This window comes from Malus sylvestris, chromosome 9, assembly GCF_916048215.2.
Source record: "Malus sylvestris chromosome 9, drMalSylv7.2, whole genome shotgun sequence".
NCBI lineage: Eukaryota > Viridiplantae > Streptophyta > Magnoliopsida > Rosales > Rosaceae > Malus > Malus sylvestris.
In genome coordinates, this window is record NC_062268.1 from 33,068,390 (window position 1) to 33,195,735 (window position 127,346).

The 127,346-nt window shown below is 38.1% G+C and overlaps 9 protein-coding genes, 4 long non-coding RNA genes, 2 other non-coding genes and 5 pseudogenes across 24 annotated transcripts; 13 read left to right on the top strand and 7 right to left on the bottom strand.

Annotated features, from left to right (window-relative positions):
* Positions 1-3,667: 3,667 nt before the first annotated feature.
* LOC126634280 (glutamate decarboxylase 1) lies at positions 3,668-35,141 on the bottom strand. Its single transcript, XM_050304786.1, has 8 exons — positions 35,060-35,141; positions 11,719-11,814; positions 11,292-11,496; positions 5,763-5,963; positions 5,263-5,477; positions 4,836-5,089; positions 4,684-4,736; positions 3,668-4,456 (listed from the first exon to the last, which is right to left on the bottom strand). Exons 2-8 carry the CDS (start codon positions 11,802-11,804, stop codon positions 3,965-3,967), a joined length of 1,506 nt encoding a protein of 501 aa, XP_050160743.1. The 5' UTR covers positions 11,805-11,814; positions 35,060-35,141; the 3' UTR covers positions 3,668-3,964.
* LOC126633984 (ATP synthase subunit a) lies at positions 15,485-16,219 on the top strand. Its single transcript, XM_050304482.1, is given in 4 exon segments — positions 15,485-15,639; positions 15,641-15,850; positions 15,852-15,939; positions 15,942-16,219. Coding segments are annotated over 4 exon segments (723 nt in total). The 5' UTR covers positions 15,485-15,492.
* Positions 16,983-17,069, top strand: LOC126584039 (small nucleolar RNA Z103; annotated as a pseudogene).
* Positions 17,204-17,306, top strand: LOC126584037 (small nucleolar RNA Z103). The gene has a single exon (XR_007609955.1). It is a non-coding gene; the product is annotated as a small nucleolar RNA Z103 (small nucleolar RNA).
* LOC126633985 (isocitrate dehydrogenase [NADP]-like) lies at positions 18,875-28,035 on the bottom strand (annotated as a pseudogene).
* On the top strand, positions 19,511-19,597 carry LOC126584041 (small nucleolar RNA Z103; annotated as a pseudogene).
* On the top strand, positions 19,719-19,812 carry LOC126584038 (small nucleolar RNA Z103; annotated as a pseudogene).
* On the top strand, positions 19,838-21,979 carry LOC126634284 (uncharacterized). Its single transcript, XR_007627268.1, has 3 exons — positions 19,838-20,172; positions 20,274-20,342; positions 21,076-21,979. It is a non-coding gene; the product is annotated as an uncharacterized LOC126634284 (long non-coding RNA).
* Positions 23,634-61,467, bottom strand: LOC126634282 (isocitrate dehydrogenase [NADP]). 2 transcript variants are annotated; one of them, XR_007627266.1, is made up of 17 exons: positions 61,290-61,467; positions 60,521-60,564; positions 60,297-60,406; positions 60,134-60,171; positions 59,937-60,014; positions 59,805-59,858; positions 59,632-59,733; positions 59,395-59,486; positions 59,188-59,291; positions 59,013-59,081; positions 58,796-58,911; positions 58,658-58,692; positions 58,408-58,550; positions 58,183-58,305; positions 57,949-58,062; positions 57,574-57,678; positions 23,634-23,765 (listed from the first exon to the last, which is right to left on the bottom strand). XR_007627266.1 is itself a non-coding variant. In XM_050304788.1 (16 exons), exons 1-15 carry the CDS (start codon positions 61,336-61,338, stop codon positions 57,981-57,983), a joined length of 1,239 nt encoding a protein of 412 aa, XP_050160745.1. In that variant the 5' UTR covers positions 61,339-61,467; the 3' UTR covers positions 57,339-57,678; positions 57,949-57,980. The 2 variants fall into 2 exon arrangements, 1 of the variants encoding a protein (XP_050160745.1); XM_050304788.1 differs by lacking the exon at positions 23,634-23,765 and having other exon boundaries at positions 57,339-57,678.
* Positions 28,064-35,108, bottom strand: LOC126634281 (glutamate decarboxylase 1-like). The gene is made up of 7 exons (XM_050304787.1): positions 34,962-35,108; positions 34,535-34,739; positions 30,162-30,362; positions 29,670-29,884; positions 29,242-29,495; positions 29,080-29,132; positions 28,064-28,852 (listed from the first exon to the last, which is right to left on the bottom strand). The coding sequence occupies exons 1-7, from the start codon at positions 35,045-35,047 to the stop codon at positions 28,361-28,363; spliced, it is 1,506 nt and encodes a 501-aa protein (XP_050160744.1). The 5' UTR covers positions 35,048-35,108; the 3' UTR covers positions 28,064-28,360.
* On the top strand, positions 41,527-43,419 carry LOC126634283 (uncharacterized). The gene is made up of 3 exons (XR_007627267.1): positions 41,527-42,039; positions 42,166-42,367; positions 42,969-43,419. It is a non-coding gene; the product is annotated as an uncharacterized LOC126634283 (long non-coding RNA).
* On the top strand, positions 56,151-56,237 carry LOC126584040 (small nucleolar RNA Z103; annotated as a pseudogene).
* Positions 56,368-56,470, top strand: LOC126584036 (small nucleolar RNA Z103). Its single transcript, XR_007609954.1, has one exon. It is a non-coding gene; the product is annotated as a small nucleolar RNA Z103 (small nucleolar RNA).
* Positions 61,468-63,796: 2,329 nt separating the features above from the next.
* On the top strand, positions 63,797-70,426 carry LOC126581894 (DNA repair protein recA homolog 1, chloroplastic). 2 transcript variants are annotated; one of them, XM_050245823.1, is made up of 13 exons: positions 63,798-64,199; positions 64,369-64,460; positions 64,537-64,612; positions 65,542-65,604; positions 65,723-65,852; positions 65,949-66,034; positions 66,116-66,241; positions 66,510-66,614; positions 66,750-66,806; positions 67,304-67,366; positions 67,436-67,512; positions 69,427-69,499; positions 69,927-70,426. In XM_050245823.1, the coding sequence occupies exons 1-13, from the start codon at positions 63,963-63,965 to the stop codon at positions 70,032-70,034; spliced, it is 1,293 nt and encodes a 430-aa protein (XP_050101780.1). In that variant the 5' UTR covers positions 63,798-63,962; the 3' UTR covers positions 70,035-70,426. The 2 variants fall into 2 exon arrangements, with proteins under 2 accessions (XP_050101781.1, XP_050101780.1); XM_050245824.1 differs by lacking the exon at positions 65,542-65,604 and having other exon boundaries at positions 63,797-64,199.
* A 439-nt stretch (positions 70,427-70,865) lies between these two features.
* Positions 70,866-80,896, top strand: LOC126581891 (homeobox-leucine zipper protein HDG11-like). 2 transcript variants are annotated; one of them, XM_050245820.1, is made up of 11 exons: positions 70,866-71,293; positions 76,729-76,849; positions 77,554-77,671; positions 77,771-77,962; positions 78,102-78,551; positions 78,663-78,764; positions 78,856-79,062; positions 79,410-79,590; positions 79,729-79,997; positions 80,107-80,196; positions 80,379-80,896. In XM_050245820.1, the coding sequence occupies exons 2-11, from the start codon at positions 76,740-76,742 to the stop codon at positions 80,748-80,750; spliced, it is 2,091 nt and encodes a 696-aa protein (XP_050101777.1). In that variant the 5' UTR covers positions 70,866-71,293; positions 76,729-76,739; the 3' UTR covers positions 80,751-80,896. The 2 variants fall into 2 exon arrangements, with proteins under 2 accessions (XP_050101777.1, XP_050101778.1); XM_050245821.1 differs by having other exon boundaries at positions 79,410-79,575.
* Positions 71,300-90,818, top strand: LOC126581896 (uncharacterized). Of its 3 annotated transcripts, XM_050245828.1 has the most exons (3): positions 71,300-72,397; positions 72,575-73,672; positions 89,290-90,818. In XM_050245828.1, exon 3 carries the CDS (start codon positions 90,090-90,092, stop codon positions 90,762-90,764), a length of 675 nt encoding a protein of 224 aa, XP_050101785.1. In that variant the 5' UTR covers positions 71,300-72,397; positions 72,575-73,672; positions 89,290-90,089; the 3' UTR covers positions 90,765-90,818. The 3 variants fall into 3 exon arrangements, with proteins under 3 accessions (XP_050101785.1, XP_050101787.1, XP_050101786.1); XM_050245830.1 differs by lacking the exons at positions 71,300-72,397; positions 72,575-73,672 and adding an exon at positions 74,116-74,149 and having other exon boundaries at positions 89,332-90,818; XM_050245829.1 differs by lacking the exons at positions 71,300-72,397; positions 72,575-73,672 and adding an exon at positions 89,064-89,113 and having other exon boundaries at positions 89,332-90,779.
* On the top strand, positions 84,679-95,176 carry LOC126581892 (homeobox-leucine zipper protein HDG11-like). The gene is made up of 11 exons (XM_050245822.1): positions 84,679-84,896; positions 85,334-85,451; positions 85,552-85,740; positions 85,851-85,919; positions 92,590-92,973; positions 93,082-93,183; positions 93,275-93,481; positions 93,771-93,939; positions 94,052-94,320; positions 94,406-94,495; positions 94,694-95,176. The coding sequence occupies exons 1-11, from the start codon at positions 84,781-84,783 to the stop codon at positions 95,045-95,047; spliced, it is 2,067 nt and encodes a 688-aa protein (XP_050101779.1). The 5' UTR covers positions 84,679-84,780; the 3' UTR covers positions 95,048-95,176.
* LOC126581898 (uncharacterized) lies at positions 86,630-120,362 on the bottom strand. The gene is made up of 3 exons (XR_007609192.1): positions 120,253-120,362; positions 89,014-89,312; positions 86,630-88,316 (listed from the first exon to the last, which is right to left on the bottom strand). It is a non-coding gene; the product is annotated as an uncharacterized LOC126581898 (long non-coding RNA).
* Positions 97,881-101,975, bottom strand: LOC126581897 (uncharacterized). Of its 4 annotated transcripts, none has more exons than XR_007609190.1 (6): positions 101,724-101,975; positions 99,886-100,035; positions 99,511-99,622; positions 99,209-99,436; positions 98,809-98,907; positions 97,881-98,739 (listed from the first exon to the last, which is right to left on the bottom strand). It is a non-coding gene; the product is annotated as an uncharacterized LOC126581897 (long non-coding RNA). The 4 variants fall into 4 exon arrangements; XR_007609189.1 differs by having other exon boundaries at positions 99,886-100,304; positions 101,724-101,969; XR_007609191.1 differs by lacking the exon at positions 101,724-101,975 and adding an exon at positions 100,786-101,717.
* LOC126581895 (uclacyanin 1-like) lies at positions 104,661-107,351 on the bottom strand. 2 transcript variants are annotated; one of them, XM_050245826.1, is made up of 3 exons: positions 107,091-107,351; positions 106,585-106,780; positions 104,661-106,005 (listed from the first exon to the last, which is right to left on the bottom strand). In XM_050245826.1, exons 2-3 carry the CDS (start codon positions 106,775-106,777, stop codon positions 105,068-105,070), a joined length of 1,131 nt encoding a protein of 376 aa, XP_050101783.1. In that variant the 5' UTR covers positions 106,778-106,780; positions 107,091-107,351; the 3' UTR covers positions 104,661-105,067. The 2 variants fall into 2 exon arrangements, with proteins under 2 accessions (XP_050101783.1, XP_050101782.1); XM_050245825.1 differs by having other exon boundaries at positions 106,585-106,794.
* Positions 120,363-127,346: the final 6,984 nt, after the last annotated feature.

Below are 127,346 nucleotides of genomic sequence, written 5' to 3' on the forward strand. Positions count from 1 at the left end.
ACTTTGATTGCATCTATTGATCTTGATACAGGTTGGATTATTGACTCTGGAGCCACTGATCATATGACTTATGATCGTACTTTATTTAACTCTACAACACCACCACCTCGGGATAGTATTGTCACTGCTAATGAAGGTGTTACCCTAGTTACAGGGGCATGTTCGATTGCACTCACTCCTACTCTCTCCTTGCACAATTGCTTAGTTGTTCCCACACTCTCTAACCATTTGTTATTTGTGGGACAGGTCACCGAGCAATTAGATTGTGTTGTAAATGTTTTCGTCTTTCTGTTTACTTCAAGATATCAGAACTCAGGCGATCATTGGGCGTGGTACTAAGAGGAGGGGGTTGTACTATATTGATGATGTTACACAAGACCGTGTTCATCAAGTTCAAGGTTGTGATAGTGGAAAGTTGAAGACTATTCAGTTATGGCATTGTCGTCTTGGTCATGCTTCCTTCAGTTACTTACGAAAATTACTTCCGTCATTATTTGGTAATAGTTCAGATTCTTTGTTAAAGTGTAATGTTTGCACATTAGCCAAAAGTCATCGAGCTTATTATCCCCTAAGTTTGCATAAAAGAACAATTTCGTTTGAGTTAATTCATTCTGATGTGTTGGGGCCATCTCCAGTTACTACTTAACATGGTGTGCGTTGGTTTGTAATATTTGTTAATGATTGCACTATGATGAATTGGTTATACCTCATGAAGAATAAAAGTGATGTAGGTGACATCTTCAAAGCATTTTATCACATGGTCTATACTCAGTATTCACTCCTTGTTAAAGTGCTTCGGGGTGGTGAGTATCTTAATCAGGATCTTTCTCATTTTTTTACGGAAAAAGGGCATTCTTCATGAAACTACGTGTCCTCAAACCCCACAACAAAATGGAGTTGCCGAACTAAAAAATCAGCATATCCTTAAGATTACCCGTGCCCTTCTTATCGGTAGTTATGCACCCAAGACATATTGGGCCGATGCAGTGACCTATGCCGTCTATCTCATGAACAATATGCCATCACGTGTTCTTTCTTTTAGAACTCCTTTGGCGGTACTCACTAACCATGTCTAGCTTCCTTCCACCCTTCACCTCGAACCACAAATTTGTGGGTGTGTGGCTTACGTACATCTTCACAAAAATCAATAAAGCAAGCTTGATCCATGCGCGGTATGATGTGTTTTCATTGGTTTTAGTCCTCAACAAAAAAAGGTATAAATGTTATCATCCTCCTAGTAAACATGTCTATGTTATAATGGACATGACTTTTTCCGAAGACAAACATTTTTTCCCTAGACATAACCTTCAAGGGGAGATGACTGATGTTGAAGATTATGCATGGGTGGATGTTAGCACTCCTGCTGTCCTTGACAACCCATAAAGCCCAAATGGGCGTGATAATCATGTTGTCCTTAACAGTACCGATAGCTCCCAAAGCCCAAATGGACATGATGATTATCTTAGGGTTGCATATTGTAGCGGCCCACATGATGGTGATAATGACGACAGCCTAAATAGGCATCATAGCACCATGTCATGCACCGAGTCGTGCACCAAGACAGCAAGTGAGCCTATGTGGTAGAAGGAACCTAGCCCACGTGATTTAGTTCAAAGTCTACAATAGCTCCCGAAACCTCCCTTAGTACAAGCCCATGATCCTAAGGATATCCTCTCCGAGGTAAGTACTCATTTAGAGTCAGTTAAACCATTTTATGTATTGCCTCCTAGACAGAATCGAGGAAAACCACCATACAGGTACTCTCCGGAAGGGAAGGTACGATATTCAATTGCTAATTATGTCTCCACTCATCGACTTTCATCGAAATATTGCGCATTTGTTCAACAAATGGAAACTATTAAAATTCCTACTAAAGTAGAAGAAACCTTGAAAGATCCAAAGTGGACAGAGGCAATACAAATTGAGATGGAGGCGTTATAGAAGAATAAGACATGAAGTGTGGTTACACTTCTTAGGGGCAAGAAATCAGTAGGGTGCAAATGAGTGTTTACCATTAAGCATAAGGCGGATGAAACAATTGACAGATACAAGGTGAGATTAGTAGCCAAAGGTTATACACAAACCCTTGGTGTCGATTATAAGGAAACCTGTGCTCAAGTTGTGAAGATGAATACTAATAGAGTTCTGTTATCTCTTGTCCCTAACCATGACTGGCCTCTAAGACAGTTTAATGTTAAAAATGCTTTTCTACATGGTGATTTAGAGGAAAAGGTGTACATGGATATTCCACCAGGTTGCTGCGAACTCCAATAGGAAAGTGTGTAAACTTCAGAAGGCATTGGCCTTAAACAGTAACCTAGAGCATGGTTTGGGCGGTTCACCCAGGCAATGAAGAAGTATGGGTATTGACAGAGAAACGCAAATCGTACATTGCTAATCAAACGCAAGGATGACAAGGTAACTCTGCTTATCATATATGTAGATGATATGATTGTCATAAGTGATGATACAATGGAAATCAAACGTCTGCAAGGGCATTTGTCTTCTGAGTTTGAGATGAAAGATCTTGGAGGACTTAAATACTTCTTGGGAATTGAAGTGGCTAGGTCTCAGGAAGGAATATACTTATCTCAGAGAAAGTATGTATTGGACCTTTTGTCTGAAACTGGTATGTTAGGGTGCAAACCAGTGGATATTGTGCAGAATCATCATCTAGCAATTTATCAGGATCAAGTCCCAGTGAATAAAGAAAGGTATCAAAGATTTGTAGGGCGGTTGATTTATTTGTCTCTTACAAGGCCAAATATTGCTTACGCAATAAGTGTGTGAGTCAATTTATGCATGCTTCTAGTGAAGATCATATGGCAACAGTAATGCGAATTCTGAGTTACTTAAAATGAGCTCCAAGAAAGGGTTGATGTATAGAAAACATGGGCATATGAAGGTGAAAGGGTATACTGATGTAGATTGGGCTGGAAATATCACTGATCAGTGGTCTACATCGAGATACTTCACATTTGTAGCTAGTAATCTTGTGACATGGAGAAGTAAGAAGCAAAATGTGGTGGCAAGGTCTTCGGCCGAGGCTAAGTACAGAGGAATGAGACATGGTATTTGTGAGCTTCTATGGCTTTGGATTCTACTCACTGAGATAGGGTTTACACCAAAAATTCTATGTTATTGTACTGTGATAATCAAGCAACTCAGGAGATAGCTAACAATCCGATGCAGCATGGTAGGACCAAACATGTTGAGGTGGATAGACATTTTATCAAAGAAAAGTTGGATGTTAAGTTGGTTGACATTCCGTTCGTGAAAACAGAAGAACAGTTAGCAGATATTCTAACCCATGCAGTTTCTGCAAGAAGGTTTCAAGACTCACTCGACAAGTTGGGCCTAGGTGATATCTATGCACCAACTTGAGGGGGAGTGTTGACATGAGTCAACAATAATATAATAGGAATGTAATTGTATTTCCTGGTTTGGGTATAACTCTCTTTTTATGTCTTTAATATTCCTTGCAGTCCAAGGATTGAGTATGTATATATAAGTTTTGCCTCATATGAGAAAAGTATATTGAAAATCATATTGAAACCCTAAAATTAATTTTATCTATTGTTCCTTAATTATACTCCAAGTAATATTTAGTTATTTATGAGACCAATTGGGGTTCGACATTGGATTATTACTTAATATAAGAAACAACTTCAATGAAATGTTTAATCAGAGTTCTTTGCTGATTGCAACTTTAATTAAGTCTTGTCATCAGCATACATACTCAGGAGCCCCTTTTCAACTTTTACAAAGTAAAAGGGGGTTAGCAGCCGGCATCAACTACTTGAGCAAAAGAGATTGTCACACAACAAACAAAATGGACGCTCACTCCCACCCGAACTGTAAGGACAATAGTACAATTACAGAAATAATCCAAACATGGCCATAACACACATAATCTTAGAAGATAGGTCAATAATTCATTAGAGGTAGCAAAATGGAGACCTTTCTAACAAACAACATTCATCTTCTGCTTCCTGGCCATAACAAACTTCCTCCAAACTATCGTGATCTCCCTTGTTTTCTCCAAATCACTCTTCTTACTCTCAAGTGTCGTCCCAGGTTTCTCACCTTCTTCATCAGCAGCCTTCACGTTGGAGCTAAGCTTAGATGGAAGCGTGTCAAGTTCTCTCAACACTTTTTTGATGTCATTCACAAGCCGCTCGGCCAAAGTGCGAGAGAAGTCTTCCCTAATGACAACACGTAGCACGGTGATGTGTTGCGCGTCTGGGGGCATAGTGTATGCCGGAACGATCCATCCGAAGCGGCGAAGCAAGTCGGAGATTTCAAACTCGTCGTGGCGATGGTTATCCTTCAAAGAGAAGGCCACCAAGGGTACACCTTCATCTTTGGAGACTATGTTGAAACGACCTGTCTTCTCCAATCCTTCTTTTAGTACTACCATGTTTTCACGACAATTTTCCATGACGTTCCTGTATCCCTAATTTACATATACAAGAATTAACATATTAGTATCACGTTTGAGACTTTCAGGCATATTTACTTGATCACAATTAGATGTCTAAATGATTTTCTATTTGATTAATATTTTATGCAAGATTGACCTATCAGGAAATTGGAGGTGTCCTATTAGCCATTTGACATGTACATATAATTAATAGTAAAACTTTCATGATTATTTCATTTAGAAGTTATTAGTGTACTCACCTCAAAACCCAAGCGAATCAGTTGATAATATTGAGCAATAACTTGGCTGGAGCCTGCATTGTGAAAAACATTTCGAAAGCTTAACATGTACTTAATTAAGTGAATTAATTGTTAATACTATCACAAAATTAAAGAAGTCTTTAAACTAGTACCTTTTGAGAAGTTGAGGGTGAAAGTAGGTTGGTCAGCTCCAAGATAGTTGATATGGAAGATGAGTTCTTCCGGCAAATCTTCTTTGTTCCTCCAGATGACCCATCCAATCCCTGCATACACAAGTCCGTACTTGTGTCCGCTAACATTGATGCTCTTAACAAGGGGCAAACGGAAATCCCATTCCAGTTCTGGGTATAGAAATGGAGCAATAAACCCACCACTTGCTGCGTCTACATGGATTGTAGTATCCCATCTGTGTACCCAAGCCGAAGATGTAAACCAGTAAATAATGTGTCACATCAGTTGGTAATAAAAGTTTAAAATACTACAATTCCTAATCTTGTACAAGTGCACCAAAGTCACAATGTATGTACGTACGCCTACACAGCGAACTTGTAAGAAAGAGATAGAGATAGAGATGCATACCCAGTTTCCTTGTTCTTCTCTATCAAGAGATCGTTCAAGAGCTTGACATCTTCGAACTCACCGTTGAGGGTGGAGCCGAGGATAGCAGCAACACAGATTGTGTTCTCATCAACCATTTCCACTGCTTTCTCAGGGTCCATTACATAGTAGCCATCCCTCAACTTCACCTCCTTCAACTCCACCTCAAAGTACCTTGCAAACTTCTCCCAGCACACCTTAAATTTATACAACAAGATATATTTATTTAGTTCAGTATATTTGTAGCAGAGGAAAAATGATTCACAGTAGTTTGATTAATTGCAATGCTAAAAGTACCAAATTTTTTGTGCACTAGTACTTAAATCACATTACATTACGCGACAAGTGATGTTGGAGTACCAACTAGTCATCATAACTAAGGCAACAAGTCGACCACTCATGTCACATACCGTGGTTCATTAATGTAGTTTAAGAATGTGGTCTTCATAACATAAATTGTATAATGATAGCTATATGAATACCTGGACATTGGCTCCGGTGACAATGTTGGGTTTGTCAACGGGTTTGCCCTCAGCTCTCCTCTTGTTTTGCCACTTCCTCTTGAATGCCAAGCCAGCCAACATGATGGCCTCAGAAGAGCCCACCGTTCCCACTCCAATTGCTGCCTCTGAATCTCCCAATGGTGCATTGAACAGATGAGCTATCATGTTTACGCATCGATTCTGTCATGTTTTCATGCGCATAATATCAAAACACACATCAGTTCCATGTATGCACTAACTGTACGTGCACCATTTAGCTTTCAGAATTTATCATAAGGTTGTAAATTAATTCTATAAATTAGTAGAAAACAAATTACAAATTCGTTGTGAGTGGTTGATCGTATCATTCAGATTATCAGAATGAGTGTCATAGTTGCATTTATCCTTCAATTTTTATTTGTCTCTCTAGATGCATGTCAATTACATTTAACCTTTGATTTTTATTTGTCTCTCTCCTCATGTAAGGCAATGCAATCAGTATAATTATGAGTTGTCCTCCATTAGTTGGTATACACAAAGCTTTAACTTAGAGAAACAAACGCAATGCTACAAAGATGGCAGTTGAAAAATCTAAAAGTTGGAGGTTAAAAGATACACAAAAAGAAAAAATTCACTGTTCGAATTCTAATTCGATTCTGAAACTTTAAATGTATGACTATGCAGTCAACATTTGGAAATTTCTTGTCTAAGACTGATTCTAATTGTAATTATAATTCAATTTTAAAACTGATTCTTGCATACTCGATCGTCAATGAAAGTTTGGTCCTTCCTTCTTGACCAAAGTCGAAACATGCATCCAATCTTTCACATCAACACGTTTTACAAAACGGACTGAATAATTTTTATGTAAACCATGCGTGCAATTAATTTTGACGAGTAAATTGTAGTTATGGTCCCTTAACTTTAACTCAATTGGAGCAATAGTCTCTCAACTAAAAATTCATTACCATTGGTCCATCAACTCATCAAAACGTGCAACTATAGTCCCTCAACTAAAAATCCATTACCATTGGTTCCTCAACTTTAATTCAACTGGGGAAATGATCCCTTAACTTTAACCCAATTGTAGCAATGATCATTCTAACATAACTCATTTTGACAAATATTTTGACGTAGTTGACAAAAAGGACCATAATTTTACTTTGATGAGTTGAGATATCCTAATTATATAAATGGTTATTCCAACATAACTTGTTTTGACGAAATTTTGACGAAATTGATGAAAATGACTATAACTACACACTTTGATAAGTTGAGAGACCAATTGTAATGGATTTTTAGTTGAGGGACTATTGCTCCAATTTGATTAAAGTTTAGGGATCATTGCTACAATTTACTCTAATTTTGACCAAAAAAAAAAGGTAGTAAAGACAAAACAATAATTTATAGATCTATCTACTATAATCAAATTGGCCTCATCTAAGAGTTTGATATTGCCACTTATTACTATTGTATTCCTCTTCACTTGTAAGTGAAATGTCTTAGATTCAGTTCTCTTCAAAGATGAATTTGAACTACATTATTACTAACGCATTGTGATGCTAAATTTATCCCCTCCCTTACAATGTAGTTTGCTCAAAAAAAAAAAAAAAAGAGTTTGACATTTCGACTCATCCTTTGTGTCTCTCCTTGTGCATTGAAGTGAATCGAAAGAGAAAGACTTTATTTTGGAATCAAGTTTATACTAAATAAATCTAAATCAAAATAAAACAAACATGAAAAAATATATATTTAGTCGTCAAAATTCGCATTCAGTCATTCCAAAAGTATTTTTAATATTCTCTTTGAATAAGACTTCTGAAAATATTGGGACAATAATGTAGGTGAACAAATTAAAATTGTCGGCAAATTGATTGAAAATTTTGCAGTTCATAGGTGCATTATTAAAACCAAATGGTCATAAGGTCTGACTATAAACACATGAGTCCCTTTCTCCTAAACCGTATTGTCCAGGAATATAATTTTTGGCAAAAGTCTAATCAGTGGAAGTTGAAAGCATAACAAGGCCGCAGATGGCCTTTGGTGATAGGCGGCACGGCGGCCCTTCCCAAACTTGTTGACTAATGAATGAAAATAAAGCTAAGAGGCAAGCATGAGAAACCCTACCCCACTGCTAAGAATTCATTCCAAAGAATTCAATATCATATTTACCCACTTCCTTTGTGGATTTGTAATAGTGGTCCGAGTTTCCTAGTAACTAACTAAACATCAGAGTCAAAATATTAATTTTAAAACTAGAAAATTACTGAAAAATATAATGAAAAACTGTTATCTGAATTTTTATGATATTAAATACAGATTTGAATCCCATCCGAATTCAAATTGTAGAGATCTTAGAGACCCTCACATCTTAACCGTTCATCGTACATCGTGAGGTCATAAATTATTTTGAATTTTTTATATAAAATTAAACATAAATAGTACGTAAAGAAAACTGACCACACAATATATGATAAACGGTTAGGATGTGAAGATCCCTAGGATCTCCTCAAAAAAGATCCGGAGAGGTCCTCATCCATTAAATACCACCACTATTGAGAACTCAATCAACTCTTGTTATCGCGTAAGTAGTGAATAAGGTTTTGGGTTTCTACTCATGCATTCCGAGTTCTAAATTCCCTTATTTTCTAAATCCTTGTAATAATTTTGAACATTTTTCCTTCTTTTAATAATAATAATCTTACTAGTTAATAAAACCCTCTTTGTCAACCAAAAGAGTGTAAAAAGATAGATTAGTCTTCTATCACACAAAAAAAAAAATGATGGACAATAATGTAATTTCACAGTTCTAAATTTTACATTTTTTTATTGAAACCTCACCTAGAGATGATGTTAAAATACTTCTAACATTAAAAAAAAAAAAAAAAACCAAAAACCTCCAACTCCCCCACGTTCTCTCTCTCTCTCCCTCTCTCCTTCTCATTTTCTAAAAAAATGTGTTCACACACAAAGTGTGTAGGCAAATGCTAGTTTTTTTTTTTTTAAGTAGTAATTGTTTAGGTAGTTATGTTTTTTGTTCAATAAATTGCTTATCGAGTTCAAATCGTTATCTTTCTTTCTTAATATAGCTTGGAGTGGTAATATCAACCGTAATTTTTTTTTTTTTTTTTAAAACGACTATTTTCATTCTCATTAAAAGAAATCCATAAAAAACAACTATTTTCATTCTCATTAAAAGAAATCCATTTTTATTTTCGTGTAAGATTTTCACTTCACAAAGCCTTACATGTGGTCCTAAGAGCAATTTTTTTATAACTTTGCAACTTAAAATAATTCTTCTAAATATTTTGGCCACTGAACTAAGTTTATCATTTATAACTTTTTTTAGTGAGAGAGAAAATAATTTTCACTCTTATTAATTTCTTACATGCTTTTTTGAATTTTTAGCTGTTAAATTGAATAAATCAAATAAAAGTAACAAACATAATTGAATAAAGGTGTGCAAAAAACCAAAATGAATTTATTTATCATTTTTTTTCATCAATAACAAAGACTATTTTCGTTGTTGGGGTACTTTGCGCCCGACACTGCATGACATTGATATATACGGTGCGGTGAATCGATTTCACATTAGAAGTCCGAGTCCGTGGTTCTAGAAACTGAAATATCTATAAGCATGGCCAATTGGATTGGAATAATTCACGGGTCTCGGTCATATCACTAACACTATTCCTATTTAAATAATTTAACTCACGCCACTATGTACAACTAGTGATATTCCTCTTTATTTAGAAGTGAGAGGTTTTAGATTCGAATATTGTTGATAGTGAATTTGATATCAAATTAGGTTGCCCATTGTGTGGTTTAATCAAACTTCATCTTCTTATAGTGTAAAAATATTAATATACTAAAAAAATAAAAAAATAAAAATTTTAATTCACGAAAATACCTTTATTTTTTTAATGTAGTTAATATTGTTTGTTAAAAAAAAAAAAAAACTTCACGAAAATACCCGCCTCGAGTTTTTCCTTCTTACCCACAAATTACAGATTACCATGTTATTATCATTTTTCTTATTTGTGTTTTTATTAAACCACTTTAGGCATTACACATGTAAAAACAGAAAAATTCTTTCACGCTAAATAATTTCGATGCTACAAAATATGGGCTATCTAGTTTTCCAAAAAAAAAAAAAGGGGGGGCTAGACTAGTGGTGAGGGTGTGGGTAAAGGGGTGGGGTAGTATAGGTCCTAGGTTCGATGGAAGGAGTGGGTAAAAGGGTGGGGTAGTAAAAATAAAAAAAATCATGAAAATTATACTAATTCAATGGTTGTGAATGCTGATGAAGGTTGAAATTAATGAAGGATAATATTTGAGTATTACCTATTTTACTCGTTAAGTTAGGTGGCCCAATAAAAACAAGACATGTGTTGAATGCAGCGATTTGGTGACCGTTTCGTTAATGCAATACTGCGATGGCTTTGAAGTTTTTCTGTGGGATAATCGGGCAAAGAAGAGAAGAACGAAAGCGAAGAAGAAGAAGATAGACTTTTCAACTGACCAAGACCTTTTCCCTATTTTTTCTGACAAGTGGAGAGGTTGTGGGACCTAATATTTACCCAGTACCTCCTATCACTTTCTCCAAACCGGCAATTTTAATTAAAAAATAGCATCTAATAGCACAGAACATAGAAGTAAAATAGGTAAGAACATACTAAAATATCCTTATTTTAAAGTTCTTCATCGAAATCAATTTGTTAATCCACATGAACTTACCTTATTTGTTGATCCACATGAAAGAGAATAGATCTAGTTGAAGACTAGAAGCCTAGAAGGCATGGTAACATGGCGAAGGATAGATCGGTCGGCTATCATACAAAAGGCATTTGATTGGAGGAGAAATATTTTTTATAATTTAATTTACTTTCATTTGATTTTTTTATTATTTGAGAAAATCGGAGCAGTAGTTCCTACACTTGAGTCTAATTTGAGGTTTAGTTTTTGAATTAAAAATTCGTGAGTACTGGTCCATAAACTTATTATAATGTGTAGCAGTTGTTCTTTTTTGCTAATTCTATTAGAACTTCCATTCATTTTTCGTCTCTTTAAACTCTTTATTTAATAGAAGTTCTGACGGAGTTGGTCAAAATGGTCATTGCTCCACATCATAACAAATTTAGAGATCAATACTCACTTATTGACCAAAAATCCAATTAAGCTAAAGTGCAGAAACCGTCAAAAAATAATATTGCTATTACTAACAATCATGCTCAGCATGTGGATTATTAAACATTGAACGCAATTAACAACGTCGCAAACATGGCATCCACTTCTAAAACATCTAAGAAAAGATTAAGTCGTTGTTATGATATATAATAACCCTAATTAACGCGCCTACAATTAACATATCCTTACCCATTCCCACTACTAGGACGCGCTAAAGTATGCTATTCTTATTACTTTAATATAATTAAAAATTGCTAAATGGGAGTGGATTCAGATTGACGATGAATGATATTGATGAAAAAAAGATGCGACTTTTTAAAAAGAAATGAGTTAATTTATTACCTGGAGCTCAGTGGTGACAGGGTACTCATCCATGTCGACGTAGTTCTTGTTGATGGAGGCCATCATAAGTTTATCACACTCAGGCTCCATCCATGTCGTCACAAACGAAGCCAGATTCAGCCTAGGGTTCCCATCCAACATCAGCTCATCGTTTATAATCTGGTACGCTGCCTCCTTCGGGATCGAATTTTCCGCCATTTTGAACCTTCATGATCAAAATTCATCCATCTCACGATCAAATCAATCGGTACGAATCATGCATATGTGCGTAAAGGGAAATTCGTTTTCATGCAAAATTGTACTATATAGTCCGACTGTAAACCTAAATTATGTAGCAAGAGTTCTTTCGCCAAATATATGATCTAGATTCACAGTACTACCGATGAAGAAAAACCACAAAATGAAGAAATTCAAGTGATATAATTACCTAGGAAGAGAAGTTCGGACGTATCGAGAAGCGAAGGTTGAGTGGACGGAGACGTCCGACTCCGACGCAGTCCTTGAGAGAGCCATGGCGGTGATGATCGATCTAGAGATGTAAATGTGGTTTTGGGAAGGAAGAAGATGGATAGTAGTAACAGAGAGAGACACATATTTATAAGGAAAAACATATTCGATATATATTTTTTTTTTAAAGCGAGACAACTGATGGCAAGCCACGATTATCCACCATTTTCAGAGGTCAGGAAGACTAACGAGGCATTTCAGCTTCCCCTAACCATAGTCAAGTAAACTCACCAACTTGAAACCTCAAACCGTAACCTCCCTGTATTTTTATACTTTAAGAGCCGAAATCCACACTCTTACCACTGGGGCACTTCTTGTGGTTAACAAATTCCATATGTTAATTGGTGTTTCATTAAAAATGATTTGTATTGGAAACTGCCAGGTAAGCTTCTACACTTGTCGGTGCGTTCGTCCTACAATATGGTTATTGAATTAGTATAATAATACATAGCCTAGTAGGAAGGGCATTCATAAAGTTCATGTTGAAATGTATTAATTATTCTTTTCTCTGTGACCCTCGCCCTTGGTTTTGAACTTTACTTTAGGATCCATTCAAAATCAGTGGCTAGTTTTTCCTTTTCCATTCTTTGTTTCCTAAAACTGAGTAGTTATAGACTTTCTGAGAAGATGAAATATGAAGAATTTTAAGAGCATGTTAATTGACCTGGACTAGAAATTGAAATAATTTTGATTTGAATTTCTTACTTTTACTAAAATATGGGTATATGAATCATTTCATTTTTTAATTTTTTTTATGTGTTTAGCGACACGTATTTGATTTTCTATTCTTAGCTTCTTTATTTCTAAGTTCCTCGATTCTTTCATTCTCACATTAGTATAAAGTAAACATGGCCTAAATTCTTTTTTATTTATTCTTCCAACAACCAAAAAAACTTATTCTTTGTTTTCTTTTAATTATTGTTATTAATATTAAAAACTAGCAATTGTACACACGTTATGAATGTGCTTATTAAAATTTTAAAAATAAAATTTACAAAGAGAAAAAATATAAAATGATCATTAAAGCTTTTTAGTGACGACCTTCAAATAATTTTTCATCATTGAAGAAGCTATTCATATCTTTAATGATTGGTTATGGGTAACTATTTCATCACTAAAATTTTATTTATTTGTGAGAAAAATGTGGAAGCAAAAATGTGATCAACTGATATGGTTATCTAGTTGTGAGACATTAGAAGAAAAATAAGTAAAATATTTTGTGTTTAATTAACTAAATTGCCCCATTATTTTTATTTTGGTTATTTTTCTTTAATTTTGTGGACTGAGTAAATTTGGTCTTTTCACTTTTGTTTTGGTTGACAAAAAGAATGTTGTTAATAGAGTTTAGATTATTTATCTAAAATATAAAACGATTTGTTATTGGCACTATGAATTTTCTATATTTAAAAAAAAATTATAAGAAGTGAAAAATAAAATTTTTAGAATGAGTACAACATTTCTCAAAAAGATAAATAGGAAGTGCTATTCAAAGCTCTCCCACAGAGTACCGCAACAGTAGTAGTGCCAAAAAATGGAAAGTTCGATTTGGAAAATTTGAAATAATCAATTTGACTGCGAAACTGAACTAGTCAAAACCCGGAAATCAACTCAAAATTGATGAAAAACGTGTAATGACAAGATTGCACTTAATGCATAGGCTCGTTCTGGTAGCTTAGTTGGTGACATGATCCTGTTTGATTCATCCCCCACCTTTACAGCTTCTCTGTTTGTCTTTTCTTTTGTTTCCTTCTTCAGCCCCTGCTGTTCGCTCTTTTATTATTAAGTTGCATTCTTGCGCGCAGATTCTCATTGTTGTGTTTCAATAATGTTTACTGGTTAATTTTCACTAACAACTAGGTTTATTATGTTTTCACAAAACTCCATAAATTTAAGAAATTACGCTTGTCAGGCTGATTTTTATTCTGAAGACATATGAGGTCCTTTTTCATATGGGCTTTCATATTAATTTTACAGGAAATTTAAGTCATTAAACTCAATAATCTACATTACATTGAAACACAATAATTATGCAAAGTGATTAAGTTAAAAATGTTTCGTGCGTGAAACCTTATGTCTACCATCGCTCTCCTCTATGTGAAGATAGCAGCAGTAATTGTAGTGAAGAAGATTAAGAAAACTTTAGAATTGTAAAGAGAGAAGAAGAAAGACTTTCTGATGTATATTCTTTTTCATTGTATTGAATTACATCTCTTACATCTCAGTTATATATCTATGACTTACTCCACAAGCTAGTATCTCAACAAACTAACTACACATTCTAACCACCAACAGATTTTAACATCCTTATAACTGCCCTTGGATCTTGTGACACTTGTCATCATCTAGGCCCTTGAATCTCTTCACTTGAATTCTCATCTTTGGGTTTGTTTACACTCTTAGGGTGCGTTTGTTGCACCGGACTGTCTCAGACTGGACTAGCTGCAGGGACTAAGCTGGACTGGCTTAGACTAGACTAAGCTGGACTAACTTAGTGAAGCGTTTGATGCAGTGTCAGAACTAAGGAACAGACTAACAACAAATTCTAATATTATATTATTTAATTTATATCTATTAATATTTTATATTATTTAATAAATATTTAGTAATATTTTATTATTACTTCCGTCTATTTTCTCATTCTAGAATCATCATTCCATTCTCAATTGTTTTCCGTTCTTCCTCTCTCCTCTGTCTTCTTAAATTTTCTCCGCCCCTTTCCCTTCTTCCCCTCTCCTCTGTCTTCCTAAAATTTCTCCGCCCCTTTCCCTCTGTTTTCTTCCTAATTTTTCTTCATCCCTCTTCCTCTTTTTCTTCGTCCCTCTCCCTCTTCATCTCCATCTTCTTCTTCCTTTTGTTCTCTGTTCATCTCCCTCTTTTCTTCCTTTTGTTCTCCATTCATCTCCTTCTTTTCTTCCTAATTTTTCTAAGAACCAATTGGTGAATCAAAACCCGATCAGAATCTGGGTCATCTGGGTATTTATGGGTCTGCTTCTCCGGCATCAATGGCAAAGGTCTGCGAAAAAGGAGTCAGGACTTGGTGCATGTGTGATTAGAGCGACTGTTATGCATTTCATATGCACAACGATTTTGTAATTTATTTTTTTTGTTGTTTTTTTGTTTAGAAATTTGGATTTGGATATGATTTGGAAAATGGAAAAACTGCAAAATTTTGCCTAAAATTTTTCCTTTTTGTTTTGAATTTTGCTGGATATGGGTTGAAAAATGGTAGATGAGAGGGGCGAAGTAGGGAGTTGGTGGATGGGAAGGGTGATGCGAGGAGGGCGTAGCGGAGAGGAGTGGGCTTAGCAGTTCGGCCGATGAGGGTGAGGAAGACGACGATGAGGGAGCACGGCAAGGACGACGTTGAGGGAAGACGCAGAGATGAGGACGAGGGAAGACAGGACGAAGGGAAATCTCTCGGTTTGCTCTGGGCTTACGAATCCGCCCAATTTTGGGGTTGCTCGTTAAGAACGGCTAAGGAGGTACTTAGTCCACGCGAGTCCGGGTTAAGCTCATTAAAGCTAATCCGGATGCACACCAAACGTCGGACTATAGTCTAGTCCAGTCCAAGGCCTCTTAATCCTGTCAAACAAACGTGACCTTACACTCTATACCCCCTTCCTCTCTCCACCTCTCTCTCTCTTGATCGTTCACTCTCATTCTCTCCTCATGAGTTTTTTATCTTTTTATTTTCATGCCTTTTCGCAGAGTACAAGGTGAAGCACATACGGAGGCTCTGGAGCTAACGCGGCTGGTCCCCAACCTACTTGAGCAATTTGCCAATCTACCATTGATTTGTATGCATATAGGAAACTTGTATTTCTCATTGACAAATCCTTCTTTGTTTGTTTATGTTGCTAATTCTCAATTTGGTCCCACTTCTGGTTCATTTTATTACTAGAAACAGAGAAGGAAACTCAATACCATATGTCTAGCAATCCTTGGTAAAGCTTATTTATGATTTCGTGTTGAACCTAGTAAACGAACAAACAGGTGGTCTTTCCAGAAATGTAAAAAAAAAGTTTTTCTCTCGAATCTCGATCACTTTTACTTTTTTTGTTATTTTGTAATCCCTTAGGTATGATACCTTATAACTTCACGGTTACAAGTCATTTTCTCAATATATTGGATCTCTCATTTTCTATTTTATTAGCGTTACCATAATGGGATTCCAAAGAAATGGGCTTCATTGTTTAAGCTTCTCATTACCCGTAGAAGTCCCACTGCAGTTGGCACCCTTTTTAGTACTCCTTGAGCTAATTCCTCTTGTTTTCGCAGCTTATAAAAGAGGCAAATGGAACTATTTCAAAATTTTCTTTCCCCATCTCTCTACATCAAATTGCGAAAGAAATAACAAAAACCAGAACGAAAGCATATTAATATTGGATTTTCTGTATCGGACTTTCGAAACAACTTTCTGAAAAAATAATTACCCTTACAAAGGACACAATTACATTTATGAAGTGTGGAAAATAATTCCTAAAAAAAGAAAAAAAAAACCTGTGTATAACTAAAAATAGAAAGAAAAAAAAATCAATTGCATTAAACATATTATTAAAAAATAAAAAGACAAAAGCCCTATGCGTCTTTTTCTTCCCCCTCCAATTTATTTTCTTGACTATAAGCCCTTTTTCCCAGTAACAATCCCCAAATCTTGCAGTGCAGCCACCAAAAGAAGCTTAATTGGGACTCTTTCTCCTTGGCCTAGTTGGGTAAGAATATTAAGTGCTCGTTTGAAATTACTTTTAAAAAAATATATAAAAACTTTTTTTGTTACAACATTTTTAGAATTAATTTTTAGTAAAATTGTAAGTGAATTGACAAAGTTGGAAATGAAAGCAGCCACCACAATGGGCTTTGTTCGAAAGTGGATTTAATGGGCTTACATCTAATTGGGCCTTCGGGTAACTATCAAGCAACTCCACCGCATTGTCTATACTTGGACCGGGCCTAAAATTCTCAATGAAATTAGGGTTTGAAAGTGCAAGACGAGAGCCTATATAATCGAATCGCCTCCTCCAACCCTCTCACTCTACCTCCGCCCCTGACTCTTCACCTTCCTCGAATCTGTTCTATTTCTGCTAAACCCACATTTTGTTTGCCTTTATGTTATTTGATTTCGCCTGCGTGTTTTTTGATTTGTTTTGAAATTAGGGTTTATGTTGGTGGAAGGGGGATTTGGGAGTTGAAGTGATGCTACTTTCCCCATATGATCGAAGCTGATTCAAACTTGCGCTATATTTTAATTTCCAAGCCAGAACTCTGATCTCTCCCAATTCCCCAAAATCCACCCTCTTTTTTTTTTTTTTTTTTTTTTTTCAAATTAATTTTTCTCAATTTCTTTTGTGGTTTTTAATTTAGTTATTTTATGAATTTGGTATCCAAAAAAATAGAGAAAAGAAAAGATCGAAGTAATGATTATTTCCCCAAATGATCGAAGCTGAAATAACTGAGCGACTTACATCTCTGTATACCGTGGAGACACCAAGCCAGGTGCATCTGATCCATCTTTCTCCACCATATACATATTATACATCTTTTTTATCTTTTAATTTTTTTATTTTTTATAAATTTTTTATATTTTATGTTATGATAATTTCGTTGGTACAATAAAATACAATGCATTTTGTGTATGATTTTATTATGTTTTTCTGTTTTATTGGTTCGATTTATCCTCTTTTTCTATTTTTTATGGGTTTATTCTCGCGGGAGTTTATACACGCGGCATTTAGACGGAGTTCACAATTGAACAGTGTGAAGGGATATTTAGGTGCATGTGGACATGCAAACGTAATCAGTAATCCAGCCCCTTGTAAAATAGGACAACTTGTATGACACAAATATCATCACTACGGTGCGGTATCATTGTATTATTAGTATGTACGTAGAAAATAAAATTAACATATCATTGTATTATTAGTATGTGACATTATTATTAATTTTTTTTTTAGGTTACTGGGATAAAAAGTGGGTGAGACATGTAAAAGGACCTTCTCAAAATGTCCTAACCTTTGGAATTGGATTTCATCTGGATGGAAATTATAGGAATCTTCACATTTTAGTCATTCATCGTGTATCGTGCGGTCAGAAATTATTTGATTTTTTTATTTAAAATTAAACATAAACAGTATCTGACGAAAATTGATCGGATGATATACGATGAACAGATAGAATGTGGGGATTCCTAGAATCCCTACAAAATAGATTCGAAGAGGATCCCTTTCCCTAACCTTTTATCAAAGGTAGGCGAGACAGGTAAAAAGACTTTATCAAAAATAGGAGACTCTGTCATTTTACAATTTAAGTTCAATTTTTATGACAATATTATAAAATATTATACAAAAACATGAAATGGCATAAGTCCATGTTCCCTTAACATTGTTGAAAAAGACTAGACCCTAATAGCAAATTTATTTTTTCAAAAAAAGAAATTGAAAATTATCATAGTACCCAATTGAAAATTTGAAGGATTACAAGTTTTAAATTTAAGAGTATTCAACCAAACGTGATTTAATCAGGATTTTAAAAGAGAAACTCCAACTACAATAAACCAAATTCTATCCTTCAAAGTTCTGAGAAAAATCACTTAAAAGTCTATCGAGTCAAGATATCGACATATATTTGGTGGATAGATATCACTAGGAAAGAGATCCTCTCCACCAAGGCCACCGGATCAAGTGATCCTGGTCTTCTAAATTTGATCCAATAGCCCACCTGTTTTGACCTTTTAAAAGCTGTGATAATTTTTAGCCGTTAGATGAAATTTGGAAGGTCTGGATCACTTGATCCGATGACCTTGGTAGAAGAGATCCGAAGAGGATCTCTTTCCATATCAATAGGTACGAACCATCTGCCATTATTTTTTTAAATGCATTTGCCAATGAAGAACGTTACCCGGACTTGGTAGTATCAGTTAACAGACTTCAGACAGTGTATCCTAAGATGAACCATACAAAGATTAAAACAATTCTTTTGTGAAAATGCTTTTAAAACCAATTCTTATTAAAAATCCAAGTAGACCTTAGAAAATCACTTTAAGTACTTCTTACAAAAAACACATATCCCTTTTTTCCGCCCTTCTGCCTTATTTCAAAATACACAAGTCCACAGTTGCCTATCCTTGAAACACAACCTAGAATTCATTAACTTCAAAAAATGAAAGAAAATGTTTGCGCTAAATGAGAAAATTATAAAACTAAAAAATCGAAGGAGAGGGTAGAATAATTTCTCAAAAAAACATGGGAATCACAAGGAAATGAAGCAAGAAATTTAAATTGTGTAATAAAAATTTCCCTACAAACAGGCGGAAAACAGGAAGGAACACTCACCTCCAATGCAAGTCCGAAAACTGCAGTGGTTCCTAGCAAGCAAGCTTAGCTTTCAGTTCCTCGGCCACAGCATCAATGAATTCTTCAGTGTTCAAGTAGTGGTTCCTAGCCTGCCTGCAGCACACGAAAGCATGTTTTAAATAAAATCACTGCTCATACAGAGGCACAGGAAAACACAACTCACATGCGCAGAGAGACAAATTCTGAAGATAAAATAAACTATCAAATACTTACTTGGATCCGTGAAGAATTAGTGCAAGATCCTTGGTCATTTTCCCCGATTCCACAGTTCCAATACAAGCTTCTTCGAGTTTTTGAGTGAACTCCAAAACTCTTCCATTGTCTTCGAGTTTTTCAGTGTTCAAATTAGGGTTTATTTTGGGAGTTGAAGTGATGCTACTTTCCCCATATGATCAAAGCTGATTCAAACTTGCGCTATATTTTAATTTCCAAGCCAGAACTCTGATCTCTCCCAATTCCCCAAAATCCACCCTTTTTTTTTTTTTTTCAAATTAATTTCCCAATTTCTTTTGTGGTTTTTAATTTAGTTATTTCATGAATTTGGTATCGAAAAAAATAGAGAAAAGAAAAGATGAAAGTAATGATTATTTCCCCAAATGATCGAAGCTGAAATAACTGAGCAACTTACATCTCTGTATTCAGCAGAGATACCAAGCCAGGTGCATCTTGAAACACCCCACCCCATTTTTTTTAAATATTGTTAGTCTTAATTGGTGAGCCAAGGGGGACCCACCCCTGATTTCTGTCCCCAGCCTCCCATCTCTCTCTTCCTTCTTCTTCGTCTCTCTCCCCCGTAACTCTCCCTTAGCTCTCTCCCTCTCAGCTATCCCGTACCTCTCTCCCTCAACCTCTCGCATCTCTCTCTTCCCCCGGACTCACTAGGATCGAGTCACCATCGAAGAGAGGCTCGCAACGAACCCCGGACCCTGCCCTGCGAGTTCGACGACACGGAGTAAGCTCCGGCGAGCACCGCCCCTTTCGAGGCCATTTCCGGCCAAACCACGACGAGTTGGCCGGCGTGCAAGGTATCAATCTCTTCGTCTCGTCGAGTACTACAACTTTCCTTTTTGTTTCACTTAATTTCGTTGAGTATTGAAGAAGTTATACTCATTTGAATCTTACCCAGTTTCCGGCGAGTTCGACGGCTTTCGAGGCATTTTCCGGCCAAAACACGGCGAGTTAGACGTCGTGTGAGGTACCATTCTCTTCGTCTCTTCAAGGGCTACAACTTTCATTTTTGTCTTGCTTGATTTCGTTGAGTATTGACAAAGTTATGGCCATTTAAAGTTGGGTGGTTTCCCGGCCGAAATTCCGACCTTCTCCTTCGACAAACCCAGGCCATCCGGCCTTTCCCTCTCCCTCGGGCCTTAGGCCCGTGTTGCCTTAGCCCAGTACCCTAACCCATTCAGTTTTTATTTTTAGTTATATGTTTTTAAAACCCAAAGGGCTTGGGCCCTAGTTTTGGTTGGCCTTGGGCCGGTTTTCAACCAAGGGCTTAAAGCCCTGATTTCTGTTAGGAGGCTTTAGGGCCTTGTGTAGTGTGTGTGTATGTTTATAGTATATGTATGTGTTTGGGCTTAAACCCAAACCCCTTTCCTAACCCTAAACCATTTTAACCCAAAACCTTAGAAATCCAAACCACCCATTTTAACCCTAAACCCTTTTAACCTTAGAACCCTAAATTCAAAACCCAATAAATCCTAATCCTATTTAACCTAAACCCTAATCCGGATTTCAAGCCTAAAACCCGTTAGACCTAATTTGACCGTTGACCTCTGGTTAACATTGACTTTAGAGTTGACTTTTCGGGTTTTCGTCCGGGACCCTTCTTAGGGTAATTCGACGTTCTGAATCCGTTTCCAACGTCCGTTTTCCCAAATCCAATTGCTATTATATAGTTTTATTAATTGGACCTTTTATGTGCTTAGGGGCAATTATTGGTGACGTTAGTTTGCGTGGCTCTTCGGCGGCTAAGTACTGTGAGTGGACCCCTTCAAAAGCATGTTTTAATAGTAGAAATGCATACATGAAATGCATGATTTAATGATTACGTTTTATGAAACGTTTTGAGATAACATGCTTACTGAGGCTACCTTGAATTATTACTATTTTTCCTATAACCCGTGTTCTTATAGAATATCTGATGGATGACGATATGATATTTAGAACATGTTTCGAACACCTCTTTATAGTATAGATGATGGATGACTTTATACTATGAAGTTGTTTTTCAATATATGTATGTTCAATGGTTTTGTACTTACCTAGTGGTCCTTTCCGCTACGGGACGTAGGGATAGATTCCGGTCCGTCCCGGGCGACGGTTTGGTGTTGGCATAGGGCCTGGAGTGTGTTTCCTCTGGCTATTTAGCACAGGGACGGGGAGTCGGCATGGGGCCTGAAGTGTATTTTCCTCTGACTGTCTGCTCAGAGACGGGGAGCCGGCATGGGGCCTGCAGGTTATCGGACAATTCACTAGTGATTATTATATATGAGTTATGATTTGAGATACTGCACATCATGCTAGGTTTCGGAAAACCTATGTTCATCATTATATATTTGTTTTCATAAACCTGGGGGTTAGTATATTGATAACTGTTTTATTATATATATATCAACTTGGTCCACTCATGTTTGTTTTGCGCCCCCTTCAGGATTTAGGATCGAGGCGTACAATCCCGACAATCAAGGCACTTCCGCATCGGCATCTTCGAGTCCTCTTGGTGTGGGACTCATTCTTTTATTCATTCCATTTTATATCATTCTTTTAGTGTTCTAGTTAGTTGTATGCTCTGAACACGTTCCTTAAATGCATATTCCTTATTCTTTTACATTTATAAGTTTTATCTATCCTTTATTTTCAGCAATTGCACTCAATAAATGGCTTTCGTCACCCTCGGGTGTCGGCCAGCACGTGACCATCCTGATATCCCGAGGATATCGGGATCGGGGCGTGTCACATCTCATCCATCTTTCTCCACCATATACATATTATACATCTTTTTTTTCTTTTAATTTTTTATTTTCTATAATTTTTTATATTTTATGTTATGCTAATTTCGTTGGTACAATAAAATACAATGCATTTTGTGTATGATTTTATTATTTTTGTCTGTTTTATTGGTTCGATTTATCCTCTTTTTTTATTTTTTTATGGGTTTATTCTCGCGGGAGTTTATACACGCGGCATTTAGACGGAGTTCACAATTGAACAGTGTGAAGGGATATTTAGGTGCATGTGGACATGCAAACGTAATCAGTAATCCAGTCCCTTGTAAAATAGGACAATTTGTATGACACAATTTGTATAATTATTTGAATTTTTTATTTAAAATTAAACATAAATAATATCTGAAGAAAACTGATGGGACGATATACGATAAACGGTTAGGATATAGGGATTCCTAGAATCCCTACAAAATAGATCCGAAGAGGATTCCTTTCCCTAACCTTTTATCAAAGGTGAGTGAGACAAGTAAAAATACTTTATAAAAAGTAGGAAACTCTGTTACTTCATAATTTAAGGTCAATTTTTATGATAATATTATAAAATATTGTGCAAAAACATGAAATGGCATAAGTCCATGTTCCCTTAACATTGTTGAAAAAGACTAGACCCTAATGGCAAATTTATTTTTTCAAAAAAAGAAATTGAAAATTATCATAGTACTTAATTGAAAATTTGAAGGATTACAAGTTTTAAATTTAAGAGTATTCAACCAAACATGATTTAATCAAGATTTTAAAAGAGAAACTCCAACTGCATTAAACCAAATTCATCATCTATCCTTCAAAGTTCCGAGAAAATTCACTTAAAAGTCATGTCGAGTCAAGATATCGACATATCTTTGGTGGATATATATCACCAGGTAAGAGATTCTCTCCACCAAACCCATCGGATCAAGTGATCTTGGTCTTCTAAATTTCATCCAACGGTCCACTTGTTTTGATCCCTTAAATGCTGTGATAATTTTTAGCCGTTAGATAAAATTTGGAAGGTCCGGATCACTTAATCCGATGATCTTGGTAGAAGAGATCCGAAGAGGATCTCTTTCCATATCAATAGGTACGAACCATCTGCCATTATTTTTTGAAATGCATTTGCCAATGAAGAACGTTACTCGGGCTTGGTAGTATCGGTTAACAGACTTCAGACAGTGTATCCTAAGATGAACCAAACAAAGATTACAACAATTCTTTTTGTGAAAATGCTTTTAAAACCAATTCTTATTAAAAATCCAAGTAGATCTTAGAAAATCACTTTAAAGTACTTTTTGCAAAAAACACATATTTGGTGCTTCTTTCAAAAAGCATTTTAAATTCTTTTTGTAAAAAGCACATTTTGGAATTCAAAATCAATTTCACTAAAGACGTTTTTCAAAACAGTTCGCAACGAACCCTGAAATGTTATTCTATAAAGAGAGGAGTCAAAATTTGAGGTGTGTCATGAAGAAGGAAAATTGCTGAAGCTAGCAACCGACGAGGAAGAAAGAACAGGCAAATCAATAAGAGTCGAGAATCCAAATGGTGCACAAGAAACTAACACACTCAAGAAACAGATGAGTCAACAACTCTAACATAACACCAGAGGGGGAAGTTTCCGCCACCCTTGTCTTCGCCTTTTCCGCCCTTCCTGCCATATTTCAAAATACACAAGTCCACAGTTGCCCAGTGGCGGATCTACAGATGGACCTGGGAGGTCCCAAGACCCCTCGACGACCCCAAATTGATGTTAGAAATTTTCCGGAGAACCCCTCAAACACGAGGTCTGTGTTGCTGTGCAGGTTTCAGATTGCAGGTTGCAGGTTGCAACAGAGAAGAAGACAGCGAGGAAGAAGAAAGAAAATAGGGGTTTTTAACAATTGGTCCAAAACGGCAGTGTTTTGGCCAATTGTTTTAAGTTTATAAAAAAAAAAATAGGGAGACAAAAAACACTCTTTTGTCCATTAGTCTTGGGCCATGAATGATGACTCCATATTGTTTTAATTTTAAAGCCCAGCCCCTGAGCCCCACATCTTTCCCTAGAGTTCTCTCTTTCCCCGTTGCTTTTCCCCCAATTCCCCATTATTTGGTTCCCTCCTTCCCCCAATTTCAAAACCCTAAATTTCTAATCCCACCCGTGACCCAATCCTATATTATAATTACATAAATCAAATATCACATGTTTCAATTCTCCACTCCACCACTATTTGGTTCAAAATTAAAGTAAATTTTTTGGAATTCTAATCTAATCTCAATTAAATTATATTAGACATTGATGGAGATTTTTAGTCTATTATTGATATGATTGTTGATATGTTTTATGTTTGTGTACTCATAAAACATTTGCATATGTATATTTGCTTGTTTTTTGTTTTACCGGTTGCAACCGCTTCAGTAGAAATGACATTTTCCGCTATGAATATCATCAAGGGTCAACTTTGCAACAAAAGGGAGATCAATGGTTGAGTGACACCTTAGATGTTTACATTGAGAAAGATGTTTTTTCATGTATTGGTAATGAAGCTATCATGGAACATTTTTAGACTATGAAACCTCGTCGTGGACGCTTGAATTAGGATTTTATAGCTTGTAATGATGTTTTGCATATGATTTTTGAATGAAATGTATTATATTTAACTTCTCAATATTATTTTTGTCTATAAATTTTTTACCTTTATTATTGGGACCCCCCGAGTTAAAAATCCTGGATCCGCCACTGCAATTGCCTATCCCTGAAACACAACCAAGAATTCATTAACTTCAAAAGATGAAAGAAAATGTTTGCGCTAAATGAGAAAACTATTTCAATAAAACCAAAAAAACGAAGGAGAGGGTAGAATAATTTCTAAAAAAAACATGGGAATCACAAGGAAATGAAGCAAGACATTTAAATTGTGTATTAAAAATTTCCCTATAAACAGGCGGAAAACAGGAAGGAACACTCACCTCCAATGCAAGTCTGAGAACTGCAGTGGTTCCTAGCAAGCAAGCTTAGCTTTCAGTTCCTCGGCCACAGCAACAATGAATTCTTCAGTGTTCAAGTAGTGGTTCCTAGCCAGCCTGCAGCACACGAAAGCATGTTTTAAATAACATCACTGCTCATAGAGGCACAGGAAAACACAACTCACATGCGCAGAGAGACAAATTCTGAAGATAAAATAAACTATCAAATACTTGGATCCGTGAAGAATTAATGCAAGATCCTTGGTCATTTTCCCCGATTCCACAGTTCCAATACAAGCTTCTTCGAGTTTTTGAGTGAACTCAAAAACTCTTGCATTGTCATCCAACTTCGCCCTATTACCGAGACACATTCAAATTCAGATCTACTGACCATTTCAAGGAACATAAAGATATCAAAGAGGAGCGCTAACTTGGAAAACAATCTTTCTAATATACCTGTGTGCAAGTCCTCTTGTCCAAGCAAAGACAGAAGCTATGCTGTTTGTACTCGTTCGCCTCCCTTCTGGTGAACCCTGTAATGCCGAGTAACTGTACCGTGGGCAGCTTCAGCTTCTATAGTCTTTCCATCTGGGCACACCTGTACCCATGAAACACTCCAGTAAGTGACGGACAAGGATTCACACAAATTAGGGAGTGAGGGATGCAGGGATAGGTGCAAATACACATGAAACAGGTATAACATACCAGTACTGATGTCATCAATCCAAGAGATCCAAACCCTACAATAGAACCACAAGTTAAAAACTGCAATCGCTCAGTATGCAAATCATTGATGAGATGAAACAAAAATTAGCAAATGGGCAGTTGTACAAACCTTGAGCTAACATATCACTTTGCACATCTCCATCATAATTCTTGCATGCCCAAACATACCCACCACCACTTTTAAGTGCAAAAGCCACCATATCATCAATGAGACGATGCTCATACCTTCCAATCCAATAGTATACAGTCAATAAAACAACACCATTTGACCTCAGGATCCATTACTATCAAACAAAATCGCCAGGCTTTTCCAATCCTGACTCCTTACCATATTCCAGCAGCTTCAAACTTCGATTTCCAGTTAGCTTCATAAACTTGTTGAAATATGTCCTTGAATCTTATATCATGAACAACAAAAAAATATAGATAGGTCAGAAAATGATAAGTACAAATTTTAAATCCTTTTTTTGTTTGTCAAAACAGGGAAATTAGGAATCTGCGTACCTTCCATCATACTTCTTCAGAATAGTATTTTAGTGCTAAGATAAAGAGGCCACTTTTTCTCATAAGCTGTGGTCATGGAAGCCTCTGCAAAAGCACGGATGGACTGCATACCCAAGACAGATATACAATATAAGGGACAAACCCAGTGACTCACAGCAATCAAGAAATTCTTTCAACAGAAACACGAAAGGAGTAACAAATTAAACGTCATCAGTGTTGTACATGGCCAATGCAACTCCCCCCTCCCCTGTAAAGTTGTAAACCTCTAGCTCTGTCTTCTCATCCTTTCCTTCTGGCACTGCAAGCATATATTATGTAATAAGACCAAAAACTAAAGGAATTTAAGAACTATCACTTATCAAGAGAAACTCTGCACGTATAATCCTACTAAACTACAGTGCTGTACACAAATCTAATACTATCAAAGTAAAGATAAAAGTTCACCAAACACCAATTTTAGTTTCCCATGTCCTTTAATGACTGCATCAGTTGCTCGATACTGATCACCAAAAGCATGTCTTCCAATGCATATCGGCTTTGTCCAGCCTGAAAACAGAAACAATAAGCATAGTTCTAATCCGACGAAACTATAGAATCACCATATGACATTATAATACCTGGGATAAGGCGAGGGATGTTTTTGCAAATAATTGGTTCTCTGAAAACAGTATCTGTAGATATGCAATCATTGTAATTTGAAAAGAATATTGTTCAAAAGATGAAAACGTATAGTTGACAGTTCACTAACCATTCAAAATATTCCTAATAGTCCCATTGGGACTCCTCCACACACTCTTCAAGTTAAACTCCTTCATACGAGCTTCATCTGTCAATTATAACAACAATATCATGAATTTTGTCAATCTCTCGGTGACGACTGAAAATATTAATACAGGATCTAGAGTTAGAAAACAAATGCATGTATAATTGTTCAGTAGTGTATACCTGTAGTAATAGTTGCACACTTGATCTCTACATTGTACCTAAAATACCAAGTGTTAGAGATGCGGAATGAAATAGAAAAATAAAATTTACAAGGAAAAAGATATTCTAAGCGCTCATTGTTCTTCCGTTCTAAGAACTTGAAGTAGAGATACGATAAACGTACTTGAGAGTAGCCTCAGCACTTTCAACAGTAACCTTGTCATCAGTGGCATCCCGATGAGGAAGACCAAGGTCAAAGTATTTGATGTCCAATTCCACAAATGGAAAAATAAGCTGCAGATACAACAAAGAGAGAATCATATAAGCAACCACCATCTTGAACACAACAGCATGTAGTTACAAAAAGTAGTATTAGTGAAGCACTTAAGAGTAAGATGTAGAAACCTTGTCCTTAATGGATTTCCAGAAAACGCTTGTCATTTCGTCCCTTGTACCACGTATCAAAAGACAGTATGAACAAGTGTACGGTGAAATTTCTTCGAGTCTCGACCCATGTACACAAGCGTATTAGTTTCGTAAAGTTAGAGTTAAATGAAATCAACAAGTGTGCCATGCGTATTAGATTCTCACTCCTTTTATGAGAGGGTAGATGTCTCACACACGATCATTACAGAAAATCTTATCTCGTTTAATCTTTATTCATTAAAAAAAAAAAAAAAAGATTGTTATGTTGGCTTGAACTGCCCTCCTTGTTTTTTAATGTAGAATATTGATGATTCCGGGTAATTGTTCCTTAATTGTACTCCAAGTAATCTTTAGTTATTTGTGAGACCATTTGGGGTTCGACATTGGATTATTACTTTATACAAGAAACAACTTCAATGAAATGTTTAATCAGAGTTCTTTGCTGATTACAACTTTAATTAAGTCTTGTCATCAGCATACATACTCAAGAGCCCCTTTTCAACTTTTACAAAGTAAAAGGGGGTCAGCACCGGGCATCAACTACTTGAGCAAAAGAAATTGTCACACACCAAATAAAATGGACGCTCACTCCCACCCGAACTGTAAGGACAATAGTACAAGTACAGAAATAACCCAAACATGACAATAACACACATAATCTTAGAAGATAGGTCAATAATTCATTAGAGGTAGCAAAAGGGAGACCTTTCTAACAAACAACATTCATCTTCTGCTTCCTGGCCATAACAAACTTCCTCCAAACTGTCGTGATCTCCCTTGTTTTCTCCAAATCACTCTTCTTACTCTCAAGTGTCGTCCCAGGTTTCTCACCTTTTTCATCAGCAGCCTTCACATTGGAGCTAAGTTTAGATGGAAGCGTGTCAAGTTCGCTCAACACTTTTTTGATGTCATTCACAAGCCGCTCGGCCAAAGTGCGAGAGAAGTCTTCCCTAATGACAACACGTAGCACGGTGATGTGTTGCGCGTCTGGGGGCATAGTGTATGCCGGAACGATCCATCCGAAGCGGCGAAGCAAGTCGGAGATTTCAAACTCGTCATGGCGATGGTTATCCTTCAAAGAGAAGGCCACCAAGGGTACACCTTCGTCTTTGGAGACTATGTTGAAGCGACCTGTCTTCTCCAATCCTTCTTTTAGTACTACCATGTTTTCACGACAATTTTCCATGACGTTCTTGTATCCCTGATTTACATATACAAGAATTAACATATTAGTACCACGTTTGAGACTTTCAGGCATATTTACTTGATCACAATTAGATGTCTAAATGATTTTCTATTGGATTAATATTTTATGCAAGATTGACCTATCAGGAAATTAGAGGTGTCCTATAAGCCATTTGACATGTACATATAATTAATGGTAAAATTTTCATGATTATTTCATTTAGAAGTTATTAGTGTACTCACCTCAAAACCCAAGCGAATCAGTTGATAATATTGAGCAATAATTTGGCTGGAGCCTGCATTGTGAAAAACATTTATACTCAGTCGAAAGTTTAACATTTACTTAATTAAGTGAATTAATTGTTAATTCTGTCACTAAATTAATGAAGTCTTTTAAAAAAGTACCTTTGGAGAAGTTGAGGGTGAAAGTAGGTTGGTCAGCTCCAAGATAGTTGATATGGAAGATGAGTTCGTCCGGCAAATCTTCTTTGTTCCTCCAGATGACCCATCCAATCCCTGCGTACACGAGTCCGTACTTGTGTCCGCTAACGTTGATGCTCTTCACAAGGGGCAAACGGAAATCCCATTCCAGTTCTGGGTAAAGAAATGGAGCAATAAACCCTCCACTTGCTGCGTCTACATGGATTGAAGTATCCCATCTGCGTACCCAAGCAGAAGATGTAAACTAGTAAATAATGTGTCACATCAGTTGGTAATAAAAGTTTCAAAATACTACAATTCTTGATCTTGTACAAGTACACCAAGTCACAATGTACGTACATACGCCTACACCAACGAACTTGTAAGATAGAGATAGAGATAAAGATGCATACCCAGTTTCCTTGTTCTTCTCTATCAAGAGATCATTCAAGAGCTTGACATCTTCGAACTCACCGTTGAGGGTGGAGCCGAGGATAGCAGCAACGCAGATTGTGTTCTCATCAACCATTTCCACTGCTTTCTCAGGGTCCATTACATAGTAGCCCTCCCTCAACTTCACCTCCTTCAACTCCACCTCAAAGTACCTTGCAAACTTCTCCCAGCACACCTTAAATTTATACAACAAGATATATTTATTTAGTTCAGTATATATGTAGCAGAGGAAAAATGAGTCACAGTAGTTTGCAATGCTGAAAGTACCAAATTTTTTGTGCACTAGTACTTAAATCACATTACATTACGCGACAATTGATGTTCGAGTACCAACCAGTCATGATAACTAAGGCAACAAGTCGGCCACTCAAGTCACATACCATGGTTCATCAATGTAGTTTAAGAATGTGGTATCCATAACATAAATTGTATAATGATAGCTATATGAATACCTGGACATTGGCTCCGGTGACAATGTTGGGTTTGTCAACGGGTTTGCCCTCAGCTCTCCTCTTGTTTTGCCACTTCCTCTTGAATGCCAAGCCAGCCAACATGATGGCCTCAGAAGAGCCCACCGTTCCCACTCCAACGGCTGCCTCTGAATCTCCCAATGGTGCATTGAACAGATGAGCTATTATGTTTACGCACCGATTCTGTCATGTTTTCATGCGCATAATATCATAACACACATCAGTTCCATGTATGCACTAACTGTACGTGCACCCTTTAGCTTTCAGAATTTATCATAAGGTTTGTAAAATTAATTCTATAAATTAGTAGAAAATAAATTACAAATTCATTGTGAGTGGTTAATCGTAACATTCAGATTCTCATAATGAAAGTTATAGGTGCATTTATTCTTCGATTTTTATTTGTCTCTCACCTCAGTCCTCACGAAAGGCAATGCAATCAGTATAATTGTGAGTTGTCCTCCATTAGTTGGTATACGCAAAACTTTAACTTAAAGAAACAAACGTAATGCTACAAATATGGCAGTTAAAAAATCTAAAAGTTGGAGGTAGGTTAAAAGATGAACAAAAAGAAAAAATTTACTGTTTGAATTCTAATTCGATTCCGAAACTTTAAATGTACGCTATGCAGTCAACATTTGGAAATTTCTTGACTGAGACTGGTTCTAATTCTAATTCTAATTCAGTTTTAAAACTGATTCATGCATACTCGATCGTCAATAAAAGTTTGGTCCTTCCTTCTAGACCAAAGTCAAAACATGCATCCAATCTTTCACATCAACACGTTTTACAAAACGGACTGAAATTTTTTTATGTAAAGTTGTAAACCATGCGTGCAATTAATTTTGACATATGTAACTGATGATTTTATATTTCTTAGAAGGAGAGGGAATAGAAAATAAAAGTAGTCACACCAAAAATAAAAAAAAATAAAAGTAGTAAACGCAAAAAAATAATTTATACATCTATCTACTATAATCAAATTGGCCTCATCTAAGAGTTTGGCATTGCTACTTAGTACTATGGTATTCTTCCTCATTTGTAAGTGAAAAATCTTAGGTTTAATTCTCTTCAAAGACGAATTTGAACCACATTATTGCTAGCACATAGTGAGGCTAAGTCCACCCACTCTTTTACAATATCGTTTGCTCCAAAAAAAAAAGTTTGACATTTCGACTCATCCTTTGTGTCTCTCCTTGAGCATCGAAGTGAATCGAAGGAGAAAGGCTTTATTTTGGAATCAAGTTTACCCTAAATAAATCAAAATCAAAATAAAACAAACATAGGGAAAAAAAATTTAATTGTCAAAACTCGCATTTAGTCATCCCAAATGTATTTCTAATATACTCTTTGAACAAAACTTCTGAAAATATTGGGACAATAATGTAGGTGAACAAATTAAAATTGTCCTCACATTGAAAGTTTTGCAGGAATTTGAATCTCATCCGGATCCAAGTTGTAGGGATCTTAGGGATCCTCACATCCTAGTTGTTTATCATACATCGTGCGACTAGAAATTATTTTGAATTTTTTCATTATATAAAATTAAACATAAATAGTATCTAACGAAAACTGACCGCACGACATACGATGAACGACTAGGATGTGAGCATCCCTATGATCCCGACTAGGATGTGAGCATCCCTATGATCCCCACAAAAAGGATCTGGAGAGGATCCTCAACCATTAAATACCACCACTATTGAGAACTCAATCAACTCTTGTTATCACATAAGTAGTGAATAAGGTTTTGGGTTTCTATCATGCATTCCGAGTTCTAAACCCCCTCATTTTCTAAATCCTTGTAATAGTTTTGAACATTTTCCCTTCTTTTAATAATAATATTTTTTTTTTTAAAAGTAGTAATTGTTTTGGTAGTTATGTTTTTTGTTCAATAAATTGCTTATCGAGTTCAAAGCATTATCTTTCTTAACATAGCTTGGAGTGGTAATATCAACCGTAATTGTTTTTTTTTTTTTTAAAACAACTCTTTTCATTCTCATTAAAAGAAATCCACTTTTATTTTCGTGTAAGATTTTCACTTCACAAAGCCTTGCATGTGGTCCTAAGAGCAATTTTTTATAACTTTGCAACTTAAAATAATTCCTCTAAATATTTTGGCCACTGAACTAAGTTTATAATTTATAACTTTTTTAGTCAGAGATAAGATAATTTTCACACACTCTTATTAGTTTGTCACACACTTTTTTGAATTTTTAGCCTTCAAATTGAATAAATCAAACAAAAACAGCAAACATAATTCAACAAACATGTGCAAAAAGCCAAAATGAATGTATTTATGATTTTTTTTTCTTCAATAACAAAGATTATTTTCGTTGTTGGGTACTTTGCCCGACACTGCATGACATTAATATATGTGGTGCGGTGAATCGACTTCACATTAGAAGTCCAAGTCCGTCGTTCTAGAAACTGAAATGTCCATAAGCATGGCGAATTGGATTGGAATAATGCACGGGTCTCGGTCATATCACTAACACTATTCCTATTTAAATAATTTAATTCACGTTACTCAGTACTACCTTCTGATGGTATTCATTTTCAATTGAAAGTGAGAGGTGTTAGGTTCAAATTTTGTAGCTAACGAATTTGATATCAAATTAAGTTACACATTGTGTGGCTTAGCCAAACTCCCCTACCCCTAGTGTAAAAATATCGATGTCCTCAATTCACGAAAATACATTCACTTTTTTAATGTATTTAATATCATTTATTCAACAAAAAAAAAAACTCACGAAAATACATGCCTCGAGTTTTTCCTTCTTACCCACAAATTACAAATTGCCATGTTATTATCATTTTTCTCATTTGTGTTTTTATTAAACCACTTTAGGCATTACACATGTAAAAACAGAAAGATTATTTCACGCTACATTATTTTCAATGCTACGAAATATGGACGGTTATCATCAAAATTATACTAATTCAACGGTTGTGAATACTGATGAAGGTTGAAATTAATGAAGGACAATATTTGAGTATTACCTATTCTACTCGTTAAGTTAGGCGGCCCAATAAAAACAAGACATGTGTTGAATGCAGCTTTTAGGTGATCGTTTCTGTAGAGAGATTTTTCAATATGACCGGCACACAAGATAGTACATCAAATATTACTATACAAATAGTGAGATATGTGTGTTAAAATGTTAATAACTTAAAAAAATAAAATTTATCTCTACTTACATAAAAACACATAATATATTACTCGTATTGCCGTCACAATAAAAATTTCTCATTTACGTGGGATAATCAGGCAAAGAAGAGAAGAACGAAAGTGAAGAAGAAGAAGATAGACTTTTCGACTGACCAAGACGGCAAGACCTTTTCATATTTTTTCTTACAAGTAGAGAGGTTGTGGGACCTAATATTTACCCATTACTTCCTATCACTTTCTCTAAATCGGCAATTTTAATTAAAAATAGCATCTAATAGCACAGAACATGAAAGTAAAATACATAAAAACATACTAAAAATATCCATTTTAGAGTTCTTCATCGAAATCAACTTGTTAATCCACATGAACTTACCTTATTTGTTGATCCACATGAAAGAGAATAGATCTAGTTGAAGACTAGAAGCCTAGAGGGCATGGTAACATAGATCGGTCGGCTATCATACAAAAGGCATTTGATTGGAGGAGAAATATTTTTTATAATTTAATTTGCTTTCATTTGATTTTTTTCATTATTTAAGAAAATTAGAGCAATAGTTCCTAAATTTTAGTCTAATTTGAGATTTAGATTTTGAATTAAAAATGTGTGAGTATTAGATCATGAACTTGTTATAATGTGAATCAGTCATTCTTTTTTGCTAACTCCATCAGAACTTTCATCCATTTTTCGTTCCTTTAAACCTTTATTTAATGAAAGTTCTAATGGAGTTAACCAAAAGGATCATTGCTCCACATCATAACAAATTTAGAGATCAATACTCACGAACTTTTAGTTTATAAACCAAAAATCCAATTGAGCTAAAATTCAGAACCCCTAAAAAAATAATATTGCTATTACTATCCTTAGCTTATGTGGATTATTAAACATCGAACGCAATTAACAACGCCGCAAACATGGCATCTACTTCTAAAACATCTAAGAAAAGATTAAGTCGTTGTTTATGATATATAATAACCCTAATTAACGCGTCTACAATTAACATATTCTTACCCACTCCCACTACTAGGACGTGCTAAATTATGTCCATATTTTATGCTGTTCTTATTACTTTAATATAATAAATAATTGCTAAATGGGAGTGGATTCAGATTGACGATGAATGATATTGATAAAAAAAGATGCAATTTTTAAAAAGAAATACAAAGAAATGAGTAAATTTATTACCTGGAGCTCAGTGGTGATAGGGTACTCATCCATGTCGACGTAGTTCTTGTTGATGGAGGCCATCATGAGTTTATCACACTCAGGCTCCATCCATGTCGTCACGAACGATGCCAGATTCAACCTAGGGTTCCCATCCAACATCAGCTCATCGTTTATGATCTGGTACGCTGCCTCCTTCGGGATCGAATTTTCCGCCATTTTGAACCTTCGTGATAAAAATCATCCATCTCACGATCAAATCAATCGGTACGAATCATGCATATGTGCATAGAGGGAAATTCGTTTTCATGCAAAATTGTATTATATAGTCCGACTGTAAACCTAAATTGTATTAAGAATATTTTCGCAAAATATATGGTTTAGATTCATAGTACTACGAATGAAAAAAACAAACCACAAAATAAAGAAATTCATGTGATGTAATTACCTAGGAAGAGTAGTTCGGACGTATCGAGAAGCGAACGTTGAGTGGACGGAGACGTCCGACTCCGATGCAGCCCTTGAGAGGGCCATGGTGGTGATGATATCGATCTAGAGATGTAAATGTGGTATTGTGAGGGAGATTGGGGTTTTGGGAAGGAAGAAGATGGATAGTAGTATACAACTGGGGGAGGACAGAGAGATATTTATGAGGAAAAACAAATTCTTAATTGGTGTTTCATTAAAAATAATTTGTGTTGGAAACTGCCGGGCAAGCCCCTACATTTGGTCAGTGCGTTCGTCCTACAATTTGGTGATTGAATTCGTATAATAATATATTTGCCATTTAATATTACATTTCGTGGTATTTCTCTTCACTTGTAAGTGAGAGGTCTTAAATTCGATTATTGTTAAAAACGAATTTGAACCACATTATTGTTAGCCCATTATGATGTTAAGCACACCTCTCTTTCCTTAATGTAGATAATCTCGATTGTTCTAAAATAATAATAATAATAATAATAATAATAAATAGCCTAGAAGTAAGGGCATTTCCTAAAGTTCTTGCAGAAGATATTATTCTGTTCTATGTGACCCACTCCCTTGGTTTTGAAATTTACTTTAGGATCCATTCAAAATCAATGGCTAGTTTTTCCCTCTACGCACGTATGAGAAGAAGATGAAATATGAACAATTTTAAGAGCACGTTAACTGACAGGGATTAGAAATTGAAATAATTGTGATTTGAATTTCTTACGTTTACTAGAATATGGGTAGGTTTATTATATTATCGTCCCACAAATTGTTGAATAAACCTCACACACTTAATACACCTCACATTTGCTTTTTCAATTAAAAATTATCTAAATACACCTCACATACTTCCTCATAATAACCTTACACTCCACATTCTCAACATACACCTTACAGTTTCTACATAGACCCCACATTCTCTATACACCCCACATTTTCATACAAACATTGGTTTTTATATCTCATTTCGTTTTCTTTTTCGAACAAAATTTTTGCAGAGTTGTTGCTTTCCATGGAGCAGAAAATGAGATTGAATTGTATTTCCAAATTTGTGGGTAAATTATAAGATGTCTGGACCTGTAAATATTTTAAAGGCTCTCTATCCAGTAGGGAGGATCACCTTCTATAAAGTGCATCCATTTTCATCTGTCTAAGCTTGTGTGTTATTTTTCTATTAACAAAGATTTCATAATTCTAATTGGAAATCTTTCTTCTTCTACTTATGTCATCTTTTTTAGGTGTGTTATTGTGCCATTGTGTTCCCAATTTAACTAGTATATATGGTTGGAAAAGACCAGATTCTCTGGTTCTATTTCAATATACAATATTCGTCAATACTTGTCATTTTCTTGGGATGCATTCTCTAAATGATTCTTGCACGCTTTCGGTTTACCTCATGTGAAGCTTCTAAAACATCGATTTCGTGTTCCATTCATCAAAAATAATTTTTCTTAAGCAATGTGTTGTAGTTTCGTTAGTTAGGGTTTTGTTCAACAATGGAAGGTGGAAAGGGGTTTTGATAGTTGAAGAAGATAAATAATACATTAAGGCCTCGTTTGGCACACCGTATAAGACACCGGATTGTACTATATAATACGAAACAGGCGTTTGGTGGGTTTTGGACTAAATAAGCACCGGATTATTAATCCGGCCCCACCATTTTTTATACCCCTTACGCCCGCTTGCTTATCCCGTCCAATTCCTTGGTATTATTTAGTCGGGTTCATGAACTTCACGCTAAAGCAAAACTAACTGCTCCAACCATCTTGCCATCTGCTTCTACACATCAGAAACTCCTTCTCAACTAAGGTATTCCTTCTCTCCCTCTTTCTCCATCCCCACCTCCGTTTAGCCATCAAGCAAATTTTGAACGGAAAACCAGAGGTGGCAGATCGAATCCAAGTCACGCCGTTCCTGTTGTGGAGAGACATTATCTGAGTTTTTGGCTTAATTGTTATTTGATTTTGATGATGTTCGGTGATTAAACTCAAAACTGGAAAAGATTTCATCTGGGTTTTGGTTTCAATGGATTAAAAACTCAAAACTGGGTTTTTTTATTTCACCTGCGTTTTTGGCTGCACACTCCCTTGTAAAGCATGGACATGGACATGGACTTTCTGCTTGCTGGGTGAGCAAGCTTCGATCAATAATTTGGAGATTTGCTTCTGCAAATTTGATTGGTTGGTGGATGAAAGAAAAGGAAGACGATGATGGTGACGAAAGAATTGATGATTTTTTATTTATTTTTTATTTTTGATTTTTTGGATTGTGAACTTTCATTTTTAAAAACACATTTGTAATTTTTTTTTTTTGAATTATCAATTTAAAAATATTATTAACAAGTACCAAACACATAAATAAAAGTACCAAACACAGTATAAATAATACGGTTATTAGTCCGACATTCACCAAACGTCCGACTAATTTAGTCAGTACTATCCGATGACTATTTATCCTATCCGACTGAAATAGTCAGTACAGTCCGAGCTGCCAAACGAGGCCTAAGGGAGCGTTTGTTACACCTCCTTAAGTGGGACTGGCTTGGATTGGCTTAAGTAGAATTATAATCCTACGTTTGGTAAGGGCCTGGACTAAAGTAAATGAGACTCGCCTCGACTAGGAGGCGGTCTCCGCTTCGCTAAACCTCGTTAATGAGTCCCGAGCTTTTGCAAGGTATTAAGTGGGACTAAAATGAAGACGAGGCCGACAGCAAGACCCCGAGCTTCCCCTTGCTAAATCCTGACTTCCATTCCCTGGGCTTTCCATTCTTTCTTCTACGGCACTGTCACCGTGGCCATGCAGTTGGCGACACTGTCACTGCAGCTCACAACCGCGCGGACACACCCATCGCCTAATCTCAAACTCCAACCACCAAAATTGAAAGAAAAAAAAATTTAATAACTGCTGCCCATAAAGCACAGATGAACAAAGTTCTAATAGCTTGGCATAAAGTTCTCACTTCGAATCTGGCTAATTGAATAGAGAAATATAACATCTTTCGTTGCTAGCTTGTTATTGAATTCTTGAAATGATTGACAGCGCAGTAACAGAGTTATGAAACATTGTTGTAGACTTGCAATGACAATCCTTTGCTCCAGCCATCTCTGCAAACAATTTTGATGGAGAAAACAAGTTTGGGGACGAAGAGAGATATAGAGACAGAGAGGGAGAAAGAGGGTGAGAAGTTTTTAAGAAAAGAAAAAAAGAAAAATGTTAAATCAATAATAAAAAAATATTATAATATGTATTAAATAATATAATAGTATAGTTTGTTAATTACCTGATTCTTAGTCCGACACTGCAACAAACGCTTCACTAAATTAGTCCAGCTTAATCTAGTCTAAGCCAGTCCAGCTTAGTCCCTACAGTTAGTCTAGTCCAAGACAGTCCGGTGCAACAAACGCCTCCTAAGTGATTTGGGGTGTATTTAGAACCTAATAAGGTTGAAATTGTCATTCCATAGTAAGGAACATAAGTTATTTAATATTAAATTTTAGGGTAAATTACATAGTAGCCCCTCAAGTTTGAGGTCTATTGCAATCTTATACAACATCTTTAAAACATTTCACTTTCATACCTCAAGTACTATTTTATTTCAATTTCATACAACCGTTAGATTTTCCATCCATAGATCTGTTAAATGCTGACGTGGCTGCCACATATATGACACGTGGCTGTCAAATGTCTGCCACGTGACAAATAAAATTTAAAAACCTTAATCTTCTAAATTTAAAAAAAAAAAAATTTAAAAAAAAAAAAAAAAAAAAAAACTGAACCCGCGACCCTGTTTACATTTTCCAACCCAGAATCTCATTCCCCCACCCTCCTCCACTCTCTTCACCTCCCCTCCCATCTAAAAAACCCACCCCTTCCCTGCAACCCAAATCCCCCATCCCACCCCACCCCCACGGCCCCACCTATTCCCTTTATCCACGACGCCTTGCTCCCCCTCCTATAATGGCGAAAAAGAGAAAGCTCAGCTCCACCAAACCCTCCAAAAAGCAACAACAGGTCATACCCAAACCCCAAATCAAACCAGCACAGGAAGTAGGCGAAGAAGAAGAAGAAGAAGTCGAAGAAAAGAAGGAGGATGTCGAAGACCCGGTACACTTCACTGGGTTTCTGGGCAACAGGACTCGCCCTCTTTCAGCTCACCCATTCCCTCGTTTTCGACTCTTCCTATAACCACACTTTCTTGCTTGCATCGATGAGGCACGACAGATTCATTAGAAACGCCCCCCCAGCCGTTGTCTTCTCCAAATCAAGGTATGAAAGATTTGCCTTTTTGGAAAATTACAGAAACCCTTTGTTCTTTTTATTGATTTTTGAAAATTTATGTAATTATTTTGGAAATTTGTTTGAATTTTCTTGGAAAATTACAACAATCCAAAATTTATTTTCTTTTATTGAAATTGGATTTTTGGTTTTATCGGATATTTGCTTGAGAGGCATTTCAAGGAGGATCTGGAGCCTCTGCAGCCGCAGTAGCTAGTGCAGTCGAATCTATTGACAACGGCCATGGCGGCGGGAGTCGTTTTCTGAGTAGAGCAGTCGATTTGGGGGAAAAATTAGGGTTTTGTAGGCTTTTAGATGAAGGGAGGGGGAAGAAGTAATGCGGCTGGGGATGGGGATGGGGATGAGGAAGATGATTGCAGGGGGTGGGCTGGGCTGGGTTGCAGGGGGGAAGACGAACTTAAAGGGTGTTTTTTTTTTCTAGGTTGCGGAGAAGATGATGGGGAAGAAGATGGGTGTGGTGGGGTGTGTAGAGGAGGTAAGAGGGTGGGTGCAGGGGGTGGGTGCGCGATGGGTGCCATGGGGAAGATGAAGATGATTTTTTTTTTCTTTTTTTTCCTCCTCCTCTTTTTCTGGGTTGCAGGTTGCGAGGGGGGGGAGGAGGGAGGGAAGACGAAGTGGGCTTTGGTTTTTTATTTTTTTTATATTTTATTAGTTTTATAATTTATTTTAGAAGATTTAGGTTTTTTTTTTTTTAAAAAAAAAAAAAAATTTTGCCATGTGGCACACATTTGGCAACCACGTGGCACAAATGTGGCAGCCATGTCAGCACTTAACAGATCAATGGATGGAAAATGTAACGGAGGTATTATTTTGAAATAAAATAGTACGTGAGGTATGAAAGTGAAATGTTTTAAAGATGTTGTATGAGGTTGTAATAGACCTCAAACCTGAGGGGTTACTATGTAATTTACCCTAAATTTTAATGTAGGGTGCATTCAACATTATGTGGGGTGCTAATAAAAAAAGCCTATGGGTATATGAATTATTTCATTTCTTAATTTTTTTTTTCTGTGTTTAGTGACACCTATTGAATCATAGCATGTGAGTTTTACCTTGAAATCCAATTTCCTGTACTTAGCTTCTTTATTTCTGAGTTCTTCGATTCTTTCATTATCACATTAGTGTAAAGTAAACATGGCCTACATTCTTTTTATTTATTCTTCCAACAACAAAAAAAAAGCTTATTCTTTGTTTTCTTTTAATTATTATTACTATTACTAAAAATTAGTAATTGTACACATGTTATGAATGTGTTTATTAAAATTCAAAAAATAAATTACAAAGAGAGAAAATATAAAATGATCGTTACAGCTTTTTTTTTTAGTGACAACCTTTAAATGATTTTTCGTCGTTGAAAAGCTATTCTTATCTTTAATGATTGGTTTTGGGTAACTATTTTGTCACTAAAAATTTATTTATTTGTGAGAAAAACGTGGAAGCAAAAAGGTGATCAAACTGATATGGTTATCAAGCTGTGTGAGGCTTTAAAAAAAAAACAGTAAAATTATTTTGTGTTTAATTTACTAAATTGCCCCATTATTTTTATTTTGGTTATTTTTCTTTAATTTTGTGGGCTAAATAAATTTGGTTTTTTCACTTTTGTTTTAGTTGATAAAAAAGATTTTATTAATATATAGGTTAAATTATATCTTTAAAATATAAAATAATTTGTTATTGACGTTGCAAACCTTCCATAAATTTTTTAAAACGACAACAACATTTCTCAAAGATAAATAGGAAGCGCTATTCAAAGCTCTCCCTAGAGTGCCGCAACAGTAGAGTAGTAGTGCCAAAAAATTGAAAGTTCAATTTGAAAATTTGAAATAATCAATTTGACTGCGAAACTGAACTAGTCAAAACCCTGAAATCAACTCAAAATTGATGAAAATTGTGCAATAACATGATTCAAGTTAAAAATCAATTTGTGAGGTCTCGTTTGGTATGCAGACGAGATGGGACGGAACAGAACGGGACAGGACGGGACTGAACGAAGAGGGAGCAAAGATGCCTTCAAATGGAAACAAGAAGAAAGAAGAAGGAGACGGAGAAATTATAATTTTGTGTTCCACAGATGTGGAACGAGTCATTCCAGAAGGTAAGGCGGAACGAAAATTCACCCAAAATTCGTCCCGTAGAACAGCTCGTTCCACCCGTTTTAGGCGCACCAAACGTGAGACAGAACGCCTCGTCCCACTTCATTCCGTCCAGTCCCAAGTACCAAATGGTACCTTAGGGTGCGTTTGGTACGTGGGACGGGACGGGACGGAACGGAACGAGGTGTTCCGTCCTACGTTTGGTACGCCAAAAATGGGTGGAACGCGCTGTTCCACGGGACAGAAATTTGGTGTTTTTGCGTCCCGCCCTCCCCCTGGAACGGGTTGTTCCACGTATGTGGAACACAAAAATTCCACTGTCTACCCTCTGTCTCTCCCGCAGCCTCCCTCTCCCGTAGCTTCGTTACCCTCCCTCTCTCCTGTAGCCTCCTCCTCCTCCTCCTCCTCCTCTACCTCAAACCCAGCTGCATCTTCCTCGACCTCAACGTTCCCTCCACCACAGACTCACGTTCTGGGGAGTTCGCGGCGGTTCATCTTCATCTTCGTCCCATCTTTTTTCTCTGCCACTGCCTTTTCCCGTAGCCTTCCCCTCATCCTCTCCCGTAGCAGCTGCATCTCCAGTTTCGATCTCGATCTTCTCCCTTAGCAGCTGCATCTCTAGGTTCGATCTCGATCTTCTTCAGGAGTTGCTGCATCTTCCAGGTTTGATCTTGATCTCTATAGATCTTTAATTTTGCTTTTTTGATTGGGTTTTACCTTTTCGTTTTCTTGAATTTTCCATGAAAATTTCAATTTTTTGGGAAAGGATTGTTATTTATCTGATAATAGCTCCAGTCTGCAATTATGCGAAAGGAAAATGGGTTGTGGACCATAAGAAGCTGCTGTATTCTGGGCATGGTTGTAAGCAATGCCTGTCAAGTATGTGGTCTTGCCGGATGACAAAGCGCACAGATTTTTCCTATGAGAAGGTTTCATGGCAGCCAAAAGATTGTCAAATGGAAGAATTTGAAGGCTATAAGTTCTTGAAAAGGTATTGAAATGTTAAAATTAAGCAGTTTCGATCAAGTGCAAGGTTTCATTTTATTACTATCTTGAATCTGGTGTGATGTGACCTTAGCCCCCTAGTTTGTATAAATCTGATCTATAATGGTTGTTTCTCCTATATATTGAATCCATTATGGGCTCAAGTTAACGAATTTCTCAAGTTGTGATGTTTTGGTTAGTAGATCTCTTCATAGACCATTAGTCTTTCTGCACTTGATCTTGTTAAGGCTTGCAGCAGTTTCCAAATAATGGACACCTCATAAGCTACCTTGCATTTTAATTTCTCTTGTCCATTCATCTATTTGAATAATTTAAGGTTTTTAAAGAATTACGGTGAATAAGCCAAGTTGGGAAATTGGGTTTTCTGTATGAGGCAGATGTTCTGAATTGGTCAAATAACAACTTTAATTTCTAATACAATCTAGCTTGCATGCATTTTTATTTCCAGCTAGAGGCTTGACCATATTTGAGAAATCTTTTCAGCTCCATGTGGGCAATTTGTGTTTGTAAAATTGCTTGAATGAATTGAGAAATCTTGTGGAAGTTGTATGTTTAGTGAGCTTATATGCTTCAACTTGAACTTGTAGACTATACATTTATACAATGCTCGCGCTCAATGGGTACCTGTGTATTTCTGGGATTCCTTTTTTGCTGTTGTATCTCTCAATCAAGAGTACAATGGCTCCTTTTTTGAAGGCTATGTGAATCAACAGACCACAATACAATGGCTCCTTTGGAGAATCGGTTTGAAAGGGAAATAGAAGCAGACTTTTCTGATTGTGATTTGCGTAGTTTTTCTGTTTTATTATTACTTACCAATGCTCTTTGCTTTTCGTTTTATAGGTCTCCATGTATGTTGTTGCAGCACATTAGTTCTGTTGGGATTGTAGGGATAAGTTAGTTGGTTAGTAGCTTATTAGTGAAGCAAAGAATACTTGTATAAATAACAAACACCTCTCTCTCTCTCTCTCTCTCTCTCTCTCTCTCTCTCTAATTCATTCATTGTTCAAGGAATACAATCTTTAGTCATTCACTTTCTTTCTCTAAATTCTCTACCATTGTTTTTCGTTTTGCTTCTTCTGCAATCTCCAAAAGCTAATCATGGTATTATTATGTGTTCAAATATGAACAAGTTCAAAAAAAAAAAATGTCTCGTCCCATCTCATGCATAAACATTGTACCAAACAACAAACAGAACAGGGATAAGTTAGTCATTTAATCTTTTGGTTCCGTTCCGTCCAGTGCGTACCAAACGCAGAATGGAACAACCGTCCCGTTCTGTCATTCGCGTACCAAACATAACATGGAACCTTGTTCCGTTCCGTTCTGTCCCGTCCCGTCCTGTCCCATTCTGTTCCGTCCCGTCCCGTCCTGTCCCATTCTGTTCCGTCCCGTCCTGTTTGCGTACCAAACGGTACCTTAGGGTGCGTTTGGTACGCAGACGGGACGGAACGGGACGGGACGGGACGGAACGGAACGGGACGGGACGGAACGAAGGTGTAATTTTTGAAAAAGGCATGGGGTATATTTGTCTTAAAATGGTAAAACATTGTGTTCCACAGACGTGGAACAAACCCGTTCCAGGGGGTGGAGGTGGGACGCAAAAACACCCAAAATCTGTCCCGTGGAACAGCCCGTCCCACCCATTTTTGGCGCACCAAATGTGGGACGGAACGCCTCGTCCCGTTCCGTCCCATGTACCAAACGCACCCTAATGCACAGGCTCGTTCTAGTAGCTTAGTTGGCGACAGGATCCTGTTTGATTCATTCACCACCTTTACAGCTTCTCTGTTTGTTTTTTCTTTTGTTTCCTTCTTCAGCCCCTGCTGTTCGCTCATTTATTAATTATTATTAAGTTGCGTTGTTGTGCGCGGATTCTCATTGTTGAGTTTCAATAATTTTTAATGATTAATTTTACTCACCACCAAGTTTATTATGTTTTCACAAAACTCTTTAAGTTTGAGAAATTACGCTAACCAGAGCTTAAGATTTTCATTTTGGGGATATGTGAAGTTCTTTTTCTTATGAGTTCTCATATTAGTTGTAGTAGATTAAGTCAGCAAATTAAATAATCTATGTTATATCGAAATACAGTAATTATGCAAATGATTAAGTTAAAAAAAGTTTCCGCGTGAAATTTTCTATCTTCTATCCCTACTGCCTCTCTCCTCTGGACTCCCTTATCGAAATACATTAATTATGCAAAGTGATTAAGGGGGTGTATTCAATTGAGAATGTGAGAGATTTTAATGGATTTATAAATCCATGGATTTTTATGGAGTTTAATTGATTTGTAGAGATTCCATATAAAATTTTGATTCAATTCTCTTGAAATCTCATGGGAAGAGGTGAGATTTGTGGATACTTAAAATACACTACGAAATCTCTCCAATTCCCTCTAATTCTTTAACTTTCTCAAATTCTTTAAAATCAATTTCTAATTGAATACACCTGGAATGTTATAAACTTCTTTAAAATCTTAATTGAATACACCTAGATTTCTAAGGATTTTAATAAACTATTTTGAAATTCTAATTGAATACACCTAGAATTTCAGAGAATCACTTAAAATCCTAATTGAATACCCCTGGAATTATTAATTCCCTGAAACTCTCTCAGAATCCTAATTGAATACACCCCTCTAAGTTAAAAAAGTTTCCGCGTGAAACTTTTTGTCTTCTTTACCTACTGCCTCTCTCCTCTAGATTCCCTTCCTCTTTACTCTCTCTTGATCGTTCACTCTTATTCTCTCCTCATGAGTTTTTAATTTTTTTTTCCGCTTCGAGTGTAAAAGAGTCAAATGGACCTGTTTCAAAATTTTCTTTCCCATATCTCTATCCAATTGCTAAAGAAAAAACAAAACCCAGAACGAAAGCATGTTCCCCACCTCGACTCCAGCATCTGAAGGGAAAATTTTCAGGGCACGTTTGTTTGACAGGATTCGCTGGGACTGGACTGGACTAGACTATAGTCCAGTGTTTGGTGGGCACCGAGATTAGCTTTAATGAGCTTAGGTGGGATTCACTAGGACTAAGGGGGGGCTTAGCCGTTCTTCACGAGGGATCCCAATTTCGGGCGGACTCGTAAGCCAGAGAAACCGCGTCTTCCCACATCTCACATCCCACATCGTCCTCATCTCTGCGTCTGCCCTCGTCGTCGTCCTTGCCGTGCTCCGACATCGTCCTCACGCTCATCGTCGTCCTTGCATCTGGTCGCTGTCATCTGCCTCAAGTTGGTAAGCTTCGAATCTTGGATTTTTTTCGTCGATTTGTGTGGATTTGTTTGTGATATTAACTGAGGTTTATTTGATTTTGTTGTTTTGGGTTTGAGAAATTTATAATATACAAGTGGATTTGCAATTGAACAAATTAGGGTTTTGATATTTAGGTGAAATTGAGATTAGAATTTGGGGTTTTCATAAGATGAAATTGAGATTAGTCTCAGGTGTGTGCTCTCTGTGTGTGTGTTTGTGTGTACCGTGTGTAATTTGTCTGTGTGTTTGTGTGTGTGTGAGTGTGTGTGTGTGTGTGTAATCTGTGTGTAACCTGTGTAATATTTGTGTGTGTGTGTAAGTTGTGTGTGTAAAATGTGTGTGTAATCTATCCGTGTGTGTGTGTGTGTAACCTGTGTTATTTGCAGTGTGTGTGTGTGAGTTGTGTGTGTAACCTGTGTGTGAGTTGTGTGTGTAAAATGTGTGTGTAATATGTCCGTGTGTGTGTGTGTGTAATATGTGTTTGTGTGTATGTGTGTGAGTTGTGTGTGTAACCTGTGTGTGTAAAATATGTGTGTGTGAGTTGTGTGTGTAAAATGTGTGTGAGTTGTGTGTGTAAAATGTGTGTGTGAGTGTGAGTGTGAGTGTAAGTGTGCAGTGTGTGTGTGTGTGTTTGTGTGTGAGTGTGAGTGTAAGTGTGAGTGTGAGTGTGTGTGAGTGTGAGAGTGTGTGCAGTGTGTGTGTGTATGCAGTGTGTGTGTGTGTGCGCAGTGTGTGTGTGTGTGTGCAGTATGTGTGTGAGTGTGTATGCAGTGTGTGTGTGTGTATACAGTGTGTGTGTGTATGTATGCAGTATGTATGCAGTGTGTGTGTGTGTGTGCAGTGTGTGTGTATGTATGCAGTGTGTGTGTGTGTATGTATGCAGTATGTATGCAGTGTGTGTGTGTGTAGTGTGTGTGTGTGAGTATGTATGCAGTGTGTGTGTGTGTGTGTGTGTGAGTATAAAAACAGAGTGTGTGTGAGGGTAAGAGTGTGTTGCACTCTGTCCCCGTGTGTGTGTGTGTGTGAGTGTGCAGTGTGTGAGTGTGAGTGTAAGTGTGAGTGTGAGTGTGTGTGCAGTGTGTGTGTGTGTGTGCAGTGTGTGTGTAAGTGTGTATGCAGTGTGTGTGTGTGTGTATGCAGTGTGTGTGTGAGTGTGTATGCAGTGTGTGTGTGAGTGTGTATGCAGTGTGTGTGTGTGTGTGCAGTGTGTGTGTGAGTGTGTATGCAGTGTGTGTGTGAGTGTGTATGCAGTGTGTGTATGTGTGTGTGTGTGTATGTATGCAGTATGTATGCAGTGTGTGTGTGTGTGTGTGTGTGTGTGTTTAGTGTGTGTGTATGTATCCAGTGTGTGTGTGTGCAGTGTGTGTGTGTGTGTATGTATGCAGTATGTATGCAGTGTGTGTATGTATGCAGTGTGTGTGTGTGCAGTGTGTGTGAGTATGTATGCAGTGTGTGTGTGTGTGTGTGAGTATAAAAACAGAGTGTGTGTGTGAGGGTAAGAGTGTGTTGCATTCTGTCCCCGTGTGTGTGTGTGTGTGACTGTGTGCAGTGTGTGAGTGTGAGTGTGAGTGTGTGTGAGTGTGAGTGTGAGTGTGTGTGCAGTGTGTGTGTGTGTGTATGTATGCAGTATGTGTGCAGTGTGTGTGTATGTGTGAGTGTGAGTGAGTGTGAGTGTGAGTGTGTGTGCAGTGTGTGTGTGTGTGTGTATGCAATGTGTGTGTGTTAGTGTGTTGCATTCTGTCCCCGTGTGTGTGTGTGTGTGACTGTGTTTGTGGGTGAGTGTGAGTGTAAGTGTGAGTGCGAGTGTGTGTGAGTGTGAGTGTGTGTGCAGTGTGTGTGTGTATGCAGTGTGTGTGTGTGTGTATGTGTGCAGTGTGTGTATGTGTGAGTGTGAGTGAGTGTGAGTGTGAGTGTGAGTGAGTGTGAGTGTGTGTGAGTGTGTGTGCAGTGTGTGTGTATGCAGTGAGTGTGTGTGTGTGTGTGTGTGAGTATAAAAACAGAGTATAAAAACACAGTATGTATGCAGTGTGTGTGTGTGTATGTATGCAGTATGTATGCAGTGTGTGTGTATGTATGCAGTGTGTGTGTGTGTGTGTGCAGTGTGTGTGTGAGTGTGTATGCAGTGTGTGTGTGCGCGCAGTGTGTGTGTGTGTGTGTGTGCAGTGTGTGTGTGTATGCAGTGTGTGTGTGTGTGTGTGCAGTGTGTGTGTGAGTGTGTATGCAGTGTGTGTGTGTGTGCAGTGTGTGTGTGTGTGTATGTATGTATGCAGGGTGTGTGTGAGTCTTTGTCAGTGTGTGAGAGTGTGTATGTCCGTGTGTGTGTTAGTGTGAGTGTGAGTGTGAGTATGTATGTGTATTTTGCACATTTGTCCATGAGTGTGTGTGTATGTACTTGGTTTATAACCATGATATTACAATGTGAATGTTTTGTATCGTGTGGGGTTGATGCTGAATTGCAATTTTTTGTGGTTGTTGGTTGCAGAGAAGAGGAGCATAAACAGAAGGCTAAGGCTAAGGCTACTGCATTAAAGGTGTCCTTTAATTTCCCTCTTCACATGCAATGCCTAGCAATGATAGCAATCCTCATACTAGTGTTCTTAGACGCATTAAAGGTGTACTGCAGATCATACTGACATAGCTAATGAACTTGAAGCAATGGGTCTCTCTCCTATGGATCAAATTGATGCATTGTCTCTTATTTTGGATAAACGAAAAAATGTGGGAGTGTTCAGGGCAATCAAACCGGAACTCAAGAAAGTGTTCGTCCAAAGGCTTTTAAGCGACAACGCAAGCGGATGAGGATTTTGGCTAATGTTAACATGGATGTATTTTATTAACGTTAACATGGATGTATTTTATTAATCATACAATCTTATGTTATGACTTATAACTTAGCTTTGCACTAGTATTTTGGCTTATGTTAACTAGCCATTTTGTAAATTATGGAGATCTTATGTACTTGTATTTGTTGAAGTTGCATGTATTGGCCACTATTATTTTTCTTCTGTTGGGTGATATAGTTTAAATCAAGCTACATTTGCAAATTAAACCCAATTCTATTAGCAGGTAATAGAAACAAAACAATTGTCAATTTTTTTTAAGATTCATAATATACATGGCAAAAATATGCTCCAATTAACCCATATCATGAGATTTGTAGCATTACTCTATTACACAATGGCAAAAATTTGTAGTCCTAGTCTAAGCAAACACAAATCTGGTGAACAGTACTGTTTTTCTTATCCTGCTTCTTAGTCCGAGACTGCACCAAACGCTTCATTAAGTTAGTCCAGCTTAGTCCAGTCTAAGCCAGTCCAGCTTAGTCCCGGCAGCTAGTCCAGTCCGAGACAGTCCAGCGCAACAAACGCACCCTCAAAGTTTTGGAGAACCCGTTGTGCCACGGCGCAGAGGAGTGGACCCTTTTGGTCGGGACTGAATCTATCGAAAAAATTATTTAGATGGCTTAATCTATGGAAAAAAATATTAATCTAAAGACTCATAAAAAAAGATATGTCCTCAAAATGAGGACCTTAAGAAAGTAGTTTTGTTACACTAACACTCTAAGGGGGCGTTTGTTTGCCCTCACTAAGTTTCATTGGACTAGACTAGATTAAATATTAGTCAAGTCCGTGTTTGTTTCCTAGCTGGACTAGTTTTAATGGGATTAGCCATGACTCGCTTTCACTAACAACCTCACTAGCCGTTCTTAGCTTGTCCCTCCGAAAACCATCGGACTAGCTAAGAACTTCTTCATCCTGCTCGAATCACCTCCTCGACCTCGATTTCGACGGCATAAGCTTTGAGCGCGGCTTCATCTCCGACGACGAACTCGTCGACTGCTACATCTCCAATGATGAACTCGTCGACTTCTTCATCTTTGACAATGACCTCGTCGATTGGGTCATCTTCATAATCTTCTTCTCCTTCGTTGCTTCGCTGTTGCCGTGGTTGTGGCTTTGAAGCTATTGATTTTGGCTTTAGCTTCGACTTGCCTCCTCGTCGACTGGGTCATCTCTGCCATGACTGCTTCGCAATCCCTGTCATCTTCTCTGTATGATTTTTGATATTAAAGGAATGATTTGGCTGTGGTACGATTTTTGTTCTGAATTTCTGTAAATAGATCTGCAGGTTCTGGGTTTTTTTTCTTCTGGGATTTACCCAACTGATTTTTGTTCTGAATTTCTGTAAATCGATTAGCTGGTTTAATTGGTAACTAGAAGGCTTGCCTTTCTTTTTGGAATTTCTGAAGACTTGGCGAAATGGTTAACCAACAAATTCTCTTAATTGAATAAGAAAAGTAAGAGATTAATGCATATTTTGATAGAGAGAAAATGATGGAGAAGAGAAACGAGGAATGGTAAAGGAAGGAAGGGGAAAGAAAATGTGCTTGGGTCCATTCATCTCCAGACTTCACTGCCCCTTTATTATTCATTTTTGTTTAATTTTTAAGGTAAATTTGAATTAAAAATGGCAAAAAAAATTATCGTCTATGATTTAGTCCGACATTACACCAAACGCTTCACTAAGTTAGTCCAATTTAGTCTAGTCTATGCCAGTCCAGTTTAGTCCTTGAAGTTAATCTAGTCCGAGACAGTCTGGTACAACAAACGCACCCTAAGAGGTTTTAATCACTTTCACATCACTCTTGAAAACAAATTTACCTTTATAATTTGTTATCATAAAATAAGAAAATTGTTATTAGAACTCTAAAATTTAATTGTGCACTTTAAACATTTTATATTTAGAAAGAAAAGTATACTCATAAAGAATGCACAATTAAACATATTATTAAAAAAAAGGAAAACTAATGAAAATAACTTCAAAACTTTGAATTTTAACCAAAAGCCACATAATAACTTTATTTAATGATAAGGACAAGAGATAAAAAAAGAAAAAAAAACAAAAACTTATTCAACCTAAAGCGCGTGCGCACGCGAGCAGTGTGAAAGCAAGCATCTACTATTTCAACAGAAAACCAACAATGCAAAAGCAACACACAAATTACCTTTTAAATATTTCATCTAGAAGGAAAAGGTTCAAAGAGAGAGTGTGTGAGAGAAAGAGAAGAGAATGTCAACCAAATCCATTCAAACTGACATCAACAAATCCCAAAAATTTCCATAGATAGAGAGAAATTTGAGATAAAAAAATATATTACTGATATCAGTACATGATTACCACTTAACCCTATACATGGGGTAGGCTCTCATCATCACCCCCATGTTCAAATTATGGAATTCTTTATTAATTTTAACCCTAACCATCTAAAACCTAAAAATAAAGAATATTAGATTATGATCCTCAATGAAGGCACATTAGCTTTTATGATCTTTCATTTATGCTTTTGTTGTTAATTTTGTATTGAAATAATTAAAGGAAATTCAAATAAATTGTTTGAGAGAAATGTTAAAGAACAAATAGAAATGTGAAAATCATTAGTCTAACTCTGTAAGAATATAAGTATTATTGCCAGTTATTCATACGATAATGAGAAGAGAGCTTCAAATTTTGAACCTTTTAGTGTTCAGTTTATGAAATAGTCAGTATTTAGTTTAAAAACAGTGATAGTGCTAGTGTTCGATTTTATGAAATAATCAGTGTTTAGTTTACGAAATAATTAGTTTTTTGTTAAGAAATAGTCAGTGTTTAATTTACGAAATAGTGATAATACTAGTATTCAGTTTAAAAAATTGTCAGTGCTTAGTTTACGAAATAGTGATAGTACTATTATTAGGTTTAATAAATAGTCTATTTAGTTTATGAAATAGTGATAGTACTAGTGTTAGGTTTAAGAAATAATTTGCGTTTTGTTTACAAGGTGTTCGGTTTAATAAATATTCAGTGTTTAGTTTACGAAATAATAATAGTACTAGCATTTAGTTTAACAAAATAGTCAGTGTTCAATTTAAGATATAGTGATAGTATTAGTGTTCTGTTTAAGATATAGTCAACGTTTAGTTTAAGAAGTAGTCAATGTTCAATTTAAGAAATAGTGTTCGGTTTAAGAAGTAGTTAATGTTCGGTTTAAGAAGTAGTTAATGTTCAGTTTAAGAAATAATGACAGTATTAGTGTTCATAAAACTGAATAATGAATTTTTTTTCTTTATTTTTGATCTTGTAATATTATTACTTAGTTTGTTTTAAAAAATTATGAAAGAATAGTCAAATAAACAAACAATAAAATAAAAAAAATGAGAAAAAAATGTTTATGGAGTGAGGTGAAAGGAGAAAAAAGAGTGGGGAGAGGTGAAAAAAAAAGATGAGAGACAAAGTTGATGTGGATGGGTGAAGTAAAAGGAGAGAGAAAAATTGATGGGAATATGTGAAAGAGGGAGACAGAGAAAGAGGTTGAACGATTGAGTGAGGGAGGGTGTGTATGTGTGTGATGTTTTGTTGGCTTTTTTTTTTTTTTGTTTTTTTGTTATTATATTAAACTTTTGTCATTTTCATTAAAATTTGAACCTTTTTTTATTAAAGTTTAAAGCCCTTTTTATAAAATTAAGTTAGTAGATGATTTTTGGTTAATTAAAAGTTTAGAGAAACCCTTTTAATTAAAACTCCATAAAAAAATAAAAAATAAAGAGGACAAAAGCCCTTTGCATCCCCCTTCCAATTTATTTTCTTAACCACCAGCTCTTTCCTCCAGTAAAGTTATCTCTAACCAAAAGGGCTAACATAGTCCTGTCCAGAATTATAGCCCTGCAAAAAAATATTTTTAAATGAACAGTATCAGACTATATTTATATAGGAAAACTAACTAAAATGGCTTGAAAACTTTGAGTTTTAACGAAAAATCATCATATACGTTTATTTAATAGTTAGTACAAATCCAACATTAAACCAGCCCAATAAGACTGGCCCAAGCAATTAGTTTTCAATTTTACCCTTGACTTCTAGTCTTTGCCTGTTTAATCTTCTCCCCATTTCTCAATCTCTCCGTCTAATCTCTATTATCGTTTTTATTCTCAATTCAATTCCAATTTCACCATTTTGCAATTGAATCGATCGAATCTCTCTCTTTCTTTCTCTCCCTCCCTCCTTCCTTCCCTTTCTCGATCTCCACCTAATCTCCGTTTTCATACCCTACGACAATTTGAGCCTTGAGGTGCCTAAGCAAATATACGAAGCAACTATTCCATTGTCGAAGAGAAGTGAGCAGATGGACGAAGAAGGACGTCCACCCCTCTGCTCGTCAGAAATTGCCATTGAGAGTGAGGATTATGCAAGAATGATCTTTTGACTTTGCCGGAATCTGGGTCTGCTTGTGGTTTGTAGCGCCGCGCTGATGCTGTTGCGTTTAATTAATTTATTTTTTTTCTAAATACCCAAGCCCCTCTGATCTTTCTAGCAAAAATTGTGGTCCTCTATAGAGGTTTGCTGCTGCGCTTCAGCAATATGCCGCCCATCAACGGTAGAAAGTTGAAACTTAGATGGAGAAAACGAGAGAGAGCTAGAAAAAGAAAGAGAATGACCAAGATAGAAAAGGATGATGTATGTAGTGAACACATGGGTTATAGATAATAATTTTATTATTTTAAAGAGGTAGATTCAATAAAATATTGTAGTCTAAATAAAGTGATTGATTTGATTTACAATAAAAAAATAATTTTGGAAGGAAAAAAAACCTTGTTTTTTGTGTCAAATATTTCTTGGGACAGAATTTTTTTTTGTCCAAAAAAATAGTGTAAAAATGTAATAGCTTTCACCAGTGCCAACCTTATTCAAATATGCATTGTTGGAAGGTGTGAAAGCTATAAGGTAGTGTATACGCTTCTTATATTGGTTTTAGTATTATTGATTGCAACCACTTTTGAAAACTAAACCAAAATAATATATACTATTTTTGTAATAGAACAAAATAAACACTATTTTTTGAATTATAACAAAATAACCACATAAATTTCTGAAAATTGAACCAATATAACCCACATTATTTTTGAAACTATAGCAAAACAACCACACTAATTCTGAAACTGAACTAAAATAACCACACAATTTCTAAAATTAAACCAAAATAACCACACTATTTCCAGAACTTCGGCAAAATAAATCACACTATTTCTAAAACTGAACCAAAATAATCCACGCTATTTATGAAACTACAGAAAAATAACTCACACTATTTATGAAGTTGAACCAAAATATCCCACATTATTTCTAAAACTATAGCAAAATAACCACACTATTTCTGAAACTAAACCAAAATAACCCACACTATTTATGAAACTATAACAAAATAACCAAACTATTTCTGGAACTACAACAAAATAACCACACTATTTTCGAAACTGAACCAAAATAACCTACATTATTTCTGGAACTACATCAAAATAACTCACACTATTTCTGAAATTGGACCCAAATAGCCCACATTATTTCTGGAACTACAACAAAGTAGCCCTCACAATTTCTGAAAATTAAATCAAAATAATCTGCATTATTTCTGGAAGGAAACAAATAAACATTGTTTTGGGAATTACAACAAAATAACCCCCATTATTTTGAATCTAAACCAAAATAACCAACACTATTTTTGGAACTGGACCAAAATAACCAACACTATTTTTGGAACTGGACCAAAATAACACACACTATTTTTGAAATTGCAACAAAATTACACCTATTTTGAAACTGAACCAAAATAATGAGTTTTAAAACGAGGAGATTTCTAGTCTTATGAGCCAAGATTTTCACTACGTTGTGTTTAGATAAGGATTTTGAAGAGCACTAACGAGTTTTAAATTATTTATTTAGTTTTCACAACTACTTAACTTATTTGCTTGTTAATATCATCTCGTTGGCAGATAATTAGCATTATTGTGATAGGTTAGCATGCCTCGACTTCACAAGTCAAGTCATACATCTCATTGACATGTTCCTTTTGAATAATATATTATGGAGTTTATGAATTAGCCTTATTATTGTTCCCTAGATATTATTATTTTTGGTTAGTAATAACAATTGCATTGATAAGGGAAATACAAATAGAGACAAAAGGATGAGGGTACAAACGTTCAAACCCAAATAAAAGATAGAAAATAAAGGTGGTTTGACCCAAAAAAATAAAAAAGGTGATTTGACCAACATGAAAAAGAAAACAAATGTGACAAGCAGATACATGGATACACCCAACACAAATATTTAATGGGAGTGTGGCCTCGACAAACTCACGCAGTTCAAAGCCTAATAAAAAAATTTAACTTTTTGATGGAATGAACAGATGAAATGAGACTTTCGTTAGGGGCATTGGCTGAAAAATGAAACATTAGTGTTGCACGAGGGCTTCTTTATTATTGATGAGGCTTTAGTTTTTATTCTTATTATATTGTATTTTGTCATTTTTATTAAATTTCAGGTTAATAAAGTTATAGGGTGGTTTTTTTGTTAAAATAAACTTATCTCAAGCCATTTTTATTAAAGCTCCCTATTTATATATAATCTCCAACTGGCTATGTTTAGCCTCTCAATAATATATTATTTTTAAGTTTGTTGAATTAAATTACCATATTAAAACTACAACAACTTAGACATTAATTCAACAATTGAATTTAGCGTGTTCTTTAAATGGCTTGGGTATTTATATGAAAAAAATGTGAAGAATTGAAATAAAATGAGTTAAGGTAGTATGGAAGGATGGGAAAAGATGTGAGAAATGGTATAAAAATGGCTTAGGTATTCATAGGAAAAAAATTTGAAATTTTAATTTCTTTTTAAAATTTCGTCCTAAAAAAAGAAAAAAATAATTCCAAAAGCTAACGTCAACTGACGTCATGTAGCTGTTAGGTGTTGATAGACTGGGCCAGCAAACGGCTAGTTGGTTGGCTAACAATGCACAGCCTAATGGCCAAAGGGCTGAAACTTGACCTAGTGGGTTCCTTTTTTCTTTTGGCCGAGCCCTCCATTGGAGTTGGATTGTGGAACATTTTGAGGTGAAATATGACCTATGGCCTTATAGCCATCTCCAATGGAGATAGCCTCACAATCTCCAATGGAGATGACCTCACAATCCCCAACTCCTTTAGTGTAGCCACTAAAAGAAGCTTAATTGGGACTCTTTCTCCTTGGCCTAGTTGGGTAAGGATATTAAGTCCTCGTTCAGAATTACATTTAAAATGGTTGAAAGCGCTTTTCGTTTTATTGAAAATGTTTTTAGAATCAATCGTTAGTAAAAATGCGAGTGAATTGACAACGTTGCACTTGGAAGCAGCCGCCACAATGGGCTCCGTTCGAAAGTGGATTTGATGGGCTTGCATATAATTGGGCCTTTGGGTAACTATCAAGCAACTCCGCCGCTTTGTCTATACTTAGACGGCGCCTAAAATTCTCAACGAAATTAGGGTTTCCAAGTGCAAGACGAGAGCCTATATAATTGAATCGCCTCCTCCGACCCTCTCACTCTACCCCCGCCTCAGACTCATCACCTTCCTCGTAACATTTGGTTTGCGTTTATGTTCTTTGATTCTGCGTGCGTGTTCTTGGATTATTTTGCGTGTTCAAATTAGGGTTTATTTTGGGAGTTGAAGTGATGCTACTTTCCCCATATGATCGAAGCTGATTCAAACTTGCGCTATATTTTAATTTCCAAGCCAGAACTCTGATCTCTCCCAATTCCCCCAAAATCCACTCTTTTTTTTTTTAAATCTATTTTTCTCAATTTCTTTTTTTGTTTTGTTTTGTTTAATTTAGTTATTTTATGAGTTTCTTATTGAAAAAAAGAAAAAAGAAAAGAAAAGATGGAAGTGATGATTATTTCCCCAAATGATCGAAGCTGAAATAACTGAGCGACTTACATCTCTGTATACCACAGAGACACCAAGCCAGGTGCATCTGATCCATCTTTCTCCACCATTTTATAAATTATTTATTTATTTTTTATGTTTTATGATTTTATATACGTTTCTGTTATGATAATTCGGTGGTACGATAAAATACAATGCATTTTTGTGTATGATTTTATTATTTTTGTCTGTTTTTGTTGGTTCAAATAGTCATATTTTTCGGCTTCAAAAGATGTCCATAACGAAGGACTGAGAGTAGAAGGAATTATCTCCCAGAAATTAATTTCTTTTTTCTAGTTTTTATGGGTTTATTCTCGCGGGAGTTTAAATACTCCGCATTTTGACGGATGTGAAGGAATATTTAGCTGCGTGTGGACATGCAAATTTAATCTAATCCCTTGTTAAATATATCTTACATGACACGGTTTTTTTATAATTCCTTCACAATTAGCATGAGACGCCACGCATTAGATATAATTCCTTCACAAGCCAAAGAATGAAAGGCATAAAAGACATTTTTTTTTGTTACCCTCCCAACCTTTTCTCGAAGGTGGCTGAGACATGCTGAAAGGACTTTCTAAAAAATGGGACTGTTTGTTATTATACAGTTTAGGATCAATTATCGTTAAAATATTGTGTCAAAAAGTATAAAGTGACATAAATTCATAAGAGTAACACTTTTGAAAATCTTCTTAACATTGTTGGAAAGGACAAGACCCTAATAACAAATAGTTTTTTCCCAAAAAAAAGGAAATTATCATAGCTGGGAATTCGAAGGATTCCACGAGAGTTGAATCAAGAAGAGTATTCAATCAAATGTAATTCAATGGATTTTAAAAGAGAAAATTGACGTGTCCTTGGTGGATAGAGATCAACAGGTACGAACTATCAGCTATTATTTTTTTAAATGCATTTGCCAATGAACATTCAAAAAGCTAGCTTCCCATTGGCGTATGAAATTAAAATGTTCTATAAAGAGAGGAGTCATAAAATTTGAGGCGAGTCATGAAGAAGGAAAATTGCCAAAGCTAGCAACCGACGAGGAGGAAAGAAGAAGCAAATCAATAAGAGTCGAGAATCCAAATGGTGCACAAGAAACAGACGAGTCAACAACGCTAACATAACACCAGAAGGGGAAGTTTCCGCCACCCATGTCTTCGCCTTTTCTACCCTTCCTGCCTTCCCTTTTTTCCGCTCTTCGGAGCCTTCCCTTTTTTCCGCCCTCCTGCCTTATTTCAAAATACAAAAGTCCACAGTTGCCTATCCCTGAAACACAACCTAGAAGTCATTAACATAAAAAATAAAGTAAAATAAAACGTTTGTGCTAAAATGAGAAAACTATTTCAATAAAACCAAAAAAAAAGAGAGGAGAGGGTAGAATAATTTCTCAAGTAAACACGGGGAATCGCAAGAAAATTAAGCAAGAAATTTGAATTGTGTTTAATAATTCCCCTACAAACAGGCATTAGGTCACATTACTTTCAATAAGATTGTGATGAAAATTCTAGAAACGGTGGAAAACAAGATGGAACTCACCTCCAAAGCAAGTCTGAAAACTGCAGTCGTTCCTAGCAAGCAAGCTTAGCTTTCAGTTCCTCGGCCACAGCATCAATGAATTCTTCAGTGTTCAAGTAGTGGTTCCTAGCCAGCCTGCAGCACATGAAAGCATGTTTTAAATAAACTCACTGCTCAAATAGAGGCACAAGAAAACACAACTCACACGCGCAGAGAGACAAATTATGAAGATAAAATAAACTATCAAATACTTACTTGGATCCGTGAAGAATTAGGGCAAGATCCTTGGTCATTTTCCCCGATTCCACAGTTCCAATACAAGCTTCCTCGAGTTTTTGAGTGAACTCCAAAAGTCTTGCATTGTCATCCAACTTCGCCCTATTACCAAGATACATTCAAATTCAGATCTACTGACCTTTTCAAGGAACATTAAGATATCAAAGAGGAGCGCTAACTTGGAAAACAATCTTTCCAATATACCTATGTGCTAGGCCTCTTGTCCAAGCAAAGATAGAAGCTATGCTATTTGTACTCGTTTCACCTCCCTTCTGGTGAACCCTGTAATGCCGAGTGACTGTACCGTGGGCAGCTTCAGCTTCTATAGTCTTTCCATCTGGGCACACCTGTATCCATGAAATACTCCAGTAAGTGATGGACAAGGATTCACAAAAATTAGGGAGTGAGAGATGCAGGGATAAGTGCAAATACACATGAAACAGGTTTAACATACCAGTACTGATGTCATCAATCCAAGAGATCCAAACCCTACAATAGAACCACAAGTTAAAAACTGCAATCGCTCAGTATACAAATCATTGATGAGACGAAACAAAAATTAGCAAACGGGCAGTTGTACGAATGTACGAACCTTGAGCTAACATATCACTTTGCACATCTCCATCATAATTCTTGCATGCCCAAACATACCCACCATCACTTTTAAGTGCATAAGCCACCATATCATCAATGAGACGATGCTCATACCTTCCAATCCAATAGTATATAATCAATAAAACAACACCATTTGACCTCAGGATCCATTCTATGAAACAAAATCGCCAGGCTTTTCAGTCCTGACTCCTTACCATATGCCCGCAGCTTCAAACTTTGATTTCCAGTTAGCTTCATAAACTTCTTGAAATATGTCCTTGAATCTTATATCATGAACAAACAAAAATACAGATAGGTAAGATAATGATAAGTACAAATGTCAAATCTTTTTTTTGTTCGTCAAAACAGGGAAATTAGGAATCTGCGTACCTTCCATCATACTTCTTCAGAATAGTATTTTTTGTGCTAAGATAAAGAGGCCACTTTTTCTCAAAAGCTGTGGTCATGGAAGCCTCTGCAAAAGCACGGATGGACTGCATACCCAAGACAGATATACAATATAAGGGACAAACCCAGTGACTCACAGCAATCAAGAAATTCTTTCAACAGAAACACGAAAGGAGTAACAAATTAAACCTCATCAGTGTTATACATGGCCAATGCAACTCCCCCCTCCCCTGTAAAGTTGTAAACCTCTAGCTCTGTCTTCTCATCCTTTCCTTCTGGCACTGCAAGCATTTATCATGTAATAAGACAAAAACTAAAGGAATTTAAGAACTTTCACTTATCAAGAGAAACTCTGCACGTATAATCCTACTAAACTACAGTGCTGTACACAAATCTAATACTATCAAAGTATAGATAAAAGTTTACCAAACACCAATTTCAGTTTCCCAGGTCCTTTAATGACTGCATCAGTTGCTCGATACTGATCACCAAAAGCATGTCTTCCAATGCATATCGGCTTTGTCCAGCCTGAAAACAGAAACAATAAGCATAGTTCTAATCCGACGAAACTATAGAATCACCATATGACATTATAATACCTGGGATAAGGCGAGGGATATTTTTGCAAATAATTGGTTCTCTGAAAACAGTACCTGTAGAAAAAGCAATCATTGTAATTTGAAAAGAAAATTGTTCAAAAGATGAAAACGTATAGTTGACAGTTCACTAACCATTCAAAATATTCCTAATAGTCCCATTGGGACTCCTCCACATGCTCTTCAAGTTAAACTCCTTCATACGAGCTTCATCTGTCAATTATAACAACAATATCATGAATTTTGTCAATCTCTCGGTGACAACTGAAAATATTAATACAGGATCTAGAGTTAGAAAACAAATGCATGTATAATTGTTCAGTAGTGTATACCTGGAGTAATAGTTGCACACTTGATCGCTACATTGTACCTTAAATACCAAGTGTTAGAGATGCGGAATGAAATAGCAAAATAAAATTTCCAAGCAAAAAGATACTCTAATCGCTCCTTGTTCTTCTGTTCTAAGAACTTTAAGTAGAGATGCGATAAACGTACTTGAGAGTAGCCTCAGCACTTTCAACAGTAACCTTGTCATCAGTGGCATCCCGATGAGGAAGACCAAGGTCAAAGTATTTGATGTCCAATTCCACAAATGGCAAAATAAGCTGCAGATACAACAAAGAGAAAGAATCATATAAGCAACCACCATCTTGATCACAGCAGCATGTAGTTGCAAAAAGTAGTATTAGTGAAGCACTTAAAGAGTAAGATGTAGCTACCTTGTCCTTGATGGATTTCCAGAAAACCCTCGTCATTTCGTCCCCTGTACCACATATCAAAAGACAGTATGAACAAGTGTACGGTGAAATTTCTTCAAGTCTCGACCCATGTACACAAGCGTATTAGTTTCGTAAAGTTAGAGTTAAATGAAATCAACAAGTGTGCCATGCAGTGTGAGTATGACTGTGCCGTGCATTCCGAGTTCTTCACACTTTCATGAGTTAAAAAGAATATCTTGGTGAGTTCTGACTGAATACTTCTGTCCAAACATTTTATGCCTCAAACTTTTAACATAATTTCTTTGAAAAAATCATCGATTCATCACAGTTCAATTCTTAGAGGCTGGTAACATATAGATGAAACAAAATTTAATTTATAATATAAGATAAAAAAATTCATCAAACAATTCTCCCAATTGAGATCAAGATGATTTTTTGTACAGATCATCAGTAACAAGTTAGACAGTCGAATTTATTCAATTTTATATTTTTGGGGGAAAACAAATCATTTCAGGAAAGTGGGTTTTCTTTCTACCAACTTTTTACTCGATCAACAATGGAAAAAAGGGAACACAAAACTAAAAGGCAGCACCTTTCCGGAAGACAAAAGCAAACAAACATTTGGTGGACGTCACAAATTCAGCTCAAAGAGGTCAAGCGATAAAACCCAAACGAGACACAATAAGCAGATGAATAAGTTGAGATAATCGGCGATGGAAACAATCGGATCGGAGGAAAAATATATGTATAGATGGAAGAGGGATCTCACCGTCCATCTCGACGATGGGGTTGGCGACCTTGATCTTTTGGAAAGCCATTGGTGCTTGTGTTCGTCCGAGACTGATTGCTTGGAATTGGAAGGGTAGATGTGTAGGTAGGAAGGGAATGGAATCGGCGACTCTTTAACAGTGAGAGGCAGGCAAAATATTAAAGGAAGATGCACACGACACACACTCTTGTTCTTTGTATTTATACTGGGAGTTGTGAACCAATATTTCAACGGACAACTTTTGTTTTTCTTCTCATTTATTATTATTTTTCTTTTGGTGATTTGGTGATTGGGGAGAAATTTTTCATTCTGACGAGGATAGGAATGATACATCACATGCTTTTATGTAAGTGGTGAAAATTTTTATTTTTTAAGTTATTAACTTTTTAACACATATATCCCACTATTTATATAGTGACACGTGATGTAACATCCCGTGTACCGGTCATATTGAAAATTCTCTCATTAGGGCTGAATATGGTCTTTAGTCATCGATATTAAAAAGAGAGATTTTAAATACGTTCTTTAGTCATCAATATTGTTTTCACTAAAATCTTATTATTTTGTAATTTTTAACACCTATTATTAGGGCTGGTTTGAAATAGGTTTTTTTTAAAAAAAAAAAAAAACACCAGCTATGTGCTTCTTCCAATAAGCATTTAAGTGATTTTTTTAAGAATTTACTTGTATTTTTACTAAGGCTGATTCCAGGAAGGTCATTGTTGAAGGTGACTCGAAAGTTGTTATTGATGTTGTTGCTGTGAGGTGCGAGGTTCCTTGGACAATTAGAAGTATTGTGGAGGACATGCAATGATTGGCTTCCTTTTTGATTTGGTGGAGTGGAACTATGAAGTTTCATTGTTGATGCCATTACCTCTATAGGACATAACTGCGACAATATGTGTATATTTATGATGGTTGTATTGTATTGCCTATCAAACTAGAAATGCGTTGTTGTATGATTCTAGAAGTCTCAGGTGTTTTAGAGGTTTTTCTCTAAATTAATTTCCTTTTGCTTTAAAAAAATTGTAAATTTTGAAACCAACATAGAATATTAGGGCTTGTTTGATATCCTATTTGAAAATTTTTATAATTTTTCAAAACATTTTTTAAGACTTTTTCTTGAAAACAATTTTCTTTAAAACTCAAAAACTTGTTTGGTATGCGATTTAAAATTTTTAAATCTTATAACTTAAACTGGATAAAAAGATCCATAAAAAGGGGGTCGAGAGAGAAAGATGAGAGATGAGGAAAGAAAGTAAGAGATAATTGGAGGAAATAAAAATAAGTGAGAAGATCAGAGGAGATAAAGAGGAAGAGGAGTGAGAGAAAGAACCGAGATAATGAAAACAGTGGATTGGAAGAGAGACGAAAAAGGTAAAAAAGAAGAAGAGAAGGGTGAGAGAGAAAGAAGAAATGAGAGATAGATTTGTAGTGAGAGGGGAGGAGAGAGAAAAAAGAAATGAGTGACTTTAAGTTTAAAAAATTTAAAAACTCACTTTTTGTGTTTTTAGATAATAGACTATATTTTTTAGTTAGTCTTGAGTTCACTTTTTGAAAATAGTCCTATCAAACAAATTTTTAAAGCCTAAAACTTGAAAATTGTTTTTGAGTTTAAAAAGTTGGATTCAAGTATAGTACAAAATAGACTCTTAGGGCTTGTTTGGTATCTTATTTGAAATTTTTTATCATTTCTCAAAACATTTCTTAAAAACATTTATTGAAAATAATTTTCTTTAAGACTAAAAAACTTGATTGGTTTGCGATTTAAAATTTTTAAATCCTACGACTTAAACTAGACAAAAAGATCTAAAAATAGAGGGTCGCATGAGAGGGAGAAAGAGAAGAGAGGATGAAAGAAATTAAGAGATGATTAAAGGAAAGAGAAAGAAGAGAGAGGATCGGATGAAGATGAGTGAGAGAAAGAACCGAGAGAATGAAAAGACGGATTAGAGAAGAAATTAAAAAGGTTAAAAATAAAAATATAAAAAAGAGAAAAGAGAAAAAAGAAAAGAGAGATAGATTTGGAGTGAGAGGGGAGGAGGGAGAGAAAAGAAATGAGTGAGATTAAGTTTAAAAACTCTAAAAACTCACTTTTTATGTTTTTATAGAATAAACTATATTTTTGAGTTAGTCTTGAGTTCAGTTTTTTAAAATAGTTCTACCAAACAAGTTTTTGAAGCCTAAAACTTGAAAATTATTTTTGAGTTTAAAAAGTTGAATTCAAGTAGAGTATTAAACAGACCCTTAATATCTGGTGGTATTCTTCTTCGCTTGTAACCTTGAGGTCTTAGGTTCGAATCTCGTAGATGGCTAATTTGATACCAAATTTCGAATCTCGTACATGGCTAATTTGATACCAAATTAAGTTATCTATTATCGTTTAACCGAACTCTTCTCTCACTTTAATGTATAATGTAAAATATATGGATGCTACTAAAATGAAACAGAGAATATTAATCTGAGATTTTTTTTTAAAATTTAAGTATTCATCTGTATTTGGCTAATTTTTTGCCTAACAATTAAGTTTCTCATCGCATTGGTGCGGACAGCGGAGAGCTTGAGCCTTCCCCTTTCTTCATATTATCTCTCTCACTTCTCGCTTTTCACCTTTCACTTTTCGTTTCGGGTGCTGCTGCATCTCTAAAATTGGGTTGTATCAGAGGTTTAGTAATGGGTTTAGCATTCACAGGCAGCAGCGGAGCAAGCATGAGGTACTTGCCCACCCTCTCAAACCCACACTCGCACTCGCACTGCTTACCTTCTCCTCTACTCTTCCACTCTTCTCTCCCGCAGCGCTTCAACCTACACTCCATGGCGGTGAAGCCAATCAAAAGGGTTCGTTGCGAGCTCCAAGCCAAAGTCAATGGCGCTCTTTCCGCCGACTCCGACCCCCGTTTCATCGACCGGGTATGTTTTCGAAAATCCTTTTAGCCTTTTCGCCTCAATCTACTTGTTTGCTTCTCAAAAGCAGAAAAGTGTTTTTACCAGTGATTACCCACAAACGCAAACGCAGAAAGATTAAAACTTTGAGCTGAAAGTACTTAAATTCTGATTACCAAAGTGCTTTTTATTTCAGCAAAAAGCACTGGAAGCGGCAATGAATGATATAAATAGTTCATTTGGGAAGGGAAGTGTTACAAGATTAGGAAGTGCCGGTGGAGCTCTGGTGTATGTGCTTCTCGTCTCCTTGTCATATCATATCACCGTCAATGTAGATTATTTAGAAGTCTGTTTATTTTTGCAGTGAAACTTTTCCCAGTGGCTGCTTGACATTAGACCTTGCCTTAGGTGGTGGCCTTCCAAAAGGGAGAATTGTGGAGGTATGTATCCCATTGTATGCTTTCGTGCTTTTACTTTTGTGTCTATCTCTTTTTCTTTATTTTGCTTGCTAAGTTACACTTGCATCCGTTTGGGATTGGAATTTCGATGGTTTCCCTTCACCCTGTTCCGAATGTGGAGAGGTTTTGTTAGGCCCAAAGACCAATTTCTGCTTCTCCTTCCTTTCACTTTTCATGACCAAAGACAGGTTGTTTCATTGGAAAAGAAATCTCTGTAATAGATGATGTATCAAATGAAAGTTTTGTAAAAGATGTAGTATCTAAAGAAATCTTCGCAATTGTAGGAGATTGATCGCATTTTTGTGCATTGCTTTTTTACATACTTGGAGTAAACTTCTGCACCAGTTTGGTGTGGTGTGGGGGTTTGGCGTTTTCATTGTTGGTTGTGAATTTTTAATTTTGTTTTATTTTCATTTTTGTGTAATTGGGAGCAGCCTCTCCATAAATGGGGGTAAGGCTAGCCGACATTCACCTCTCCCAGACCCTGCGTAAAGCGGGAGCCTTGTGCACTGGGTACGACCTTTTTAATAGCCGACCCCACTTAGTGGGAAAAGGCTTTGTTGTTGTTGTTGTTGTTGTTGTTGTTGTTTCATTTTTGTGTAAGAGCCAAAAATTTGGTTATTTTATCAACATGTGCAATCATCATGGTTACTTATAGTTTTTAATAAAGATGCAATCACCATATTGCTTAAGCACTATGTGCAAATGATATGCAGTGGGTGAATTTCACATGCTACTTAAGCTTTATAAACATGTGGAAATTTCTCCTAATTACTTTCATTTTGTTAGAGTGATTGGAGTAGTGTAATTAATGGGATTCATGTTGGCCCAAGGAAGTAGTTTAGCACTTTCTTTATTTGTATTAGGTAGTTCTTGCACAAATTGCTTATTTATCTTTGTATTGTTTCTAGATATTTGGACCTGAAAGTAGTGGAAAAACCACTCTAGCACTCCATGCAATTGCAGAGGTGCAGGTATAGCTTCCTCAACTTTTGTCAGGAGTCTTTAGTTTCTAGTAACTGAATACTGGCTGCTTCAAAGGATTTAGATCTTTACTGGACCAACATTTAGCTTTTCAATGGTAATATGCAGAAACTTGGAGGAAATGCTATGCTTGTTGATGCAGAACATGCTTTTGATCCAGCATATTCAAGAGCACTGGGAGTAGATGTAGAAAATTTGATTGTTTGTCAGCCTGATCATGGTGAAATGGCACTTGAGAGTACTATTCTGAACTTGTTCAGTCTGTCATAAGCAGGATGCCTAAGTATACATTTAGTATATTCTTAACATAATGATTTGATTTCTGTCATCTCAGTTGCAGATCGTATGTGCAGATCTGGTGCCATTGATCTTATCTGTGTTGATTCTGTCTCGGCTCTCACTCCACGAGCAGAGATTGAAGTAACCTTTTCTTGATATTGTAATTATAAGTGTTTGATATGCAATTTCTCATATCTCACTGTCTGATCTTGCTACGTGTAGGGTGAGATAGGGATGCAGCAAATGGGTTTGCAAGCACGTCTTATGAGCCAAGCTTTGCGCAAAATGTCAGGAAATGCATCTAAAGCTGGATGTACACTAATATTTTTAAATCAAATCAGATATAAGGTAGTTTCAATTAATTTGTTCACATCTTCTCTTTTCCGAATGGCACATACTTGAGCATTAAAGTTTTCAAATATTTATGATGACGGATACCTGGATCCGTTGCAATAAATGATATTGAGTACCTAGGTCTAAGCATCTGAGTCTGAATCAATAATTTTTCATATGTGTATGATTGTACTTGTTCCTCAGTTTTTCTTATTAGTTATTTTTCCCCTAAATCACAATTAGTTCACTTCCAGAAACTAATAGCCTGACTCCATGTTGCAAGATCGGTGTATATTATGGGAATCCAGAAGTGACATCTGGAGGAATTGCATTAAAATTCTTTGCCTCAGTTCGGCTTGAAATACGTTCTACAGGGAAGATAAAGTCTGTAAGCACATTAGCCACTTTTTCTCAATTCATAATAGCGATTTGATAGATTAATTATAATATCTATTTATCTGTGTAAATCAGCAAATAGAGTTTCTATATTGTTTCTCATAGAACATACTTCTATACTGAGCAGGTAAAGGGAGATGAAGAAATCGGGGTTCGGGTTCGTGTAAGAGTAGTAAAGAGTAAGGTAACTTTTAGTACATCAGAATCATTTCCGCATCTGTGAGGCTTGTGCACCAAGCATAGAAGGAATGCTTCCGTTGTTATCTTTATGATTACTTGAAGCAGTTATTGCAGTTTCACTAGAAACTTCATAACTGGTTTAAAGTATGAAAATGTGATTTTATTTTTTATTTTTTTTAATTATATATATATATATATATATATATATATTTGGTCTAATTTTTCAGTAGAGTTTTCTGTCAAAAGCCATTTATCCCTTTTGATTCTTCGGATGTTATGGAAAATGCTATCCTGTGTTGGCTAAATGATTTTGATATCGTATTTGCATACATTTTAAGAGGACTTTTGCTGACTCCTCCTGATTCCCAAGTTTTGACAGTATTCCATAATTATTGGCACTGCTCTTTATCACATCCATTCATTTAATTTTCAACGTCTTTATTACATTTCTGATTAATATGGCTTTATAAGTGAAAGGATCCTGATGCTAAGTTGTTGTAGGTTTCGAGACCATACAAACAAGCTGAATTTGAAATTGTTTTTGGAGAGGGAGTTAGTAAATTGGTGAGTATTGCAACATATTTGATTTTTCCAGCCCAACCACAATCTCTTTTAACTCATTCTTTCATTCAGGGTTGCATCTTGGATTGTGCTGAAGCAATGGATGTAGTAGTGAGGAAGGGTTCTTGGTATAGCTATGGGGACCACAGGTTCGTACTTGAACTTCTATTTTCAGGTTTTAATTCTTAAATTTGTAGTTATACGTTGAGCGTTCTTAAAGACTGATGCAGTAGACTTCATTTTGGTTGTTGAGTTTAGTTTGGATATTCGATCAAATAGGACTCTCATTCAGAATACTATTCATATTCGGAAAGAAAAGAGTATGCAAACCCATGGATAAGTAGAGTTTGATTATTAAAATTGAATGTTTTGTTTAAGGAAGACATGCATTCCTAGGTTTTACTTTTCCTGTTTCTTCTTTCTTAACAATGTTCTCATGCACTGTTCATGCACATTGTTCACAAAATCAGACCAGCATAAGTTTGCTTACTTTTCTCAATCCTTTGCAACCCCAAGGGAACACAGATTTCACTTTGGAGAGAAGGTTTTGGGTATTGATTAATGGGAGGTGGAGGAGTAAGTTTGGTGCATTAAGGTGTTTGAGACAAGGAGAACCACTCTCAGCTTTCCAATTCACACTAATCGTGGATGTACTTAGTAGATTGATAAATAAAGTTAAGGAGATGCATTAGTGGTATTGCTAATTAGAAGGGAAACTGTGGGCATTTCTCATTTAGGAAACATTTTATGCTTTATCAGGTCTCAAATAAATAAGCCCAGACACCTTTTCAGTTCACATGAAAGTAAGAGGAGACGGAGGCACCTTATAATTTCAAAAATAAAAATTAAACCTTCCCAACCCTGAACTGTACTCCAACTTCAAGGTATTGCTAAAAGATCTGCGGCGAAACCCCATGTTATCTAAATTGTACCGGGTCCTACCTCAATGGACTCGTGATGCAATAGGGTAAGTTTGACATGGAGGCTGTCTGTCACTTCCCATCAGTCTTCTATTTTTGACTTCCTTCTTTTGTTTCTTGTAGGAAAACAAAGTACAGTTTCTTCAATGTCAACAACTTTTTAATGATCCTCCTTTTAAACTCTAGCAGCCCTGCGCTGATTCTGTCGTGCCTGATCAGCCTAACCCAATTTCCCTTATTACCCACACTGACAACACCCTCAGCTGCCCCGACCCTCTAAATCTGTACGCCCCAAATGGTTGTGGGAACAAAAGAACACAATATTGTTATCAATCCCCAAATTTTTCCAGGTACCCTACTGTTTCTAGTAAAAGTCGCAGATCCATGAGTAGGAGATAGTTCTATCAGCCCTTTTTGCTACAATTTCGTGGTTACGGACTGATGTGGAGTGAGCAAAGGTTATTAAACCTCAAATTCGTTTTCTTCGAGGACAGACCCACAAACACCCATTCCTTTCTCCAGGGCCACATTTGAAGACATATTAAGCTGGGAGCAGTGTCTTAATTCCCAAAAGGTGGCCAGGGACATACATGATTTATTCTACTACCAAAAGTAATGAAATCAGCAGGCTACTAAATAACCTCCACTTATTTACTTAACAATAATATCCTTTGGAACATTCAACCATTTCCCAGCTTGAACCTTGTTGAGTCAATGAACACGTGAAATGCCACACACCTTGATGTTTTGAAAAGTCTTCTGAACTCACCGTGGCCTCTCTTGTCTAGATTTAAATCCTGAACTAAATGGGTTTTCACATTATCAACATAAAAGCAAAGTATTTTATGATTGTCTTGTACATAGGGTTTAGCATTATCAACATACGAGCAAAGTATATATATTTTATTTATCTTTGTCCTCGAAGTAACTCTCATTAACCATCACTAATGTAAAGATGTTTACTTAAATGGGATGCCCTTAAAATTTTGAATAACTCCTAGGTGAGATGAAAGGGGAAGGTTTATTTTCTTACAAATAACTCAAGAATTCTCTTGTTTATAACTGTAACTCTCTCTCTCTCTCTCTCTCTCAATTAAAAAACTGTTGCAGCTAATGACTGGCTTTTATTTTTTATTTATAAAGGTTAGGACAAGGAAGAGATAAAGCATTGCAGTACTTGAGAGAGAACCCTCTTCTTCTTGATGAAATGGAGAAGGTGATCTTTTTGATTTTTGTATATTAATTGGAACTTGACGCTACACTCCATTTTTTTTTTAACTTAGTACATTGTTTCTTATTGTGTATTTTGAGTGGTCAAGATTACCTGCATTGTTTGGATGGTATATTTTGCTTCATTTTCATTAAGTATGTGCACAATGAAAATGTGGTTATCATATGCAGTCAATACTATGAATTATGAACATCTGACATTTTTCATATGGTCATGAAAATTTGTTGAGGAAAGTTGGTGTTATTTATCTGTTTTGAGGGGCACTAGGGGTAAATGTACAAAACCTCAAAGTTTTATCTGTTTTGATGAAAAAATTCAATGCCTTCTTGCGTGCTTTCCATAATTTTCTTTGACAGTGGGATAAATGGAATGTGCTATTAAGAAACTGAACAATTCTTGAATGCACATGCAGATAGTTCGCTCCATGATGACAGATGGAACTGGACAAGTAGGCTCATTTCAGACAAGTAACTTGTCACTTGCCCAACAGGATGAAGATGATTTTGAGGATATCCAATGAGGAGAAATGGATTTCAGTGTTTTCACTGTCTTCTGTTCTGGATCAAGGCAAAAGAAGTTATGGAAACTACAAAGAAACAGCACCAGTTTGCTCCACTCTATGCATCAAATGCAAGACTGGGGATATTTGACAAGTTGACATCAGTTTCTGCCTGATCCTGGTTCAGTTCCAGAGGTGGGGCGGGCGATGGGTTTTGTTTCGAACTAACAGGCTTAGGTTATTTCCATTTGAGTTGTTATGTCGTTGATCTGATATCATTCATCAAGTATCGCTTTAACGTTCAAAGCATGCCTTTGATTTCTATTTCTTTGATGCCTAACTTGAACTAGGCATTGGTAATGATTCAAACCTTACCATATTGTATGCAAACTGTCAAGTATACAGTTGATCAACTTCAAACGTGTATATTAGCGGTTGGATTTCAGTCCTCCAAATGCTAATGGAGAACCTAAGTAAATTGTCTACTAAGTAGAACCACGTATTACATTTGGATTCGGTCAAGGGTCTATCTCACACATTCACGACTCATTGACTCCCTCAAACACTCAAAAATCCAGCTCCATCCTCTTTTATGTTATATGTTCATGCCTTGATGTATTGACACGGATTTTCGAATAATTGATGATGAAAATGTTATGTTTTTTCGGGAAATTTACTTACGATTTCTCTTTTCGATGAACTTTGGATTCGAGAATTGTTTGGCAAACCGCTACCATGGTGAAGAATATGACAATGACTTATATGTGATGGAAGGCCATTATAGTGACTTACCCATGTCATATAAGTTCTCAAAAAAACAGCCGAACAAAGTATTCAATATGAAGTGTTCGGCAGATGGGCTCTGAGCACCTAAAGAACAGTTGGACAAGTGACAGCCGAAATTTAAGAAATTTTCAGTAAGGTCCCGCCGGACTCCAACAATAGCTTCAGCCACCCAGGGCCGAACAATCTTCGCGATCAACTTTTCTCTCTCGTCCGAACTCGAAAATCTTCACGCTTCCCAACCCTCCAAACGTTAAATAATGAATCGGGGACACTAATCAAGTTCTTTAGCAGTGACATTCTTTCACCTCAGCCGATCGCCGAGGATCCATCGTACAGGACGGGGAGCCTGTCATCATCCGGAAAAAGGCACCCAATGCCGCGGCCAAGAATGATGAGAAAGCCGTCAGCGCTGCTCGCCGCGCCGGAGCTGAGACAGACACCTTCAAGAAAGCAACTGCCGGGACAAATAAAGCTGCCCCCAGACAACATTTCTCGTGAGTTTGTCTCTAAATTGTACTACGTATATATGAAATTCTTGTCTTTCATATTATAATTGACATTTCTTTCTTGATTGAGTTAAATAATATTTTCAAGAGATCATTTTAATTGTCAACAACAACAACAACAAAGCCTTTTCCCACTAAGTGGGGTCGGCTATATGAATCCTAGAACGCCATTGCGCTCATTTGTGTCATGTCCTCCGTTAGATCCAAGTACTCAAGTCTTTTCTTAGGGTCTCTTCCAAAGTTTTCCTAGGTCTTCCTCTACTCCTTCGGCCCCGAACCTCTGTCCCGTAGTCACATTTTCGAACCGGAGCGTCAGTAGGCCTTCTTTGCACATGTCCAAACCACCGGAACCGATTTTCTCTCATACTTCCTTCAATTTTGGCTACTCCTACTTTACCTCGGATATCCTAATTCCCAATCTTATCCTTTCTCGTGTGCCCATACATCCCACGAAGCATCCTCATCTCCGCTACACCCATTTTGTGTACGTTGATGCTTCACCGCCCAACATTCTGTGACATACAACATCGCTGGCCTTATTGCCGTCCTATAAAATTTTCCCTTGAGCTTCAGTGGCCTACGACGGTCACACAACACGCCGGATGCACTCTTACACTTCATCCATCCAACTTGTATTCTATGGTTGAGATCTCCATCTAATTCTCCGTTCTCTTGCAAGATAGATCCTAGGTAGCGAAAACGGTCACTTTTTGTGATCTTCGCTAGATTGCTCCGGTCATTAGTGTGGATAAGTATATAAATGGATAGAGATAGGAAAGCAAACACAAGATGTACGTGGTTCACCCAGATTGGCTACGTCCACGGAATAGAGGAGTTCTCATTAATTGTGAAGGGTTTACACAAGTACATAGGTTCAAGCTCTCCTTTAGTGAGTACAAGTGAATGATTTAGTACAAATGACATTAGGAAATATTGTGGGAGAATGATCTCGTAGCCATGAAACTTCTAAGTACCGGAGTGTGGTATCGTCTTGACTTGCCTTATCTGTCTCATAGGTAGATGTGGCATCTTCTCTGGAAGTACTCTTCCTCCATCCAGGGGTGGTATCTGTAACTGGTGGAAATGCACAAGGTAATGTATCAATTTCACTTGAAGCTTACTTGTAGTTTCATGCTTGGTCAAGCGAGATACAAACCATGTAGTAGGAGTCCCCCAAGTCGCCGAGCTGGGGGATCTGCTGAAAGAGGTGACAGACAAGGTAAGCAATCAGAGCTCCGGCTGATTGTTCACATTCTCCCTATCTTGCAGGCAGCATGAAGGATAAAGAGAAGAAAAATGAGGAGAGATGATATGGGATACTTTTGCTTTTGAAGAAGTAACTTTCCACAGGCTTATTCTTGAACTGGGCTGGAGGGTTTTCTGGTTTCCTCCAGAGTATAAGGCCGACTGAAGAATTTGAGGGTCAAAACAAGTCCATCAAATCTAGAGTACGTTCGACCCTGCTGATATGTGATACTTTTGCTTTTGATAGAGTAGTGGATGTATCGGCACGTGTGCTGTTACGCTTGTCTCCACATGCTTCCTTGTATCCTTCTCACTTGCCCTATCTGTTCCTCAGGCAGATGCGGTATCTTCCCTGGAAGCATAAGATGTTGAAGATGAGTACTCGAGAGCAATGCCAGGTAAGTAATCAGGTAAGGGGTTCCAGGCAGTCAGTTCCTGGCTGGAAGCTTGATTCCAAGTGTTGACTGATTGCTCTCTTTCTCCTTGTCTTGCAGGTAAGAACAAGGCCAAAGGAAAAGACAGGGAAAAAGCATGATATGGGATACTCTTGCTTTTAACCCTGATGATATGAGATATTCTTGCTCTAGTATAGCTTGTTTACAAAGGTATTATCGGGGGGAAAGAAAGCTGAATATTTCGAAAGGCTTTGTTGGGAGTGCCCTCTCAGATAAGAGAAAGGGTTGAGTATTTTTGCAGGTCTGCCTGTCCGTTAGGGATGGAAGTCGACATATATAGGAGTCTCCCTAGCATCAAGTAATAATGCTATTCCTTTACCCTGCTTGGTTATAGCACGGTAGTGGGAGCTGCCAGCTTCACATGTTTTAACTCTGTCAGAGCACTTTGAAAAAGTGGTTTGTGGTATCTGGAAAGCTGATGTTGCGTGTGAAGATTACAGACCTGTCGGGGGTCTGGCTCTCGAGATTCGGAGAACGATGCCTCTTCGATTTTTGAGAAAGCAATCCTGCTGGGGGTCTGGCTCTCGAGATTCGGAGAGCGGTGTCTCTTCGATTTTTGAGAAAGTAATCATGTTGGGAGTCTGGCTCTCGAGATTCGGAGGGCCGTGCCTCTTCGATTTTGGAGCAAGCAATCTTGTTGGGAGTGTTTTCTCGAATGTGAGTAAAGGTTGGGCATGTTTGCTAGTCTACCTTGCCACGAAGCACAGAGGTTGACACACAGGGACTTTCCAATTATCCAGCAGTGGTACTGTTCCTTTACCCTCTCTTCGATTTTGAGAAAGTAATCATGTTGGGAGTCTGGCTCTCGAGATTCGGAGGGCGGTGCCTCTTCGATTTTGGAGCAAGCAATCTTCTTGGGAGTGTTTTCTTGAATGTGAGTAAAGGTTGGGCATGTTTGCTAGTCTACCTTGCCACGAAGCACAAAGGTTGACACACAGGGACTTTCCAATTATCCAGCAGTGGTACTGTTCCTTTACCCTCTCTACGATTTTTGAGAAAGTAACCATGTTGGGAGTCTGGCTCTCGAGATTCGGAGGGCGGTGCCTCTTCGATTTTGGAGCAAGCAATCTTGTTAGGAGTGTTTTCTCGAATGTGAGTAAAGGTTGGGCATGTTTGCTAGTCTACCTTGCCACGAAGCACAGAGGTTGACACACCGGGACTTTCCAATTATCCAGCAGTGGTACTGTTCCTTTACCCTTGTGGGTAATAATATGGTAGCTAGACCTTCAAAATTTATGTGTCTAAACTTTGTTAGTGTTGTTTCTTTGCAATTCTTTTACCCTTCTTGGTCAGAGCGATGTAGTGGGAGCTGCAAGCTTCACGTGTCTCAACTTTGTCAGAGAACTTTGGCAAAGTTATCTGTGGTACCCATGAGCTACTGTTGCGTGTGGGAAGTGGGTGATTGAACAGTACGATTCATGTGCTTTCTACTTCACCAGAAATCTTCGACAGAATGCCCATAATTTCCGCAAAACTGAGTGTGCGTGTGACAGGTGCTGACAAGGCTGGAAAAGTAGGTGCCTCTTCGATTTCTGAAATCGGCCCTCGTGGTCTCTGAGCAGCCCAGCTTTTGAGAAAGCAAGCCTCTTCGATTTCTGAGATCGGCCTTTGTGGTCTTTGAGCAGCCCAGCTTTTGAGAAAGCAAACACCTCTTCGATTTCTGAGATCGACCCTCGTGGTCTCTGAGCAGCCCAGCTTTTGAGAAAGCAAACGCCTCTTCGATTTCTGAGCAGGCGCCTCTTCGATTTCTGAAGCTTCGTCGAGTGCAGATTTTTATAGGGGCTGACATTAAGTTCCAAAGCACACTTGAATATCCACCAGTAGAAGCTCCATTCTTGCACTTCTAAGATCTTGATTTGTCCGACCTCTTCTCTCTTCAACACCTTTGAAAATGTCTGGCCCTTCCGACCGTCGTTTTGACTTGAACCTTGTTGAAGAGGCAGCCCCGCCTTCTCCAGACAACATATGGCGCCCATCCTTCGTCTCCCCTACTGGTCCTCTTACCGTTGGGGATTCCGTGATGAAGAATGATATGACCGCTGCGGTAGTGGCCAGGAACCTTCTCACTCCCAAAGATAACAGACTACTTTCCAAACGGTCTGATGAGTTGTCTGTTAAGGATTCTCTGGCTCTCAGTGTTCAGTGTGCAGGTTCTGTGTCTAATATGGCCCAACGCCTATTTGCTCGAACCCGCCAAGTTGAATCATTGGCGGCTGAAGTGATGAGTCTCAAACAGGAGATTAGAGGGCTAAAGCATGAGAATAAACAGTTGCACCGGCTCGCACATGACTATGCTACAAACATGAAGATGAAGCTTGACCAGATGAAGGAATCTGATGGTCAGGTTTTACTTGATCATCAGAGATTTGTGGGTTTGTTCCAAAGGCATTTATTGCCTTCGTCTTCTGGGGCTGTACCGCGTAATGAAGCTCCAAATGATCAATCTCTGATGCCTCCTCCTTCTAGGGTTTTGTCCAGTACTGAGGCTCCGAATGATCCCCCTCCGGTGCCTTCTCTTTCTGGGGCTCTACCGACTGCTGAGACTTCTCCTAAGCAACCTTTATGAAGGCTCCCTCTTGTTTGTTTATTTTGACTCAAGTATTTGTAGGCGACGAATAATTGGTCATTGACAATATCGATGATTTTGAGTGGTGGATTGCCAAGGTGGATACGGCCTTCCTTTAGCCCACTACGTCTCTGATTCAAACCCTCGCTCCACCCTTGGCGTAACTTAAAAGTAGTAGTATCAAACAATTTTCATGACAAACCAATTTGATTAGTTCTAAACACTTGAAACACCGGCTCACAGTTTTGGATGGCGAATCTCGATCACTGAATGATGTCGTCCCCACATAAAATTTCTATTTTATCAATTGTTATAGACAACCATGTTTCTATCTCTGTCATCGCGCATTGGTAACGTGGCACACTGATACTTATATTTGGAGGCTCCCTAAACGGTTTCAGAATTCATATAACCTTGATTCACTCGTGTTTTTCGGTGAACAAAATTATTTTGCTTATGTAACTAGTAATACATAAGAAAAATTGTGATAGTTTGGGATTAGATTGAGTGAAACTATAAAATTTAATGATATTTATCCTTAAAAACAGAAAAGAGAAAAGAGAATTCGTTTCTTCTTAAAGGGTAAGTTTGATCATGGTCATGGAGAATCTGATCATGCAGTCAAGACTCTTAGTGGCCTCACCATTTGGCGAGAAAGTTTGGAAAGTAATGTGCCTCCTATGTTTGTTTGAGAATACCTTTTGCACTTTTAGTAATTTGTTTCAGAGAGCACAGAGCCCCCTCGATTCTCGCTGATATCATCTTTTAATTTAGCTGTTACTTGGCCGTAGTTCATTACTCATTAGGTACTTTCATGTGAAACCAAATTAATTTGAAACTTTTCCGTAAACACAAATTATTAAAGAAGAAATCTAAGACCACCCACAACCATAAAAACCAAATTAAGATAGATATCTTTGTCTTAATTTGGTTACTTTGGTATTAATTTCATATCCTTATTTGGATTTAAGCAGCATAAGAAATTCATGTATGTTATCTGTTTATTGTATGGATGGCATTTGTAATTAATTTTCACACACTATATATATATGTATGTATGTATATATGTGTGTGTGTGTTTTTGTTTGGCTGTGTATCTCTTCTTTCTCTTTGCTCTCAGAAAGAGAAGCTTTGGATTTGTGTTTTGTGTTTCTTAGTGTGGTAGAGAATGGAGCTTTCGGGAAATGGTGGAGCTTCAAGTGATGAAGCATCGAATTCCCGCAGAGGCAACAAAAAATATCATCGCCATACTAATGAGCAGATACAACGACTCGAAGAGTAAGAATCAACCTCCAATTATTTATCTTATTTTCCTCAACTCTATTATGTTCATGTGCTGAATGTGGATGAAGGACCAATACATGCATGATTGTTCCTTACAAAAAAATCTACATGGAAATTACTTTTTCTTTTATTGGTGAGTATCCAATTAGATCATTTTCCTTAATTGTTTTTCTTCTATATCTGCATACAAATGAGAATTTTCATCAGTTCCTCACCGAGGATTTGATTTCTGTGGGATGCGGTTTAGTATGGGTATCAAGTTTGTTGAATTGGATTGCTGTGCTCATATCATCTGATTTGTTTCTCCAACCAAAAAATAAGAAATACTTATGTCGATATCATCTTTTTCGTGAATTAAATTCTCACTTCGAAATCTGTTAATGAGAGATTTCTCTTTTCCAAGCGGTCATAAATTGGGTATAGATCCCAGATCAATGCTTGTTTGAAAGGTTCTTTTGAAAGTTATGACTTAGAGTTGCTTTTAATTTTTTAATTTTTCATACACAGACTAATCTTCAAGTAATTCTGTCTTTCTTTTACGGTTAACAGTTCTATCATCAATTGAATTTCAATGCATTTGATCGTAGATATTAAACCTTGGTCTCTATTTTTCTCCAATTTGAGGTTGTGTTTTTTCTTTCCACTTCTTAATCTGTCGCACTTGATCTTGAATGATAACGGGGTTCTTTTGGATGTAGACTTTTCAAGCACTGTGCCCACCCGGATGACAGCCAACGTCAACAGCTGGGCAGGGAATTGGGCCTTGAACCAAAACAAATCAAGTTCTGGTTTCAGAACAAAAGAACACAGACCAAGGTTTTCCATATTTCTCAGTAACTTACTTGGATGCTTAGCAATTTGTCCATTTGTTCTTGTATTTTATATTGCATCTATAACTTGCTTGGTATTTTTTAGGCTCAAAGTGAGAGAGCAGACAACACTATTCTTCGTCAAGATAATGAAAGGATTCAATGTGAAAACTATGCGATGAGAGAGGCCTTAAAGAATGTCAGTTGCCCAACCTGTGGTGGTCCACCGTTTGGAGAAGAAGAGCGGCAGATCAATCTGCAGAGCCTTCAGCTGGAGAATGCCTATTTGAAAGAAGAGGCAAGTATTTGGAACATAAATAAAATCTCATCCATAAATTCAATCACTCTCATAAAGATCTCTATTGTTAATTATTGTTCATTGTATTTATATGTGGATTCACTTTGATGATGTCTTCTTAAGGATATTTTTTGTGCAGCATGATAAGGTAGCCAGCCTTCTTTCCAAATATATTGGGAAACCACTATCACAAATTGAATCGCTTGCGTCTGTAGTTGGATCCACACTGGATTTATCACCAGGATGTTCGATCAACCAAGGGATTATTGGCAGTCCACCCCTTGATCTCAATCTTACTAGTCCTACATTTTCTTACCAATTACAAGAAATCCCTGAAATGGAAAAGACACTCATGGCAGACATTGCTGCCAGTGCCTTGGAAGAACTGGTCAAACTTTTTCAGATCGATGAGCCCTTATGGGTGAAATCCACAGCTTATGGACGATATTTCCTCAACCGTGGCAACTATGATAAGATATTTCCTAGAACCAATCAATTCAAAACCTCTAGTGCGCGTATCGAATCTTCAAAAGATTCAGGAGTAGTGACCATTAGTGCAGCAACCTTGGTTGACATGTTCTTAGACTCAGTTAGTTCTTTAACTCATTCTTTTCATTATTTTCCCAATATAAACTGACAAAGTAATATTACACTGCTGGAATGATAAACTAAGGTGAAGAGAAACGGTTTATTTTTGCAGAATAAATGGGAAGAACTCTTTCCCACAATCGTTACAAAAGCCAAGACAATTGAAGTACTTGAAAGTGGAATGATAGGAAATCGGAGTGGTTGCCTACTGCTGGTACATATTAAAGCCATTGCTTTGTTGAGTTAGTTAATTATTTTCCTATAGGTTGTCACCATCAGTTATACGTCAAATTGCTTTAATGCAGATGTATGAACAAATGCACATTCTCTCACCTTTGGTGCTGCCACGGGATTTCTACTTTCTTCGTTATTGTCAGCAGATTGAGCTAGGCACATGGGTCGTTGTTGATGTTTCCCACAAATTCCCCAAAGAGAGTTCTTCAAATCAATCACGATCTTGGCGGCTTCCTTCGGGTTGTTTGATCAAAGATATGACTAATGGATGCTCCAAGGTGAGTAGCTTCATCACTTTAGCATAAGCATTTATAATAAGATCTGCATGCTTACTGTTACTTAGAATACGCTTGTCAAGCCAATGGGAAAAAGGCAGGAGAATACCTCACGTTTCCAGTTTTCTTAGTTTAATACATTTTCTACAATCTTGCTCTTCTCATGCAGTAACATTTATAATTTCTCGTCAATTATCAATGTTGTTCTGGCTGTGTCAACATCACAATTAATTATTAATCGCAATCACTATCTTCGTGACAGTACATGCTCCATCGATACACTCTTATACAATATTCCAAATTTTATTTTTCATTTATTGTGTCATATTTATTGACTGCAATAATCGTAGGTAACTTGGATTGAGCATGTGGAGGTTGATGACAAGACACAAACTCATCGGCTCTACAGAGATCTTATATGTAGTAGTGTTGCATATGGAGCAGAGAGATGGATCATTACTCTTAAGAGGATGTGTGAGAGATTCGATTGCTTGATGGATGAAGTTGAATCTACTTGTGAATTTGGAGGAGGCAAGTCTTCCTTAATCCCCTGTTAGAAAATAATACATTGATATTTGCCAAAATGGAAAAGAAACTCTCGTTCCCTTTTCTGTTCGGATCATTTTGTAATGCTTTTGGATTTTGATGAGCCTATTGTCCATTGTTTAGTGGTAAGTTCGCCTGAAGGCAAGAGGAGTGTAATGAAGCTCTCTCAGAGAATGGTGAAGAACTTTTGTGGAATGCTGAGCATGGCAGGTAAACTTGACTTCCCTCAGTTGTCCGAGGTGAACAACAGTGGGGTTCGAGTCTCTGTTCGTAAGAGTGCAGAATCAGGACAGCCCCATGGCATGATCGTCAGTGTTGCTACTTCTCTTTGGCTTCCTCTACCCTCCGAAACTGTCTATAACTTCTTCAGAGATGAGAAAAATAGAGTTCAGGTTTCTCACTAACAAAAAGATCCTCCTCATATTGTTTATATCTTCATTTCCAAGTAATTAGAGTTTGAAATGTGATATGACTGATACCTTAATTTGATTTCTCTCCCAGTGGGATGTTCTGTCTAATGGAAATCCAGTGCATGAGATTGCAAACATTTCAACTGGAACGCATCCAGGAAACTGTATATCTGTCATTCGGGTAGTTTCATTTCCTTCTTCCATTTTTTCTTTCAGAATTATTTTATCCCGCAAATACGGGGAAACTAAAGTTGAACTCATGCTACTTTAAATGCTGGAAGGATGAGGAAAAGCTTTTCAGCCTATGTTTTTGGCTTTATAAACAGTTCAGTTTGATTTATCTCAATGGTTTCTGTGGAGTAGCCTTTCATCCCCACCGAGAATAACATGCTGATGCTTCAAGAGAGTTACACAGACCCTTTGGGATCCTTGTTCGTATATGCTCCAGTCGATGTACCAGCTCTTAACGTAGCAGTAAGCGGCGAGGACTCTTCCAACATACCTATCCTCCCATCGGGGTTTGTGATATCAGGCGATGGCCGTGCTGAAGTAACTGGGGATTCAGGCCATTCCACGGCAGGTGGTTCACTTCTCACAGTGGCTTTCCAGATATTGGTTTCCAGCCCGTCAACTTCAAAGCAGATGAACATGGAGTCAGTGGCAACTGTCAACACTCTCATCAGTTCCACCGTTCAAAAAATCAAAGTTGCTCTCAACTGCTCGAGCTTGGATTAAACTATTTGCGGTGGAATTGTAATTCTTATGATAAGAATAAAACTAGCCGTTGGAGAAGGTTGTGAAATTTATTTCTGAAACTGTTTTGAGACTCTGTTTGAATTTCGTTTTGAATAATTGGCTATATACAAGCTGCTATTGCTCAAGCTTGCAAATTGTTCCGTGGAGTAGGGACGAAAGTCGGCCTTAATGATTTGACGGTGCCGAGTGGATGGGCCGTCGCTCAACGGATAAAAGTTATTCTAGAGAGTGGTCATCTAATGCATATGGACCATAGGATATATAATCTTAACTACTTGAGCTACAAGCGCGTAACAATTGGATAGAGACAAGCTTGTTAACTTACTACCTTTTGTATCAAATTTTTTTTTATAAACATTTTAGGTAGATGAAGAATCAATTTTGACCGTAAAGGTTTAACATCTCTTATAAGAAACCAAAAATAATTTTTCTTATGTAGCTAGAACTTGGTGACACGTCCCGATCCCGTTATCCCCAAATATCAGGATAGATACGTGATGACCGACACTCGATGGTGACGAAGCCATTTTTAAAACATGCATACAAATAAAATGTGTAATTAGAAAGATAAACCACTGCAGAATCATGTTCAGAGCATACAATTACTCAAGAATAATGAGAAAGAATTATAATAAAAGGTATGAGTGAAGGAATGAGTCATACACTGAGGAGACTTGGAGATCTCTACCCAGAAGTATCCTGATGTCGGGATCTTGTGCCTCGAACCTAAATCCTAAAGGGGGCGCAAAAACAAAAAGGTGAGTGAACCATAATTTATAATAATATACTAATAATAAGAAAACCATTTTCTTTATGAATATACTAACCCCCTGTTTTGAAAACATATATATATATAATACTACATATAAGTTTTATGAAAACCCTAGCATGCCATGTAAAACATTCGTAAATCATGTATGTAAAACAATGCTCAGAAATAGTAATAGTCGTCCGAACGCAAATCCGTGAATCTCATAACTCAAATCAATAGTATACTCAGCTAGGGGTATCATAGTGGCCCGAAGGCATAACCATCACCAAAGGTGAAGCTGTACGACACTGGGTTACACCAGTGAAGAAAATCATGGTCCATCACTCGAAGGTGAAGCTGTAAGACTCTGGGTAACGCTATAGAAGAGACACCATCCTCGCTAGATCGAGCGGCTCTCGGGCAATGGAATACCTATGAGTGGACCCCTTCTTAACTTACATGTTTTTATAAAATATTAGCCTAGCATGCATACCATATTTCATGATTTGAGCATGTTTTACAATATGTTTTATGGAGAATTTATGATTTCTTTACATTGCTTTTACGGAATATTTATTATTTATCGAATATTATGTTTTACGAACAGTTATGAATTATTGGATTTGCTTATATGAATTTCTATGGATTTTGAATATGACTTATTTTACGGATTTACGAATATGAGATTCCATGGATTTACGGATATGACTTATTATGGATTTATGAGATGAGGCTTTGAGCTTTTGAGCTCAGATGATTTGGCATGAGTTTTCGAGATATGTTTTCGGTGCTTATCTAGTGGGTTATCATACAGCACATCCACACAACATGGGTATGTAGACGTCTATGGCCATAGGACACAGTTGAGGATGTTTATGTATATATCTCTTCTCTAGCGTAACCTAGAGTCGTACAACTTCACCTTCCGGTGATGGACCATGATTTCTTCACTGGCGTAACCTAGTGTTATACAACTTCACCTTCGGGTGATGGACATGTATTGCCTTCAGGCGATTATGATGATACCCCCAGCTTCACAAGCCCGGGGCTAGTGTCAGTGTGTGATGTTGTATATCTATTCTCTAGCGTAACCTAGAGTCGTATAGCTTCACCTTCGGATGATGGACCATGATTTCTTCATTGGCGTAACCCAGTATCGTACAGCTTCACCTTCGGGTGATGGACAGGTACTGCCTTCAGATGACTATGATACTCCTAGTTGAGTACATCATTGATGTGAATTACGGATGTTTTACGGATTTGCCTTCAGGCGACGATACTACCATTTCTGAAAATTGGTTTATACACACATGTTTTATGAACGTTTTTCATGGCATGCTAGGATTTTCATAAAACCTACTATGTAGTATTATATATGTGTTTTAAAAACAGGGGGTTAGTATGTTCTTAAAGAAATTAGTTTTCATATATTATTAGTAGTAATATAAACTATGGTCCACTCACCTTTTGTTTTTACGCCCCCTCAGGACATAGTGACGAGGAGTACGACCCGAGCATTGAGGTATTTCCCTACCAGTGATCCAATGTCCTTCCACTTGCGTATGGCTTCCTTTCATTAATAATTGTAACTTGATGCCTTACCTTTCTTTAGGACATCTGTTTAGTGATATGCTCTGGACATATTGCATCTTTTTACTTCGGATTTGTAATAGTTGGATTCTCTGTTTCGTTCATGTGTGATTTGCATCATTATCATTGTCACTTAGCATTTGCATCATCCGTACCATTTTTGTTTATTATTCGATGTTTGGATTATAGGTTCTCTTATATTCTTGCTTGTTCTCTATCCTTCTTGTTGGTTCGAATATTTAGGGTTTTCATCACTCTCGAGTGTCGGCCGGCACGTGCCATTCAGGTGTCATTTGGATATCTAGATTGGGGAGTGTCACTTGGAGTTATTTTTATTTTTGTTTATTATTATTAAGGGAGTGAGAGGACTGGAAGCTATTACAATAATTTAAGGGAGTAGGAGTTTCGAACCAGGACATATGGGTGAAAACTTAACATCCTATATACTAGAATACTTTACCACATGCAGAACTTGGAGCTATTAATTGGTAAATATTGAGATAATTTGGCTAAGTAAAACTTTCAAATGTAGTGATGTTTATCCATGCAAAAATAAATTGCATGTGTACCGATATCTAACTGGATAAGGTGTTGTGGTTCTACCTATGCGTCTCGACTTCAAAACTCCCCCTCTCATAAATTCATGTAACAATTTTCGAATCCTCTCTTTCCCTGAAAAATGTATAGATTAAAAAAAAAAAAATCCATTCAAAAATGAAAATGAAAAGAAAAGAAGAATTCATTTCTTTGTGAAATTTTTTTTGTTCATAATTAATGTTGTCTCAGAAGAATTCGAGCATGCATCAATGACTTTTAGCAGCTTTGCCAATTGGCAGGGAAGTAAGGAAAGTAATGTGAAAAACAAAATACATTTGGCATTTTGTTTGCTCCTTGGATTCTCGCTGACCTCATCATTTTCCGTTTCAGTTGTTCCTTTGTGTAGTTAATTACGAATTAAGTACTCTAATGTGAAACCAAAATAAATAAAAAAAAATTCGCACAAATTAATAAAGAAATTTAGGACCACTCAGAACCATAAAATGCAAATTAGCATATATATCTCTTTCTTGATTGGGTTTATTTAGTATTAATTTGGGGTCCTTATCTGACCTTAACATAAATTCATATACGCCACATAAATTCATCTAGTAGTTTTCCTCTTCTCTTATAAGTGAGAGGTTTTAGGTTCGATTTTTGCTAAAGACGAATTTAAACCACATTATGGCTAGCCCATTATTAGGCTAAACCTATCCTCTGCCCTTTAGTGTAGATATATCGTTTGTTAAAAAAAAAAACATAAATCCATATACATTTTTATTTAATTTGTATATTGTGAGGTCAAATCTTTTGCACTCATTTTGTGTGTGCCTTCTCTATGGTCTCTATCATTGGTTAACACATGTCCATAAACTTAACTTTCCTTATATTTGTTGTCATAAACTTAACACATGTCAATCAATAACAGATATCATAGAGATGTCACACACAAAAATGGTATAGAAGATTTGAACTCGTATATTGTATGGATGGATTATATGAATTAATTGTCATACTATATATGTGTGTGCGCGCTTGTGTCTGTGTTCGTGTATCTCTTCTGTGGTCTCAGAAAGAAAAAAAAAAAACATTTATTTTGTGTGGCTTTGTGGTTGCTTAGTGTAGAAGAGAATGGTGCTGCCCAGAAATCATCCAACTTCCGGTGATGGACATGAAGCATCGAGTTCCCGCAGGGAGAACAAGAAGTTTCAACGCCATACTTTTGAGCAGATACAACGACTCGAAGAGTAAGAATTAACTTCTAATTAATTTTATTTATATTTTTCTCAACTTTATTATGTTCATATATGTTCTAAATTCTTAAAGACCAAAACATGCATGATTAATTTTATTTATATTTTTTCTCAACTTCCGGTGATTGTTAAAAAAATGTAAACGGATATATATTTTTTCTTTTCATTCTCCATTGAGTATGAAATTAGATGATTTTCCTATAAAAAAAAAATCTACTTTATTTGCATATATACGGGATACTTTTTTGAATTTATATGGCATGTTGTTTAAATTCTAATCTCTATATGAAATTCGTTGAATTTGATTTATGAGCTCGTATCACCTGATATGATCTGATTCACCACAAAGTAAAAGAAATAACTGCACATGTGTGTGTGTGTGTATTTTTTTCCACTTTATCTTCGATGATAACGAGGTTCTTTGGGTGTAGATTTTTCAGGAATTGCACCCACCCCGATGACGACCAACGTGAACAACTCTGTAGGGAGTTGGGGCTTGACGCAAATCAAATCACGTTTTGGTTTCAAAACAAAAGAACACAGAACAAGGTTCTCCATTCGAACAAACTTTAAAAAATTTTATTTTTTTTCATCTCTTACTCTACACTGAATCTGTTAAGTTGAAATTTCTTTGCATGGTACTTTTCAGATACAAAATGAAAGAGCAGAAAACATTGCTCTTCATCAACTGAATGAAAGTATTCGTCGTGAAAACTGTTTAATGAGAGAAACCTTAAAGATTGTCGTTTGCCCAACTTGTGGTGGTGCATCGATTCCAGAAGAAGAGCGACAACTCAATATAAGACTTCGACAGGAGAATGTCTATTTGAAACAAGAGGTAAATATTTGGAACATAAACTGTTTCTATCTATACATTCTATCATACCTTTGATATAATTTTTTATTCACAACAATGATGTCTGATTGGCATATATATTTTTTTGGCAGCATGATAAAGTAGCCAGCAGCCTTCTTTCCAAGTATAAAGGGAAACCACTATCACATATTAAATCGTTGGCGCCAGTAGTTGGATCACAACAACAACAACAACAACAACAAAGCCTTTTCCCACTAAGTGGGGTCGGCTATATGAATCCTAGAACGCCATTGCGCTCGGTTTTGTGTCATGTCCTCCGTTAGATCCAAGTACTCTAAGTCTTTTCTTAGAGTCTCTTCCAAAGTTGTCCTAGGTCTTCCTCTACCCCTTCGGCCCTGAACCTCTGTCCCGTAGTCACATCTTCGAACCGGAGCGTCAGTCGGCCTTCTTTGCACATGTTCAAAATCACCGGAGCCGATTTTCTCTCATCTTTCCTACAATTTCGGCTACTCCTACTTTACCTCGGATATCCTCATTCCCAATCTTATCCTTTCTCGTGTGCCCACACATCCCACGAAGCATCCTCATCTCCGCTACACCCATTTTGTGTACGTGTTGATGCTTCACCACCCAACATTCTGTGCCATACAACATCGCTAGCCTTATTGCCGTCCTATAAAATTTTCCCTTGAGCTTCAGTGGCCTACGACGGTCACACAACACGCCGGATGTACTCTTTCCATCCAGCTCGTATTCTATGGTTGAGATCTCCATCTAATTCTCCGTTCTCTTGCAAGATAGATCCTAGGTAGCGAAAACGATCGCTTTTTGTGATCTTCGCTAGATTGCTCCGGTCATTAGTGTGGATAAGTATATAAATGGATAGAGATAGGAAAGCAAACACAAGATGTACGTGGTTCACCCAGATTGGCTACGTCCACGGAATAGAAGAGTTCTCATTAATTGTGAAGGGTTTACACAAGTACATAGGTTGAAGCTCTCATTTAGTGAGTACAAGTGAATGATTTAGTACAAATGACATTAGGAAATATTGTGGGAGAATGATCTCGTAATCACGAAACTTCTAAGTATCGGAGTGTGGTGTCGTCTTGACTTGCCTTATCTGTCTCATAGGTAGATGTGGCATCTTCTCTGGAAGTACTCTTCCTCCATCCAGGGGTGGTATCTTTAACTGGTGGAGATGCACAAGGTAATGTATCAATTTCACTTGAAGCTTACTTGTAGTTTCAGGCTTGGTCAAGCGCGATACAAACCATGTAGTAGGAGTCCCCCAAGTCGCCGAGCTAGGGGGTTTGCTGAAAGAGGTGACAGACAAGGTAAGCAATCAGAGCTCCGACTGATTGTTCACCTTCTCCCCATCTTGCAGCAGCATGAAGGATAAAGAGAAGAAAAATGAGAAGAGATGATATGAGATACTTTTGCTTTTGAAGAAGTAACTTTCCACAGGCTTATTCTTGAACTGAGCTGGAGGGTTTTCTGGTTTTCTCCAGAGTATAAGGCCGACTGAAGAATTTGAGGGTCAAAACAAGTCCATCAAATCTAGAGTACGTTCCACCCTGCTGATATGGGATACTTTTGCTTTTGACAGAGTAATGAATGTATCGGCACGTGTGCTGTTACGCTTGTCTCCACATGCTTCCTTGTATCCTTCGCACTTGCCCTATCTGTTCCTCAAGCAGATGCGGAATCTTCCCTGGAAACATAAGATGTTGAAGATGAGTACTCGAGAGCAATGCCAGGTAAGTAATCAGGTAAGGGGTTCCAGGCAGTCAGTTCCTGGCTGGAAGCTTGATTCCAAGTGCTGACTGATTGCTCTCTTTCTCCTTGTCTTGCAGGTAAAAACAAGGCCAAAAGAAAAGACAGGGAAAAAGCATGATATGGGATACTCTTGCTTTTAACCCTGATGATATGAGATATTCTTGCTCTAGTATAGCTTGTTTGCAGAGGTATTATCGGGGGGAAAGAAAGCTGAATATTTCGAAAAGCTTCGTTGGGAGTGCCCTCTCAGATATGATGAAGGGTTGAGCATTTTTGCAGGTCTGCCTGTCCGTTGGGGATGGAGGTCGACATATATAGGAGTCTCCCTAACAACAAGTAGTAATGCTATTCCTTTACCCTGCTTGGTCATAGCACGGTAGTGGGAGCTGCCAGTTTCACATGTTTTAACTCTGTCAGAGCACTTTGAAAAAGTGGTCTGTGGTATCTGGCTCTCGAGATTCGGAGAACGATGCCTCTTCGATTTTTGAGAAAGCAATCATGCTGGGGGTATGACTCTCGAGATTCGGAGAGCAGTGTCTCTTCGATTTTTGAGGAAGTAATCATGTTGGGAGTCTGGCTCTCGAGATTCGGAGGGCGGTGCCTCTTCGATTTTGGAGCAAGCAATCTTGTTGGGAGTGTTGTCTCGAATGTGAGTAAAGGTTGGGCATGTTTGCTAGTCTACCTTGCCACGAAGCACAAAGGTTGACACACAGGGACTTTCCAATTATCCAGCAATGGTACTGTTCCTTTACCCTCTCTTCGATTTTGAGAAAGTAGTCATGTTGGGAGTCTGGCTCTCGAGATTCGGAGGACGGTGCCTCTTCGATTTTGGAGCAAGCAATCTTATTGGGAGTGTTTTCTCGAATGTGAGTAAAGGTTGGGCATGTTTGCTAGTCTACCTTGCCACGAAGCACAGAGGTTGACACACAGGGACTTTCCAATTATCCAGCAGTGGTACTGTTCCTTTACAGTTGTGGGTAATAATATGGTAGCTAGACCTTCAAAATTTATGTGTCTAAACTTTTGTTAGTGCTGTTTCTTTGCTATTCTTTTACCTTTCTTGGTCAGAGCGATGTAGTGGGAGCTGCAAGCTTCACGTGCTCAACTTTGGCAGAGAACTTTGGCAAAGTGATTTGTGGTACCCATGAGCTATTGTTGCGTGTGGGAAGTGGGTGATTGAACAGTAAGATTCATGTGCTTTCTACTTCACCAGAAGTCTTCGACAGAATACCCATAATTTCTGCAAAGCTGAGTGTGCGTGTGACAGGTGCTGACAAGGCTAGAAAAGTAGGTGCCTCTTCGATTTCTGAGATCGGCCCTCGTGGTCTCTGAGCAGCCCAGCTTTTGAGAAAGCGAGCGCCTCTTCGATTGATTCGGAGAACGATGCCTCATCGATTTTTGAAAAAGCAATCATGCTGGGGGTCTGGCTCTCGAGATTCGGGGAGCAGTGTCTCTTCGATTTTTGAGAAAGTAATCATGTTGGGAGTTTGGCTCTCGAGATTCGGAAGGCGGTACTTCTTCGATTTTGGAGCAAGCAATCTTGTTGGGAGTGTTTTCTCGAATGTGAGTAAAGGTTGGGCATGTTTGCTAGTCTACCTTGCCACGAAGCACAGAGGTTGACACACAGGGACTTTCCAATTATCCAGCAATGGTACTGTTCCTTTACCCTCTCTTCGATTTTTAAGAAAGTAGTCATGTTGGGAGTCTGGCTCTCGAGATTCGGAGGACGGTGCCTCTTCGATTTTGGAGCAAGCAATCTTATTGGGAGTGTTTTCTCGAATGTGAGTAAAGGTTGGGCATGTTTGCTAGTCTACCTTGCCACGAAGCACATAGGTTGACACACATGGACTTTCCAATTATCCAGCAGTGGTACTGTTCCTTTACCCTTGTGGGTAATAATATGGTAGTTAGACCTTCAAAATTTATGGGTCTAAACTTTGTTAGTGCTGTTTCTTTGCTATTCTTTTACCCTTCTTGGTCAGAGCGATGTAGTGGGAGCTGCAACCTTCACGTGCTCAACTTTGGCAGAGAACTTTGGCAAAGTTATCTGTGGTACCCATGAGCTATTGTTGCGTGTGGGAAGTGGGTGATTGAACAGTAAGATTCATATGTTTTCTACTTCCCCAGAAGTCTTTGACAGAATGCCCATAATTTCCGCAAAACTGAGTGTGCGTGTGACAGGTGCTGACAAGGCTGGAAAAGGCTGGAAAAGTAGGTGCCTCTTCGATTTCTGATATCGGCCCTCGTGGTCTCTGGGGAGCCCAGCTTTTGAGAAAGCGAGCGCCTCTTCGATTTTTGAGATCGGCCTTCGTGGTCTTTGAGCAGCCCAACTTTTGAGAAAGCAAACGCCTCTTCGATTTCTGAGATCAACCCTCGTGATCTCTAAGCAGCCCAGCTTTTGAGAAAGCAAACGCCTCTTCGATTTCTGAGCAGGCGCCTCTTCGATTTCTGAAGCTTCGTCGAGTGCAGATTTTTATAGGGGCTGGCATTAAGTTCCAAAGCACACTTGAATCTCCACCAGTAGAAGCTTCATTCTTGCACTTCTAAGATCTTGATTTGTCCGACCTCTTCTCTTTTCAACACCTTTGAAAATGTCTGGCCCCTCCGACCGTCGTTTTGACTTGAACCTTGTTGAAGAGGCAGCCCCGCCTTCTCCAGACAACATATGGCGCCCATCCTTCGTCTCCCCTACTGGTCCTCTTACCGTTGGGGATTCCGTGATGAAGAATGATATGACCGCTGCGGTGGTGGCCAGGAACCTTCTCACTCCCAAAGATAACAGACTACTTTCCAAACGGTCTGATGAGTTAGCTGTTAAGGATTCGCTGGCTCTCAGTGTTCAGTGTGCAGGTTCTGTGTCTAATATGGCCCAACGCCTATTTGCTCGAACCCGCCAAGTTGAATCATTGGCGGCTGAAGTGATGAGTCTCAAACAGGAGATTAGAGGGCTCAAGCATGAGAATAAACAGTTGCACCGGCTTGCACATGACTATGCTACAAACATGAAGAGGAAGCTTGACCAGATGAAGGAAACTGATGGTCAGGTTTTACTTGATCATCAGAGATTTGTGGGTTTGTTCCAAAGGCATTTATTGCCTTCGTCTTCTGGGGCTGTACCGCGTAATGAAGCTCCAAATGATCAACCTCTGATGCCTCCTCCTTCTAGGGTTCTGTCCAGTACTGAGGCTCCAAATGATCCCCCTCCGGTGCCTTCTCTTTCTGGGGCTCTACCGACTGCTGAGACTTCTCCTAAGCAACCTTTGTGAAGGCTCCCTCTTGTGTGCTTATTTTGACTCATGTATATGTACATATTTGTAGCTTATCGGGGATATCAATAAATAAGCTTTCCTTCATTTCAACGTATTGTGTTAAATACACCAAAGCCTTCTTCGCTAAGTTCTTTGAATTTTCTTTTGTTAAAGCTTGTATGTTGAAGCTTTCTGAGTGGAGCATGTAGGTTGGGGTAGTGTTCCCTTAATTTCCCGAGTGAGGAAAACTTCTCGGTTGGAGACTTGGAAAATCCAAGTCACTGAGTGGGATCGGCTATATGAATCTTAGAACGCCATTGTGCTCGATCCTGTGTCATGTCCTTCGTTAGATCCAAGTACTCTAAGTCTTTTCTTAGAGTCTCTTCCAAAGTTTTCCTAGGTCTTCCTCTACCCCTTCGGCCCTGAACCTCTGTCCCATAGTCGCATCTTCTAATCGGAACGTCAGTAGGCCTTCTTTGCACATGTCCAAACCACCGTAACCGATTTTCTCTCATTTTTCCTTCAATTTCGGCTACTCCTACTTTACCCCGGATATCCTCATTCCTAATCTTATCCTTTCTCGTGTGCCCACACATCCAACGAAGCATCCTCATCTCCGCTACACCCATTTTGTGTACGTGTTGATGTTTCACCGCCCAACATTCTGTGCCATACAGCATCGCCGGCCTTATTGCCGTCCTATAAAATTTTCCCTTGAGCTTCAGTGGCATACGGCGGTCACACAACACGCCGGATGCACTCTTCCACTTCATCCATCCAGCTTGTATTCTATGGTTGAGATCTCCATCTAATTCTCCGTTCTTTTGCAAGATAGATCCTAGGTAACGAAAATGGTCGCTCTTTGGTATTTCTTGATCTCCGATCCCCACCCCTAACTCGTTTTGGCCTCCATTTGCACTGAACTTGCACTCCATATATTCTGTCTTTGATCGGCTTAGGCGAAGACCTTTAGATTCCAACACTTCTCTCCAAAGGTTAAGCTTTGCATTTACCCCTTCCTGAGTTTCATCTATCAACACTATATCGTCTGCGAAAAGCATACACCAAGGAATATCATCTTGAATATGTCGTGTTAACTCATCCATTACCAACGCAAAAAGGTAAGGACTTAAGGATGAGCCTTGATGTAATCCTACAGTTATGGGAAAGCTTTCGGTTTGTCCTTCATGAGTTCTTACGGCAGTCTTTGCTCCTTCATACATATCCTTTATAGCTTGGATATATGCTACTCGTACTCCTTTCTTCTCTAAAATCCTCCAAAGAATGTCTCTTGGGACCCTATCATACGCTTTTTCCAAATCTATAAAGACCATGTGTAAATCCTTTTTCCCATCTCTATATCTTTCCATCAATCTTCGTAAGAGATAGATTGCCTCCATGGTTGAGCGTCCTGGCATGAACCCGAATTGGTTGTCCGAAACCCGTGTCTCTTGCCTCAATCTATGCTCAATGACTCTCTCCCAGAGCTTCATTGTATGACTCATTAGCTTAATACCCCTATAGTTCATGCAATTTTGTACGTCGCCCTTATTCTTGTAGATAGGCACCAAAGTGCTCATTCGCCACTCATTTGGCATCTTCTTCGTTTTCAAAATCCTATTGAAAAGGTCAGTGAGCCATGTTATACCTGTCTCTCCCAAAAGTTTCCACACTTCGATTGGTATATCGTCTGGGCCTATTGCTTTTTTATGCTTCATCTTCTTCAAAGCTACAACCACTTCTTCCTTCCGGATTCGACGATAAAAAGAGTAGTTTCTACACTCTTCTGAGTTACTCAACTCCCCTAAAGAAACAAGAGTGATCATCTTCTTCAAAGCAATAGGCGCCAGTAGTTGGATCGTCGCAAAATTTATCACCAGGATGTTCCTTGAACCATGTGATCGTCAGAAGTCCACCTCTTAGGCTCAATCTCACCAATACCGCAATAGCTTACCAATTAAACGAAAATGTTCAGATGGAAAAGGCACTCATGAAAGACATTGCAGCCAGTGCCATGGAAGAACTGATCAAGCTTTTCCAAATCGACAAGCCTGTGTGGATGAAATCCCCAACTGATGGCAGATATCTTCTCAACCGGGACAACTATGATAAGATGTTCCCAAAAGCCAATCACTTCAGAAACTCTTGTGCTCGTGTCGAGTCTTCGAAGGATTCAGGAGTAGTGCACATTAGTGCAGCATACTTGGTTGACATGTTTTTAGATTTCGTTAGTTCTATAACTCGTACTTTTTATTATTTCCTATATACTGACATACAAAATTTAAAATGCTGCAAAGATTAAAGAAGTTTAAGAAAAACCTGCTTCGTTTTGCAGAATAAATGGGAAGACGTCTTTCCTACAATCATAACAAAAGCAAGGACAATTGAAGTTCTCGAAAGTGGAATGATAGGAAATCGGAGTGGTTGCTTGCAGTTGGTACATAAAAAGCAATTGTTTGGTTAAGTATACTAATTATTTACCTATATCTTTTCACAATTATTCATACATTTCAAATTTTTTGATGCAGATGTATGAAGAAATGCACATTCTCTCACCTTTGGTACTGCCGCGGGATTTCTACTTTCTTCGCCATTGTCAGCAAATTGAGCTAGGAACTTGGGTCATCACTGATGTCTCCTATAACTTCGCAAAAGGAAGTTTTGCGAGACAGCCTCGATCTTGGAGGCTACCTTCTGGATGCATGATAGAAGACATGCATAACGGATACTCCAAGGTTTGCTTCATCTAATCTTCAACCATATAAATTGGTCCATATGATAAATTAGAGCAGAGATATGCTTGCAATCTAATGGGGAAAAGCCAGGAGAATACCTGGAGCTATATATACTTTAGCATCAATTATCAATGGTTACTTAGAATACATATCAACATCACAAGTAGATAGTACACGATTATTATTTTCATGGCATTACATTCTTCATCAAAAAGCATTCATGTACAATATTTCTGGTTTGGTTTTAGTTGGTAGAATCGTTTTTAAGTATTGAGTTGGAAAATTATAGATTACTTGGATTGAGCATATGGCGGTTGACGACAAGACACAAACTCATTGGCTCTATAGAGATCTAATTTGTAGAAGTGTTGCATATGGAGCTGAGAGATGGATTGTTACTCTTCAAAAGATGTGTGAGAGATTCCATTGTTTAATGAACGGTTGTGTGTTTGGAGGAGGTAAGTTTTCATCAATCACCTCCTATGTTTTCCAAAACAAGAAAGTAATAATACAAAGATGGCAAGAGGAGCCTAATTTTGAGTTTTGATGAACATGTTTTCCATTTTTTAGTGGTTACTTTGCCTGAAGGCAAGAGAAGCTTAATGAAGCTTTCCCAGAGGATGGTAAAGAACTTTTGTGGAATGTTGAGCATGGCGGGAAATCTTGACCCCCCCCAATTATCAGAAGTTGACAATACTGGGATTCAAGTCTCTGTTCATACAAGCACAGAAATAGGACAACCGCATGGCACGATCGTCAGTGTTGCTACTTCTTTCTGGCTTCCTTTGTCGACGCAAATGATCTTTAACTTCTTCAAAGATGAGAAAACAAGAGTTCAGGTTTATATATATCTTGATTTATCAGTAATATTAAAGGTTGAAATATGACCTTACAAGTAGTAATGCCCTATTTGATTTTTCTCAGTGGGATGTTCTCTCTAATGGAAATCCAGTGCATGAGATTGCCTACATTTCAACAGGAACTCATCCTGAAAATCGTATATCCATCATTCGGGTAATTTTCTTTCCTTCTTCAACTTTTACTTGCACAAATCTTTTTTGACAAGAAAAGTCCAGAAACAAGAGTTGAACTATTGCTAGTTTGAAGTTTGAGGAAAACATATCAGTCTTATGGTGTTCATTTTAACTAAGTTAAGTTTAATGCCTCATAAACAGTTTAGGTTAATTGTTTGGAATGGTTTGTATTGAGCAGCCTTTCACCCCGACGGAGGACAACATGTTGATTCTTCAAGAGTGCTACATAGACCCTCTTGGATCCTTTATCATATATGCTCCGGTTGACATGCAAATTCTCAATGTAGCAGTAAGTGGTGAAGACTCTTCTAACATGTCCATACTCCCATCGGGGTTTATGATATCCAGCGATGGTCGTCCTGAGATGGGTGGTGCATGTGGTTCACTTCTTACAGTGGCTTTCCACATATTGGTTTCCAGCCCCACGACTTCAAAGCAGATGAACAAGGAGTTAGTGGCAACTGTCAATACTCTAATCAGTTCCAACGTTGAAAAAATAAAAGTTGCCCTCAACTGTTCTGGCTTGGATTAACATGCCAAGACCAAAACTAGTGTCATAAGACTAAGAAATTTATTTCTGTGACTGTTTTAAGACTCGTTTTGAAAGTTCATTTGGATCATCCGGTATTTTTATGGGGAAAGATTTGTTATTCATCCAAAATTTGTTCATTTTGTTTATATTTTCTTAAGGTTGCTATTTTTTATTTATTTTGCTACTGTAAAACTAGGAAGTTTTTCATTGTTAACATTGCGTTTCATCTCGGGCTGGTTGGGCGTGTTGGATGGTCAACCCAACCCTAACCCAACTTTCACAATTCAAGTTTGGGTTAGGTTCAAATTCATGTGGTTTTAGTCGGAGTGAGTTTTAATTAGGTTCGGGTTTATTAGAGTTTATGGTTTAGGGTTGGTGCACTGCACATTAGCATACACTTTGACAAGGCCTTGTTGGAACTATAAACTCATGTAAGACACAATATTAAGACAAAGCAATAATGGTCACGAGATGAATGAAACTATGTAAGCTATGTATAAATTTGAGGGTAGGATAATTCTTTTAACTACTTGAGCTACAAACCCATATAATCGCTAATTATGGTTTTTTGAGGGATCAATCATCAGCGTTACGGCCTCGCTAGAATTCTCAGAGAAAAGTATATCCAAAGTACATAAAACAAAGCAAACAAATAAGAAATCGCAATCAATAGGACTTTTCCCATTTGCTTGACAAGCATATACTCAACACTACTTAACATGTAGATCTAGTTATATGGTTGAAGAGACGAACTTACCTTCGAGTAACCGTCATGCATGTGTTCAATCATACATACAGATGGAAGCCTCCAAGGTCGGGATTGCTATGCAAACTCTCTTTTACGAAGTTATATGAAAAATCCGTGGTCACCGATCTTGAAGTAGCACTTTGAGTTATCAACCCTAGTAAACATAGATCATGCTTACATAATTAAGCTGAAACATGAGTAAAAGTATGATTAGGATCATAGTTACACTTATTCTACATTTATCCTTAAAAATCTCTTGAAGGACATAACTAATATCCGGAATCCTAATTCATAACAGTGAGTGGGACCCCATTTAAAATTTATATACAAATAGTATAACCGATGATCAATTCAAAGATCAACACTTGCACAACCAATTCATAAGAGAAATGCAACCAATTTATAAGAGAGATGCCCAATAGAGTTCCACTTTTGTGTGAAAATCCAATTGTTCCAAAATCTCCATTAAAAAAACTCGTTTTCATTGCCTTAGTAAAGGATTTAATCTTAATTTTGACCCAAAAAAGAAAAAGAATTTAATCTCTATTTCTTTAGAAATTTTCGAATCGAAATGGATAAAAATAGATGCAAAACAAAAAATAATCATATATTTACCCATTCAAACTGCCAATTAATATTCTTTCATTTTTCAACGCGGCATATAAACAAATACCAAATCAAATCATGAAAAAAAACATAATAGATATGATTTAATCAAATTCATAACAACACTAAATCAACATCGTAGAAATCATGAAAGTTTTAACCACGACTCTAAAACCACATATAAAGCGGAAATTCGAGATCTCGAGTTTTTTAATTTTCCCAACAATACAAGTGGAAATCAATTGAATATAAAACAGACACACCTCGATCCATGATAAAAAATAAAAAAAAAACTCAATGGAGATGAAGATTTGAAGAGAAATATTTTTGCTCTTCAGCGGCGGTCATAGATATGTTTTCCTCTCTTTGCTTTCAAAGTCCAATATTTATAGGCAAAGGAATGACTAGTTCCTAGTAACCCTAATCATGATGTTGATGTTATATTTGGGCCTCCCAATGGGCCTCACTTAGTCTATAGATACATTTAAAGTGAGAGGCTTGTCTTTGGCCTGTAAAAATGCAACTTCCACATTTAGGATCACGCTCCAATTCAACCCTAATTTTTCTTCACTATCAACTTTACTCTCTCAAAGATAGTCATGTCTCTTGTACAGTAAAATCAATCCGTTATATAAGGGTGCGTTTGGTACGTGGGACGGGACGGGACGGAACGGGACGAGGCGTTCCGTCCCGCGTTTGGTGCGCCAAAAATGGGTGGAACGGGCTGTTCCACGGGACAGATTTTGGGTGTTTTTGCGTCCCACCTGCCCCCCCTGGAACGGGTTTGTTCCACGTCTGTGGAACACAATGTTTTACCATTTTAAGACAAATATACCCCATGTCTTTTTCAAAAATTACACCTTCGTTCCGTCCCGTCCCGTCCCGTTCCGTCCCGTCCCGTTCCGTCCCGTCTGCGTACCAAACGCACCCTAATGGAACCGAAACTACACCAATGTGAAATCCAACTTTGAATGACTATGCTACATCATTGTGTCTTTGTGTGTTTATGTCACTACAAGAAAACATGGCTTAGGTGGCGACAGACATTCGTCACATAAACAAGAAAATTCATCACATTTGACTATATGTGACGAAATTCTAGCATCACAATTTTCGTCACATATACATAGTCATCTATAGTCCGTGTGACGAATTTTAAATTTGCCACATATTTTTAGTATGCGTGATGCCACTTGTGTCACTTAGTGCCAATATGTGTGACATAGTATGCGTCATGCAACATTATGTGACCTATGTTTGCGTCTTGTATCAAATTTATATGTGATGCTTTTGTCATCACCCAATATGATGCCATAATGATTTAGTTGCACTTAGCGACGCTGAAATCGTCACATATTCCTTTGCTATGTGGCACAACTTAAGTCACATATGTTTAAAACAAATGCCTATTTAGGAATAATATTGACAAATTAATTGTTTTTTTCCTGCTTCGTAATCTAGAATTGCAGTTCATAACAATTATAGGTAATACTTCACATTTTCATTAATCAATTTAAGCACATAAGTCGAATACATTCACCAGGTGTACGTTCCAAAAATTAAAGTCATGGTAACCTATCTCAAAAGAGAAGTCTAAAACAGCTTAGTGCTAACAAAAGATAGCTCCAGGTACTAACAAAATAGAAGCCTACGCTAGAATAATGAAGGGCACTAACACTTATAGACAGCTTTGGTACTAACAAAAAAGAAGTCTAAGACACATTTAGGTGCTAACAAAAGAGGTATACCATGTGGAAACTTGAAACTAACAACAAAAGACATAATATCGAAATCAGTCCTCTTCCAAATCATGTTCTTCTAGCTCAGGATAAGTATTTTCACCCTCTGAAATATCACCATCTGATTTCGTAAAGTTGTTGTTGGTCTTCCCTTGACTTGTAGCAAAAAAAGCCTTGATTTTTATGAACATATTTTCATCAACATTCTGTAAATCCAATCAAGCTTTTAATTGTTCATTCTCCTTTTGCAATATGAGGAAACCATCTGATAGAAGCTTGATCTGAGATCTTGTATCAGCTAACTCAGAATTTGAAGCCATAGAAGAACCACAACCATAGGTATCCATTCGAGGAAAAACACCTACACCATTAACAGATTTTCCCTTCTTCCCAAGGTTTTCAACCATGATTCCAAACTCATCATCCACACATGTACGAAATCTAATGGAGTACCCTCAGGTGCTTCTTCGGTCAGCTTCTCCCTTAGTGGCTCATGAATAACTTACATATTTGTCTTGAGCAACATCATTGATCCACTTGCCGTTCTTATCTTTGTGGAGAGCTCCCCAATTGTCAATCACAGATAATGGATCTTCTTTCTGCTCAATAATGAAGAAACATGCATGAGATTGCATAATGAATTATTACAAGTACTTTAATTACATTACCATGTGAGCCTTCCTAGCATGTTTGATGAATGGCCTTACTCCTCCCTTGTGATGATACTTTTGTTTCTTCCTATTATCAGAATTTTTCTTTGAAAGCTCCTACATTAATTACACATGTGGTACATGACAAGCAAAAGAAAAGTTAGTATTGTAGACATGTACAATTTGAAAAGCTCCTACCTCCCAGACTTGTAATATATATTCATGTGTTTGAGTTGTACATGCATATTCATTCAAATTTAACAAAATACTACTATCTAACATCTTTTCCAATCAGTTAGATTCTAATTTCCATAAACATTATATAATACATGTAAAAGCACCTATTTATTAAATAAGCTGGTAACATTTAATAGATTATCACAGCTTTATATTAGAAAAGATTGGATAGGATACATACCAAAAAGTGGGTGGTAGAGTAAACATTATCGCATAACTAGTCCCAATGACTCTTTGGTCTCCCATTCCATATCTGATCGTTCGGCAGCTTAGCTCGTCCTCTTGCAGGTGTTCCACTTGACAAGTAATACTTATTCAACCGGTGCCTAAACACATAGTACAACTTCGCCATTTTCTTATCAACGTATTCAATAATCTTTGGATGGGATAGGTCCACCACAAATAATACCTATTGTTAAACATAAAATATACGAGTGAGTGCTTGAAATTATTATGAATAAATTGAATTAAAATCAAACTTACAAGCAACTTATCCCGCAATGTCCTCTTTTCTTGAGGTGAGACCTTCATCCATTTCTCGTAGCAAACTGGTGAATGAGTCTGAACAATATTCCCTATCTCAGTAGTAAAAAACCTGATACAAGCAAATCACTTGGAATTTGAAGTTTGAAATCAAAGATGACCAACATCTTCTTCCCACCATTGGCCTCCAAAATATCATGGAGGCCTTTCCCACATGACTTTTTATGTGTCATCTTTTTGGCAGTGAAGTCAAAATCTGTCTCTATAAATTAAAAAAAAAAAAAAATATATATATATCTTATCAATGTTATAACTTGTTTAAAACAACATTAATAAGAAGAATTAAATTAACTGTAATTAGCCTTTCTCAAATACCTAAGTTCATGTTTGTTGGCTCTTCAAGTGAAGGAGCATGTGGTGGAGGAGATGGTGGTGGCGGTGGAGGAGGTGGTGTGGTGGTGGTGGAGGTAGAGGTAGGGCAACCCTGACCCGTTTCACCCTTTTTCCTCGTTGCATAGAAGTCATCTAGTAAATTGGAAAAGGAAAAATAATAATAGACTAGCATCTTAAATAATTATCATTATAAGCATATCGAAAACTCTCATTGCACAATCTCAAGCTGAAACTTTCTTATTTAGAAGTGCTTTCCCTTTATAACTAGTTAACGTTTGTATATTGGTTGTTATTATATTTTCTCCAACTAAGTGTAGTGGAGTGTTTCTTTTCATTATTGTATCTCAGGTGGCACAGCTCCTCATGGACCTCACTCTGTCCGAGCTCTCCTTCCTTCTTTCCTATTAATAGGCGTGTAGTATTGTAATGATAATCAAGCATGAATATACAAAGTATTTAGACAAAAACTACTCAAGTATTCAAATACTCTAGTAGCAAATTCAACGATTTATCCATCTATCATAATTCATATCCATATTGAAATTCAACGAATGTAGATGAACATCTTCAATTAAGTGAAAAAAAATAAAATAAAAAGAAAAAAAGATCAAGCATGCCATTAAGTATTCACACCAATATTGAAAACCCTAATTTAGAAATATACATCAACATCGTCCTAAAATTTAATTAAAAACTAGAAATGGAAAAAATCTTCCACCTCAATAACATGAGCGGGATTTCCATAGCCGAGGTTTCTCCAATATCTCGAAAACCCAATACATAAAATAAGAAAATTTTCAAAATTTTCACGATTAAGAAAAAATTCTAAGAGAGAAATAAAAAAATGCAGTAATTTCAAGAGAGAGAGAGAGATTTGAGTACCTTTGGATAAGAAATTGGGAGAACGAATAGCTGAGATACTAAGTCGTCTTAGGTCAAAAGAGAGTAGAGTGTGATAGCAAGCAGCGGAGGTATGGGGAAGACGAAAGAGCGATGGTACTCGCCGCCACCAGCAGTCAGTTGGCAAATTTGAGAAAGGTGATCGTCGGCTAAGAGAGGAAGTGGAGTGAGAGCAGAACATATGAATTCTAACGAGTTGGGGCTTTTGGATTTTATTTACTTTTATGTTTTTTTTTCTTTTTTTCTTTGCCTTCAGTAAAGGAAAGGTGATGATTTGCCTTTCCTCACAGGAACCCAGGTGGCCTTATCTTATGTTTTGTGAAGAAAGCAAAATTTTCGTCATCCAATATAATTCATTGGGCGGTAAAATTTGCCACCTAAAAATTTGTGAGGAGTTTAAGACTTTTATGTGATGAACAACATTTAAAAAAAAAATTATGTATCCCACATAAGGAGGAAAATAACCAAAAAAAAAAAAAAAGGTTAACCTCAGTTTACTATCCCGAAGTTTTTTTTTTTTTGACCCAGTCTGGTACCTAAAGTCATAATTCTGGGACACTTTCATACATCTGTTAAGTTTCCCATCAGAATCTCATTAACTGATGACATGGCGCCCATGTGGACAATGACTGAGCGCCACACATCAATATGGGGCCCATGTGGATGTTAAAAAAATAAAAAATTTAAAAAAAAAATTGGACCCACCCGTCTCTTATCTTAATAAAAAATCGAAATATCATATCGTCATCCATCAGATATTCTATAAAAACATGGGTTATAGGAAAAATAGTAATAATTCAAACTAGCCTCAGTAAGCATGCTATCTCACAAAACGTTTCATAAAACGTAATCATCAAATCATGCTTTTCATGTATGCATTTCTACTATTAAAACATGCATTTTAGAAGGGGTCCACTCACAGTACTTAGCCGCCGAAGAGCCACGCAAACTAACGAACAAGAAAACGTCACCAATAATTGCCCCTAAGCACATAAAGGGTCCAATTAATAAAACTCTATTTTAACAATTGAATTTGGGAAAACAGACGTTGGAAACGGATTCAGAACGTCGAGTTACTCTAAGAAGGGTCCCGGACGAAAACCCGAAAAGTCAACCCTAAAGTCAACGTTAACCGGGGGTCAACGGTCAAATTAGGTCTAACGGGTTTTAGGCTTGAAATATGAATTAAGGTTTAGGTTAAATAGGATTATGATCTATTGGGTTTTGGAATTCTAAGGTTTTTGGGTTAGAAGGGTTTAGAGTGAAGAAATGTGGTTTGGGCCTAAGCCCAAACACACACACACACCACAAACAAACACACACACACACACACATGGGCTGCACATGCAGGGCACAGCCCACACAACACACACACACACAAAGGCCGGCCCTAAGGCCTTATTAAAGGGCTGGGCTTAGAGCCCCTTAACCAAAAACCGGCCCAAGGCCTTTGGGTTTTTAAAAACAAATAAACAAAAACAAAAAGGATGCGGGCTGGGGTTTTGGGCTAAGATATAACGGGCTTAAGGCCCATGGGGTTTTCTAAAGGGCCTGAGAGGCCTGGTTTTGTCGAAGAAGAATGCCGGAGATTCGGCCGGAAAACCACCCAACTTTAAACGGCTATAACTTTGTCACTACTCAACGAAATCAAGCGAGACAAAAACAAAAGTTGTAGCCCTTGAAGAGAAGAAGAGAATGGTATCTCACACGACGTATAAATTGCCGTGGTTTGGCCGGCAAATGCCTCGAAATCTGTCGGACTCGCCGGAAACTGGGTAAGATTCAAATGGATATAACGTCTTCAATACTCAACGAAATTGGGTGAAACAAAAAGGAAAGTTGTAGTACTCAGGGAGACGAAGAGATTGATACCTTGCACGCAGGCCAACTCATCGTGGTTTGGCCGGAAATTCTCTCGAAAGTCGCCGGAGGCGTAGGGGGAGACTTGGGTGTTCTCTGGGTGTCCCGGAGCTTCGCCGAGACGGGGGAGAGAGAAAAGAAAGTTCCAGAGGTGATGGTGGTGTCGTAGCTAGGTAGTTGTGGTGGTGGGTGTGTGTGGGTTTAATGATGAGGATGGAAGAGTGAGGTTGAGAGAGAGAGGGAGACAGAGAAAGAAGAGGGCTGAGAGAGATGGAAGAGTGACGGGAATGGGGGACACAAAAATAGAAGGTGGGCCATTTGGCACACCAATTAAGAATTAAAAACCATTTTTAAATAAAATGAGGGTGAGGTGTTACAGACCACATCTTGTTGTACTCCAAAAAATTAGGCGAAGTTTGCTAACTTCGCTGAGATTGACCATTTTTGTTCTGCAAGATACGAATGCTTGATCTGACTTGTATCCTTAGAGATTCCTACAATCTATGGATTGACATGCGCTACAAGTAATCACACTCTTAGGAGAACACAATGTCTAATCCCATATATCCTCTTAAATTCCCTTGATTCGGATTCTATAAGCTAAATGGTCTATCCCCCAACTAGTATAAATACTTTCATCTAGGGCATGTCCTTGGTAATGCTTCCGTAAACCTACTGCTTGAGTCTCAATATTGCTTACTAACTTGACTGTTGGAGAGCTTTCGACCTGTACCATACTAATACCTCAGATTGACTGTGATTGTTTGTTTTCTTACGGGTAGCCGGACTCGCACACCTTTCTACATCCGCGGTGGTGCGCATATTTTGTTCCAACACGATGGTTGGATTAGGTATTTTGTCATTTTAACCAGCACGATGACAAAAAATGATATTGTTTTGTCACTTAGTACTATAGTTGAGTGATACTTCTCCTCACTTATAATTGAAAGATCTTTGGTTAAATTCTAGTAAATGATGAGGTCGATACCAATTTATTTCCCCACCTTTTAATGTAAATGTATTATTGTATAAAACAAATATAGCATTTCAATTAAAATTTATTTTTATTCAGTATTTAAACTAAAAGCTCCCTTTGCATATTTGGTATTTTGATTCGGACAAGTACAAGAGGCCCCTCGATTTCTCGCATATTTCATTTTCAGTTTTAGGTTTTACTTGGTGTAGTTCATTACTAATAGTGTACTTTTGGGTGAAATCAAAATAGGGAAATGCTAAGGAGACTATTTCAGGGACTCTTCAAGAACTTTCCGTCAACTCATGTTTTTGCACAATTCTCGTACCAACTTTATAAAACATTATGCCAAAAACAAGAGATGACGGAGAGTCCATGGAGAGTCTCACTTTAAGAGTAGTGATATTCACACAGCTCTTTTTCACCTTTTACACACTTTTGTTAATTTTTGTTCATTGGTCTTCTTCAATTCATTTTATTCGATATCTGAAAATTGAGAGGAGTGTGTGAGAGGTATAAATGGATATGTGGATGGTACCATCCTAAATTAAAAGAAAAAGTTCATTAACACATTAATAAGAAAGAAGTTCAAAGTCGATCCTAGTAGCGTTGACTTGTAACTAAATAGGACCAAGCCTAGTAGCCTAGAAAAAGCTCATGCTCAAATTGAGTCTTCGTGCAGGACAAAGGAAAAAGAATGTTATACTTTGCTAAGGTTTAGCACTCATAAATGAAGCCTCTAATTGTGTAAGTATTTCAAAATACAACTACCACCAAAATTCTAATAGTCAATAATCATTAGCTAAATTGTAGTAAAGGGCAATTTAGGAACAAACAAAGACAATTATTGTAATTAGTTGACTCTTTAAAGTCAAAAGACTAATCAAATTTCAATCTTAACCCCGACTTTTATGAGAATTGGATCTTTTCCAAGGATGTTAATCAAGTTTTCTACAAGAAATTGAAGAAGAAGAAATGAAAAACTCAAAACCATAAAATCAAAATTTCAATCTTAAGCCTTGAATTCCCGCAGCGAAAACGGCAACATTAAGTATCAACGCCATACTTATGCTCAGATACTACTCGAACAGTAAGAATTAACATCGTTATTATCATCAGTATCACAACGTTCATATCGATCATAAGATGTAGAGCTATTTTTTAGCAAGCAAATCAAACGAAAGCGAAGTATTTAAGACTGGAATCCTAAAGTAGTGAAGCGAAGAGATGCAGTAGCTGCCGCAATGGTTCTAACACGACAAGAAATGCAGCAGCACAAGTGAAGAGCAGAAGCGCATCATTAGCAACAATGGTTCTAACCACGAAGCTAATCACAGTAGGCGTAAGTGATGTGAAGAAACTCAGCAGTAACGACAGTGATGCTAGTGACGATAAGAAACAGAGCAGCATGAGCGAAGAGAACAAACACAGCTATGGAGGCGGTGATCCAACTAGTAAATGAAGAAGAGGATACATGAGGATATGTGCGATCATGAGTACTACAACTATTCTTACCAATGGCCGAATCCAAGGGATCTTCGCAGTTAATTGGGCATCAGAAGTAGTTGTATTGCCTGTAGCATGATCAGGAGGTGCATCATCTGTAGAATGAATAGAGTAATTGGAAGCAGCTGACGGAGGAGAAGGCAGCACACGATCATTTTCCACTACTTGATTATCGGGACCATGTCTGCTGTTGTTGTCCGAAGTTGGCCTAGTAGTGAGAAGTAACTCAACAGCAACAACAGTGATAGTAGCGACGAGAAGAATCAGAGCAACATGAGTGAAGGGAACAAACGGAGCTATGGAGGCGGGCCAGGCGGCAATCCAACTCGGAAATAAAAAAATGGCCAACACGAGGATCTGCCTGATCACTGTAACAAATGGCAGAATCCGAGGGCTGTCAGAAGTTAAGTGTGCATCATCAGTAGTAGTATTGCCTGTAGCATGATCAGGAGGTACATCATCTGTAGAATTAATTGAGTAATTGGAAGCAGATAGCGATGGCGATGGGGAAGGCTGCACATGATCATTTCCCACTACTTGATCATCTGGACCGTGTCTGCTGCTGTTGTTGTTGGAAATAGGACTAGTAGCATTTGGCGGAGGACTAGTGATCAAGGGGCTGCTGGGTGAGGTTGCATTAACATTGGTACTCATCTGCAGTGCAGGGAGGACAAGCACATGGAGCTTGAGTCCCATGGCACAATGGCCCAGCCTCCCACATATGAAGTACCTGTTTCCTGCTTCCCTCAATGGAATCACCGTCTCCCCATCGTTGTGCATCTCCAGTGGGTCTACTGTGTGACACAAATCATAGTCCGTCTTCGTCACTTCCAGTACATCGTGCACCGGAGTGTACCTGAATACTGCCCACATCACCACCATCACCCTCACATGATCAAACATTAATTATTTCAAATATGTAGATTAGTTCACAACTTAATTAATTCCAATATCCATCCAGACACCCAACTGACTAAACAAATTCACGAACAGCCCTATAATCCATTAGTCAACCTCTCAGTATTAGCTAATAACAGATTTGCTTGTATGCTAAGCTTCATTGTTTTAGTCGCAGCACCGCGTTTTCTTATTTTGATTAAATTGGTCTTAATCCACCTTACCCCTATCAATCATACATGCTATATGCCCTGTCTCAACTGATCCGTTCAGGCTTAAAAGAGAGCCTAAAATTAAAGAAAGTTATAGAGAAAAAGAAAAGAAAAACCTAATCAGTTGTTCATCTCTAGTTAATTAAGTAATATGATTGCACTGATCAACCTAAGCCCAGCAGTCCTATTCATGGATTTCAACTAAACTGTTACCAAATGCATAATACAAGATTGGGTTAATCAAATCAATTAAGAAAGACGGAGAAATCAATCACCAATTAATGGATGAATTGAAGCTAATTAATTAACAAAAAGGATAATCAAATGCCATACCGAGAGAGTCGCCCACACGGAAAGCGGTGCGAGTAGCCCATGCTCGGAGGTTGGAGGAGAGATCCCAACCGGAGGCTCCGCCAACAGAGTGGTTGGTGTTGGTTGCAGCAGCGGTCGCCATAGTACTAGCAGAGACGCCGCAGCGGAATAACATTGATGAGAACATCACCGCCACCACAATGATCTCCTTCATTCCCTGCATTTTGCGATCTTGAAAAACGAGCATGCATGCATGCATTTTCTAATTAGTTAATCGATCAAAGATTTGATACATCACAATTTTCCACAATTCAAGAAAAGGACGGCGAGAAAATTTCTGCCATTTTCTCGGGAAAATGCACAAACACTAGGTAAACACACGATCATGAAAGGAAAGAAACACGAAATTAGCAAGAACAAACAGCGATCCAAGGTCAATGCAAGTCAAAAGGAAGTACGTAGCAGATTAATTATCTACAAACATGTGTGTGTATATATATTTATATATGATTAAAATTAATACTTACTTGTAGTTCTTGATTTCTTGAGTTCGTAAGAAGAAGATCGAAACGAAGACGATAGATCAAGGAGGAAGACGAGAAATCTGTGTAATGAATGAGAGGAGAAAGTAGTGAAATAATGGAGAAGCGAATTGAAACGACGAATTGGTGGAATGGAATGGATCGGAGAAGTTAGCTAAGCGCAGTTCGAGTAGTGTATATAGTCGGTTCTTCCGCAGCTGCAGCCACCTTTTGGTTATAGAGAGAGAAGGTAGTTAGAGAGAGAGAGAGAGAGAGAGAGAGAGAGAGAGCGTGGCACAGTATTTCTCGTTAGAATTCTGTTTAAGAAATCCGCCGATGAGCAGATATGGTGCGTGCGCAACAAGACCAAAGCATTTACCAATCATCACCTAAACCTTCTACATTAATCATTAAATTTTAATTTTTGTATTTTAAAAATCTAACGGTTAATATATTCGAAGTATAGAGTACCATAGAAAGTGCCACTATTATAAATTTTAGTTTCCATGAAAGAGAATATTTAACAATTAAATGTGTTTTAATAGACCCCAAACAACTACTTGAGCAAACTATGTTTTTTTTGTGAAAGCGAGCGTGCCACACGACCGAGCGTAGTCGGGTAAGTAGAATAGATGTGGTGATGGCAGTATCGAATGCACTGTAGACTTCTACACCTGAGTGACTACGATTGAGGAAGGAACACCTATCGGACTCTAGAACCTGAAGACAACGTTGCTTAATTCACTACGAAGTTCATAATCTTCTACATCAAGTTCGACAGCTTCAACTATATTCCTAAGAATATAACTGTGTCGAATCAGTATCATGTTGTATGGGCAAAAATACTTAAAGAAAATTAGTGTCTTTATGGTGAACATGGTTAGGCCATCTGAATGTCGAACTATGAAGTGCACCTGGAATTAACCAATCATAGAACACCTCACCTATTTGGGAAGCTAATGAAGTGACCTCTTTAGGCGAAAAAATTGAAAACTCTTCGCCCATGAGATTTGGATAGATAACCAACTAGATGTAGCGTTAATCCAAACTGAAGATGCTCCTAAATTGCTTGATTCTATGGCTCCATGTGTTGTTAATCCAAATTGAAGATATCGTCGATTGCCAACACAATGTTGTTTATCCAAACTGAAGGTGTGCTGACGAGAGGGTTAGGATAATTAGTATTTTTCTCAAGGTTGTGAGAATGGTTTCACATAGAGCACGAGTTTTTGCATAAAGCGTTTTGAGTTGTTTCTTGAGCTGAAATGGGTCCTCATGTTGCAGAACCCTTATATTATAAAAATGGGTTTCGTTATAACCGAGTCTGCCAAGGTAGAGTTCTGATAGGACTATGCCTACACGGCATTCACCTAGATATCCTCTCTTTATCCCTTTAATAGCTTCTTTAATCAAAACCCAATTTTTATCTGGTCTCGAATTTTTTTGACTTAAACTAAGATTCTAAACTTAGCCCCTTTGTGCACTTAATTCATTTTTATCTGATCAAACATAGGTCTTGATCCTTAGAATAATGCAAATCTTATCAAAACATATCCTAATTCTTACCAATCTTAATTCAACTAGGACTGGACTGAGCCACGATTGGACCTGATAACTTAACAATCCTACTTCCATTAGGACTTGATCTAATCAATGCTCTTCTGAGCTAGAAGCCCACTAGTCTAAGGAATCACTATTGGGCTGAGAATCTTGACATTTCAACTCGGGTTATTGTAACAACCCGTCCCAAATAATTTTACGAATTTCAGAACAGAAGGGCATTTTGGTAAATTCATTGGGATGGATTAGAAATTTTCAATTGAGTTGCTTTTGGGTCTTATTGTGTATGCCTGGTGGGGCCCATTTGCTTTGGTTTTGTCTTATCGGCCCACTTTCCTTTCTTCTTCCTCCTTCCTGTGTGTAACTCTCCCTCACTCTCTTTCTACCCATCACTTTTTCTCTTTCTCTCAAGCACTTCCCGAACCCTCTATCTCATCTACAACTCATCCTCTTCCTCATCTCAATCTTAACAACAACAACAACCCTTCAAAGTTTCGTAAAGACCTTGAAACCCCAGGCTTGAAGTCGTGTACCCCAACAGTGACTAAGGTACTGTTCATTGTCTTCCCCGACGAGTCACGATGGAGGAAACCACCTCGGAGAGTTTTCCCAGTTTCCAACATATACCCGTGGCTTTCAGGCCACTTTCCGGCCACCTCTCGACCTCTCACTGGTGCGTTTGTTAGTGGTGCTTCCGTCCACCCTTGTTTGCACGGCTCTTCGCCAACAGTGTAAGGTGAGTGGACCCCTTCCAAAATGCATGTTTTACTATTAGAAATGCATACATGAAAAGTATGATTTAATGGCTACGTTTTATGAAGCATTTATGAGTAAATTAGATTCACACTTTATGATATATTATGCTTTATCGACTTTACATTCTTTGTGGTAGATATGATTGTTGACTATATACCTACTTATAAGCGTGGTTTTACGATATGACGTTTAGTTACTGAGCTCCGATATGACGTTTTAGTTACTGAGCTTCGATTTGAGATATATATATATATATATATATATATATATATATTAGAAATATTATGTTAATGTTTTTATGTGCTTATTTAGTGGATATCGAATGTCCTGCCTATGGGTGAATGAAATCATTAATTGGATTTGTTCGGGTGATGTAGGGCTTACGGGCGAATGATACTGCCTATGAGCGAAGATACTTATATTGGCTTCGACCGGACGTGTGGGTGGCTTCGACCGGGTGTGTGTAGGTTGACACGCCCCGACCCTGATTTTCTCCGTACACCAGGGTAGGCACATGCTGGCAGACACCCGAAGGTGACGCAAGCCATTTAGGATGCATGAGAATTAAAAATACAAATAAGATAATAGGAATTTAATTATAAATATTATGCAAGTGAGGAACATGTTCAGAGCATACGACTAACTAGAACACTAAATGAAATAATATAAAATTGAATGAATAAAAGAATGGGTCATACGCCGAGAGGACTCGAAGATGCCGATGCGGAAGTGCCTTGACGCCGGAATTGTACGCTTCGATTCTAAGTCCTGAAGGGGGCGCAAAACAAACATGAGTGGACCAGAGCTTATATACATATAATAGAAACAATTATCAACATACTAACCCCCAAGTTTTATGAAAACAATAGCGTAATAGATAATAGATTTTTCCGAAAACCCTAGCATGCCATAAAACATCTCATAAAAGATATCTCGTGTATAGTGCTAACTAGTGGTATCAGTATCAGTAACAGTATCAGAACCCTTCATTTGCCAAACAGGCACATCTATCACTTGCCAAACAAGCATAATAGTATCATTTGCCAAACAAGCCTATCAATATCAATTGCCAAACAAGCATATTCGTATCAATTGCCAAACAGGCAGATCCATATCAATTGCCAAACATGCATATCCATATCAATTGCCAAACATGTATATAGTGACCATTAGGTGACACACCCCGACCGAGATCAAGGCATGTTGGCCGTCACGTGAGAGTGATGTAGCCATATGCACAGTGCGGAAGCAATAGAGATGAGAAATATACGAATAATTAAAAACCAAATTACTAGAGTGCACTACAAAATAGGAAGTGATAGGAGTTAGTTACAAAAGTAAGCACTCCTAATCAGAGCATAATAAGTCTAGGTGCAGTCCAGTAGGACAAGTACTAGTTTTACAGTACCAGGAATGTCCTACTATTTTTTAGATAGGTTAGAACTGTCGACGTCCTCAAGCCACCAACAACAAGCTTACTTAAAACCTGGAGGGACGCAAAACAGAAAATGTGAGTGGGCAAAAACAAATGTTTTACAAAACCATTTCATTTAACAACATATCTAACCCCTCGCTGTAAAACATGTATAATTTTTGCCAGAATCAAGATATAAGCATATACATAAATATATATGAAATCATATCAATTCAATTCATACTTCACATAATCATATTCAAATGTATGCCATGCCAAGATATAATAGAGTAAGCAATTCAGGTAAGAATAATTTCATAGAAATATAACATGTGAGTCGGAACCCCTATGGTAGTCTGTACGGCTGAATTTATAGCTCAAAAGTCACTCTAGCCGAAGTCACTACAATGACCTATACGGCAACATACTGCACAAGAGTCGGAACCAAACAAAAAGGTCTATACGACAATAATGGGTGTAATACAATCATGCTCAATACTACTCTCACATAATAGTTGAGCGATAAATCGCTAGTCACCTACGAGTCAGAACCATAAATAAGGTCTGTACGACAAGACTGTGCACCTAAATTTGATCCAATATGAGCATATGGTGCAGGAGGTGACATAATAAACAGGCATGTGCCATAACTATGGCTAAATCACAATCACCCTAAGTGCAGTTTTATGAGCTCAACATTATTCAATCACATATCACATCATCGATGATTCACATAACCAAACACAACTTACCTGAGCTTACCTGAGCGTCCACATCACCACATTTAGATATATATAAAGCCTTACATACCAATCATGTATGAATTATAAACTTATATGCATGGCATTTATGGCATATTATTATTTAAACACATATTTCTGGGAAAATATCAAGTATATAAATATTTACTGAAATCCAAAAGCCCACTCACTGGTAAGTCGAAGGGTCATAGCCCCTGAGTTGCCCTTAGATACGCTCGTCCTCGGGATAAGTCTCACCTATATGCGAATTAACTATAAAAACATTATTTTAAAGCACATAGGCAAAACTAGCTAATAACTTCTCATACAAAGCTCAAAATGGGTATATGAATATACCACAGTGACCTACACAACCTCAGGATCATCCCCAAATTTTCAGATAAATTTTTTGACCCCTTACGCACCGCCACGCGTCGGCGAGTGCACGGCAAGACGCGCAGGCCACGCGTAGGGAATCCTGACGAATTCCCTAACTGCCGTTAGGAATATTCCCCGGCATATTCCGTTAAAACCCAACGGTAACCGTCCAACTAACTGACGGCGTTAGCATATTCCGTCAAAACTGACGGAATATTCCCCTTTCTTCTCCGGTGAGTCGCCGGTTTCTGGGTAAAACTTTAAAACCACTATTCTCCTTCGTTGCTTCACCATTTTTCATGAAATTGGTACCAAAATGAAGCTAATAACATGTAGAATCACGTTATACAAGTTTCAAGGCTTAAATTCTAGTAGATTTTCCCCGAGAAAGGTCAATAGCTTGGCTTACCTAGAAACACGTCAATCTCAGTCATCCGACATCCAAATCCTTCCAACGAAGTACCCCGAGACTCGTGAGGACCTCCTTAAGCTTCCTATGTCCTTAGAATTCCCTGAAACACAAGGTTTTACGTGTGCATGAACAATGCACAAAATCGGGGTTAGGGTTTCTCGGGTTTTCGAAGCATTCACGTCCAAACAAGGGTACCAACATACTCAGGAGGTTACAATGAGCAAGAACCTTACCTTTAAAGCTTCGATCCATGCCTGAAAGGGGGAGTTCGAAGCTTGTCCGTACGAAAGAGGAAAGAGAGAGAGAGAAAGTCCGAGAGATGAGAGAGAGGGCACGGGAAGGAGAGAGAAGGTAGGTGGGTATGTGTGGTCCAAAAGCCACCAATCACAACTAAGAGAACACTTAGTTCTAATTGGGTCCAATAATAGAGGAATATAGCTAATTGGTCCACACTCTTAAGTCTAAACCACAACATCCATAATAATTCTCAACGTCCAAGGGTATTTAGGTAATTTCACGTCGTCGATAAATAAATAATACACAACTCCAGGACGGGCTGTGACACTAGGTATGCACAAAACGTTGAACATAATCTTTCTAAAACATAGGTACACATATCTTAAAAGCATCTTCATAGTATAAAGTCATTCATAATCTATATTATAAAGAAGTGTTATAAAAACATGTTCTAATAGTATATCGTCATCCATCAAATATCCTACAAAGAACATGGGTTCGATAGAAAATATGGTATTCCAAAATAAGCTCAATATAGCATGATAACCAATTTCTCATAAAACGTTCACAAAACGTATTCAGCAAATCATGCTTTTCATGTATGCATTTATACTATTAAAATATGCATTTTAGAAGGGGTCCATTCACAGTACTTTGCCGTCGAAAAGCCACACAACCTAGCGAAGAAGGAAACACCATAGATAATTGCCCCTAAGCACATAAAAGGTACATTTAGTCAAACTCTAATCAAACAAATTAATTTGGGAAAACGGATGTCGGAAACGGATTCAGGACGTTGAATTACCCTAAGAAGGGTCCTGGGTAAATTTCATAAAAAGCAACACATAATATTCCCTGACAAAATATTCCTTAATGGAATATTCCCTAACGGAATATTCCCCATAAAGGGTATGGGCCGGTTAGGGTTTAGGGTTTGAAAGGTTAAAGGGTTTAGTAGAGACTTGGGTTAGGGTTAAAGGTAAGGTTAATGGTTAGGGCTTAAAGGGGTTTTGGGTCAAAGGGCCTAAAGGAGTGGGTTTGGGTTCCAAAGCCCAAAGGCTTCAAGGCTGCCCCAAAAGGGCTGGCCTTAAAGGGCTCTAAGTTCACGGGCCAAAGGCCCTATTTGAATGGCCCAAGGGCCTTTGGGTTTTAAAAAGGAAATAAACAATTAAATAAATAAAGATAAAATAATTGGGTTAGGCTTGGGTAATCCGGCCCAAGGCCTAGACTTAAAAGGATTTGGGTTTGAGGTTTTAGCGGGCCAAGGCCCGATGTTGGTTACGGCCCAAAGGGCCTGAGTTTAGTGGGTCACCAGACCTCAAGAAGAAGAAGGCCGAATTTCGGCTAGAAAATTGGACAAACTTTAAACGTTAATAACTTTGTCAATACTCAACGAAATTGAGTGATTCAAAAATGAAAATCATAGTTCTCGACGAGACGAAGAGAATGGTACCTTTCATGACGCTAACTCGCTGTGGTTTGGCCGAAAAATACCTCGAAAGCCTAAGAGGTCGCCGAAAATTGGGTAAGAGTCAAATGGATATAACTTATTCAATACTCAACGAAATTGGGTGATTCAAAAATGAAAGTTGTAGTACTTAGTGAGACAAAGAGATTGATACCTTGCATGCCAGCCAACTCATCGTGGTTTGGCTAGAAATTTCCTCGAAAGGGGAAGTGCTTGCCGAAAAACTGGGAAAACTCCCCGAGTTGTTTTCACGTCCAAACCTTCACCAAAAACCACTTTTTAGCAACCACTAAGCCTTCTAGACTACTAGGGAGAAGGATGGAAGAATAGTTTGACTTACCTTCGCTAGAAATCACTTGCACAATGACTGTGTACAATGTCAAAGAGAGAGAGAGAGAGAGAGAAAGAGAGAGAGAGACCGGAGAGGTGAGGTATAGAAGGAAGGGTCCGAGTGATGATGATGGTGTGATCATGGCGATGGCTGCCTGCATGTATGTATGTATGTGTGTGTGTGTGAGTTCGGAGAAGAAAGAATGAGAGAGTTGCAGAGAGTTGAGAGGGAGAGTTAAGGGAGAGTGAGAACTGAATAAGAGAAAGAGAGCTCGGGGGAGCACAGAGAGGAGAGAGACCGGGGGACACAAAAACAAGTTAGGCCCCCTGGGCACACCTATTAAGGCCCTAAAAACAATTTTTAAATAAAAAACCCAAAAATGCTTTTGAAATCAGGGGTGGGGTGTAACATAGATGGCTTCGGCCGGAAGATATTTATATTGGCTTCGGCCGGGAGATGTAGTGGCTTCAGTCCGAAGATATTTATATTGGATTCGGGCGGGTGATGTAGTGGCTTCGGTCGATTATGATAATACTACTAAGTACATTATATATGATATATGTTTTATGAAAGGTTTTATGGCATGTTAGGGTTTTCGGAAAAACCTATTACTTATTATGCTATACAAGTTTTCTAAACCTGGGGGTTAGTACGTTAAAGATTAATTGTTTTAGTATTACTTATATATCAACTTGGTCCACTCATGTTTTGTTTTGCGCCCCCTCAAGACTTAGAATCGAGGCGTACAATCTCGGTGTCAAGGCCCTCCCGCATCGACATCTTCGAGTCCTCTTGGTGTAGGACCCATCCCTTTGTTCATTCAATTTTATATTATCCTTTATTTGTGTCTTGGATTAGTTGTATACTCTGAACACGTTCCATAAATGCATATTCATTATGGTTAAATTTACGAGTTTTTATTTATGTCGATTAATTGTTCATAGTTCTCATGCATGTTAGTATGGCTTCGTCACCTTCGGGTGTTGGCCAGCACGTGCCTACCCTGGTGTTTAGAGAATATCAGGGTCGGGCATGTCAGTTATCCTTTCTTGACCCAAACCTTGTATTTTAGGCCCAAACATTGCCTCATTACTTTTGAAATCCTCAACCACGGACCTGGCCTGAGGGTTTTGAAGAAACGAATATTCTTCAACTCCTTACACTAGTTTGCAATAAATTTCCCAATCCTGGTTTGCATGCTAACCTTGCCTTGACTGACCATCCACATTACTTCTGCCATGCGTCAAATTTTCATAGTGACTATCCAAATTCAGCCGTTCATAAACCACACTCTCCCACACAACCTAACTATCGAAAAATCTTGTCTTAATAGCCGTCAGCTCTCAAGTTGAATTCGTTGGCATGAAAACTGGCTCACGTTGTTTCAATTCTCCCAACCGTAATGATTGAAAAACACACCCAAACATTTTTCGTTGTTCTCTAAAACTTGAAATCTAGAATCTCTTTACAACCTCACCCATATAAAATCCAAACTTTTATTTTATTTTCCCTTTCAAAGCCCAAAAACTTCGAAATTTTAAATTCTAAGAATTCTTCAGCTTTTTCAACCTGCAATCTTTTCTTTTTCACAATGGTACACGCTCAATCTTGTTGTGTTTGGCTCATATACTTATGAGTTGGTAACAATTTTGTAAGTGTAACTTTGTGATTGCTACAAGTAAATGGCAGCAGCCATTTGTGACTTTGTGTTTTGGAAGCAAGAACAGGTCTTGACTTTGTGAGATTGCATGCAATTGTACATTTTTTTTTCTTTTCTATGCATTAAATGGCAGGTGGAGTAAAGGGTTGCACTCTATAGGCTAAGTATAGTAATGGGTGTCGAATATGCCATGTGAACCCAAGACTTTTTGGTCTTGGTGGTTGGCATAATTGCTAGTGTATGCCTATAAGTGAAGGCAGCACTCTTGCATTGGGATATGCTTGGAAAGTGGGAGGGTAAGCATCAGAGAAGCATCAAAGGGGGAGAGCATTCGGCTCTCACATGGGGAAGGTTGAACATGGGTTGAGAGAAAATCAAGAGAGCTAGAGTGAAAAGATCTTCTAGTGAAAGAACTTTTGGGGTAGAGTGAAGTTCTTGGGAAAATTCTGTGAGTGGGTGTACAAGGGACCCGTGATTGGGTTATGTCGATTTAACTCATATGTAACTTGTTCTGTCATTCTCATAGTGAAGAGCAATATCTCTCCGAGGACGTAGGTAGGTTTTTGTTGAACCTTATAAATTTCTCGGTGTCTGTATTTCTTGTATTTTTATTGTGAGTTGTGATTTGGTGAGGTTGTAATTTAAATCTTGGCTTCGCACTAACCGAACGGGCCAACAATTGGCATAAGAGCATCGTAGGGGGCTTTGGTTCGTTGGAGGTCCAGATTTGTTGTTCACCATGGAATTTTTTGTTCAGCAGTTTAATGGGAGAGGCGGTTTTACTCTTGGCAGGTGAGAGTAATGGCAGCCTGAAAAAATGGAAGACGTGTTCAGGGATGCTTAGATCAACAACAACAACAAAGCCTTTTCCCACTAAGTGGGGTCGGCTATATGAATCCTAGAACGCCATTGCGCTCGGTTTTGTGTCATGTCCTCCGTTAGATCCAAGTACTCTAAGTCTTTTCTTAGAGTCTCTTCCAAAGTTGTCCTAGGTCTTCCTCTACCCCTTCGGCCCTGAACCTCTGTCCCGTAGTCACATCTTCGAACCGGAGCGTCAGTCGGCCTTCTTTGCACATGTTCAAAATCACCGAAGCTGATTTTCTCTCATATTTCCTACAATTTCGGCTACTCCTACTTTACCTCGGATATCCTCATTCCCAATCTTATCCTTTCTCGTGTGTCCACACATCCCACGAAGCATCCTCATCTCCGCTACACCCATTTTGTGTACGTGTTGATGCTTCACCACCCAACATTCTGTGCCATACAACATCGCTAGCCTTATTGCCGTCCTATAAAATTTTCCCTTGAGCTTCAGTGGCCTACGACGGTCACACAACACGCCGGATGCACTCTTTCCATCCAGCTCGTATTCTATGGTTGAGATCTCCATCTAATTCTCCGTTCTCTTGCAAGATAGATCCTAGGTAGCGAAAACGATCGCTTTTTGTGATCTTTGCTAGATTGCTCCGGTCATTAGTGTGGATAAGTATATAAATGGATAGAGATAGGAAAGCAAACACAAGATGTACGTGGTTCACCCAGATTGGCTACGTCCACGGAATAGAAGAGTTCTCATTAATTGTGAAGGGTTTACACAAGTACATAGGTTCAAGCTCTCATTTAGTGAGTACAAGTGAATGATTTAGTACAAATGACATTAGGAAATATTGTGGGAGAATGATCTCGTAATCACGAAACTTCTAAGTATCGGAGTGTGGTGTCGTCTTGACTTGCCTTATCTATCTCATAGGTAGATGTGGCATCTTCTCTGGAAGTACTCTTCCTCCATCCAGGGGTGGTATCTTTAACTGGTGGAGATGCACAAGGTAATGTATCAATTTCACTTGAAGCTTACTTGTAGTTTCAGGCTTGGTCAAGCGCGATACAAACCAATGTAGTAGGAGTCCCCCAAGTCGCCGAGCTAGGGGGTCTGCTGAAAGAGGTGACAGACAAGGTAAGCAATCAGAGCTCCGACTGATTGTTCACCTTCTCCCCATCTTGCAGCAGCATGAAGGATAAAGAGAAGAAAAATGAGAAGAGATGATATGAGATACTTTTGCTTTGAAGAAGTAACTTTCCACAGGCTTATTCTTGAACTGAGCTGGAGGGTTTTCTGGTTTCCTCCAGAGTATAAGGCCGACTGAAGAATTTGAGGGTCAAAACAAGTCCATCAAATCTAGAGTACGTTCCACCCTGCTGATATGAGATACTTTTGCTTTTGACAGAGTAATGAATGTATCGGCACGTGTGCTGTTACGCTTGTCTCCACATGCTTCCTTGTATCCTTCGCACTTGCCCTATCTGTTCCTCAAGCAGATGCGGAATCTTCCCTGGAAACATAAGATGTTGAAGATGAGTACTCGAGAGCAATGCCAGGTAAGTAATCAGGTAAGGGGTTCCAGGCAGTCAGTTCCTGGCTGGAAGCTTGATTCCAAGTGCTGACTGATTGCTCTCTTTCTCCTTGTCTTGCAGGTAAAAACAAGGCCAAAAGAAAAGACAGGGAAAAAGCATGATATGGGATACTCTTGCTTTTAACCCTAATGATATGAGATATTCTTGCTCTAGTATAGCTTGTTTGCAGAGGTATTATCGGGGGGAAAGAAAGCTGAATATTTCGAAAGGCTTCGTTGGGAGTGCCCTCTCAGATATGATGAAGGGTTGAGCATTTTTGCAGGTCTGCCTGTCCGTTGGGGATGGAGGTCGACATATATAGGAGTCTCCCTAACAACAAGTAGTAATGCTATTCCTTTACCCTGCTTGGTCATAGCACGGTAGTGGGAGCTGCCAGTTTCACATGTTTTAACTCTGTCAGAGCACTTTGAAAAAGTGGTCTGTGGTATCTGGCTCTCGAGATTCGGAGAACGATGCCTCTTCGATTTTTGAGAAAGCAATCATGCTGGGGGTATGACTATCGAGATTCGGAGAGCAGTGTCTCTTCGATTTTTGAGGAAGTAATCATGTTGGGAGTCTGGCTCTCGAGATTCGGAGGGCGGTGCCTCTTCGATTTTGGAGCAAGCAATCTTGTTGGGAGTGTTGTCTCGAATGTGAGTAAAGGTTGGGCATGTTTGCTAGTCTACCTTGCCACGAAGCACAAAGGTTGACACACAGGGACTTTCCAATTATCCAGCAATGGTACTGTTCCTTTACCCTCTCTTCGATTTTGAGAAAGTAGTCATGTTGGGAGTCTGGCTCTCGAGATTCGGAGGACGGTGCCTCTTCGATTTTGGAGCAAGCAATCTTATTGGGAGTGTTTTCTCGAATGTGAGTAAAGGTTGGGCATGTTTGCTAGTCTACCTTGCCACGAAGCACAGAGGTTGACACACAGGGACTTTCCAATTATCCAGCAGTGGTACTGTTCCTTTACAGTTGTGGGTAATAATATGGTAGCTAGACCTTCAAAATTTATGTGTCTAAACTTTTGTTAGTGCTGTTTCTTTGCTATTCTTTTACCTTTCTTGGTCAGAGCGATGTAGTGGGAGCTGCAAGCTTCACGTGCTCAACTTTGGCAGAGAACTTTGGCAAAGTTATTTGTGGTACCCATGAGCTATTGTTGCGTGTGGGAAGTGGGTGATTGAACAGTAAGATTCATGTGCTTTCTACTTCACCAGAAGTCTTCGACAGAATGCCCATAATTTCTGCAAAGCTGAGTGTGCGTGTGACAGGTGCTGACAAGGCTAGAAAAGTAGGTGCCTCTTCGATTTCTGAGATCGGCCCTCGTGGTCTCTGAGCAGCCCAGATTTTGAGAAAACGAGCGCCTCTTCGATTGATTCGGAGAACGATGCCTCATCGATTTTTGAGAAAACAATCATGCTGGGGGTCTGGCTCTCGAGATTCGGGGAGCAGTGTCTCTTCGATTTTTGAGAAAGTAATCATTTTGGGAGTCTGGCTCTCGAGATTCGGAGGGCGGTGCCTCTTCGATTTTGGAGCAAGCAATCTTGTTGGGAGTGTTTTCTCGAATGTGAGTAAAGGTTGGGCATGTTTGCTAGTCTACCTTGCCACGAAGCACAGAGGTTGACACACAGGGACTTTCCAATTATCCAGCAATGGTACTGTTCCTTTACCCTCTCTTCGATTTTTAAGAAAGTAGTCATGTTGGGAGTCTGGCTCTCGAGATTCGGAGGACGGTGCCTCTTCGATTTTGGAGCAAGCAATCTTGTTGGGAGTGTTTTCTCGAATGTGAGTAAAGGTTAGGCATGTTTGCTAGTCTACCTTGCCACGAAGCACAGAGGTTGACACACAGGGACTTTCCAATTATCCAGCAGTGGTACTGTTCCTTTACCCTTGTGGGTAATAATATGGTAGCTAGACCTTCAAAATTTATGGGTCTAAACTTTGTTAGTGCTGTTTCTTTGCTATTCTTTTACCCTTCTTGGTCAGAGCGATGTAGTGGGAGCTGCAAGCTTCACGTGCTCAACTTTGGCAGAGAACTTTGGCAAAGTTATTTGTGGTACCCATGAGCTATTGTTGCGTGTGGGAAGTGGGTGATTGAACAGTAAGATTCATGTGTTTTCTACTTCCCCAGAAGTCTTTGACAGAATGCCCATAATTTCCGCAAAACTGAGTGTGCGTGTGACAGGTGCTGACAAGGCTGGAAAAGGCTGGAAAAGTAGGTGCCTCTTCGATTTCTGAGATCGACCCTCGTGGTCTCTGGGGAGCCCAGCTTTTGAGAAAGCGAGCGCCTCTTCGATTTTTGAGATCGGCCTTCGTGGTCTTTGAGCAGCCCAACTTTTGAGAAAGCAAACGCCTCTTCGATTTCTGAGATCAACCCTCGTGATCTCTAAGCAGCCCAGCTTTTGAGAAAGCAAACGCCTCTTCGATTTCTGAGCAGGCGCCTCTTCGATTTCTGAAGCTTCGTCGAGTGCAGATTTTTATAGGGGTTGGCATTAAGTTCCAAAGCACACTTGAATCTCCACCAGTAGAAGCTTCATTCTTGCACTTCTAAGATCTTGATTTGTCCGACCTCTTCTCTCTTCAACACCTTTGAAAATGTCTGGCCCCTCCGACCGTCGTTTTGACTTGAACCTTGTTGAAGAGGCAGCCCCGCCTTTTCCAGACAACATATGGCGCCCATCCTTCGTCTCCCCTACTGGTCCTCTTACCGTTGGGGATTCCGTGATGAAGAATGATATGACCGCTGCGGTGGTGGCCAGGAACCTTCTTACTCCCAAAGATAACAGACTACTTTCCAAACGGTCTGATGAGTTAGCTGTTAAGGATTCGCTGGCTCTCAGTGTTCAGTGTGCAGGTTCTGTGTCTAATATGGCCCAACGCCTATTTGCTCGAACCCGCCAAGTTGAATCATTGGCGGCTGAAGTGATGAGTCTCAAACAGGAGATTAGAGGGCTTAAGCATGAGAATAAACAGTTGCACCGGCTCGCACATGACTATGCTACAAACATGAAGAGGAAGCTTGACCAGATGAAGGAAACTGATGGTCAGGTTTTACTTGATCATCAGAGATTTGTGGGTTTGTTCCAAAGGCATTTATTGCCTTCGTCTTCTAGGGCTGTACCGCGTAATGAAGCTCCAAATGATCAACCTCTGATGCCTCCTCCTTCTAGGGTTCTGTCCAGTACTGAGGCTCCAAATGATCCCCCTCAGGTGCCTTCTCTTTCTGGGGCTCTACCAACTGCTGAGACTTCTCCTAAGCAACCTTTGTGAAGGCTCCCTCTTGTGTGCTTATTTTGACTCATGTATATGTACATATTTGTAGCTTATCGGGGATATCAATAAATAAGTTTTCCTTCATTTCAACGTATTGTGTTAAATACACCAAAGCCTTCTTCGCTAAGTTCTTTGAATTTTCTTTTGTTAAAGCTTGTATGTTGAAGCTTTCTGAGTGGAGCATGTAGGTTGGGGTAGTGTTCCCTTAATTTCCCGAGTGAGGAAAACTTCTCGGTTGGAGACTTGGAAAATCCAAGTCACTGAGTGGGATCGGCTATATGAATCTTAGAACGCCATTGTGCTCGATCCTGTGTCATGTCCTTCGTTAGATCCAAGTACTCTAAGTCTTTTCTTAGAGTCTCTTCCAAAGTTTTCCTAGGTCTTCCTCTACCCCTTCGGCCCTGAACCTCTGTCCCATAGTCGCATCTTCTAATCGGAACGTCAGTAGGCCTTCTTTGCACATGTCCAAACCACCGTAACCGATTTTCTCTCATCTTTCCTTCAATTTCGGCTACTCCTACTTTACCCCGGATATCCTCATTCCTAATCTTATCCTTTCTCGTGTGCCCACACATCCAACAAAGCATCCTCATCTCCGCTACACCCATTTTGTGTACGTGTTGATGTTTCACCGCCCAACATTCTGTGCCATACAGCATCGCCGGCCTTATTGCCGTCCTATAAAATTTTCCCTTGAGCTTCAGTGGCATACGGCGGTCACACAACACGCCGGATGCACTCTTCCACTTCATCCATCCAGCTTGTATTCTATGGTTGAGATCTCCATCTAATTCTCCGTTCTTTTGCAAGATAGATCCTAGGTAACGAAAACGGTCGCTCTTTGGTATTTCTTGATCTCCGATCCCCACCCCTAACTCGTTTTGGCCTCCATTTGCACTGAACTTGCACTCCATATATTCTGTCTTTGATCGGCTTAGGCGAAGACCTTTAGATTCCAACACTTCTCTTCAAAGGTTAAGCTTTGCATTTACCCCTTCCTGAGTTTCATCTATCAACACTATATCGTCTGCGAAAAGCATACACCAAGGAATATCATCTTGAATATGTCGTGTTAACTCATCCATTACCAACGCAAAAAGGTAAGGACTTAAGGATGAGCCTTGATGTAATCCTACAGTTATGGGAAAGCTTTCGGTTTGTCCTTCATGAGTTCTTACGGCAGTCTTTGCTCCTTCATACATATCCTTTATAGCTTGGATATATGCTACTCGTACTCCTTTCTTCTCTAAAATCCTCCAAAGAATGTCTCTTGGGACCCTATCATACGCTTTTTCCAAATCTATAAAGACCATGTGTAAATCCTTTTTCCCATCTCTATATCTTTCCATCAATCTTCGTAAGAGATAGATTGCCTCCATGGTTGAGCGCCCTGGCATGAACCCGAATTGGTTGTCCGAAACCCGTGTCTCTTGCCTCAATCTATGCTCAATGACTCTCTCCCAGAGCTTTATTGTATGACTCATTAGCTTAATACCCCTATAGTTCATGCAATTTTGTACGTCGCCCTTATTCTTGTAGATAGGCACCAAAGTGCTCATTCGCCACTCATTTGGCATCTTCTTCGTTTTCAAAATCCTATTGAAAAGGTCAGTGAGCCATGTTATACCTGTCTCTCCCAAAAGTTTCCACACTTCGATTGGTATATCGTCTGGGCCTATTGCTTTTTTATGCTTCATCTTCTTCAAAGCTACAACCACTTCTTCCTTCCGGATTCGACGATAAAAAGAGTAGTTTCTACACTCTTCTGAGTTACTCAACTCCCCTAAAGAAGCACTCATTTCATGTCCTTCATTGAAAAGATTATGAAAATAACCTCTCCATCTGTCTTTAACCGCGTTCTCTGTAGCAAGAACCTTTCCATCCTCATCCTTGATGCACCTCACTTGGTTTAGGTCCCTTGTCTTCTTTTCCCTTGCTCTAGATAGTTTATAGATATCCAACTCTCCTTCTTTGGTATCTAGTCGTTTATACATATCGTCGTAAGCCGCTAACTTAGCTTCTCTGACAGCTTTCTTCGCCTCTTGCTTCGCTTTTCTATACCTTTCACCATTTTCATCAGTCCTCTCCTTGTATAAGGCTTTACAACATTCCTTCTTAGCCTTCACCTTTGTTTGTACCTCCTCATTCCACCACCAAGATTCCTTTTGGTGTGGGGCAAAGCCCTTGGACTCTCCTAATACCTCTTTTGCTACTTTTCGGATACAACTAGCCATGGAATCCCACATTTGGCTAGCTTCCCCCTCTCTATCCCACACACATTGGGTGATTACCTTCTCTTTGAAAATGGCTTGTTTTTCTTCTTTTAGATTCCACCATCTAGTCCTTGGGCACTTCCAAGTCTTGTTCTTTTGTCTTACTCTTTTGATATGTACATCCATCACCAACAAGCGATGTTGATTAGCCACGCTCTCTCCTGGTATAACTTTGCAATCCTTACAAGTTATACGATCCCCTTTCCTCATTAGAAGAAAATCTATTTGTGTTTTTGACGACCCACTCTTGTAGGTGATCACATGTTCTTCTCTCTTCTTAAAGAAGGTGTTGGCTAAGAAGAGATCATATGCCATTGCAAAATCCAAGATAGCTTCCCCATCCTCGTTTCTCTCCCCAAAACCATGGCCACCATGAAAACCTCCATAGTTGCCTGTCTCCCTGCCCACGTGTCCATTTAAATCTCCTCCTATAAATAACTTCTCCGTCTGAGCAATTCCTTGCACCAAGTCTCCAAGATCTTCCCAAAATTTCTCCTTCGAACTCGTATCCAACCCTACTTGAGGTGCGTACGCACTAATCACATTGATAAGTTCTTGTCCTATTACAATCTTGATTGCCATGATTCTATCTCCTACCCTCTTGACATCTACAACATCTTGTACCAAGGTCTTGTCCACGATGATGCCAACACCGTTTCTCGTTCTATTTGTGCCCGAATACCAAAGTTTAAACCCTGAGTTTTCTAGATCCTTTGCCTTACTACCAACCCACTTAGTTTCTTGTAGGCACATAATATTTATCCTTCTCCTCACCATAACTTCCACTACTTCCATAGATTTTCCCGTTAAGGTTCCTATATTCCACGTTCCTAAACGCATTTTGCTCTCTTGAACTCTACCCTTCTGTCCTAGCTTCTTCACCCTCCCCCGTCTAATAGGATCAAAGTACTTCTTTTGTGTGTCCCGGGTAAAGTTGATAGGAGCATATGCTCCCAAACAACTTTGAGTGGAGTCGTTCGAAAAGAAGTTTCTATGGCCCCCTTGCTCATTTAACACTGCATCCGGGTGCCGATGGAGATACAGCGACCCTTGCTCACTTATCACTGTGCTCAGGCCACACAGCGCGCCACTTACGGGTGACGCCCTAGCTTTAGCGCGATATTGATGTTGAGGAAGAAACAAAGGGCTTTTTCTTCTTACCTCACTTCTAGATTCGTACGAGAACCTTGTGAAATTTCATTGCATAGAAAGATATAGTAAGTTTGGAGCAGGTGCAGGCTTCTTTGGTGTGGAATGATACAAAAAGGGAGACCGTGGATGATGGTGGGCACGAGACTGCTTTAGCTGTTTAAGGTTAGAATTGTGGAAGAAAATTCGATTTTGATGAGACTTTTGTCCATTGTTTAGTGGTTACCTTGCCTAAAGGCAAGAGGAGTGTAATGAAGCTCTGTCAAAGAATGGTGAATTTTTGTGGAATGCTAAGCATGGCAGGTAAACTTGACTTCCCTCAGTTGTGTTGAGAGTTGTCTCACATCGGTGAGGGACAAGGTTTGCTATGTGTTTATATGGTCTTGGGCTACTCCCTATATTGCCAATTAGTTTAATGGTGGAACCCCAATTTCATCATAATATCAGAGCGGGTTGTCTTTGTGTGAAGCCAAACGGCGAAACGCGCTCCACATCATCCAGTTGTTGTCTACGTGTAGACTTGAAAATCCGCAACATTTGCGAGGGCGTGTTGAGAGTTGTCCCACATCGGTGAAGGACAAGGTTTGCTATGTGCTTATATGATCTTGGGCTACTCCCCATATTGCCAATTGGTTTTATGGTGGAACCCCAATTTCATCAAATTGTCCGAAGTGAACAACAGTGGGGTTCGAGTCTCTGTCCGTAAGAGTGCAGAATCAAGACAGCATGGCATGATCGTCAGTGTTGCTACTTCTCTTTGGCTTCCTCTACCATCCGAAACTGTCTTTAACTTCTTCAAAGATGAGAAAAATAGAGTTCAGGTTTCTCACTAACAAAAAGATCCTCCTCATTTTGTTAGGTTGAAATGTGATATGACTGATACCTTAATTTGATTTCTCTCCTAGTGGGATGTTCTGTCTAATGGAAATCCAGTGCATGAGATTGCAAACATTTCAACTACAAACGCATCCAGGAGATTGTATATGTGTCATTCGGGTAGTTTCATTTCCTTCTTCCATTTTTCCTTTCACAAATATTTTATCCCGGAATAACGGCGAAACTACAGGTGAACTGATGGTACTTTAAATGCTGGAAGGATGAGGAAATGCTTTCAGCCTATGTTTTTGCTTTATAAACAGTTCAGTTTGATCTCAATGGTTTCTGTGGAGCACCCTTTCATCAACACCGAGAATAACATGTCGATGCTTCAAGAAAGTTACACAGACCCTTTGGGATCCTTATTTGTATATGCTCAAGTCGACATACCAGCTCTTAACGTAGCAGTAAGTGGTGAGGACTCTTCCAACATACCTATCCTCCTATCAGGGTTTGTGATATCAGGTGATGGCCGTGCTGAAATAACTGGGGATTCAGGCAATTCCAGGGTAGGTGGTTCACTTCTTACAGTGGCTTTCCAGATATTGGTTTCTAGCCCCTCAATTTCAAAGCAGATGAACATGGAGTCGGTGGCAACTGTCAACACTCTCATTAGTTCCACCGTTCAAAAGATCCAAGTTGCTCTCAACTGCTCGAGCTTTGATTAAACTGTTTGCGGTGGAATTGTAATTCTTATGCTAAGAATAAAACTAGCCGTTGGAGAAGGTTGTGAAATTTATTTTTGTGACTGTTTTGAGACTCCGTTTGAATTTCGTTTTGAATAATTGGCTATATATACGATGCTATTGTTCAAGCTTGTAAGTGGTGGTCATCTAATGCGTATGGACCGTAGTCTCTATAATCTTAACTGCTTGAACTACAAACCCATCACAATTAGTCGGAGATAAGCTCGTTATTTTGAACTTTTTGTATCAAAAAATGAAAAAACTTTGAAGCATTTTAGGTAGATGAAGGATCAAGTTTGACAGTAAAGGTTTAATATCTTCTCTTGTAAGAAACAAAACAACAATTTTTCTTATGTAGCTAGAACTTGGAGTTATTTTTATTTTTTTTTAAGTTTATTATTATTAAAGGGAGTGAGAGGACTCGAAACTAATACAAATTTAGGGGGAAGAAAGAGTTTCGAACCGGGACGTATGGGTGGAAACTTAACACACCACTAGAATATTTGACTGCATGCAGAACTTGGAGTTATTAATTGGTAAATATTGAGATAATTTGGCTAAGTAAAACTTTCAAATGTAATGATGTTTATCCATGCAAAAATAAATTACACATGGTCCGATATCTAAGTGGATAGGGTGTTGTAGTTCTACCATG

What these genes read in the sequence shown, in the direction of transcription:
- LOC126634280 (XM_050304786.1), bottom strand. Translation starts at nt 11,804, where the DNA reads ATGGCTCTCTCAAGGACTGCGTCGGAGTCGGACGTCTCCGTCCACTCA. An exon ending in CTGTCACCACTGAGCTCCAG is followed by an intron (nt 5,964 to 11,291) that starts GTAATAAATTAA and finishes AAAACATGACAG; the next exon opens with AATCGATGCGTAAACATGAT. An exon ending in TCACCGGAGCCAATGTCCAG is followed by an intron (nt 5,478 to 5,762) that starts GTATTCATATAG and finishes TATAAATTTAAG; the next exon opens with GTGTGCTGGGAGAAGTTTGC.
- LOC126581896 (XM_050245828.1), top strand. Translation starts at nt 90,090, where the DNA reads ATGTCTGGCCCCTCCGACCGTCGTTTTGACTTGAACCTTGTTGAAGAG.
- LOC126634281 (XM_050304787.1), bottom strand. Translation starts at nt 35,047, where the DNA reads ATGGCCCTCTCAAGGGCTGCATCGGAGTCGGACGTCTCCGTCCACTCA. An exon ending in CTATCACCACTGAGCTCCAG is followed by an intron (nt 30,363 to 34,534) that starts GTAATAAATTTA and finishes AAAACATGACAG; the next exon opens with AATCGGTGCGTAAACATAAT. An exon ending in CACCCTCAACTTCTCCAAAG is followed by an intron (nt 29,133 to 29,241) that starts GTACTTTTTTAA and finishes TTCACAATGCAG; the next exon opens with GCTCCAGCCAAATTATTGCT.
- LOC126581891 (XM_050245820.1), top strand. Translation starts at nt 76,740, where the DNA reads ATGGAGCTTTCGGGAAATGGTGGAGCTTCAAGTGATGAAGCATCGAAT. An exon ending in ATGCCTATTTGAAAGAAGAG is followed by an intron (nt 77,963 to 78,101) that starts GCAAGTATTTGG and finishes TTTTTTGTGCAG; the next exon opens with CATGATAAGGTAGCCAGCCT. An exon ending in TACTTGTGAATTTGGAGGAG is followed by an intron (nt 79,591 to 79,728) that starts GCAAGTCTTCCT and finishes TCCATTGTTTAG; the next exon opens with TGGTAAGTTCGCCTGAAGGC.
- LOC126634282 (XM_050304788.1), bottom strand. Translation starts at nt 61,338, where the DNA reads ATGGCTTTCCAAAAGATCAAGGTCGCCAACCCCATCGTCGAGATGGAC. An exon ending in AAGTGATATGTTAGCTCAAG is followed by an intron (nt 58,693 to 58,795) that starts GTTCGTACATTC and finishes GTTCTATTGTAG; the next exon opens with GGTTTGGATCTCTTGGATTG. An exon ending in ACAAGAGGCCTAGCACATAG is followed by an intron (nt 58,306 to 58,407) that starts GTATATTGGAAA and finishes TCTTGGTAATAG; the next exon opens with GGCGAAGTTGGATGACAATG.
- LOC126581894 (XM_050245823.1), top strand. Translation starts at nt 63,963, where the DNA reads ATGGGTTTAGCATTCACAGGCAGCAGCGGAGCAAGCATGAGGTACTTG. An exon ending in TAAATCAAATCAGATATAAG is followed by an intron (nt 66,242 to 66,509) that starts GTAGTTTCAATT and finishes CCATGTTGCAAG; the next exon opens with ATCGGTGTATATTATGGGAA. An exon ending in TATAGCTATGGGGACCACAG is followed by an intron (nt 67,513 to 69,426) that starts GTTCGTACTTGA and finishes TTATTTATAAAG; the next exon opens with GTTAGGACAAGGAAGAGATA.
- LOC126581892 (XM_050245822.1), top strand. Translation starts at nt 84,781, where the DNA reads ATGGTGCTGCCCAGAAATCATCCAACTTCCGGTGATGGACATGAAGCA. An exon ending in ACAAAAGAACACAGAACAAG is followed by an intron (nt 85,452 to 85,551) that starts GTTCTCCATTCG and finishes GGTACTTTTCAG; the next exon opens with ATACAAAATGAAAGAGCAGA. An exon ending in CGGTTGTGTGTTTGGAGGAG is followed by an intron (nt 93,940 to 94,051) that starts GTAAGTTTTCAT and finishes TCCATTTTTTAG; the next exon opens with TGGTTACTTTGCCTGAAGGC.
- LOC126581895 (XM_050245825.1), bottom strand. Translation starts at nt 106,786, where the DNA reads ATGCAGGGAATGAAGGAGATCATTGTGGTGGCGGTGATGTTCTCATCA. An exon ending in CCGTGTGGGCGACTCTCTCG is followed by an intron (nt 106,006 to 106,584) that starts GTATGGCATTTG and finishes TGATGTGGGCAG; the next exon opens with TATTCAGGTACACTCCGGTG.